At 39.7% G+C, this 144,179-nt stretch overlaps 1 protein-coding gene and 1 non-coding gene across 6 annotated transcripts; both read right to left on the bottom strand.

Moving 5' to 3' along the window:
- Positions 1 to 39,068: 39,068 nt before the first annotated feature.
- LOC126174851 (uncharacterized) lies at positions 39,069 to 113,827 on the bottom strand. Of its 5 annotated transcripts, none has more exons than XM_049921242.1 (13): positions 113,528 to 113,818; positions 107,510 to 107,791; positions 107,220 to 107,345; positions 106,895 to 107,006; positions 98,378 to 98,566; positions 91,891 to 92,070; positions 73,437 to 73,609; positions 63,730 to 63,840; positions 62,330 to 62,391; positions 51,310 to 51,369; positions 47,258 to 47,494; positions 40,314 to 40,553; positions 39,069 to 39,435 (listed from the first exon to the last, which is right to left on the bottom strand). In XM_049921242.1, the coding sequence occupies exons 1-13, from the start codon at positions 113,545 to 113,547 to the stop codon at positions 39,431 to 39,433; spliced, it is 1,797 nt and encodes a 598-aa protein (XP_049777199.1). In that variant the 5' UTR covers positions 113,548 to 113,818; the 3' UTR covers positions 39,069 to 39,430. The 5 variants fall into 5 exon arrangements, 4 of the variants coding, with proteins under 4 accessions (XP_049777199.1, XP_049777196.1, XP_049777195.1 ...); XM_049921239.1 differs by lacking the exon at positions 39,069 to 39,435 and adding an exon at positions 39,480 to 39,786 and having other exon boundaries at positions 40,009 to 40,553; positions 107,510 to 107,785; positions 113,528 to 113,827; XM_049921238.1 differs by lacking the exon at positions 39,069 to 39,435 and adding an exon at positions 39,480 to 39,786 and having other exon boundaries at positions 40,009 to 40,553; positions 113,528 to 113,821.
- Positions 113,828 to 141,996: 28,169 nt separating this feature from the next.
- Trnat-cgu (transfer RNA threonine (anticodon CGU)) lies at positions 141,997 to 142,071 on the bottom strand. Its single transcript has one exon. It is a non-coding gene; the product is annotated as a tRNA-Thr (tRNA).
- Positions 142,072 to 144,179: the final 2,108 nt, after the last annotated feature.

Genomic DNA, 144,179 nt, shown 5'->3' with positions numbered 1-144,179 from the left:
GGCACACCGTGATGAACCTTGAGTATGTTTGACAGATGACTTCCTGAACTCACCACCTGCTTCCTTTTATTGAGGTATGACTTGATTTCAAACACACTGTAAACCGTGCATTATCTGAAACCAATTTTTAATGGTTGCTGAGTTGCTGGCAGTTTATTGAAAATGCATGTTCCTGAATATTGGACCCCTTTTGGACCAAGGTAAGTGATTTTAGGTATTTATGTAGATTGCTGTTCCTATTTCTAGTACTGATATGCTTGTAACAAATTTCATTAAGGAATAAATATACTAGGAAGCAGTGGTTTGAATACAAAGTTCCTTGAACAGGTTCCTACATGATGTTCTTGAATTTATACCACAAACGTTTTTTATTACACGCTTTTAAATGCAAAAAACTTTTGCTATGTTTGATGAGTTACCACAGAATATGCTCCCTTATGAAATAATAGAGTGAAAAAATGTGGTATGCCCTTCCCAACTGAATTTATTATCGAGTTGCAGTCCCAGAAATGTAACACTGCCAACCTTTTCGATCTGCATGTCTTCATATGTTATAAACATGCTGTAGCAGGAGAAATCGAGCAGTTTCCAAATCTCACATAAAACTTGGATGAGCGTACTCACACTTTCCCAAATAGGACTATCTTTTACAGCACAGTAGTAAACGAATCTGTCACATTACGTAGATTTTTTGTTGTATTACAAGGCTGTACACTTTATTCTGTTATATGAGCAGCACAAGAAATTAAGCTTCGAATTTAACCTACAGTACTCAGTTTACATATTACTTCATACTTAAAAACGCACGTTGTTACCATTTTACTTAAACAGTGCTGTGGCGTAGTTCCGCGCACTTTCTGTTGCAGTTGCGAAGATAATATTTCTAATAGCGACCGATAACCTACAAACATATAATATGAAACACTAATGATCGTTCTAACATCAACTAAAATGTACCCAGAGTTAATAAGCTAAGGTTATGACACGATTCATACGACATTCCTGCCATTTCACACTAATCGCAGTTATACTGATAACTAAACTGATGGATTCCAACTATGTCGTTACTTAACTGTAGCTCCTCGGAGTATTCGGTATTCGCTAGCGAAAAATAACTTGGCAGTTATTAGTAACCGATAACAATAACGGTTATCAAAGAATAACTGAACGATTTATTGCAGCAGAATAGCCATTATAGTTTTACATTAGATTACAATCATTTGAGAGTGAATTACAAGGATGTATTGAGTGTCTGCATAATTCTTAGTAGATTACATTCAGTGCAGGTATTATAACAGATTATCATTGGAACCATTTATTGTGTAGTCTCTAATTGATCTGGTCCTCTTGTTGCATGTTACTATATGGTATCTCTCACAAGACTGCCCACATAGTGTACACTTGCAAAGGTTTGATGGTTCGTGGTATGCTGTATTTGCACAAATTTCATGGTGGAATCCGTGTACTGCGAGTCTTGTAAGTACGTGTCTCATCTCAAAATTTGCTGCTGTCCAAGTGCGGTCGATCATGGCCCCGGATCCATAGAATTTCGTTGGTACTTCCTCTCTTTTCTTGAGTAGTGATCTTAGTAGGTTCTCCGATGCTGATGTGTTGGGAAGTAAGAACATTGTCCTTAGATCCTCGATGAGGAAAGATTCTCGGGCGAGAAGGTAGACTAATCTTGATCTTGTGGTTTTTGCTACCCCTAATGCTCTTTTGATATAGGTTGCTTTTACTCTTTCCAATGTTTCTAAGTTCTTTTCATTTAGGTGTATCCATACGATTTCTATCCCATAAGCCAGTATCGGTATTATTTTTGATTTGAAGAGTGCCATAGCTGTGTCTAGATTTAGTGTTCTGATGAAACTTATTTCGTTTATCGCTCTGATGGCCTGCGTCGCTTTCTCTGTTGTGTGTTTAGTGAAGCACTTTGCGGACGGCTGGAGTGTTATCCCTAGATATTTGTAATCTTTTGTGATAGATATTGCCTTTCCTTGTAGTGCTATTCTTGTCGTTTTTGGGATTTGCCCACCTGATCTGAATACCATCATTTCCGTTTTGTCGGTGTTGATTACAAACTTGTGTTTTCTACACCATTTTTCCACGTCTTCTATAGTCTCCTGAAGTTTCTTTAAGTTTTTTGAGCCTATCACGATGTCGTCCGCGTACTCATATGCTTCGACATCTTCGTCATGAGCGATTTCCATAATGTCCTTTGCTGCCAGAATGAACAGGAGCGGGCTTAGTGGGTCTCCTTGGAGTACTCCGTTTGTTTGCCTTATTGGTTCAGACAGGTCGAGGTTGTCCGAGATCCTTATCTCATTCCATTCATTTATGGAGTTTATAATCCTCGTCCAGACGCTGTCTCTTCCCAGAGTTTCGTCGAGCATCCTTTTTACTAATGATCGGTCGAGGAGATCGAAGGCCTTTGTGAAGTCTATGAATACAGCATAATATTTTTGCTTCTTATCGATGGTTTCCCATATGTTTTTTAAGAGTAGCTCCACTGCTGTGATAGTGGATCTTTTTTCCCTGAACCCGAATTGAGATTCTGGGAGGTGGTCTTCCAAAGTGTGTCTTATTCTTCCTGTGATTAGTTTTGTGAATACCTTAAAAGGGTTGTTTTCCAAGGCTATTCCTCTGTATTTGTTTGTGTCCTTTGGGTCGCCCTTCCCTTTGTACATTACCCTTACTATTGATTTTCTCCACTGGCCTGGGATTTTTGCTGTTTCAATGCATTTGTTATAAAGTTTTGTCCAGGTTGGTGCTAGCAGATGGGCTGTGTCTTTAAGGTATTCGTTGTAAAGCATGTCCGGTCCTGCTGCTTTCTTCCTTTTTGTTGATTCAATGATGTTTCGGACCTCATTCGGAGTGAGTGGGGACCAGGCTGCCATCTCTTGCGGTGTGAGCTCTTGACTTGCTACTTGTGCTCCTTCTCTACAATCTTTGTTGAGAATGTCTTTGAAATGTCTCGTCCATTCTTCCATGCTTATATAGTGTGACTGTGCCTGCTTTCGGGGGCGGATTGCAATGAATGGGTCTCTCCTGGCTTCTTCAGCTAGTCTTCTTCCCTCTTCTTCCCTGTGTGCCGTTCTCTTCTCCCTTGTTAGTGTTTTGTAGGATCTTCTTTTCTCAGCATGTGTTTGTAGTAGTGAGTGATTATCTGTGTCCGTTTTTAGTCGGTGTAAGGCTTGGAGTACTTCTTTTCTTTACTGATAACACTCTTGATCGAACCATGGTTTAGCTCTTCTCAGTTTCCTGGGGGTAGTTGCTTGCTTTAAGAGTTTCTCCAGTTCAAGTGCTGCCTCCTCTACTTTTGAGTTGTCGATTAAGGACTCAATTTGTTCTATCTGGTCGTGGTATTCTTCCACTTTCCTTGGATCCAGTCTCCTTGAGAGCAGTCTCTTCTCTTGGTTCTCTCTTGCCTTCCAATCACTTTGTATGACTATGTTCATTGGGATGTGTTTTCTTATAGGTGTGTGGTTTGCATTCCAAAGTGGGCTTATGCCCCCTTTTATGTTTCCTCTTATGAGGGTGATATCAATAGCACTTTTGCTATTATGGCAGAAGTACGTAGGGACGTTTGTGTCGTTTAGCAGGATGAGGCCTTCTTCTTGTAGTGATTCGATTACTAATTTTGTTTTGTGATTCTGTACATCCAACCGACAGTTTAAATCCCCTGCGATAAGTAAAGGGATTTCTTTCAAGCTCCGTCTTATTTGTTGGCCCAGTTCTTCGATTATGTCTATGGCTGATTCGCTTGGCTCGAAGTAGGTTGCTAATATTGTGATGTGTTTTACTTCTGTTAGAATGGAGTGATTTAGTTCTGTTGTCGCTATAATTGGTGTTATCCACGGTTTCAATAGGACTGTTATTCCCCCTTGGGGTCGCCCCCTTTCTCCTTGCTTTGCCAGCATATTTATGCTATAGAATTTAGGGTGTTGCCAATGATCTGTGAGAAAAGTTTCTGTGAATATTGCTACGTCGTAACCTTCGAGAAAGTCTGTTGGAGCTATGCATGCTGCGTTTTTCAGTCCTTCTACATTCCATAACATTATCTTCATGTTTTTTCTCCCTTCATTTTCTCCTGGTTTTGTCGTCTCCGGGTACATCTGGTTTTGACACTCTAGTACTGGTGTGCTTCTCATATTGTCTGCTATGTTGTGGCATTGCTCGTCTTGTGCCAGTGAAAATCCTGAGTTTCCTTCGATGACAGCCTCTTGTAGGTTGGCCGGTTTCGGGCTTCATTATATAGGAAGTCCTGATCCCTGATAGGTTTCTTTTTTCTTTCTCCCCTCCCATATCTTATCTGTTGGGTCTCTGATGACCTTACTTCTTTTCCTGTTGTTTGCGTTATCTGTTCCTCTTTTGGGGGTGGGGTAGTGGGTCCTCTTCTGTTGCTGATGATGTTGCTTCTTTTTCCTCTATCGGGCATGGTGAGGTTTGTGGGTCTGCTTCTGTTGGTGATGGCGTTGTTTCTTTTTCTTTTATGTGGGACAGTGGAGACTTTCCTGCCTCTTCCTTCATTGGTAGTATTATGGGTATGTGTGTCTGCCCTTGTAGTTTGTCAAATTTTTCCAAAATTTCTTTGCACAGAATAGTTTTTCCATGGTTGTTTCTGTGTAAACCATGCCTTGCTCTCTTTGTGAGCTTGTTGCATTTATGAAAGTCACATTTGGGAAGCTGCTACATATCTTCCTAAATATCCTATTTGTTCTGGTAATTTCTTTATTTATGCAGGACTCGACCATCAAGTCGTGTCTTTGAGAAATGCTTAGCACATATACTTCAGAATGAGTAGCTTTCCCTAGGGTTTCCCTCAATACTCTTCTTGCATTGATACTTTCGTTTCTATAAATGTCGTTTCCTCCACCTATAATGACACATTTCGCATCTTTTGTTTCGGATGTTTCCCAGGATTTCAACACTTCACTTAATGGCGCGCCTGGCTTGGTGCTTCCGCTTACTTTTAGTTTGTTTTGCATATTGGCCATTTTTTCTGCCAAGCCTCTTCCGTGGCTGTCTGAGAAGATGTATACGTCACTTTTATTTCTATTATTCCCACTTGTCTCATACATATGAGCATTACTTTTAGTTCCCTGTTTGATCGAGTCTTCACTGGTGTCAGGAGGCTCAACTTTATTCGTTGTTTTCAGATCATGATGATTTTTACACTGTTTCACAAGCCAGGTTATTTTATGCCTAGTACTCTGCTCGATTTCCACTTCTTGTTTTTGTTTACGATCCCAATTTACCCCTTGTTTCACACGCCAGCTTATTATAGGACTAGCAAATGACTCATTTTCCACTTTTTGTTTTTGTTTTAGTTCCTTGATCGATTCTTCTAGGTTCTTTGTGTACTCTTTAGCTTGCAGTAGATCCTGATCTAGAGTTTGTACGACGTTTTCTTCCTGCATGTTTTAATAAACACATTGACCGTAAACAACAACTGATTACTCCACAGTCACAAATCGTGCTTACCTTTTGAAGTACGTCCTGTTCTTGTGTATAGCCAGCATTTCCTTCCTGTGCATTTTCTTGTTTTGATAAACACGTCGGTTGAAAACAACAGTAGCTAATTTCCCCCTTGTCACGTTTCATGTTTACTGCGACGAAGTGTTTGGCACATTTTGTATGAATCCATTTTTGACTCGCTGAACACAGTCTTAATCCATTTAGAAGACTTTCACTGCATAGAATACATTTTATATCGGTGAAAAAGAAATCCTGAAATTTCTTTAGGCCGTCGTTTGTCCCACCTCAAATGATGACACTGTCTTTTTTCGTATATTCTTTCGTCTTCTCGTCTATGTTACAAACCACGTCCGTTAACTATGCGTTTGGTTTTATTACAGAAGAGATGTAGTGTTTTTGATTTTGAGAACTGTTCATAATTTTTGCACAGTGACGACCATGACTGTCAGAAAGAATTTAAATGTTCTGTCTCTTATCACTGTGTATCGTTTTTTGGGGCACTGGTCGATTGCTTTTTTTACAGTTTTCATTTGTATTAACGCTGTTGTTTTTGTCAGGGCACTTCATAACACAGACACTTGAGTCCTTCGCTGTAGTATTTTTGCTTCTGGTCCATTCATGCTGCTTTTCTTTCTCACTATTTACAGTTTTTGTCGGTTTTGTTTTGATTGGTGCACTCGATTTCAGATAACCTAACAGTTCGGTATTTTCTTTTCGAAGTTTCGTTAAATCATTCTTTTAAGTGTTAATCGCTGTTTGCATGCTTATGATCCACTCTTTTAAATGTTCAATATCTGTTACACATTTGTTACATGGAATATTTTCACTTTCAACGGCTGTATTTCCGCGTGGTAGACCATTGCGCACTTCACACTCGTGAGCCATTTTATTTGACTTCATACACGTATCAGTAGTTCACTATTTCTAGACCGAATTTCCGGACACTTGAGTTATAATATAACGCGCAATGCATTTACGACTGCAGTATTCACTGATTTTTACGATTGTCGTACGTTTTCCTTTCAATTTACGTTTATATTTTTAGAGCCAACACACTTGCAGTTTACACTTTCCGCCATACTTGGCTCAGAATAACTGGAACTGTGATAACGGTTACTCCAGAATAACCGTTTGGCCCAACTCTACTAAACAGTGTAGGCTCTCTAAAACAGTGCAGTTAACAGCGCCATCTGTTGGCCAAAGTTCGTACTATGCTATTTGCTATCGAGTCAAACTGCGATTTCTGTGACAAGTAGCAACTAAAAAGCGCAGTTAACAGTGCCATCTGTTGGTCAAAGTTCGTACTATGCTATTTGCTATCGAGTCAAACTGCGATTTCTGTGACAAATCACAACAAGAAGTAGCAAGTAGCAACTAAAAAGCGCAGTTAACATTCTTTTCCTAGTGCCATCTGTTGAACGACGTACGTTCTTCGTTATGAGAGCCTTTCTCCTAAAAATATCAAGTAAAGTGTGCAAATGAAGGGCTTATTTCAATAGTGGTAAAAGTCCATTTTTGTTAATTTTGACATATAGAGTCCTAGAGTTAAATGAGCGCTGAAAAATCTGCAATTGAGATACCAGAAATATTCAAGCATTGGCTTCTTGCTAGAGATGAACCTTCATTTATGTTTTTGTTTGGAGCATTAATTTCAGAAGCATTATAGACAGAAAAGTGGAGGTAATGGACTTGTACCACTATTGAAATAAGCCCTTCATATTATATGACGACATGCACATTCAGCATCAGTTATGGTTGGTCGAACACAGCTGTGACTCTGAATGTATTATATTAATAAGAAGCAACATTGCCTTTTTCTCCTAAAAATATCAAGTAAAGTAACAAATGTGTTTGATTCTGCTTCCAATATGACGGTTTTGGTTAATACTCCACATGCCTACAGGACTTTGCAATGTTAACACAGCAGAACTCAGACATCTGTATAAGTGTAGTGAAATGAAAACAGTATTATTGAGTCATATGAATGCCTCACTTTCGTTCCGACACAGTTCAAGACTCGGGAGAAAAGTTGTAAACCTGGTGTTCTATACGGCAACTTCACACACAAGAACTTTTTGCCAACACTACTACTACCTGCATAAGTAAGCTTTTCCTGTGTTACTTTCAAGTAATGCACTTAAACTATTCCTTATTTAACTGTAAGATCTGTACTTCCCACTTTCATATAAACAGCCTCAAAATTCATATTCTAGACCTCGGCGTATGCTACTGGTCAGTGTCACACCAAGATTGTGGAGAAAGGTAGGGGGGAGGGGCGGCATGTCACTCTCCAACAAGTGTTTACCAATAAATAAGTGGGAGGAAAATTACGGGTATAGGACGGCTTAACATGTGGAAAACGAGATTTTCATTATTCACTCACTGTATTTAACATTATCATTTCTTTAAAATAGCATAACAACTTCAATAAAACATAGTTTAATCACTTATTCTGAACACACATTTCATAATTATGGCACTTTTAAACTGCAAATCCTCTAAGAGCTGTCTTGAATCTGCAGGATTCTCTCTCAAGAGCCTTGATGTGGATAGATACGTACAGCAACCAGCAATCAGAGTCGGAACTGTGTCTGCAAAATCACAAGGATTCTTAAACATTTTTGATGTCACTAATTACAAGCAACGTAATTGACAGAGTAGTATTGCTAATATTTGCTGTAATGAATGCCACTCAATGGGGTATATTTCACATTTGCAAGAACGATCTCGCTTAAGTAATTAAATTCATCGAAACACTTAGAAACTAACCTCTCGTCTGACGAAGACAGCCTAAAGACGCAGCGTCACAGTGGCAATTTCTCCAGATCTGTTGACAATGATATTTTGAATTATCACTTTACTGAGTGACTGATATGTAGTTCGGGTATCTGTGAACATAACAATATATTAGAATTCATTTTCTAAACACGAACAATTACAGTACTGTATGGCTACTTACATATTAATTACACTACTAATATTTTCACAGTCGTTTCTTTAATACAAAATTAAAGCCAACGGAAGAACAAACGTAAAACATGCTTACAGTTTTGTTGAGATGCAATTTTCTGTATGGACAAATGTAACTTTTTCATACGGTGGTAAATCGCAGAAATCGGAGGAGTCACAGAAATCGCAGAAGTAGCAGAAATTGCAGAAGTAGAATAAATCGCAGAAGTAGCAGAAATCGCAGAAATAGCAGTGCTAGAGGGCGGAGGGACACACGACCTGGATTCCTTAACTCCGACAAATCACAGTTAAGAATAACAGATACTGAAAAGTAGCATTCACAGAAATCACGGAAAATATCGGAAAATCGCAGTTTATCCCATCACTATGCCCGACTGTTCATTATTACCATGGAGGTAAGAATAAGGGGAGATGGCGCTACGTATCCCAGCTGTACTACGTTTTGAAGCCATGGTGGCGTGGCTCGCTGCCATGACACTCTGACCAAAACATTGCCAGTGTGCTATAGCGCTGCCATAATTACACCATATACGCATGTAACGTCATCAGATTGGTTGTTTCAAAGTTTTTGTTTAAAATAAAATCTCGTAAAGGCGAAATTCCGCGTTTTTTCTGATTAAAAATAGTTTTTAATGTAATATTACGAATAGCTAGCCTTCAATGTAAACGATACAATTTTGTTAATTCAGTAATAAACGTGTATCACAAACTAAATAATAGAAACTGAAAACTAAGTTAGCTATACCCTCCCTCCAAAGCCCCATAAATACATCTTGTTTGTAATACGTACTGGGACATTTCAGTTACATTACACTACTGGGAAACACTGTTCATTACCACCAATATTTACTGAAATACGGTACATAGAATGGCAAAGCTACACAGTGTCCTGTTTAGGCCTATACTTTACTCCAGTTAATGTAGTGTTAGCTTTTAATTTGGTACATGATGAAGACAAAGTGAGTTACTCAACACTTCGATTGTCGGCGATACGTACATATTATTCTGAAACGTGAACTTGAAAAGTAAGAATTTAATTCTTTGAATTAACATACCTTTTGAAAATGTTTTGGGTGTGTAGGGAAAACTGATGGTACAGCATTGTCTCGGAGCCTTACTGTTGAAAGGGAAGTTCGGTCTATGTCCTCTTCTCGGAAATGCTGAGAACATATAGTGCTCCATTTAGACGCACGCCAATTCTTCCTCCTCACGGCATTCTCCCACAGAGCTTTCCGACTTTCATTTTTAGGAAATCTAAAATCATACAGGAGAAAAACACGCTGTAGTACCAGTACCGATGTAGCACACGTTCATTCACAATGAAGTTGTAAAATCACACTTAACGAGACAACTTACACATGAAATGTTATTCCCTTCGATTTCGCATCACAATCAGAACGATTCGTACATCCGAACACCACACAAGTCACCATAATAGCGCAAAATCCTTCCAAAAGCGAGCGACAAGCCTATGCACACAAGCCTACAGCAGCAATGTTTTGGTCATATTGACATGGCTACCCTTGGCTGCACATAGCTTCACAGCTGTGATTTCACGGCGTCTCCCTCTATTCTTACCTCCATGGTTATTGCACTATCAAATTTCTTTGTCAAAGATTTAATCAAAGATGTGATCAAAAATTTCCGTAAAATGTATTTGACAAAGATCTTTGACGTAGCGCTAGAACGGCTATTACACTGTCATCATATTTTTCGTCAAAGATCAAGATGGCTGACAACAACAACTTATTAATTGCAGCAGTTGCATGTCCCACAGTTGCACAATGTGCACATGCGGAAGAGAAGCGGGGGGAAAAAAGGAAACACACCTGGGTGCAGCCGTGGGTTTTACGACGACATGTTAAAAGTATTCAATAAAAACTTGTTATGTGAGCTTATCGTGGAGGACGTCAAGTCGTACATCAGTTACTTAAGAATGGATGAGAAAACATATCTGTATGTGCTCAGTGAAGTGAATTCTCATAACAGAAAGCACAATATTCACTCAAGAAGTGCTACATCTGCAGAAGACAGGCTCAATGTAACACTCCGATTCCTTGCTACAGGAGAGGATTAGGTTAGGTTAGGCCAGGTCTCCAATCTTCTTAATCTATTTTTGTATTCAGGGTGCCTCACGTCATAAAGCGCCTCATCAACTTCATACATCTATACTAATTTTGTAGTTGTCAGCACACACCAATTGTATTTATCGGCAATGTTTATAAAAACACTACAGACGACAGAACGCTGCACCGATGTTAGCGGTCCATGTGGTAACATGTCACATTCCAGTGAACAGAAGACTAGCGACTTCTTTGATCAAATCTATAGCGAGGCCCTAGATTTGATCAAATATTGGACGACATTTGACAAAGTCCCTATTACAAAGATTTTTGACAAAGAAATTTGATAGTGTAATACCGACCTATATCTATACCTCAGATGGAGCAACCACAAACATCTTCATTGTAACAGCGATTAAATTTCGGGTTTTAATACTAATCATTAATGTTAACTTCTTGCTCAGACAACCACTCTGCATTTGTTGCTGCGTTACCGAAGACAAGATAGTTAATAACATCTTTTGATGTTAGTTATTATTTACTAATACACACATAATTATGGAAATCACTTTAGGTTTTTGTTAACAACATTCAATAATATATAATGATAATGAACAATTGCATTTTGTATGGAGGAAAAGAATAGTTACCCTAAAATTGTTCTCAGCCATTACGTTAACTAAAACGTCTGTGATTTTTATAGTTAATACTACTTTTTCTCGTGCACACAGTCCTCACATATTCTTAATCAGTGACCTTATGGCAAAAGTGTGTCCCATATAAATTAACTATAGTCAATTTTCTTGCAGTTTAACAGAAGTGCCCTGACCCCTTCCATACCATATCACACTGAAATGCTCTTTATATCGCACATAACAGCTGGGTAGACTTACTCAAGACTGTAAACAAGAGAACTAACAATAGCCATGCATGGTTTATATAGTAGAATTTAGAAACAAAATCAGCAGTCCTAAACCCTCTTTCATTTCCCCCCTGCTGAGGTTATTCTTATGAGGGATTATATATCGATAATTTTAATTAAAACTTTTTCAGAGCTATTAATTATTTTCGATATTATCGATCATCTCTCTCCTATATGAGAATGAGCCTGATAATATTGTTTTTAATTAACCAAGTGGTTGATATCCAACATCTCCTTAGAATTCATCGTTGATGCGATATCTTGATGAACATGCATCAATGCCAGTCCGTTTAAACAATCATCCTGCTGTGAAGATAAGTCTTCAGGTTGAGATATATTTTTGCACAATTCTGGTTGTGAGAGGAAATGTACGCAACAACTGACAGAAGACTACTATTCGGCAGTGCTGTCACTCTTTAATAGGCCTCTACTGGAGACTTCCATCGTATTTTCGTTTATTTGCTTCCAAACTTTTAGCTCTCTCTACTAAGCTACAAAACAAGGTATTTCATTTTTGTATGCTTTACCAATTTGCAAAACGTGCTCTGCCAGCTGTAAATCACACACGGTATTCTAGTGACGATCTGGTAACGCAAATCTAGAAAAATTAAAACCCTATATGAAGTTAATTGCGTGGTCGAGCAACACCCACACCTCGCTCTGACTAGAGGCTTGTTGCTCCATGGAATAATTTATCACTTTGCAAAACATACTTTATCAGTAATGTTCTGTTACAGCAATATTTGTAGCTAATTGATTCTTTGTAGCTGAGATGTTGGGAATCAAATTCCATTTAACAAATTATCCAGAAAAAGATATGAACTCTGACAGACGGTAATACCACAATCTAAGAGCGAAAGTGCACTAGTGCGGCCACGGCCATGACCAACGGCTGGCTGTGGCCACAGCTACTGCGATCAGGACTGCGGTTGTCCGGCACGGCTGGCAGTCGACTGGCCGCACATTGGTGGCACGGAGATAGCTACGGCTGTGCGCCTCTGGAATCGTGAGAAAAAACGAAAGAAGAAGCGATATTGAGAACATCCTATGTTGCAATCCCTCTCTAAAAACGGAATGTTTGTTACTTTTTTTTTTTGTGAACTTCGCGAACACATAGATAAATTCTTCAATTTCACTAGAATGTCTACAAAAACTTTTGATGAATTGTTAAAGAAAATTGGAGACACTATAAGGGGTATAAACACAACAATGGGGCTATGCATAGGAAATGAAGAGAAACTGCTAGTTACCTTAAGGTACGTTTTATTAAAAATTATTTTATGAAAATAAACAAGAAAAAATTTAATTTCACCTCACTTAGTAACATTGACTTCATTATTCATGAAACAACTGAGTAAAGGTGACGTAACACTATTGTCAATACTACCATCATAGATGGTTTCTTGTGGAGACTTCGCTATGTTGTCCTGTGAAGAAGAAGAACAAGCAGGTTGCGCAGGGTAGCTTTGCTGATAATATCCTTCTGCTTCACAAGGTAGCGATGTAACTTAAGGATGGCATTGAGAGAAATATACTGATGATTGTGAAGGCTGAAAAAAGTTCTATTGGTTGTGTTCATGGCTGGAAGTGGTTGGATAACTAGGGTTACATTGAACTTCTTCGATAATACTTAAGATACATCGTTTTACTGACAACTTCAAGCGCTGCAGAATTTTCTTACAATCGGGGACCAAAGATAACATAAAAGAGTATGTCCTCGTCTTTCATCATTTGTGCGTCTAGTTGCTGTCTTGCTTCTGCAGATTTTTGCAGCACATTGATTAATTCTCTACCAATTTCATCTTGTGGCTTCCTTTTCTTGCCTAGCACCCTAGCCTGTGTACGGTCCACTTGCTGCTTCACTTCCTTGTGAGGCGTGATTCTCAATGGTTTCAGGCAAAACGCTGCTGTGCATATGGGATGGTGGACTGGTGATATTTAAGAATGACAGCAAATTGAAATACAAATATTGTGTGTTCCTTGCAGCAGCAGAACCACTTTTACCACTTAATCGCCTCTTCTCTCGGTTGTAGGAGTCTTTGATATTGCGCCATTTCTTCTGTAATTACATACCTGTAATAATGAAACATTATTTTAACTACGAATGAATCCATTGTTTGCATGCTGAAACCGCAAGCAGTGATATGTTAACGAGTTTCCACATACCATGAGTTAATTTTTGAAAAAATATTACAATAATTCTGCTTATTGTTCCACGAAATTATGTTCAGGAAAAGGTAGCCTGAAATGTAACCTGTTTCCTAGAAGTGTGAACTGATTTAGTAATTTCTCCCTTTCAGATATCTAGCAACTGGAAATTCGTTTGTTGATCTGCATCATACCTTTCGACTTGGAGTAACAACAATCAGATAAATTGTAAGAAGAGTGTGTTCCAATCTGGATTACCTTGAAAGACGAATGTTTGTCAGAACCTACCAAAAACGATTGGTTGCAAATAGCAAAAGATTTTGAAACTAAGGCCAATTTCCCAAACTGTCTCGGTGCTGTTGATGGAAAGCCTGTGAGACTGGTGAAACCAGCAAACAGTGCATTAACTATAATGAATATTTCTCTATTGTATTAATGGCTGTTATAGATGCAAACTACAAATTTGTCACTGTGGATATTGTACCGTATGGTAAATGTGCTGACTCAACAATATTTCAACAATCAGTGTTCTATAAGCGAATACTGTCTAATAACTTGGACATTCCAGAAGACAAACAAATTTCAGAAATAAACAAAACGCTAGTGCCTTATGTATTCATTGCTGATAACGCATTTTCTCAATCGCACAGAATTCTGTGTCCATACATTGGTCTAGGACTTGGTATGAAGAAAAAAGTATTTAATCATCGTCATTGCCGAGCAAGACGTTTCATAGAGCGAACTTTCGGGATAATGGCAAATAAGTGGAGGATCTTTCACAGGCCTCTGAACGTAGACGTTGATTTCGCTATAGATATTGTAAAGGCATGTTGTATTCTACACAACTTTGTACGAAACAGAGATGGTGTACAATTTTTAGATACATTGTATTGATATCCCCGAATTCATGAGGATACTCCACAATCAATATGCAGGCATAGATCCAATTCACACTACAGAAATGTTTTTGCCGATTACTTTGCACATGAAGGCACTCTGCCATGGCAATTGGACTACATGCACTGAATTACATGTATATGTTGTGTTAATTAAATACAAATAAGTGTAAAAGAATTTGCACAACATGTTTTGTTCCTGCAGTGTTGCACGTTCACTGACCCCGAACATCATGGTCACTTCCTCCCACATTCTCTTCTTCAGGTTTCTATCAGCATCTTCTTCAGATGACAAGTCCCACAAAGAAGGCCTCTCCCTAATTTCTATAACAAATTTCTCCGTGTCGAAATCCATTACAAATGAGAGATTTTTGCATAAACACACAAGAATACTGAAACGTAAAAAACCGCACAGCTGGCGACTTTTGGAGTACTGACGACTTTTGAAGTACAAATCAAAACTATTTTGGGCCAGTATTTTCATTAACAAAACTAAGGTTATAACTATAGAATGGGTACTACACTGACTTTGTTCAAGATTTACTAAGTTAAAATAAGTTCTTAGCAGATCACGTAACATTGTTCAGCATTCAGTAAACCTGAATGTGGGAACTGCCTACAGAGTAAGAAAACCTTGACTATAGAACAATTCATTATTCATTACCCGCTAGCCTGTTATCATCGATAGCATATCGATTCATAATTCAAGTTTTGAACTCCCTTTATTTTTCGAATTGACAAAAACCATATGTAATATTAAGTATAATAAAATACATTTTTCGAAATGTTAACTCGCAGTCAAATTATTACCACATGCAGAGTGGTAACGCAAGAACAATTCGGTCGGGGTATCTCAAACATTATTAAGTTTTAAACAATGTACAACAAGACTGATATTGAGTTACCGAGTGAGTAGATTGTTTCATGACATCTAGTTTGCCTGAGTTTTAATGTATTTTCAGTGATTATAAATTGGTGAAGCTTATGTTGTGGTGGATTACATAATGGATTTACCGCAGAAGAAGAAGCAGTACGCTCAAAAATATCGGGATCATGGGAAGCAGAACCTGAATTCGTTGGAGACTTATCCAAGGCAAGATGTCAAGTATGTGTAACAGAGTTTTATGCTAAATTGTGTGATATTAGAAAGCATTCGAAAACTATTAAGCATAGACCAAAAATTGATTTAAAAAAAACTGCACAGCTGGAACGTCATCGACGGCTGGGTGCACACTGGCAACCTAGCGTATGCACTGCCCCATGTAACTGCACGTAACTTTGGCCGCAGCGAAAACTTGTACGTCCTTTAAAGCATGTTTAAGGTAGAACATGCAAAGATGATTTGAGTCATCACAATACACTCCAGGAAATTGAAATAAGAACACCGTGAATTCATTGTCCCAGGAAGGGGAAACTTTATTGACACATTCCTGGGGTCAGATACATCACATGATCACACTGACAGAACCACAGGCACATAGACACAGGCAATAGAGCATGCACAATGTCGGCACTAGTACAGTGTATATCCACCTTTCGCAGCAATGCAGGCTGCTATTCTCCCATGGAGACGATCGTAGAGATGCTGGATGTAGTCCTGTGGAACGACTTGCCATGCCATTTCCACCTGGCGCCTCAGTTGGACCAGCGTTCGTGCTGGACGTGCAGACCGCGTGAGACGACGCTTCATCCAGTCCCAAACATGCTCAATGGGGGACAGATCCGGAGATCTTGCTGGCCAGGGTAGTTGACTTACACCTTCTAGAGCACGTTGGGTGGCACGGGATACATGCGGACGTGCATTGTCCTGTTGGAACAGCAAGTTCCCTTGCCGGTCTAGGAATGGTAGAACGATGGGTTCGATGACGGTTTGGATGTACCTTGCACTATTCAGTGTCCCCTCGACGATCACCAGTGGTGTACGGCCAGTGTAGGAGATCGCTCCCCACACCATGATGCCGGGTGTTGGCCCTGTGTGCCTCGGTCGTATGCAGTCCTGATTGTGGCGCTCACCTGCACGGCGCCAAACACGCATACGACAATCATTGGCACCAAGGCAGAAGCGACTCTCATCGCTGAAGACGACACGTCTCCATTCGTCCCTCCATTCACGCCTGTCGCGACACCACTGGAGGCGGGCTGCACGATGTTGGGGCGTGAGCGGAAGACGGCCTAACGGTGTACGGGACCATAGCCCAGCTTCATGGAGACGGTTGCGAATGGTCCTCGGCGATACCCCAGGAGCAACAGTGTCCCTAATTTGCTGGGAAGTGGCGGTGCGGTCCCCTACGGCACTGCGTAGGATCCTACGGTCTTGGCGTGCATCCGTGCGTCGCTGCGGTCCGGTCCCAGGTCGACGGGCACGTGCACCTTCCGCCGACCACTGGCGACAACATCGATGTACTGTGGAGACCTCACGCCCCACGTGTTGAGCAATTCGGCGGTACGTCCACCCGGCCTCCCGCATGCCCACTATACGCCCTCGCTCAAAGTCCGTCAACTGCACATACGGTTCACGTCCACGCTGTCGCGGCATGCTACCAGTGTTAAAGACTGCGATGGAGCTCCGTATGCCACGGCAAACTGGCTGACACTGACGGCAGCGGTGCACAAATGCTGCGCAGCTAGCGCCATTCGACGGCCAACACCGCGGTTCCTGGTGTGTCCGCTGTGCCGTGCGTGTGATCATTGCTTGTACAGCCCTCTCGCAGTGTCCGGAGCATGTATGGTGGGTCTGACACACCGGTGTCAATGTGTTCTTTTTTCCAATTCCAGGAGTGTATTTTGTAACCTAATTTGAGTCCTTGCTTTCTTTTGTTACAACTATTCTATTTCTAGTATATTTGACTCCTGTGATTGAAACAACAATTTATGTGTTGCGTCAATTATGATAACATGTTTAATTAAACGCTAGCGTATTTTATATGTATATTGTTGCAAGCGATGCGTCATTTAATTAAGACAAAATAGCAATTACATGCGAGAATTTTTATTAATATTTTATTACCCCGTCCCCTCCCCACTGGCTTATTGCACCATTCACAGCACGAAATTTTCAGTACACCCCTAGTAAAATCAGTTTTAGCGACTTTCTACCGACTTTTGATATTGAATCTAGCGAGTTTAGTTTTTTAGAGTTGGCAACACTGCTTGCGGCTGGCCGCAGTCGGCTAAGTGCGCGTTGCCCGGTGCACTCCTACGTAAAATTGGCCGCATCCGACCAGCCGCAAGTTAGGCCATGGCTGTCCATACTAGTGCGCTATCGCTCTAACATAACAGTCGCGACACTCACTGCTGTAAAAGTCATTACCGTCTGACAGATGGACCGACACTTGCGCTCCAAGCAGCGAATAAGGTGAACATCAGACGCGTCGTAAGCATAATGCTTGTTTTACTTCCATTTCCTACGTAATTTACGAAATTGCCTCCAGGGGTTTGTGTAGTATCAGAAGATATATGTTTCTAAAAATGATTCTAAAATAAGCGCAAGTTTGGACAAAAACCATGAATCGAGTGGCAAGCTACAACACATTCGTGAAGAAACACTTGTGACGATGGATAGAATTGCAGCTTATCTCGTTGATATCAAAAGAATATAAACACACAGATTCACACGTAAGAAGCACAGACATGTACCTCTACATGCAAAAGCGATTGACAGCTCATTTATCGTTTTGTAGGCTACTGTGTTTGTCATTGTCACCTGTTCCCACAAGTACAACCTTCATCTTTATATTATTCTAAGTGGGACAAGCAACTGCCAAATAGTGGGTGAAATATGTTGAAAACATTACAATGAACTAATACATTACATTTCACGCAAAACCAAATATTTGAAAATTTTTCAAACAATCTGTCAGTGAACAAGGTGCTAACAAAATGATGTCATCACACGAAGGAAGCAAGGAAAATTAAGTGACTAACAACAGAAGTAAATGAAATACATACCAAACATTACTGTTTTAAAAAGGCACGAATAACTGCACTTAATGTAACTAACCACTTCATCGTCCAAAAAATTCGGTTCATGTGGCTCTGAGCACTATGGGACTTAACATCTATGGTCATCAGTCCCCTAGAACTTAGAAGTACTTAAACCTAACTAACGATTCCCTGACCCCGCCGGGAATCGAACCCGGGCGTGGGAAGCGAGACTTCATCGTCAAAGCAGGTCTGTGTTGACGATTCACACGAATCTGGCCCTGATACATGGAGAGCTGAACTGGCTGCTTCTGTGTTATAGGACTGTTTTCCAGCTTTAGATGGATTGTCGAATCTTTGTAGCAGTTTCCTCTTCCTCGTCAGTAGAGGTCGTTTATTTGGGATGCCAAACAGTGTGGGTACTGCATTTCACGCGAGTTTATTACTGTCTGCGTTCATGAACTGGTTTTGTTCTAAATGTAGCGAACAAAACCTAATATAATTATACAGGTAAACTGCGTCTTTTTTCATAAGGTCTTTTCGTCTGCTATTAACTAGCCATTTTCTGTTCCTATAACGAAACAATCATTAATACACATGTATTTTGCAAGTGAATCATGACGGTACAATTTAGTAACATGATGGTATATACCTCGCAGGATACTTATGAAACCCGAAAAAAAGAAAGCGGTGGTGTCTTCTTCCTGTTGTTGCTGCAATTTATTGCGCTACAAACGCTCCCGTTTGTAAAAACAAATGTAGAAATCAAAATAACAACCACTATTCGCTTTCACGATCGCGCCGAACTCACCGTTTAAGTTACTGGCCGCTTGGGGCGCGGTAGGCAACAAAATCGAGGCGAAGTGTCGCAACTGTTATGTTAAACTGTGGCAATACTCTTCTATAATACAAAGTGTGTATGAAAATTGGGCCTTTTGGTTTGACAGTTTGCTAGCCTGCAGAACGTGATTTCTGTGCCAGTCTCACCTACATTTCACATGCATCTTTGCTAATGTCACATTGTTTGGGAAGCCTTTTGTGGTTGTGTTGACAAGCTTCGTTGCTGAGAGTATATCAGTTTCGATGGCCTGTAACGATCAAGATAAAGGGAGAGTTATTCCCAAAATGTCAGCGGGGATGACAAAGCTCACAATGAATCCAGAAAAGATTATAGCCAGGAGCAGTGAAAATGTAGGTGTGGTACCTTTTGTCTCGTTTTATCATTTTTGCAAAATTAGAGGGAGACATTGGAAGTCATTTCAGAATGTCAAAAATCGCCTCATGTCTTTTCACCCATCTCCACACACCTTAGTATACTGTTATTTTTGTTCTTCCATGAGCAAAGGAGTTTGAGTTTCTTCTTTCAAGAGATGCATTCTTCCAGCTGACTCGCAAAGAAAGGTTGCCACAGCTGAAATAATTCCCACGTCTTACACTAGGTCCTGTGACGTCAGTACTGATGGCTAAGTGAAGTTTCTGTCTTGCACAATGAGTATAAAAAGCTCAAGATTGAATATTAGATATGCACACTTGAACACCTTATATTTTACCATTCATATTGGCCCCTCCATGTGTTCCCAGTACAGTTAAATGCCTAGGCTCAGGTGTTCCAATTCTTGCAATATATTGTAAGCTATGTTTTCACCAGTAAGATCCACAATCTGGGCAAACTTCAAGAAATTGTCTGATTTCATTTGTGCCCACACCAATACAGGGAATACAAATGGATAGCTGGTCACTAATAGAAACATCTGTAGGCTCTCGGCTGTAATAGAAGAAATTTATATCTTAATTTTGGCTACTGCTTTCTTATTAATCGCACGTAGCTCTAAGTTAATTCATTTTGTGTTGATCTGGTAATATACGAAGACAGCACGTTTTCATATGGTCAGGTTGTATCTCATAGCCAGGATCTAGTCAGAACTTCAATAAGTTCTGAAGTTGCCTTCTCCAGGAGAACTTCCCGATTCTAAGTCACTGTCATCCCTGTGCCCTCTTAATGGATTGTTTTGCATTCCACATAGTATAATGATTTTTGTAATGAGTGTACTTTCCTACACCAGTTCAACTATGCTCTCCTGGGATATCATTTGGTCAAAAATATCCATTGAATTTTCCCTCCATTATCATCAGGAAATTGTGAGAAGCTCCCGCATTAGCTTGGTGATATTTTGTGTTGTCGTGGTGTTTGAGAATGTCAACATTTTTATATAATTTCAATGGTTCTACACTAACATTCCCAGTTTAACATCTTTTATGCCCCCTAATGCTGTCTGAACATAACGCACACCTTTCATTGTCTACTACCAGAAATTTTACTGTGTACAAGTCACACACATCTCTTTAATTGACACAGGCCTAGTTGGAAAGGTTTTTATTACTTCGAGAACCAGTAGAAACTTAAAAGTCTGCAAATAGAAAATAAAAATGTGTAGCATCAGCTAACGCTATTTATAGAAATTAGTGGCAGTAATATTTCTTACATCTATGGAAGGAATCAAGCGAGGTCAAATACTTACCAAAAATATCTCAATTTATGAACCTGAATAAATCCTAAATATGTACAAGTTTTTCAGAAAGTAAAAAATACAACTTTATTTGCAGAGTGAGCAAAACATAAACAATAGCTCAGTTATCTGCTACACAATCACGAAACAATAAAAGATATGTTTCATTGTACTGTTTATCACAGATTATGACTAAGAAAGTAACAGAAGCCATGAAATTAAAGCATAACAAGTCACTCTTACATTCCATTCATTCCAGGCTTTTTGCACGTACAAAAACTGTGATTTCTCTCTCTGTCTGAGGGGTGCATTACTGTGGGTGGAAAGTGGTGGCAAGTGCCCCTTAAATAGAGCAGAGTGTAAGTGCTACTTCTGCAGTACCTGTAAGGGAGGAACTGACTAAATGATGAACTTAAGAAATATTAGGCTTCTTTGCCAATAGCTGGAATGACAAACATTTTGTATCCAGGCATTACATATTGTAGGTAACCAAAGATGCAGGAATGACTTTTCTTCAGCGAAAAAATAAAATTTTCTTACTTAGGCTTACATCTTTCATGATTACTCTGGAAACTTCAACAAAAAGACAAGAGGATATAAAGTGAATGTAAACAGACCATTCAATGCCATAATCAGAAATTGGTTGACAGACACCCTAATTTATGTGGAAGAAAACATTTCCAAAGTTAGCCATTTCTTGACTACTCAAGTCTGAGCATTTCACCTTTTGCAATTATCTTTGACTGAAAAACTAAAATTTATGCATACAAAAGACCACAATGAGGTAAAACTTTAATATGGTCTGTCTGAAAAAACTTATAAGATACTTATACCAACACACACACACACACACACACACACACACACACACACACACACACACACACACAGAAAAAAGTATTAAGTACTAAAAGACCCATAGATTAATGTGCAATGACACTGAAAAAAGTGAAAACAATAACTGGTGTGTTGTTCATGGTAGTGACCTTAATGTAACATATTCAGAAATGCTTTATATTTTCATACAGTTGTGGTTTACACAGTCAAATGAATCTTAATAATCAGACAACAGGATATGTAATTTCTTGTCACTGGTAATTTTAAGGCACATAAAGCTAAAGTAGTCCTTTCATATGCTTCTATCAGTCAGGTTGTCTTCCTGGACAGAATGAAGAATGCTGTAGGAAGTCCCTCCTCGAAAAGGGAGAGTCACTAACATCCCATCCCTATCCTGGCCCCTTCACAGAATTGAGGCATCCGGGTAACATTGACACCATCCATAAAGACAGTTTGTACACCAAAAATGTAGCTTCACAACTGAAGCCAATTTTTTTTCTTTCATAAATGGTGTACTGGAATCACTAAATAAAAATTCAAGCCAGTCAGTATATTCCTTTCTAAGCTTTCAATTGTCTGGGTCGCAAAATACTTCTCAAGCAAGTGTACTACTAAGGCCTCAGAGAGGCTTGCAAAACTGGCTACAAAATCTACAGTCAACGAAGTTTTCAATGGGAGCAGCAAAGCAAGTTGGGGTGGGGAAGAGGTAGTCTGACTGAGCAACTGTACTCCTTTGAGTGTGTGTAATGTCCCCACAGAAAATACCCTCTACCACGCACCAATTAATCATTTTCAATCAAACCATCCACATTCATTCACTTTGGAAAAGTTATCTGATCCGATTTTCTCATAATATATGCGGCGACAGCTTGACGACGCCAAAGTATTTTCTAGTGCTTTTATTCTTTGAAATAACAGACATGCATATATGCATTCTCCATGGTTGTTAGAGTGGTAAATACGACAGCTTCTGGAGTATCTGTTGAGGGATTGACGTGTTTCTGAGAGACACATATTCTGCTTTTCTTCTCTCTAAAGCGAGCCAATTAACATTTGTGCTGTTAGCGGTTTGTTTGAGGAGAAAGAGACTGTAAAAGGAAAATAATTAAGGCGTGGAATCACCGGAGATCTGGATATGTAATGGAGATGGATTTAATACACAATTTCCTCCATAAATAAGGTTTGTGACTTTTTTGTTCTGGAGTGAATGAACGAATGAGTTTTTTCTGAATCATTTGATGATTACGTTGGCCCTGTAATTAGAGGGGAAGTTTCAGCTGTGTCGAAGAGAGCCTGCAATCACTGAGTCTGTGTTAAATCGTCCTAAAAGGCTTCGTACACATTTGGAATTCGCAATCTTTCGTAAAAGGAACAAATTGTCCAAACGATTGATTCTCCCGAGTGACTGCAGTAATAATAAATGTAAAGATCTCTTACAGCAAGCCAGCCGCTGATTACCAAGACGGACTCCACCAAAGATCCTATTTGGCTGATTTCACATAATGAAATATTATATTAAAAACTGTACATAGATAAAGGAGAGAAAGAGAGAGAGAGAGAGCGAATGAAAATTGAGATAATACTAATAATCCTCCATTAGTCTAATTTTTCACCTGTTTTATCACGGATCAGCCATGGGGCCTTACTTTACTGTATAGATTTATGTGTGAAGGTGAAGGTTTCTTAAAGGCAACAGATACACGTCTATACAGACAAGACATTACACAGAGATACCGGCTAGCTGCATTCATCATCTATTCTTAGATAAAGAGATGGCAACTTATTATCCGAACATTTAAAAAATGTTAAATGTGTATGCTTCATTCGCTGTTGTTAAATAACTTACCTTTGTCGTATAAAACATTATTCACTATGTTTGCTAACAATATAAGCATTGCGATAAACAAAAAATGTCCAACTCTCTAGAGGCCGATTCCAACAAATTACTGGTTCAAAGCAAACTGTCATTAAACCTGAGTGAAACTAATTATATCCAGTCTAACTCCAATCACAAAATCCCATAGGAGCTATTGTACATGGCATTCAACAAATACAGAGGGTATACCGCTCCAAAGTCTTAGCCTCCACACAGGTAGCGGGGTTACATGGGAATATCTTGTTGGTTGGTTTAAAAGAAGGGGGGGGGAAGTACCGAACTGCTAGGTCATTGGTCCCTTGTTACCGGTAAAATAATTACACAAGGGAAAGAAGAAAATAAAGGAGACATACAGCACAATAACAGGAGAAAGGAAGAACCAGAAGAACGACAGAAGGACAACCAACACCACTAAGGACAAAACAGGAAAAGAAAACCACAGAGAGAAGCAAGAAACAGGTAGATAGGGTAAAAGCAAGAGAACAGATGGCCATGGCTGGCCGACCATGAGAATAAAAAAGAAAAAGCCAGCCACTCTGCAACAAATTAAAACATCCACCCTAAAAGCATTAGAGTGGAGAACACATAGGTACAAAGGACTTGCGCTAAAACTTATGTAGAATGATAAAACCTACTGTCATGTATAAAACGTAAAACTAAATTAGCCGATGAGGCGTTGTCAGCTAAAATTAAAGGCAACAAGTCCGGTAACTGACGAGTCCATCGCAGGGCAGCCAGAGGAGGACAGCTCACCAAGATATAGGCCACTGTCAGCCGGGCACCGCACCGACACTGAGGTGGGTCACCACAGCACAGGAGATAGCCGTGTGTCACCCAAGCGTGGCCAATGCAGAGCAGCAGAGAACCACAGAGTCCCTGTGAAAGACTCACATGGAGGACTGCCACATATTCGTAGCCTCCTTAATGGCACGCAGTTTGTTGTGCGTGCTGAGGTTATGCCATTTTGTCTCCCAAGGCCACAAAACCTTGCAGAATAGTACTGAATGCAGATCAGTTGCAGAGAAGCCAATCTCCATAAGCGGTTTCCACATAGCCTGTTTGGCCAGCCTGTCTGCAAGTTCACTGCCTGGGATTCCGACATGACCTGGGGTCCAGACAAACACCACTGAACGACTGGACCATTCCAGGGCATATATGGACTCCTGGTTGGTCACTACCGAAGGATGACAAGGGTAGCACTAGTTGATAGCTTGTATGTTGCTCAAGGAGTCAGTACACAGAAGAAACGACTCCCCAGGACACGAACAGATGTGCTCAAGAGCATGAGAGATAGCCACCAGCTCGGCAGTGAAAACACTGCAACCATCAGGCAAGCAATGCTGTTCAATATGTACTACATACATGAAGCTGACGTGAGCATCAGCCATCGAGCCGTCGGTGTAAACCACTTTGTGGCCTCAGTACATGACAAGAATAGAGAGGAAGTGGCAGCGGAGAGCTGCGGGATTAACTGAGTCCTTAGGGCCACATGAAAGGTCCAGGTGAAGCTGCAGCCTTGGTGTACAGCATGGCTGTGTACGTGAATGGACCTCTAGTATAAGTGGAAAGAAGGGATCGGCCGCTGATGCAGGAGATGAACCGCCGTGGGTGGGAAAAGGGGGTGGTAATTCGGATGTGCAAGAGAACTACGAGCGTGTGCAACGTAAGTGGCCAGCAGTTGTGCACGCCTAACCTGCAATGGAGGGACTCCGTCCTCCACAAGGACGTCTGTCAGTGGACTCGTCCTAAAAGCTCCTGTCAGTAGGTGAACACCACAGTGGTGCACTGGGTCGAGTAAACGCAATGCTGAGGGTGCCGCCGAACCATAAACCAGACTTCCATAGTCAAGGCGGGATTGAACAACTCTGTAGAGCTGCACTAGCTTAGAGCGATATGCACGCCAGTTGGTGTTGCTCAGGCAGTGGAGGGCATTGAGGTGCTGCCAGCACTTCCACTTAAGCTGACGAAGGTGAGGAACCCAAGTCAATCGGGTGTCGAAAACCAGTCCTAAGAATCGATATGTCTCCACTACAATGAGTGGATTGTCATTAACGTAAAGTTATGGTTCTGGATGAACAGTACGACACCGACAACACACGACATTGCGGCCAAAAATTGGAAGCCGTGGGCTAGATCCCATGACTGCGCCTATGGATGGCTCCCTGTAGGCGCCGCTTAGCAACACCAGTACTGGTGGAGCAGTACAAAATGCAGAAGTCGTCTGCATACAGAGACTGTGAGACAGATGGCCCTACAGCTGCTGCTAGACCGTTAATGGCCACTAAAAATAGACACACATTGAATACAGAGCCCTGCGGGACCTCATTCTCCTGGATATGGGGGAAACTAAGGGAGGCACCTACTTGGACACGGAAAGTACGAAACGACAGGAAATTTTGGATAAAAATCGCGAGTGGGCCTTGGAGACCCGAATATCTTTTCCTCCAGACCATAAAAAGGGTGTATTAGGCTACTTTTGTCGTTAAGACATGTGCCCACTAGCAAGCAAAGTTGCTTGCAAAAGCTAATTCTGCCAGTTCTCTGACATGGAAACACTCCCACCAACCAAGTTTTTGTCAACTTGCTGAAGTGGCGTATAAAAACAGTTCCTTCCATCTTGTTGCATGTACATGGCAGTTGCTGGAAGTTTTTCTCGAACTTACAGAGGTTTTGTGTGTTCAATACGAGTACAAAAATAGCAGTGTCGAGGAGAATGGCACAAAGGTAGATAGGCCAAAACATATGTACCACTGGAGATCTTGAATGTATGAGTATATTACTGACCACCACAGCCAAGGAAGTGGGAAATCAATTCAACGATTTCTTTGGTTTTCCAGAAGGGATGTAGAATGTCAGCACAATTTTAAATTTTAACAGATTTTTTTAATGTTAGCATAAACATAAATGCAGTAAATTTATATGAAAAGTAACAAATACTATTTGCAAAAATCGGAGAGTAAATAAAAGACCATCTCTTGGTGGTATAGCATGCCACACTTTTGTATCCTCTTTAGAAACACAATTGTACAAAGGCAAGAGATGTTTGAAAGTAGCATATGACGATCAGGAAGTTTCAACCTAAACAAGGTACTTAGATTTTATTCTATTGAATATTGATTCTCGATGACTTAATTATGTATGGCACTGTCTCCATTTCATCATCCAAACATTTTACAAAAAATGTATTCACAGTTACAGATATGGCAACTATCAGCTGTATAATAGAATGACAACAATGAAAATTTGTGCCACATTAGGACTCGAACTCGGATTTCCCTTTTTCCTGAGCGATCGTCTTATAATTTGGCTACCTGTGTACAACTTACGGCCAGACCCAAACTTCCGTGTTGTCATCCACGTGTCTACAACCAGTACTGGAAATTCATTACGTATAATCCCGCGCAGGGTAGACACTACTTGAAAAAGTGCTTGCCTGGTGTCAGTGGATCAATTACATGGACACTGCAATATTGTATTTATCAACACCAGGCAAGCAGCATCCAAATAAAGTGTCTCCCCTGTACGGGAAAATACATAATGGATGTACGTGTAGAGGTTGCAGACACTTGGTGGACAACAAATGGAAAATTCGTGTCTGGCCGAGAATCGTGCTCGAGCAGCCAAACAGTAAGGCGACAGCTCAGGATAAGCAGGAAATCGGGGTTCGAGTCCCAGTCCAGCACAAATTTTCATTGTCATCGTTCCATTATACTGCTGATTGTTGTCCATATTCATATTTGACGTATTTCATAAAGGCTATAGGTGTCGCAGTGCTGGTTTCTTCACACATGCATGCTTGTCGAAGGAAAACTGCATCGTAATTTGGAATGACACAGGTGCTGCAATATTGTATTGTATACATTTTCTTCTTAATTTTGATTTTCTAAACGATTTTTTTCAATAATAGTAATAATAATAAACATTACACTGTAAACTTCCACTTGCATATCTTATGATGGTAAGTACTTGCAACAAGTTCCCCAAATTAATTTGCCGGAGAACTTGCAGATGTACACTTGCGCATGTTTTTGCTCTAATGTAAACACCTCAGTAACTGCTTACAGAAGTTATTTGCTAGTGGATACATTACATGCCTATAGGACGCTCATACTGGAGACACAAATAAGAAAATCGGTTTTCTTTGGATACTTCCACTATTACGTAGAATGAAGTTATCTGCCAGTGAACTTCATGCACATCAAAGAAAATTTTCTGCCTGCAGAAAAACGCCGCCCAAACTATTTTAAGAATTTTCCCGAGAACCTCTTGTCAACATTACTAAGAAACTTGGGATACTTATCACCACTTCTCAATATATTTATTCCAATATTATTTCATAACTGAAAATCTTGTGTACTATGATACCAATGAAATGCACCATGATTGCAATACTAGGAAGGAGGGCAGACCTCCATTGTGGTTTCAAAAATCTAACCCAGGTACAGAAATGTGCACAGTATTGTAATATTAAAATACTTGGACCCATTTTCAAAACTTCTTCTTTATTCAAGTATAAATCCAAAATGGGATATTCTTTATACTAACGAAAAGAGGAAGTTTCAAAGTTTTTGGCAGGCAGGCAGTGATGGTTTCAGAAGCGGCCAGTAGAGTTCGTGCAGCAATAGGGCATCATTCCGTTTCACTGTCAGTTGTGAGAGATGGGGACTGCGTTCTTGAGTTCGTGAAAAGTGAGTCACAAATTACAGTACGGTGGACATTTCACACCAAATTCGATATTCAACCACCAACTTGCAAAAGCGTTAGCCATGTTGCTTAAACTGCCAATTTAAACAGGCTGGGAGTGTGTGCAAAGGAAAAAGCACATGCCGACTGTGTGTTTCAAGAGGATGTCCGGCGGATACAAGAACGTTTTGTGCACTGTCCCAGTAAATCTACCAATACAGCCAGTTGAGAACTTGGAATACCTCGACCAACTGTATAGAGAGTTCTGAGATGGCGTTTGCTGTACAAGCCCTACCAACCACAACTTGTGCAGGCTCTCAACCCCAATGACAAAGAGAAGCGTCTCACATTTCTACAGCGTGTAATTTTTAGTGATGAAGTGACGTCCCACCTTAGTGGAAAAGTCAAAGTCAACAGACACAATGTTCGCATATGGGGTTTGGAAAATCCAAATTCACCATTGCAACACGAAATAGGCTCACCGAAGATCATGTTCTGTGCTGTATCCTGTACAAAGGTCTACAGACAGCTTTTCTTTGTGGGAAAAACTGCAGCGGGAATCAGATACCTGGACATGTTGGAACAATGGCTGTTATGGAAGATTCACAGGATTTCATTTTCCAACAGGATCCGCCCAATTGGCGCCATGATGCACAAGGCTTTTTGAATGACTCCCTCCCTCAGCACTGGATCGGTCACATGGGACTTGAGTACCTGGCTCTGCACTTCTGGCCACCGAGATCTCCTGATCTCGCACCCTGGGGCTATTTCTTATAGTTATGGGGTTATGTGAAGGAAGCTGTGTACATCCCACTTCTACCAAAAACTCTGAGCGATCTATAGAACTGGATCACTGCTCCCATGCAGCCAACGGTGACCACATTGAACATTTATCATTTCTAATTATTAAATAATTCTTGAAAACTAATTAATTACAAGTTATTAAATTTATTAAATTGATATCAAATATTATGAAAAAAACTTTGAAACTTTCTCTTTTCTTTGGTATAAAGCTTGTTCATTTTGGATTTGGATAAATATGAAGGTCTAAAAATGAGTCCATCATTTAGTGTAAACCAGCATTTTGATTGTATGTTTGTCACACAATGGTAAACTTGGGATGAAATAGGACAGATTGCTACTCACTACGTACAAGCAGCATTGAGTGACACATGGGCACGTCTGAAAGCAGACTAAGCTACTGGACAAATTCCCTTTCAGAGGTAGGAACGAACACACACACACACACACACTATTTCTTTTTGTGCTAAGGCCCTTAGCCTTTGAAGTGTTCAATATCACACAGGCATTTTGAATTCCTTGTGTTGCAACCATGTTCTTTAATAATATGATAAGAAGCTCAGAACCTTAATCAAAACTGTAACACTAGGAATGCTTCATTTTCAGTGCAGGTGGTCCTAAATGTCTCATTAATGACAAATTGTTGAACAAAAATTTGTCGAAAACATCAACTATTTTGTCCAGTTCAGTCTTCCTAGTCAACTGCAGCTGCTAGCTTCCTGTTACTCAACTGGAACAAGAGTAAAATTGTTCACTAATTTAAGCACCTAATTCGTTATCATACTGTGGACACTATACTTCGATCAAAATCACGAAGTGATTGTCAGCTGAGCATGGGAGAGAGCAATTGCTGGTTCACGCTGGTCTGCATATGGCTGCAGCAAAAACTGCATGGCGTTTCTGTTTTGCGATTATTCACATACTGCCCATTGACATGTTTCATTGGGTTTGAATGAGTGTATAGTCTTATCACTTTACTGGGCACTATCACAACTAGTTTAGGACATTATCATTTGAGACAGACAAGCCACATACAGAAACAATGCAAACAACAAAAACAAAATCATGATTTTTACATGACCAGCTGCAAGTGTCTGTCGTCCGCAACTGTGATACCAGAGCGATACGTTAACAGTGAACAGAGTGAGAGGCTTGCGAAGTTCATTCTCTGGTTGTTTGTGTAGTATCTGTCAATTAGTTCGTTATCATTCACTTATATGTTGTAAAGGGGACCACACCGTGGTTCAGGGTGAAAAAAATCAATTTTCGGTTTTCATAAATTTCAATAGATTAAGATTTAATTAAGTACTTTGAAAAGGATTTTGCTGCAAAAAAATATTTTTTGAGCAATTAAAGAGAATTTTCCTACCACGTGTGTATGTGCCATGCCCTCTTTTCTGCATATACGAGGTGCATTCAAGTTCTAAGTCCTCCGATTTTTCTTCTCCAGACTGGAAAGAGATAGAAACATGCGCATTGTTTTAAAATGAGGCCGCATTCATTGTCAATATGTCCCAGAGATGGCAGCACCGTATGGCAGATGGAATTTTACCGCCAGCGGCGAGAATGAGAACTGTTTTAAATACTTAAAATGGCGACGTTTTCCTTACTTGAACAGCGTGCAATCATTCGTTTTCTGAATTTGCGTGGTGTGAAACCAATTGAAATTCATCGACAGTTGAAGGAGACATGTGGTAATGGACTTATGGATGTGTCGAAAGTGCGTTCGTGGGTGCGACAGTTTAATGAAGGTAGAACATCTTGTGACAACAAACCGAAACAACCTCGGGCTCGCACAAGCCGGTCTGACGACATGATCGAGAAAGTGGACAGAATTGTTTTGGGGGATTGCCGAATGACTGTTGAACAGATCGCCTCCAGAGTTGGCATTTCTGTGGGTTCTGTGCACACAATCCTGCATGACGACCTGAAAATGCGAAAAGTGTCATCCAGGTGGGTGCCACGAATGCTGACGGACGACCACATGGCTGCCCGTGTGGCATGTTGCCAAGCAATATTGATGCGCAACGACAGCATGAATGGGACTTTCTTTTCGTCGGTTTTGACAATGGATGAGACGTGGATGCCATTTTTCAATCCAGAAACAAAGCACCAGTCAGCTCAATGGAAGCACACAGATTCACCGCCACCAAAAAAATTTCGGGTAACCGCCAGTGCTGAAAAAATGATGGTGTCCATGTTCTGGGACAGCGAGGGCGTAATCCTTACCCATTGCATTCCAAAGGGCACTACGGTAACAGGTGCATCCTACGAAAATGTTTTGAAGAACAAATTCCTTCCTGCACTGCAACAAAAACGTCCGGGAAGGGCTGCGCGTGTGCTGTTTCACCAAGACAACGCACCCGCACATCGAGCTAACGTTACGCAACAGTTTCTTCGTGATAACAACTTTGAAGTGATGCCTCATGCTCCCTACTCACCTGACCTGGCTCCTAGTGACTTTTGGCTTTTTCCAACAATGAAAGACACTCTCCATGGCCGCACATTCACCAGCCGTGCTGCTATTGCCTCAGCGATTTTCCAGTGGTCAAAACAGACTCCTAAAGAAGCCTTCACCGCTGTGATGGAATCATGGCGTCAGCGTTGTGAAAAATGTGTACGTCTGCAGGGCCATTACGTCGAGAAGTAACGCCAGTTTCATCGATTTCGGGTGAGTAGTTAATTGGAAAAAAAATCGGAGGCCTTAGAACTTGAATGCACCTCGTATTTTAGATCTTTATATCCCCTATATTGCATGTTACGGATTTTTTTTTTTTACTCCAAAGTGTGTTGGCTATCCTTGGAATGCAACAGTCGGTATTCTTTTGTTTCTGCTGTTTGTAAATAACAAGCTTTCAAACACGCGATTAGTTTTGTTCAAGTGTGATTGCGAGTAGTTGTTATACTTACATTTGCAGTGCTTGTTTATGTGTGTTTATTGAAGATGGTGAAACATAAAGGCATTTTCAATAAACGACAATTTAGAGGAAACAAGTTTAGAAAGCTTTCTGTACAAGAGGTTATGTTGCCTGGCAACGATGTTTCTAATTGTAATTCTTCAACAAGTGCATCATCAAAGCAGCTCTCTACATTTCAAGAGAGTTACAACGAATTTTCTGTAAGTGACAAGGGGTGCAGTAACATTATCATAAACTTGAGAATATTATCAGATGTAATTTCTAAATTTGTACAATGTAGACAGTGTGGTGAGTCACAGAGTGCGAAAATTTGTGAGAGTGCCATTGGGAGGAAAGGCCTAGCAATTGCTTTGGATTTAATTTCCACTAAATGCTCAGCTGTGATTTCATTTATGAGTTCTTCAAAACAAGATGCAAATGGCCCTAATGAAATCAATACTAGATTAGTTTATGCCTTACGATCCATTGGCAAGGGCATGACTGTAGGGAGAACATTTTGTTCAGTGATGAACTTACATCAACCACCAAATAAATTTGAAAAATTGACTGCAATACTAGAGAAAGCTGTATGTTAGGTCAGTGAGGAAAGCATGAAACTGGCCGTTAAGGAAGCAGTGGAAGAAAATGATGGATGTTCAGATATTGCAGTTGCACTTGATGGAAGATGGCACAAAAGAGGACATACTTCTCTGAATGGAGTAGTAATTGCCACGAGTGTAGACACCGGTAAAGTGTTACATGTGGAGATAATGTCTAAATATTGCAAATGTTGTAAAGTCAACATACAGAACACAACTTTGTGGCTAATTTTAGAGGAACAAGTGGTGGTATAGAACTTCATGGACTACAACAAATATTCCACCGCCCCGTAGAAACAAGAGGTGCACGGTACACCAAATATTTGGGCAATGGTGACAGTAAGGCATACAACAATATGGTGAACTCTAAGCCATATGGAGATGCCATTATTAACAAAATAGAATGTGTAGGCCATGTTCAAAAACATTTGGGAACAAGGCTGAGAAAACTAACTCCTGATATGAGAGGGGAAAAAAAATTAGAAGATGGAAAATTGTTGACCAGACAGGGTCAGTTAACTACACTCCTGGAAATGGAAAAAAGAACACATTGACACAGGTGTGTCAGACCCACCATACATGCTCCGGACACTGCGAGAGGGCTGTACAAGCAATGATCACACGCACGGCACAGCGGACACACCAGGAACCGCGGTGTTGGCCGTTGAATGGCGCTAGCTGCGCAGCATTTGTGCACTGCCGCCGTCAGTGTCAGCCAGTTTGCCGTAGCATACGGAGCTCCATCGCAGTCTTTAACACTGGTAGCATGCCGCGACAGCGTGGACGTGAACCGTATGTGCAGTTGATGGACTTTGAGCGAAGGCGTATAGTGGGCATGCGGGAGGCCGGGTGGACGTACCGCCGAATTGCTCAACACGTGGGGCGTGAGGTCTTCACAGTACATCGATGTTGTCGCCAGTGGTCGGCGGAAGGTGCACGTGCCCGTCGACCTGGGACCGGACCGCAGCGACGCACGGATGCATGCCAAGACCGTAGGATCCTACGCAGTGCCGTAGGGGACCGCACTGCCACTTCCCAGCAAATTAGGGACACTGTTGCTCCTGGGGTATCGGCGAGGACCATTCGCAACCGTCTCCATGAAGCTGGGCTACGGTCCCACACACCGTTAGGCCGTCTTCCGCTCACGCCCCAACATCGTGCAGCCCGCCTCCAGTGGTGTCGCGACAGGCGTGAATGGAGGGACGAATGGAGACGTGTCGTCTTCAGCGATGAGAGTCGCTTCTGCCTTGGTGCCAATGATGGTCATATGCGTGTTTGGCGCCATGCAGGTGAGCGCCACAATCAGGACTGCATACGACCGAGGCACACAGGGCCAACACCTGGCATCATGGTGTGGGGAGCGATCTCCTACATTGGCCGTACACCACTGGTGATCGTCGAGGGGACACTGAATAGTGCACAGTACATCCAAACCATCATCGAACCCATCGTTCTACCATTCCTAGACCGGCAAGGGAACTTGCTGTTCCAACAGGACAATGCACGTCCGCATGTATCCCGTGCCACCCAATGTGCTCTAGAAGGTGTAAGTCAACTACCCTGGCCAGCAAGATCTACGGATCTGTCCCCCATTGAGTATGTTTGGGACTGGATGAAGCGTCGTCTCACGCGGTTTGCACGTCCAGCACGAACGCTGGTCCAACTGAGGCGCCAGGTGGAAATGGCATGGCAAGCCGTTCCACAGGACTACATCCAGCATCTCTACGATCGTCTCCATGGGAGAATAGCAGCCTGCATTGCTGCAAAAGGTGGATATACACTGTACTAGTGCCGACATTGTGCATGCTCTGTTGCCTGTGTCTATGTGCCTGTGGTTCTGTCAGTGTGATCATGTGATGTATCTGACCCCAGGAATGTGTCAATAAAGTTTTCCCTTCCTGGGACAATGAATTCACGGTGTTCTTATTTCAATTTCCAGGAGTGTAGTTTTTACACAGCCCTCATGTGAATACATTTGCATAATTTTTTTTTTTTACTAAAGTGAAATTTAGTGCCACGTTAGCCTTTATTATACTTACACGCAACAGAAAACCCTGAGGAAGCAAAAGATAGAGTTATTAAGGACGTTTTTGCGACTCGTACAACACCTCCACAGATGACAAAATTACATCTACTTGGAAGACATTTGACTTATCAGGCTATGCAAGGTAAGTGCAAAGGAGCAGTGACCACCAGTGCAGCCAACGTCGAGCAACAGACACTGAGAAAGTGATATTTTGCTGTCAATTATAATACTATGTTCTTTATTTGTGTTTTATAGAAAGAAATGATATATATACACCACATACATGATGTCTGACCTTCACTAAAGTAGAAAAAAGTTCATGGTTGAACTCTTTGAGAGGAAATTTGATATATTATAACACACATTATGAGAGAGAAAATCTCTGAGAGATATATTTTCCATTTGTATAGACGGTATCCACAAGAAGTGGAGATATCGAGAAAGTACTGAGCAGATATGTGATTTAGTCATGCAAGAATTTGTTAAGGTATAATACACTTAGTCATATGAACAGTCAGAACACAAACAGAGAATCTGTCATGATGTTACACTAGACATACTTGACGAAAGGACACTTACATTTACCCATGATTTGGTAAATTGTAAGCACCTCCTTTCACACCCCCTTTGAAGGTGATGCAAACGTTATAATGTATTATGTTCTCTTTTTATGTATTAGCTGTAGGATTTGGTAGTTTATGGGTAGTGAATAGTTTCTTCAAGTCTGTCTTTCTTTCTTTCTCCATTATCCTAACACCTCCTGCAGCTGGGTACTGTTTGTTTATGGAATGTAAGAATATATTGTGTGACAGTAATCTTCAGGTATGAAGAAGGATATAGATGGCATTACAAGCCTGGTCAACCACTAGCCAAGATATGGAATCAAAAGAAAGAAAGAAATAATAAATGAAGGAAAGCTCGTGCTTTAAATATTAAGTCTGATATCCCTTGGCACACTCACACCTGAATTAAAAAAAAAAAAAAAAAAAAAAAATACCCCAATAAAAGAAAGCCAATGGGACGTACAAATTTTTAGTGTAAATATTTCACATGCATATTCTTGTAAATTTATATGTATTTGTATATGAGTTAAAACTTCGCATATTGTCAACATATTTTGAAATGTGACCACGAAATGTAAGCTTTCATAACTATGTAAACATGCTGGGACACAGTCAGCTTTGTTAAAATGTAAATATGACAAAAAGTGTTACAAACTGCGTACGTTATAAACGACGAAATTTGTGAAACTTCTGGTGCATAAACCAAATAACTGTTTGTAAACTGATATAAACTGCAATTTACTTCGACGATAATGAGGATTTTCACACTGCAAATGAATTTTTGTTGGCAAGTGTAAACGTGATGAAACACCTACCTTTGCGAACATCGACGCAGTTGTTCCTGGCCAGCCTTCAGATGCTTTGGAGACAAAAAAACTCAGCACCTGTGGTAGGCGATGTGGAGGCTAAAAACTACATCGACCATATATGCCCCGTGAACAATAGTCATTAAAACGCACAAGGACCTGGATTGTTGTGTCGTAACAGAAGACATGGACATTGCTTCAGATCACGCACATGCTCAGTCTTATGGTGTCTCCGGACTTAACACTCCATTTATGCTGGAATAACAACTTGTAATGAACACTATGTGAAAGTGAATACTGTGCAAGACTGTCATAACACAGCGATTTTGAAACTGCCACACGCGAAATTCAGTGATGCTATTGCACATGCGCAAAGACTATGTGCTGCCAGAGATGCATTGGAAAAACAACGCTGGAAGCGCACAACATGAACTGCGCTGGCGAGCAGCTTGCTCAAACAAACTATGTAAATATATGTATATTAATTTTGTAAAAGGGATCAAAACTGTAACAAAGTATATAGGTTTAGAAAGTAAGTATTGACAAAGGTTATCCCCTATGAATGCACGTGGCCTTTCCTATGAAAATATGCATATATTGACATTTAGGTATATCTATTATATTGTTTGCTAGCCTGCCAAGCTAAATGTTTAAGCGTGACAGTCGAGGGAGCGATGTAGCGGGACTTTGAATTTTGCCGCACTACACTCGTCCCCTCAGATATAAATTATACCGTCGCAGCAGTATGAGCGCTCGACGGCACAGAAAATACTAAAATTGTAACTTTTTTTTTCCTATCCGTCTATTGTCTCTCGAGAGCGGAAGCTTAATGCAGATTTGATCTGATGAAGGCGAAAAAACTTATTAATGTGTAGACATATTGAGGAAGTTATGACATTTGGAGGAGGGAACCAACGTAAAATAAATTGCATTTGATATCAAGACGGTTTTGTATATATTAGAAATTCCTGGACGATGAAACTAATTGCAAGATTTCGGAGCAGACTTTTCACGCAGAAATGAAGTAGGAGATTTCTGAAGATCTGCACACCGCACGAAAGAAGACATATTAACCTGGTAAATGATGAACTCTTTACCTACGCCATTTCCCCCTGTTAGTTACATTTGTTATTCTCTGTCTTTTTTCAAATAATTTTTGTAGTGGAAATTGGTTTGACTTTTGTTCAGAAATGCCACAAGGACCACCCCAGCAATAGCCTTTCCGAATCACGAAGTCCGATAACTTTTCTGATAATATGGAGTCAGATTTGCATTTCATTATTTCCCTTTTTTCACGGTCATTAACGATTATAAGACCCCTTTTTATTCACTCTTCTTCCTACATTTTCAACCTTTTCCTGTCTTCTCTATTTTTCTTTTTTAATAACCACTACATCGGGAACTGAAGGAACAGAAATTGTCTTCCAAGCACCACTAATACATTTATTTGATTGAGAAACTATATATGTACATATAACAATACTCAGAAGGTGGTATAACAGCAATTTTATTTTGTCCTTTGTGTTTTAGTTTCATTAGTTTATCCTTTGTGTTTTAGTTTGAAAGTGCCATACAACAGAGTTTACTTACAGAGCTGAAACAATTTTTATTGAATAACTACGTTCTTATTGACACACAGGATAGTTTTTTCCCCGTGTTTGGATGATTGGCCTCCTGTGAGTGAACACTTTTAAGAAAAATATCAAGGTTGATACAATCTTTGCAACTGATCACAAAAACAAAGCTAAAAATAAATAAGATAAAGAATCTACTGATGTAAAATGAGTGAATGTTGTGAGAACTGGTAACTGTCCGACATTAGCTGATAATATTACTATTATCTGATTCAAAGCAGGTGTAGTCTTCAGCATACTTAGGATTTTACAATTACACTCTGAACAATTGAAGGACCCCACTCATAACATGGGAGGAGACTTAGAAGGCACACACTTGTGTGTGATGTGCACCCACAAACAGTTTTTAATAATGCTTTACTTCAGTAAGTATTGACACAATCTTGTGCTTGCCAAATGATGATACAGATCCTCTACATATAAATTTCACAAAGCTAATAGATTACACTTTGATTAATGCTAGTGGAAATAACTGAAGTTGCATATGCCCTCGATGGTTTTTGAAAAAATTAAGGATATTTACTAATTTCCATACATTTCTTTAAATTACTCTGTGAGATCATTCAGCAGCTACACTCAAGCTGCCCCCCCCCCCCCCCCCCCATCTGACTTCCAGAAATCACGACTTCTAAGATGTTGACGTTCACTATAAAGTCTTATTTCACTTGGGAGATTGCTACAATTTGCTGATTCAATCTTCTGATCATTCATTCCAATTCCTTAAATATATTTACTAGAATCAGCCAGCATTTTAGGGACGAAAGATTAGAACTTATCGTCTCACCGAAAGAGGTAATTAGAGACAGAGTTCTGATTACAGGAGGATGCGGAAGGAAATCAGTCATACATACTCTTTTCAAAGGGATTATCCTGGGATTTCCCTGGAGTAATTTAGGGAAACCTCAGAAAACCTAAATCCGGATTTGAAGTCAACATTTTAGTGGATATGCAATCTGTAATGATTTAACAACCGCCATTGTTACATTTGCCTCTCCCCTCTGCCTAAGCACAGCAACACAAAGAATATTTTTGCAATTTATTTTTCATGGATGACACTGTGATCTAAGAAAAATCTATCTGGTTGAAAATAAAAAATCTTAAAAAGTACCCTTTGGCACTGTTCTCAGAGTTTGTTGCCTAGCACTAAACAAGGAACACTTATACAGGAAAGCCAAATTCCCCTGTGTAGTTGCACCACCACATATTTTAGCTACTTCACAAAGATCTTCTACTACTACTATTATTCTTTCTTTGCTCAATTATTATTGTTATTATTATTGAATCATCAATCTTCTGGCTAGTTTGAAGCAGCTCACCACAAATTCCTCTACTGTGCCAACCTTTCCACCTCGAAAGTAGCACTTTTACCCTGCACCCTCAATTATTTGCTGGATGTATTCCAATCTGTCTTCCTCAGTAGCTTTTACCAATTATTACAGACCAGTTATAGGTTGGAATGAACACATTTTATTGATTTACATATAAAATACAGACAGCTCTGTACATTTATACAATACATTTAGAATATAAATTATTATACTTCAAAATGACTGAAATAAAAACTTCAATAAAAAAGCGCTACGAAAGATGTAAATGCAAGATCTCTGTACACAATACCATCTAATTATTAAAAATCAGTCCAACAAAGAAAGATCACAGAGCCACATTCAGCATCACTAACACCACATCAATACTGTAAAGATAAGTGCACTAAATCCCACCCTCCCAGCTCTTCATCCATTCCTCATCACGACTGGCAACGCAAAGCTGAACGATGGAGGCAGAATACTGTTAGGCGTTGTTACATCACGCTAAAACAGAATTGCATATTGCAGAAATGGGTGAATACACGAACTAAATCTGCAGGTTTAAGTCTTTATTTCCAAATTAAATACTGTACACAGTCTGTAACAAAGCAACACAACAGCATGTGAGCTACCTCCAACAGCTTCAAATCAGGAAAGGTTAGGACTTTTATTTGCATATTAGAAGTGAAACTCCATGTCAGATCAAGAATTTCATGTTGATAATACTGAAGCATCCAAAAACAAATTAATTTGGACAGGTACAAAAATGACGTTGTATGGAGTGTGTTGTCATTATCTCGCTTCATCTCTCCCCCGTTGCCGAACTCCAGTAGTTATCCCCGATCACATAATCATCTAAAACAAATAAGCAATAGCACCAGGAAAAATATCTAGAATTAACATTAATTTTAGTGCATCAAAACCAAGCCAAATTATGTGAACATATGGAAAAGTCTGAATCCCCATTTATAAAGTAATCAACATTTCAAATTATCATTAATTAGGAACAAATTAAGTCAACTGTATGATGTTTCTCAAATGCACTATCTGAGAACCTGGTGACAAGAAGACACAAACCTTGCATGCTGCAGCCTAATGGTGACTGTACCCATAGCCATTGGCCAACGGTGACATCATCTGTTGTGTTGTGTTAGAGGTAACAGAAGAAAGTGATGGAGCAGACTGATTGGTATCAGTCTGTGGCAATTTCTGAGAATCAGTTGTGGTCTGGGATGTTGGTGAAGAGGGAGGTTGTTGCAATGCAGCTGGAGGAGGCAGCCCACCATTGCTCCCCAGGTGAACCTGCTGAGGCTGCTCCTGATTCTGCTGTGGGTGTTGCTCTTGTCGCCATGCACGATCAGGTGAAGACTCCCGCAACTTGCCTGATCGGTCATCCCGCCTGTCACGAGGGCTGCGACTTCTGGAACGGGTCCTGTCCCTCCTCCTGTCTCTGCTGCGGCTTCTGCTTCGTCTGTCTCTGTCTCTGTCCCTGTCCCTATCTCTGTCTCTGTCCCTGTCTCTGCTCCGACTACGCGTGCGGGACCGGCTGCGGCTTCGTGATCTCGTCCGACTACGGCCGCCACCTAGGCCGCGGCCACCTCTACCACGCCATCTGTTCCGACCTGATAAAGAAAATAAAATATTCATTTTTATTACATAAAACTTTTAGACACGTCACTCAAAGTTCTTTCAGTGCTGCTAGAGCAAAGGTAATATACGGAGATGCAAGATTTAAATAAATTTGTTGTAGGGATTAGTACTGAAATATAAAATTTACAATTCCACATAAGCAACATAATTTTTTTTTAAAGAAGCCTTTTGACAAATTCAGTAATCAATGGAGAGAATGAGCTGTTTATATTACAATTTAAGATCAATTCAACTGTCAATGTGCTAAGCCTTTTTGAGATACTGAACCACAACACAAGGCATCTTACTGAGTTTTCATTCACCAGATATTCCCAATTCACAGGTAAATGACTGCACATTAAATATAATGACTAATAGGCAAGTTTTGATGGATTATTGATAACAGAACAATGAGAATCTAATCAATTTGACAACATAAAACTTGTCCATGACCAATGGTACTGATTAAAGTTACCAATTTTCTCTCACCAACAGCACAGCTCAGTGTTTATGCTGAATTGACACCCCCACCCCCCTCCCCCAACAGCAAGCCAGTCTTACACCAAAGTTTTATTTGGAACAATGTCATCATCACAGATTTATAGGGCACACAAAACCACAAACAGAAGTTAAGCAGTCGCACACTTATAGAAATACCTGGTTGCAATTTTTTTTTTGTTCCAATAAAACAGTTGTTACTACCTTTGGAAATTAATATTATGTATGCCTGATCAGATTTCACCACACCCTCTCATTGTTAAGTGTATTGTTGCATCTTTCCTTAGCTGTTTCAAAGGAATCACACTTGTGACAAGAAAGAAAAGCACTACACTGTTATGTAACCCTACACGAAATAATATTCAGCTCAGTAACATGAGGGCATCACTGTCATAATCCATGCTGTGGACCTTATTTTAAGAGTTTGGAGGTTACCTATGAGGGCATCACTGTCATAATCCATGCTGTGGACCTTATTTTAAGAGTTTAGAGGTTACCTATCATAGGCACATAACATGATCTTCCTGTAATGTAGTGTTAGCTGCAAGAACAACTATTACTGTACATGGGTTGGTAAAAATCTTATGATTTTACACATGGCATTCAGACAGCAACCTTACAAGAATATGACAGTTAATACAACCAACCAGTTGCAACAAAATTTGCTTTAAACTAGTTTCAACATAAACTATGTCTGACATCAGCACATTTGAAACAACTGTTTTGATTTCCTCTGCATGTCAAAAACAGGTTGAAGAAGTATCTTGTTGCTACCAGTTGGCCGTATTAACTAGTCCTATTCTTGTACGATTACTGTCTCAAAGCCTCACTTGAAACAGTTTGGATTTTATATTGAAGACAGCCAGTCAGCATTGTTTAAAGTAAAATCATGTTGCAACTGGTTTGCTGTAACATGGAACTCTTACTACTGTACATATTACAGGGCACCAGAATGACTTAGCTCACCCACGTTACATTTGGTAACTTCATGTACTTTTTCTTCCCTGTAACTGTTATACCTAGAACTTTGAAACGTTGACAGCTGTTTTCAGCATGTTTTGTTAGCTCACTGAACCATAATCAACTATCAGTAAGTGAGAGACTCTCCAGTATATTGTTCACAGAATATACAACTATTTCTTGGCATTTCAATTAATATTGGATTGGATAAAAACCCCAAAAGAAGGGAAGGAAGGGTATGGGCAGAAAGGAGGATGGTCTTACCACCAGCACTTTTATATTCTACACCTTCATACATATTGAAAATCCATCTTAGCGTGTTTGGTGACAGGCACATTGTGTACCACTGTCATTCTGCCCCCGCCTTGTTCAATTCGACAGTGGTGTATGGGAAAAATTGCACAATTCCAACTGCTCTAATTTTACCTTTAAGGCCCTTCTGTGGATTATATGTAGGAGGAAGCAATACACTGATACTATCCACCTGGAACATACACTCTTGGAATTTTAGTAGTAAACCACACCATAATGCACAACACCAACTTTTGTAGCATCTGTCAATGGAGTTGGATGAGCAGTTCAGTAATAGGTGCTCACTAAACAAACTCTTCAGGAAACAACTGTTTTCTTTGCATCTTCTCTATTTCCTCTATCGATTGTCCCAGTCTCAACAGTACTTCAAGTATTAGTTGAATATAGGGTTTTTCCCCCCAACGAGTCTTGCATCAACCTTTACTACAATTAATTTTATGGGGGCTGTTCCTGACCAATTCTAGATGTTTAATGGGTGTCACTAGCTCCAGTGACTGTTTAGCAACTGCTCAATCAAACAATAGGTCTTTCTGCCTACTTATGCAAAGTGAATTGATCTGTTTATGCTGAGAGTAAATAGCTAATTCCTGCAGCAAGAAATGATAATCTTGCATTTCACTACAAATTTCTAGCAATGACTTCTCTATACACAACAGCATTATCTGTAGTCAGCCTAATAGGGCACTAGGCACTAACACCTAAAATTACAAAATAAAACTGTCACGCAGTGTACCACATTTGCATTAAACACTATGACATGGCACACTTCTGTACCACAATCAAGTCCACTGTATCTGAACAGTCTCTATAATTACAATTTGCTTGTGACTTTATGAATGCTGTTGTTAGAGTGCTGGAACTGTCAACTACTGTGTGAACATACACACTAGCAACACAAAATTTAAGGTTAGATATGTAAATGTATTAAGACATAATTTATTAACTCACTTAAATGTCTTATTACCATAAGCACACATAGTAAAACCGCAAATTGATGAACTGGTTTTATGGAAATTCCGCTTTTAATGAATATTTCCGTTGGTCCCGGTGATACAATAACAAAGTTTTTTCTTCATGCTTTCACCAAACCTCACTTTAAGCAAAAGTCTGCTTTTGAAGGATAGACATGGAAGATCTTGCAAATTGAAAGGCAGTTTTATCATACCCCCTAACACGTTCGAGCAGCTTTTTGATTTCTTTCCATTGAACAGTTGTGTGTGTGCATGTGTATGTGGACACAGTAAATAGTAATAGGACAGAGTGTAGTCCAACTATACTTCCTTTGTAGCTTTATCAGCACATGCATCAAATGGAAATCAATTCCATGAGACTTAGGTCATGTGCTGTGACACCACAGTCACCAAGTTTATGAAGCTCGGAAGTGTACCTGTTTGTTGATTGAAGTATCGAAGTTCTCAGTTTAACTTTTGTGGAGTTATGGCCTGCAAAAGTTTGAAGCTTACAGTTCAGTAAAACCTGATAATAATCCGAGACGTTGATGTCAGTCTTAGCTTAAATTTTTCCTACATGGCGAACAAATACAGCTCTGTCTAGATGTGCGGCTAATGATTCCTATGGATCCAAAATAGAGGAATGTTCATGTGTCTACATTCAACAACGAGGAAAACTAATTGTAGTTTCAAGGACTGAGAAGCAGAAGCATTCCTGTAAGGGGAAACATAATGCACAAAAAAGTTAATGAAACCACTATGAAGATCGACATTGACGCTTTAAGCGCATTGAACAGCTGCTGGAATAGTTAAAAAAATTATAATCTGTAGTTTAAAAATGTAGGTTAGACAGCTAGGCTCTGATCTTAGAAAAGTGTAACTTAATGGAAGAACATTACATTGCCACAATTTATATAGAGCTATCAGCCCACATACATTTCAATGCTGTTGAAACCCTTCTCTTTTATAATTTAATTCCTGCAAAAATCATGTTTCATCATGGGGGGGGGGGGGGGGGGGGGGGGAGGCGCCAAAGAGGTAAAAAAGTAAAGAAATGATTATGATACTAATGTATGTAAAGGGGGATGGAAATGAAAAGCTGTCTCCGCTATCAATTCCCATGTGTTTCTCAAGCATAAAAATGCTATTTTGTACTCAAGAGCACAATAGCAAACCCAGAAAATGTCAGAGTTCTTTGCAACTTTTTCAAGCAGTTAGATGCCAAGAGTGGTGCAGCAGGAAAAAATTGGTCTAATTATTGAACCATGCCCCATACATTCTAATGAAGCATATTTCTGAGGAATGTACAACTGCAAAAGTAATCTGCAGCCTCTGGACCAGGAAATAATACACACTGTTGAAAGCCAGGTACAGAGCAACATTTGTGTAAAAGTCAATTTCATTCCATGCGAGGAAGGAAGTGATGAGACTCAGCATTGTACAGGCTATGCCTCTGTTTTTGCCCGGGATTTTGTAAAACAGACTGTTATACAAATACTGGCTCTGGTAAATTTGTTGCTATTGAAGGAGACGTTCCAGAAGGAGAATGGAGTACCATAACAGACGAAGAGGAGGGCATTGTGACAAGTTTCACTGCTGTTGTGCAACCAATTGATACTGTTAACAGTTTATTTTCCTGTTTTAATATAGACAGATCAATTTTAAATTATATCAGGCAGCTTGAGCGACTTCTTCTTTCAGTAGAATATGCTGTAAGAACAAAACTTCTTGATCTTTTTGTTCAGTGAAGAGTGTAATAAACGTATATTCACTGCATTTATATTTGTAGCAGCACAGGATATTGGTGATTTTGTAATTAAGTAGCACTTTTATCACACGTATGAACTACAATTCTGGCTTTCTCTTTCCACGTATTCTGGCAAAACTCACGTACTCTGGCAAAACTCCAATTAATGAAAAAAATATTTGCGTACCTAGAGATTAATTAAAAATGGGTTTTACTGCATTACAATAAGTAGTATATCACCTATATCCTCAGGTCATCATATGAAGTCTCATTAACATTTAAAGCCTGCCCATTCTTGTTACCATCTAACACCCCCTTACAGTCTACACTCAACAGAAACTGACCATGCAGATTAGCATGAGCTACTGAAATTAACTCAGTAACTTTATATGGCTGATGGGCTGCAACATTGGGAAGTGATGGTAAAAAGCAAACTAACTGTCTTAACATAAGAACTCCATTTTCAAATGACCTTAATTCAGTTATTAAGCTTTTCAACTCTAGATATTTAAAACGGAAACATGTAATAAGAATCACATGTATAATTAATTTCTTTATTCTCTGGTTCTTACGAAGTTTTACTGATGCAAGGAATTTGTACGTTAACTAAACATGTTGAGGACAGTATTTTAACTGTACTGAACCACAGGTATCTAGAGTGGTTACAATGCAGAGAGAGCACAACAGGATTATCTTGGAAAGCTACAAAAGAACACATTCTGTAATGATTTTTGATTGCAAACACTAACAAATTTGTGTACAACGAAAGCTACAGCAGTGAGGTACAATTTTAATATGGTTTAGCTGAAAAAAAAAAAAAAAATTACCGATGCCTAGGTATTAAGGAATAAAAGTAGTGTGTAATAAGCCTGTAAGCCAAAATAAAAAGAAAAACAATAATTTTTGTGTTGCTGAACCTTAACGTAGTTCATGTAGAAACAATGCTGTTGTTTCTCATACAGTTGCGCTTTACACATTCACATGTTATCTGTTGAATCAATCTTATCAAGGTATGTGGTTTCTTCACACTGCTAAGTTTAAGGTTCACAAAGCCAGATTACTTTCAAATTCATATTGACTACCACTAAAATTTACACTTTCTTTGAAGGACAGATCTAAATATTCTACACTTGGGTGTTTTTGCCTTTAAAATATGTGGGCATGATGTGGGGAGTTGTTCTTTGCTTGTAACTTGTTTTATGAATTATGGGCGTAGAACATTACATTGCAATCTTCTTTGCAAACCCTTGACACTGCTCTTCAGTCACCTATAATGACTGTCACCAGAAGATTATAGCATGTTATATAGATGCACCTAAAGTTAAAAATCATCATTTAAAAAATACTAAATTACACACAGAACAGTTGAGGACTGTTGAATCTCAACCACCACCACCAAACTAAATCCGTATTAAATTAATGCTGAAAACTGACTCTGTGCACTCTGAAGTCTTAATGTGTGTCAATATAAATTTGAAGTAATAATCCATAGCAGAAATGTAAAATGAATAGTGTACATCATAAGCTAGTAACTAGTTACAAAAAAGAAAGAATAGCTGGCATCTCTTTCTTGGTATGTACATGCATACCCATTCCAAATAAATTTGTTTTGAGTATTTGTTGCATGGAGCATATACGATAGGGAACAGCAAGAAACTTCCTGGCAGAAAAAATTGTGTGCCAGACCAGAACTCTTAACCAGCGATTCTTTGTTTTCATTGACACCTTCTCCACAAACAGAGCTATCGGATCAAGACTCACAACTAACCCTTATCACATATTTACTTCCACCAGTAGCTCATCAGTGAGGCTATATTTGCTTAGTGAGGCTATATTTGCTCATTGTGGATATCTTGTGTATAGTCGGGTATGACAAATGATTGATGACTGTCAAAAATTTTTTTCTTTTCTGATGATTGGAGCCATAAGTTTTTGCATGATAGGAATTACAAGAAGTAAAACAGATGAAATAGATGGTTATCCAGTCTTGTATAAATTGTGAAATCAAGAAGTATAACTGCTATTCATTAAGCTCTGGCTAAAATTTTCTATTCACACTATTTTCAGTTAATGCATCCAACATTAATACATAGAAGGTGCCACTTGCCCAACTGTTTCCAAGAACAGTACACTTGCCGAATGTCAATCACTATTCACTGCTATTTTAATGCTCACCGTTCAGGCAATGTTTCCGTATTATTAAGTACTACATAAATAAAAATTTGATCACCTCTTCCTCCCATTCCTTTTGCCATTTCAGCCATTTCATACAACTTAGGATTGATGACCTGATTGGCTTCTCTTAATACTGCAACCAAATCTGCTGCTTGTCTTGCATTGCTTGGTGTGAAAAAGGTATATGCTGTGCCTGTTCTTTGAGATCGTCCTGTCCTCCCAATACGATGAACATAATCTTCCGAACTTGAGGGGTAGTCAAAGTTAATGACAAACTTTACATCCTCCACATCTGAAAAAGCAGCGAAACTATGTGAGTAAGCACAAAACAGACAAGCAATGTTACAACATTAATAACTAATTAAAAACACTTTCAAATCGAACAGCAGTACAGTAATAAAAGTATTAATTTTAATGTATCTACACGTTTATTTCCAATTTACAGGATCTTCTGAGATTAAATGAAATAATATTTAATCACTGATCACTATTAGTATAACATTAAAATGATTACTGATACCACATTAAACAATTAGCAAGTCATGACATTAGCCTGCAATAAAAAACCACAATGATTAAGGAAACGCCTGAGCAGGTGTAGTTTAGTTATTACCTGTGTGTGAACCACTAACAGGCCTAGTAGTGCAGTCAGGTGCACACTCCGCACAAGTTGCTTACTGCTGCCCTACAACTGGGCCATCTTAAGCAACTCGGTTGGGAGCATGCACCTGCGACGGCGAACGGGGGGGCGTGCAACCCCCTTCTGTTACTCGGCTTTCTCTCAGGGGCCTACCGAGTGGCCCGCAGGCCTACCGAGTGGCCCGCAGAGAAGCCAGAGAGGCACAGCCTGAACGACAATGCAAACCACCTTTGCATTATCTTGCTTGTGCCTCTGCAAGAAAAAAGAAAATAATCGAACTTGTTAATAACAGAAGTCTCCCACAGATCGTCACTTTCCTTTCACTGACTGAAGAGAACTCAAGACAGCAGGCCACTGCTATCCCAGTAATTTATCAAATGGCATTTTTAAAAATATTTACTAATACTATTTTGGAGGGCCGTGTAGCTCCAATGTTGTTACTGGCTGGCACCAACAGCTACAAAATTGCTTCTGCACGAGTTGCGTCCACAAACTGGCTGCAGCAAAGTATAGGTTCCCACAGACTGCATGTACTTGCCACTTACTGTAAGTAAAACTGATATCTCAATCAGTTTTCAGATTTCTGGAAACCAATCATATTAATAGAAATAAAAAGAATATTCATGGCCCCATAACCTATATATCATACATTTTCAATGAACCCAGTGGCATAAATTAGATATACTAACCACAAGGTAACACTTACCCCCACAACAAAATTAAAATTTGTGCAATATTTGACTTTGACATAGTAAACTGTTTCTTTACACACTCTGTATCCCACACTAACATGTAGCAAACAAAAACAGAAGGCTTCTTTTTTAAACACTTTACCATTCCCTTGCCTGAACCACTTCGCTTTTTACAGCATTTAATTTTGTAACCCTTAACTAAAGAATTCATGTATGTTCCTTAAATACTGTAACCCACAATATTTACCGCTGGAAATGTCATAAGTAAAAAGAGTAGTTTAAAAAACACCTAAGACATTTTCCATGCTAGTAGTGACCTGTACTCATCCGTCAATCCCCTTAAACTACTATCCTAATGTTGCCCTACTATTTGAAATTGAACATACTGATATTGCAGAAACCGAGGAAGAGAGTGAGGGGGAGTTAGGGAGGAGGAGGAGGAGGAGTTAGGGAGGAGGAGGAGGAGGAGTTAGGGAGGAGGAGGAGGAGGAGTTAGGGAGGAGGAGGAGGAGGAGTTAGGGAGGAGGAGGAGGAGGAGTTAGGGAGGAGGAGGAGGAGGAGTTAGGGAGGAGGAGGAGGAGGAGTTAGGGAGGAGGAGGAGGAGGAGGAGGAGTTAGGGAGGGGGAGGAGGAGGAGGAGGAGGAGGAGTTAGGGAGGAGGAGGAGGAGGAGTTAGGGAGGAGGAGGAGGAGGAGGAGGAGTTAGGGAGGAGGAGGAGGAGTTAGGGAGGAGGAGGAGGAGGAGGAGGAGGAGTTAGGGAGGAGGAGGAGGAGGAGGAGGAGGAGTTAGGGAGGAGGAGGAGGAGGAGGAGGAGGAGTTAGGGAGGAGGAGGAGGAGGAGGAGGAGTTAGGGAGGAGGAGGAGGAGGAGGAGGAGTTAGGGAGGAGGAGGAGGAGGAGGAGTTAGGGAGGAGGAGGAGGAGGAGGAGTTAGGGAGGAGGAGGAGGAGGAGGAGTTAGGGAGGAGGAGGAGGAGGAGTTAGGGAGGAGGAGGAGGAGGAGGAGGAGGAGTTAGGGAGGAGGAGGAGGAGGAGGAGTTAGGGAGGAGGAGGAGGAGGAGTTAGGGAGGAGGAGGAGGAGGAGGAGGAGTTAGGGAGGAGGAGGAGGAGGAGGAGGAGGAGTTAGGGAGGAGGAGGAGGAGGAGTTAGGGAGGAGGAGGAGGAGGAGTTAGGGAGGAGGAGGAGGAGGAGTTAGGGAGGAGGAGGAGGAGGAGGAGGAGTTAGGGAGGAGGAGGAGGAGGAGGAGGAGGAGTTAGGGAGGAGGAGGAGTTAGGGAGGAGGAGGAGGAGGAGGAGGAGGAGTTAGGGAGGAGGAGGAGTTAGGGAGGAGGAGGAGGAGGAGGAGGAGGAGGAGGAGGAGGAGGAGTTAGGGAGGAGGAGGAGTTAGGGAGGAGGAGGAGTTAGGGAGGAGGAGGAGTTAGGGAGGAGGAGGAGTTAGGGAGGAGGAGGAGGAGTTAGGGAGGAGGAGGAGGAGTTAGGGAGGAGGAGGAGGAGTTAGGGAGGAGGAGGAGGAGTTAGGGAGGAGGAGGAGGAGTTAGGGAGGAGGAGGAGGAGTTAGGGAGGAGGAGGAGGAGTTAGGGAGGAGGAGGAGGAGTTAGGGAGGAGGAGGAGGAGTTAGGGAGGAGGAGGAGGAGTTAGGGAGGAGGAGGAGGAGTTAGGGAGGAGGAGGAGGAGTTAGGGAGGAGGAGGAGGAGTTAGGGAGGAGGAGGAGGAGTTAGGGAGGAGGAGGAGGAGTTAGGGAGGAGGAGGAGGAGTTAGGGAGGAGGAGGAGGAGTTAGGGAGGAGGAGGAGGAGTTAGGGAGGAGGAGGAGGAGTTAGGGAGGAGGAGGAGGAGTTAGGGAGGAGGAGGAGGAGTTAGGGAGGAGGAGGAGGAGTTAGGGAGGAGGAGGAGGAGTTAGGGAGGAGGAGGAGGAGTTAGGGAGGAGGAGGAGGAGTTAGGGAGGAGGAGGAGGAGTTAGGGAGGAGGAGGAGTTAGGGAGGAGGAGGAGTTAGGGAGGAGGAGGAGTTAGGGAGGAGGAGGAGTTAGGGAGGAGGAGGAGTTAGGGAGGAGGAGGAGTTAGGGAGGAGGAGGAGTTAGGGAGGAGGAGGAGTTAGGGAGGAGGAGGAGTTAGGGAGGAGGAGGAGTTAGGGAGGAGGAGGAGTTAGGGAGGAGGAGGAGTTAGGGAGGAGGAGGAGTTAGGGAGGAGGAGGAGTTAGGGAGGAGGAGGAGTTAGGGAGGAGGAGGAGTTAGGGAGGAGGAGGAGTTAGGGAGGAGGAGGAGTTAGGGAGGAGGAGGAGTTAGGGAGGAGGAGGAGTTAGGGAGGAGGAGGAGTTAGGGAGGAGGAGGAGTTAGGGAGGAGGAGGAGTTAGGGAGGAGGAGGAGTTAGGGAGGAGGAGGAGTTAGGGAGGAGGAGGAGTTAGGGAGGAGGAGTTAGGGAGGAGGAGTTAGGGAGGAGGATGAGGGAGGAGGATGAGGGAGGAGGATGAGGGAGGAGGATAAGGGAGGAGGGAGGGAGGGAGGAGGAGGGGAGAGCACACACTGTACTCACTTATTTGTACATTCTCACTGAATAATGAAATATTACTTTAATTCATATTTAACTGGGACTAAAGTAATAGTTGTTGAAAAATATCCCACTTCTTGTGTACTGACTTCACAACCCAATAAAAACTCACTGCAGTGTGGAACATTTGAAACTGTAGAAGCCTTCCAACCTCACAAAAAGTCTAATAAATGAAAATTGTTTACTGTCTCTTTCAACATATATTTATAAGATTTGTGTACATGACATACATACATACCTAAGCCTCGAGCAGCAACATCAGTAGCAACAAGAATCGGTGATTTTCCTGTGCGAAATTCTAGAAGAAAATAAAACAAGTATCACTTTACACCATTCAACTTTTTGTCCACTTACATTGCATGCATGCCAAACCATTATATACTTTATGATTTCCATAACAACTCAATTGGTGCAATGCTTGCATTATAATTAGCATAACAATCCAGTGATTTTTAAATATGTGTGTGTGTGTGTGTAGTAATAAACATTATAAAATTATAATTAGAACAGTTGGCACATCATCAAATATGATGTGCAAACTGAAGTGCTGATATTCAAACAGCAATCAACAGATTTACGGATGCACTTATCAATTATATCTGCCCACTCTCAAGTATAAATATTGGCAATTCAGTCCTAAACAATGGACCATACACCCATACACACTTAAGCATAACCAATTCACTAATAACTTATTATGGCAGGGTTCTATTACATCCATTATTGGAAAGATCTCTGTTGGGCTCTACGAGGATGGAATCCAAACATTAGTCTGAACACCGAAGGCATAAAGTTCCCACACGTTGCTATACCTCCTATTTAATTCATGACATGTTAGAGACACAAAGCCACGCCAAGAAAGGAGGCCAAATCTTTATGTACAATATTCAAACAGCAATCGGCAGATTTATGGATGCACTTAACTATAACTGCCCATTCGTAAGTATGAATATTGGCAATTCAGTCCTAAACAATGGACCATACACACTTAAGCATAACCAATTCACTAATAACTTATTATGGCAGGGTTCTATTACATCCATTATTGGAAAGATCTCTGTTGGGCTCTACGAGGATGGAATCCAAACATTAGTCTGAACACCGAAGGCATAAAGTTCCCACACGTTGCTATACCTCCTATTTAATTCATGACATGTTAGAGACACAAAGCCATGCCAAGAAAGGAGGCCAAATCTTTATGTACAATATTCAAACAGCAATCGGCAGATTTATGGATGCACTTAACTATAACTGCCCATTCGTAAGTATGAATATTGGCAATTCAGTCCTAAACAATGGACCATACACACTTAAGCATAACCAATTCACTAATAACTTATTATGGCAGGGTTCTATTACATCCATTATTGGAAAGATCTCTGTTGGGCTCTACGAGGATGGAATCCAAACATTAGTCTGAACACCGAAGGCATAAAGTTCCCACACGTTGCTATACCTCCTATTTAATTCATGACATGTTAGAGACACAAAGCCATGCCAAGAAAGGAGGCCAAATCTTTATGTACAATATTAAAACAGCAATCGGCAGATTTATGGATGCACTTAACTATAACTGCCCATTCGTAAGTATGAATATTGGCAATTCAGTCCTAAACAATGGACCATACACACTTAAGCATAACCAATTCACTAATAACTTATTATGGCAGGGTTCTATTACATCCATTATTGGAAAGATCTCTGTTGGGCTCTACGAGGATGGAATCCAAACATTAGTCTGAACACCGAAGGCATAAAGTTCCCACACGTTGCTATACCTCCTATTTAATTCATGACATGTTAGAGACACAAAGCCATGCCAAGAAAGGAGGCCAAATCTTTATGTACAATATTAAAACAGCAATCGGCAGATTTATGGATGCACTTAACTATAACTGCCCATTCGTAAGTATGAATATTGGCAATTCAGTCCTAAACAATGGACCATACACACTTAAGCATAACCAATTCACTAATAACTTATTATGGCAGGGTTCTATTACATCCATTATTGGAAAGATCTCTGTTGGGCTCTACGAGGATGGAATCCAAACATTAGTCTGAACACCGAAGGCATAAAGTTCCCACACGTTGCTATACCTCCTATTTAATTCATGACATGTTAGAGACACAAAGCCATGCCAAGAAAGGAGGCCAAATCTTTATGTACAATATTCAAACAGCAATCGGCAGATTTATGGATGCACTTAACTATAACTGCCCATTCGTAAGTATGAATATTGGCAATTCAGTCCTAAACAATGGACCATACACACTTAAGCATAACCAATTCACTAATAACTTATTATGGCAGGGTTCTATTACATCCATTATTGGAAAGATCTCTGTTGGGCTCTACGAGGATGGAATCCAAACATTAGTCTGAACACCGAAGGCATAAAGTTCCCACACGTTGCTATACCTCCTATTTAATTCATGACATGTTAGAGACACAAAGCCATGCCAAGAAAGGAGGCCAAATCTTTATGTACAATATTCAAACAGCAATCGGCAGATTTATGGATGCACTTAACTATAACTGCCCATTCGTAAGTATGAATATTGGCAATTCAGTCCTAAACAATGGACCATACACCCATACACACTTAAGCATAACCAATTCACTAATAACTTATTATGGCAGGGTTCTATTACATCCATTATTGGAAAGATCTCTGTTGGGCTCTACGAGGATGGAATCCAAACATTAGTCTGAACACCGAAGGCATAAAGTTCCCACACGTTGCTATACCTCCTATTTAATTCATGGCATGTTAGAGACACAAAGCCATGCCAAGAAAGGAGGCCAAATCTTTATGTATCGTCACATTCCTGTTGCTACACAACAACATACAAAAAATGACAGTCTCTTTCAGGTGTGTTAAGTACACGCATCTCAAACAGTCAGCTCCATTGATGTTCATTTTTGTAAATAATATCTGCAAAATAACAATATACTTAATGCAATGGTGAACCTGAAATACAGCTACAAAAAAAATCTATTTGGGAAACAGAGCAGATACTATGCACAACAAGAAATTACTAGAATGCCTTGTATTAAAAAGTAACCGATATTTCTTCTTTCATTTGTTATTGTTAGCTATGTATATGGCACTGGATCTCAGTCTCTTCAATATTCATATCACAGTAGTTCTCTGCAACCATATGACAACTGGATGACAGGATTGCATAATGTTGAAGTACAAAGGCCATGAACCATTCTAGACTGTCAACGACAATCATCATGCAGTCAAACCCGCAAGTAATTTGTTGATAAGTCTACTAAAAACACACAAATGTAACACTACCTGCATGACACCACACCATAAATATTACACCGAAAGTTTTACAATAGCAAGGAAAAATCTCAGTGAGTGAAAAAAATTGTAAATTCACACTCCTTTGGATGGGAATTCTACAAAGAGTATTTTTGTACTGTGATCCATATGTGTTAAAACTCCTTTCCCCATAATCTAGCAGTAATGGTCAAACAACAATCACAATACACAGAAATCCAGTTTTTAACTGGAGACTTAATTTAAACTAAAGCAGTTTGAGTTATCAGAATACACACAGTACAATACTGATTTTAACTGTGATATGTTGTCCTGGAAATAGTAACATGATAGCTACTGTCGGGCACTACGAGGATGGAATTCAAACATCTTGTTTGAACACCGAAGGCATAAGTTCCCACTCATTACTATACCTCCTGTTTAATTCATGACATGTTAAGGACACAAGGCCATGCCAAGAAAGGAGGAGAAATCTTTTGTACAATCTCATTTCCTATATTTGTGCAAGTGCAGAAAACTTCTTACAAAATTTGATAGGCATCAGAAAGTACATAACTTGACACTTACATTTCATCATTAATCTTTATAAATTTAACAATATGCCTAAACCAACTAAGCTTGGAACTACAGCTACAAAAATTTAACTAATTGGAACACAACATGCACTAATAAACTACTAAAGTCATGGACATCCTGAAAAACTAAAGCAACTGCCCAATGTTTTGACCACTTCTCTGCAAAGTCTCTGATACACGATTTCTCATTTTGTATACTTGAAAAAAAGAGACAGCATTGGTCGTATATTTTTTACTATCGCAAAATCGATTTTCTGTCACTGAGTGACCATCTTCAGTGCTATATTGTATAACTTAAATTAGGATGCACTGTTGTCACTAAGCTTACGGCAATCACATAGACTCATTTTGTGTTTGTCACTAATGAAGGCAGCCCCCCTTCCCTCCCCCCAGTAGCATTCACACTACAGAAGCTCTTGGCAAACTCATGTCTTATGTATGACAGGATGAGAAGACCACACAGGATGAAAGATTACTTCACTGATCATTGTGTGTGTAAAGTTCTTTCCACTGTCAGCAATTGTGTTGAGGCACACATAGGACACCAGCCAAAGAAGCCTATGTAAACACACATGCAACTATCAGCAGGAAACTTAATTGTAAGTTGCACATAAAGTTTTTAAACACTCAGTAAGTAAGGGGAGGGGGCTCTATGTGCTGGACATGAATTTCAGTAAAGTATTTGCAGAATTTCCAAAAAAAACTTCTCACCAAAAAGTCAATCTAACACCATTAAGCACATAAGCACTGGTCAAAACTGCTATTCCCACAATACAACAGTATTGGGGCAACACGTTCAAGAAAAACAAAGAAATCCAATTTTATGACATGACTAGAGGCATTTAGTTTACACTAATCAGTTGTCATGTGGAGTAGTACTCGAGTATGCAATACAGTAAAATGTGGCTTGCTTATTCCTTACTTAGGATTTGTTCTCCTGGAGACGGTAACACATGGGAGGTAATATAGAGCTCTACAAGGATGGAATCCAAATGTCTATCCCCTGCCTAATTCATGACATAAGAGGACAAGCCCATGCCAAACAATGAGGTAGTATTATAAATGTATAATTAATCCTTGATTTGCGCACACACACACACACACACACACACACACACACACACACACACACACACAGTAATACCCTAACACACTGCCAAATTATTTCAATATATCAACTGGGAGGGAGGATTTGTAAAACAAACAAGAATTCATTCCCCACAGACAGTGCAGTTACCACAGGTTTCTCCCACTAAGTGTTTGTACTACATACCATTTTCCCTATCAACCAAACATAGGTTGCACTGAATTTTGCAAATGTTTGTCCATGATCCTAAATGTAGAATTCGCAGGCATGACAATAATATGTTACCATCAAGTTCTGATTCTCACTACAGAAATCAGAAACCCCTCACTGGAGAGAATTCAGCTTGCACGAGATCCAGTAGAAGTTCACTTTGACAACACAACCAAAGCAAAACAAATGGAAACTAACATAGAAACAATTACAGATACTGTATGCAACATAAAACATATAGCTGAGTTTGAAATTATTCTCTATAGTAATGTAACTAACCAGTTTACAACATCGAGGAGCTAAAATGTTGGGTGAGGAACTGTAAATCCCCCTCTCACTCACAGTGAAACTACTCACTAGATCCAAACCGTCACTTATTAATAGCAAAAATTTTTTTCTAATGAAGTGAATTAAGGACACATTAAAAAATAAATCTGGGTGAACTAAGGAATAACTTCCAACAAGGTTAAAATTAAATTTTGTCAGTTGGTGAAATAGGATAAGGACATTATGTCTCTACTATAATTGTTACTATTGATGCCAAATTTCTTTGTAAATATGTCATGGGATGCTGAGGAGTATGCAACATAATCTCAGGAGGTTCTGTTGGGCTCTACGAGGATGGAATCCAAACATATTAGTCTGAACACCGAAGGCATAAATTTCCCACATATTGATATACCTCCTGTTTCATTCATGACTTGTTATGACACAAAGCCATGCCAAGAAAGGAGGCCAAATCTTAATATGTATATTCACATCACATGTATTTTTTGTTGCCAGACACAATCACTTAAAAATAGTAAGTCTTTCTGCTGTAATCAGTACAGGCATCTCAAATGCTCAGCTCCTTTTATTCTTACAATTTATCAACATTTGCAAAATAGCGATGTACTTAATGCAATGGAAAATCAGACTTGCAGAAAAAAATAAAGATTTGAAAAACTGGGAAACAAAGCAGCCTACAATGCACAACTAAAAATAACCAGGACATCCTAATGAAAAAGCAAAACATTTCTTCCTTTGTTTGTTATTGCTAGCTGTGCATTTGGCACTGCATCTCAGACTCTCCAATATTCAATCACAGCCATTCTTGGCACAATAACTTTATTACAGGATCCCACAGAAGACAGAAGTACTTAATAGGTCAAAGAGAGTGGACTGCTCTGGATTGTCAGCAAAAATCATCATGCAGTCAAACCCACGACTAATTTGTCGAATACAGATCCAGACGGAAACATTCCACGTGGCAAAATATGGGCAGTAGTGTGTTTTTCGTTGTGCCTATCAACATACCATCGCTTTCTTGTTTGGTAAGTTAGGATGCTGTAACTTACCAAACTAAAGCGTTGGTATGTTGATAGAGACGAGAACACACACACACACACACACACACACACACACACACACACACACACACACACACACACACAGGCAGACATATGCAAATGCAAGGAGGTTGGGCAGAGATGTCCATCGAGGCGGAACTACAGAGGAAAAGATGAGGTATGAGCGGCGGCAACTTGAAATTAGCGGAGGTTGCGGCCTGGTGGGTAATGGGAAGAGAGAATATACTGCAGGGCAAGTTCCCATCTCCGGAGTTCTGATAGGTTGGTGTCAGTGGGAAGTATCCAGATAACTCGGACGGTGTAACACTGTGCCAAGATGTGCTGGCCATGCACCAAGGCATGTTTAGCCACAGGGTGATCCTCATTACCAACAAACACTGTCTGCCTGTGTCTGTTCACGCGAATGGACAGTTTGTTGCTGGTCATTCCCACATAGAAGGCTTCACAGTGTAGGCATGTCAGTTGGTAAATCATGTGAGTGCCTTCACACGTGGCTCTGCCTCCGACTGTGTACACCTTCCGGGTTACAGGACTGGAGTAGGTGGTGGTGGTGGTGGTGGTGGTGGTGGTGGTGGTGGTGGGAGGGTGCATGCGACACGTCTTACACTGGGGGCGGTTACAAGGGTAGGAACCAGAGGGTAGGGAAGGTGGTATGGGGATTTCATAGGGATGAACCAAGAGGTTACGAAGGTTAGGTGGACGGCGGAAAGACACTCTTGGTGGAGTGGGGAGGATTTCATGAAGGATAGATCTCATTTCAGGGCAGGATTTGAGGAAGTCGTATCCCTGCTGGAGAGCCACATTCAGAGTCTGATCCAGTCCTGGAAAGTATCCTGTCACAAGTGGGGCACTTTTGCGGTTGTTCTATGGGAGGTTCTGGGTTTGAGAGGACGAGGAAGTGGCTCTAGCTATTTGCTTCTGTACCATGTCAGCATGGTAGTTGCAGGATGCGAAAGCTGTTTTCAGGTTATTGGTGTAATGGTTCAGGGATTCAGGACTGGAGCAGATTTGTTAGCCACTAAGACCTAAGCTGTAGGGAAGTGACCATTTGATATGGAATGGGTGGCAGCTGTCATAATGGAGGTACTGTTGCTTGTTGGTGGATTTGATGTGAACAGATGTGTGAAGCTGGCCATTGGACAGATGGAGGTTAACGTCAAGGAAAGCGGCATGGAATTTGGAGTAGGACCAGGTGAATCTGATGGAACCAAAGGAGGTTGGAGAGGAAATTCTGGAGTTGCTCTTCACTGTGAATCCAGATCATGAAGATGTCATCAATAAATCTGTACCAGAATTTGGGTTGGCATGCTTGGGTAACCAAGAAGACTTCCTCTAAGCGACCCATAAATAGGTTGGCGTACGAGGGGGCCATCCTGGTACCCATGGCTGTTCCTTTAATTGCTGGTATGTCTGGCAAATTTGAGTGTGTGTTTGTGTGTTTTTTATTGTGTTTATCTACCAGCACTTTCCCGTTTGGTAAGTCACAGCATCTTTGTTTTTTATATATATTTTTCCCACATGGAATTTTTTATAAAATGGAAACTGAAGGATGCAACTGCTGATTTTGTATTGGCTCCAAACATCACCTGGTATCTATATCGAGGGTCCACATGTAAGTGTCTGTTAAAGTTGCATTCCCCATAATTGAGCACTATAGGTAGAATGGAAAAATCCTGTTTTATAAGTGAAGGCTTCTAGTTCACACTAAAGCCAGCTGTCATTTTGAGTACCATCAGAACACACAATAAAGTGAGATAACTCTTTTCTTTTTTACTTTGTGCACTTTTCCTGGAGACAGTCACATAGACATACTGTCATATCTTAAGAGGATATAGTCATGTTTTAACACCGAAGGCATAAGTTCCCCTTATTACTTTACCTTCTGTTTAATTCATTACTTGTTAAGGACACAAAGCTAAATGAAGAAAGGAGGAAATATTAAGTATGTGTAAAAGGCCTTAACATGTTAGCCATCATATCTTCACCTCACTCCAACACTGAAGCAAGCCAATGCAAGCGGCAGCAACAAGCTGGAAAGGGCAGTGCGGGAGTACATTAAAACACAACATGAATGCATTTACCGCAGGTACCGATTGGTTCTCCTGCAACTTGTTAATAGCTCAGAGTCGTAATAACTTTATCCAACACCATCTATGTTGAAGCTTCGACTAGGTAGGATAGTAATTTTTTTGCAAATTTTTTCCACGAGTTCATAACTGTAGTTTGTACACATGACAGAACAAGTCGGCATCCAGTTTTGTTTTGTGTTTCAGAAATCAGTGGCAGAAACTTCCCACTGACCAGTAACCAACAAACAAAATCACTGGAAACCTGCTTTAATAACCTAACCAAACCAAACAAAGTAAAACAAGTTAGAAGCATTGTAACTACTTTTAAAAATGGAGATGTCTGGATGAAACAATACGTAATAGAAGGGAAAGTCAACCACTCCACCTATAGTGGACTGATGGGTGGGGCATAGAAACACACAACATAGAACAGTATTCACATTAGCTTTTGAGCTCTTGTACTTTTACTACTAAAGTACACACATTCACAGACAGACCCAGACAAACACTAATTACTGAAAGCAGTTGCCCAGGCTGATGGAGGTGGGGTGGGGGTTGGGAAAGTTTGTTAGTTGATTTGGGGGAGGGGACCAAACAGTAAGGTCATTGATCCCATCAGACTAGGGAAGAACTGGGAAGTCGGCCCGGCCAGGCCCTTCCAAAGGGGAACCACCCTGACATTTGTCTGAAGCAATTTAGGGAAATCATGGAAAACCTAAATCTCAATGGCTGGACATGGGTTTGAACCATCCTCCTCCTGAAAGCGAGTCCAGTGTGCTAACCATTGCGTCACCTCACTCAGTTAGGGAAGAACACACATGGCAATGAGGCAGGTCTCTCACAACAGATGATTCAGTGACTGCAAAACAAGACAAAATTAATTCTGTGGGTAGAGCATTTAAAAGAGAGAAAGAGAGAGAGAGAGAGAGAGAGAGAGAGAGAGAGAGAGAGGAAGAGGAGAGGGAGGGAGGGAGGGAGGGAGATGTGTAGACAGAGGAGAGTAGGCAAAAATAAGTTGAGGTAATGGGAAACTGCTTAGTGGAGGTTTGGGGCAAGGGGATTGCAACTGCGCAGGGTCTGCTGGGGAGAGAATTCCCACCGGCATAGTTGAGAAAAACTTGATATGGGAGTGAGTATCCAAATGGCCCACATACTGAAGCAGCTGTTGAAGTCATTAGCGTAGTAGTGTGCAGCATGTCTGGAAAGCAGATGGTCAGGTTTGGAGTTTGCCTCACTTTTGCAGTTGCAATCCAAGTGAGTAGACAGTGGATTACTTGTCATGTCCATATTGAATGGTGCACAGTAATTGTAGCACAGCTGTTATATAAAACTACCACTTTCGCACTTGGCCCTGGGTAGACAATGCTAGTATCCGGACTGCAGTAGGGGGTAGTGGATGGGTGCATGGACTTGCCCTTCGCAGACTCATAGGGTGCTAGGTTGAGAGAGGAATGCTCAAGGTTATTCTGTAGGTTGAGGGGAGTGGGTGGCGAAACACTAATTTTGGTTATGTGGTACTTTTACTAGAAAACGAGTGAGAGCTCAAACTGTACATAAAAACACACAGCTTAAATTATTAATATTAAAGAACTGATTGCCAGATCATGATAAGGCTCTTATGTGGCAGTTTTTTCCCAAAAAATGTTAATCACAAAGTGAATTATGTTCAACCTTTTTCTATTAATTAGGATGAAAAGTGACCAAATAAGTATTTGTTGTTCGGCTATGTAGCAGATATGACAGAAAACTCACAGGAGGCATTCAGCATCTCAGCCTCGGAAAACTATAAAAAAATATTTCCATGGTGAGAAGAAGATAAGCTCATTAGGACCAATGGAAATTGTCTTTAGCTAGATGCAAAGTGTAATGGAATTATTCTCTATTTTTGGATTTAAGCTCTTGTTAATTTTTAAACCATGAACTGATGCTGAAAATCTAACCTTACTTAAACACTTCATGAGCAACTACTAAAGTCTGAAATCATAGTTGCCTTGGAAATGCCAACTGGTATGCTTGTAAGTTAGCAACAGTATCTCTAAGGGTCCCGTCGGGCACTTCGAGGATGGAATCAAACTCTAATCTGAACACTGAAGGTTTAGTTCCCATATATATCTATACCTCCTGTACAATTCAATGCATGTTAAGGACAGTTATGTCAAGGAAGGAGGCAACACTATCAATGTATAGTCAGGTCTTAGATCCACCTGTCACAAGACACAATGAATTTATTAATAATCTAATGGTAAAATGTTCCAGACATTTATCCACGTACGATCATGACATTTAAAACCAAGCAACAAATTGGAAGCAATTTTATATCTGTAACCAATTTCAGCAAAATACTGCCCCAATCAGCGCACAAAACATTGCCAATGCTACTGGAAACTGATCAATTAGCAGTTGACAGTAAAAAATTTTGCACACCAACGCATTACAACCTTGGTATTACAAGAATTTAAGTGAGACATTGGTCTTAATACCAAAAGCAACACCAATGGCAGGAAATTCTCACTGCTTTCTTTAGTTGCTGTTATTGCTGTCTTTATTTGCTGTTAAATTCAAGTTGTGTTAAGGAGAGACGGAGACCCATTGCGGAGGTCAAGTGCAGGCTAAAAACATATAATGCTCATGTATTACAAAATAACAATGTTAACACGTTTTCTAAAACCAACCTTGAAGAACCCAGTCTCTCTCTGGTTGAGATTTGTCTCCATGGATGCAAGATGCTGGCCACCTGTAATAAGTCCACTGTAATAGTAAATTTCAACCACAAAATTTACATTAATGCAACATCCATTACCATAAATTTCTAAAGATGAACTTTTTAAAATCTTTGAGGCAACAAAATATGCTGATCCAATCTATATATCATACATTCTTGCTGTGAAGCAACAAAAGTTAACACTGTAACAAACACCATGTGAAAAATCGCACCGAACAGATTATAAAAACAATGTAATACATGTGAAAGTGGGTGTCCAATGCACACTGCAACATCATGTGGTTTCAATCAACAAACATCACTATAGTATGAAGGGTATCCATATATATATTTTTTATTATGCAGCCCAAAATTACAGCCACCTGGTGACAGGTCAGTGGAAGATTTTCACAACAATCAAAGGGTACTTTTTGTGTGGATCTGAATATTTTTCAAGCCCAGAAAATGTTAGTGGACCTTCAAAAATTTCAAATTTGAGCTAATGCATCAATTCTTGTGTTTGCTAGAGAGAGTGTGTCTAAGCACCATCACACACAAAATAATACTATCAGAGAACAAAAGAAAACCCCTAAAAGTGCTAATTTCTGTAAGTTTGTGGTTCCCAGAAGTAAGTTCTCTAACAATGTGCTTCAAACCTGATTTGCCTTTATTATTTTATTTTTGTGAAGTCTGCCAAACCTTCACGAAAATAGAAATAAAAACTGTTTATGAATTTTTCATCAATTTTTCTGAATTATATCATTGCTGAAAACAGCCAGGTTTCAAGAGGGAAGAAGATGATTTCAATGGCAGTGCCTTTTTTTAGAGGGCTAATGAAGGTAAGGAGAAGCAGTGTTACCTTTCCTCTATTCCAACTCAAAGCTAAGCTACAGAACAAGCCTGAGAAACAAATGTTACTCACACACTACTTCCAGCACTAATAAAAAACTGAATTTACTTTTCAGATTGAATAAGGCACTTGTATCCATGGCTTCTTTACAACTATTGTACAGTAGAAACTGATAGTCTTCATAAAGCATGACAAACCATGTCTGGATAAAACAATGACAGAAATTAGGCTACCCCTTAGAATATCTGAAGAAAATGTGAAGGAATTTCTTTGTAGAAGGAAAAACTCTCGACAGCTCCCTGAAGTTCCAGTCTGTATCAACAAATTTAAGGCTTACAAAATTAATACAATTTAAATTCCATTATCTAAAATTGGTAACTCCTCCCTTTCTCATTCCAAAAATGATTTGAGAGATTGCACTTACACTTAATGAACTAGTAAAGAAGTATCTGGAATCTGTTCAAAATTAACGAAAGTGAGCATTTCAAAATTTTGTGCAAGTCACTTCTGTCACTACTTACCCATCACGTCGCATTTTTCTCGTAATTTCATCGACACGCCTCTTTGTTTCTATGAACACTATGCTTTTATTCTCTTTCTCAGCCATTATTTCTTTTAATAGCGTGCTTAACCTGCAAAATATTAACTGGATTACTATCAATAAAATGATTGTCCAACTCCTTATGTTACCACTTATTTATCCTGCAAGATACTCTAACCTTTTCGATAACTTAATACAACATTAAAGGACTAGCAAAAAACATTGTAACAGATGTTTCGTAATTATTATAATTTCACCTCACCAGAGAAAAATCACAGAACTTATGAAATTCATTAACACTCGCAAAAATGCCGTAGAGCCTAAAAACTGAGAAAAAATATTTACATGCAAACAATGATGAGATTATAATGAAAGCTACCTTTCAATCATCATAATTGCAGAGCTGCATTAAGCTGACACTGCCAATGCTCTATACTGGTGATTGACAGGCTTCTGCAAAAGGAGTAATGCTACAATGGGCATCAATGAAATATTTTCCAAATCATTGAAGAAGACCCCTTTAGCAGTATACAAATGAATTACACTGCCTTTTATATGGAAAGTACATAGACAGTCCTATCATTTTACAACTGCTGCAATGTAAGGGATTCTCCGTAGCTATCAAGAAATACCATTTCCGTTCAATAAACTTTAACGTGGATAAATAGCATCTTTATGTAAGAAGAAAAAGAAGAAGATGATGATAACTAGAATTATGTTATAACAATAATCCACCTTGTAAATTTATAGCTGAGTCAATAACAACACAGGTGTGGAACCAGTTGACTGTAAGAACTCTGAGTAGCCATTCTTTTAACAAATACTCTCAAGAATTTGGGATCACTGAGAAAACTAAATAATTTGTCCTCTATGTCAAAGAACACTCACACCAATGAGTTGTTACGGGTTTTGAAAGATTTACGGTCTTAAGTTTGGGAGTCATACTTCAAAAACCAGTGAATCAGTGTAAATAACTCAGTAAAGGTCTTACACAGCATACAGCTAAAGGTCATAACGCGGCTCTCCATGTTTGTCTGCCCCATGCAAATCTCTTCCCTACAGAACTACAGCAGCCTACATCCATTTGAACCTGCTCACTACTGACAAGCCTTGGCATCCCTCTATCACATTTACTACTACTCAGTGCTTCAGGATGTGTCCATCTAAGTTTAGTCAAGTTCTGCCATAAAGATGTATTCTCCTCTATTAGATTCAATGCCTCTTCATTAGTTGCCTACTCATCTAATCGTCACAACTTTTCAAAAAGCTTTTATTCTCTACTTCTCTGAACCACTTCTAGTGTGTGTCTAGTTCTGCCCAAGACTACAGTCCACACAAATAATTTCACAGACGACTTTTAAGTCTTTAACATTTGTGTTACACATGCGAAAAACTAGGATATTGCTACTTATCCTGCACAGCTAATACAACTATTACATCAGTAAGATAGCTAACAATGTTCTCAATTTTATCTGTGTGCCTACCAATGACCCTGCAGCACTAACCTCTGACAAGTTTACTTCTTTCATTACGTATTCAATTACCATTTCTATCTAGACATGTAATTTAACAACGGTGCAGTCCCCAACACTCAGTCTTTACTTTTCATTCCGTCCAGTATGTCTCCCCTGACCCGGGGTTCTGGGTGACTTTTCTGAACTGTACCCCTTTTCCTAAACCTCTCCAATACTTTTCCTTCACCCCTTCAACTCTTCTGCCATAAGGAGGAGTCATAGGCTCCCGGAAGTTTGTAAAATTTAAACGTACGTGTGTGTGTGTGTGTGTGTGTGTGTGTGTGTGTGTGTGTGTGTGTGTGTGTGTGTGTGTTTTCCTTGCCACTTGGTGAGTAGATTTTTTTATCTATCCATTTACATTATATAGATATGTAATTTAAATTGTACACGGTACCCCACCAGAGATAATTACCTTAATTATTTAGGCACCTTTGTAAAATACCACAGTCTGATTAGGCAGTATGATCATATGGTGGAAATATTTATGGAGAAAGGAGTCAGGGAGGAATATCAAAATTACAACACCAATGCAAGAACCCTCCAGACACAGAGAGAAGCAAAGAAAGTGACTGCAATGCTGGTTCCCATTACACAAAGGTAAGTTTCTTCGAATTAATGTAGGTCTAGATTTTCAGTTAACTGTGTTCCTAGAAAATTCAAATACAGTGGTACCTTGCTGAACGTGCACCTCCCATAATGTGCAGTTCACATAATGAGCAAAACAAATTATAAAAAAATGACTTGTTTAATGAATGATGTTTCACACAACGAATGATGATTTAGTGTCACAACACCAGCCCTTTGCATGCAGCGGGAAAACATTCAACAACATCAACACCTTCCACTGTCGGCAGCAGCATATTAACTTTGTCTTTCAGTTTTGGTTGAGTGCTCTTTCTGCTACCATCTTAGTGCAGTTTTGAGCACACACTTATCTAAACTTGTGATCACACAGTGTTTTTTTGTGTGCAAATTTTAATAACCTTCGTAGAGATGTCCCCGAAAATACAGCCACAAGAGACAACCCTAAAAGAAAGAATATTACCTTCGAAATGAAATGTAGAATCATTGATAAACACGAACATTATCTGAGTGTTGCTGATTTAGCACGAACATACAATTGGTCTACATCAAATATTTGCACTATCCTCAAGAACAAGGACAAGGACAAGATTAAGTAAAAGATGCTTCCTTCCAAGGAAGTGACAAGAGTAAACAACAGTTTCGTATTCTGGATGATGTCGAAAGGTTGCTCACTATATCAATAAATGAAAAGCAACTGCAAGGCGACACTTTCAACAAGAACAACGTTTATGAGAATGCGACAATAATTTTTGCCAACCTCATAACAACGAAAGGGTCATTAGCGGCCGAAGAAGTCGTCGATTGTTCAAGAAGTTTAAGAGAAATACCAGCATCCATAGCGTTGTGAGGTGCAGCAAACTGCCAGCTCCAACACAAAGGCAGCAGAGAACTTTATCAGCAACTTCAAAGTGCTCTTAGATTCTGCGTATAATCTGCCGCAAAAGGTTTTTAATTGTGACAAGACGGGTCTATGCTGAAAAAAGATGCCAAAATGCACCTTTATAACAGCGGAGGAGACCGCACTGCCCCATCACAGACCAATGAAAGACCACCTCACACTACTATTCTGTGCCAATGTAAGGGGTGTTTTGAAAATTAAACCGCTGTTTGCATTCGGAAACCCCACAAGCCTTCAAGAAGTGTGAAGTCCAGAAGAGCAGGTAAAATGTGATTGGGGGGGGGGGGGGGGTCTAACAACAAGGCTTGGGTGACACATGATCTTTTTTGTGTGGATCAATGAAGTGTTTGGCTCTTCAGTGAAAAAATACTTGCTTGAATAAATCTGCCACTCCAGGTCTTGCTTTTTATGGACGACACTCCTGCCCATTCTCCAGGCCTACAAGACAAACTCCTTGAAGAGTTTTAATTTATCAAGATCCAATTTCTGCCTCCCAACACCACTCCATTAATCCAGCCTATGTACCACCAGATTATTTCTAATTTTAAGAAACTCTACACTAAACCACCCATTGAGCATTGCTTTGAATTGACTGAAGCTACCAATCTCATTCTCAGTTTTGGAAATATCAATTCAACATCGTTGCCTATGACAAAATGATAGAAAAGGCATGGGAAGGGGTTACAAAGAGTACTCTCCCTTCTTCCTGGAAGAGGTTTTGGCCGCAGTGCTTTGTCGAATGTGACTCTGAGGTGTTTGTTTTAGTCAGTACCTGTGGAGCCTGTAGTCAATGAGATTGTGTCTTTGGCCAAAAGCACAAGATTAGAACTGGATAAAAACAATATTGAGGAGTTTGTGGAAGATCACAGTCAAGAAATGACCACCAAAGAACTTAATTTTCTGCATTACCATATTTTACATAAATTTGTACAGGATAACCTGTTCTGCTTAAAGAGGAGTGTTTCACACTGTGAGTGAGATTCTAAAGTGAATAATGCTGCCTACACAAGGTTCCACTATAGTATCTTTATTTCAAAACACCAATGTTAATGACAATGTCACTGTTGCTTAACTTTAAAATGGTCATATGTTAACGTAGGGTAATACGAGTCCTCAAAGAACTGTAGTCCCTATCTCACTGCTGTAGCACAAAGACAGTGGCCACAGAAATAATAAAACAAGCCAACTGCATGAGTAGCAAGAAAGGGACATACAGTGCATAAAATTTCTGACTATCAATTCCAGGTAAACCACAAAAAACTTCTGTGACTGGCATACCTTTCTCTTTTATGCAATACCAAAATATTTAATTTTGGGCTGCCTACAGGAAATCAACCTCATCAACGAGTCAAAATAATGAAGCATCTCTTCACTGTACCTGGACAGTGGAGCAAGTTGAAGTCACCCATGAGGGCGATTTATATTTAACAAGAATGAATTAACAACTAGGATCCTTTTTGAGTGATGGATGTGGAATGGTAATATGTTTCATTCTCCAGCAATCTATTTTAGCAATACAGAATGTTCCCTCCTCCAACACTGCTATCAAAATAAATGTCAGGTGTTGCTCGGAACCTGATGCCTGACAGACGAAACAGACTCATCCAAAACGGGTCTATGTTATCATCCTTATTCATTGTAACTGATACGGTAACAGAATATCATTGAAACATTTTTGTTGCTGTTCAACTTTATTTCTTTAGCAGTAAGAGTCACCGAGCACTCATTACAAAATCAGCAACGTAAAGTTTCCTACCCCCATGAACCATGGACGTTGCCGTCGGTGGGGAGGCTTGCGTGCCTCAGCGATACAGATGGCCGTACCGTAGGTGCAACCACAATGGAGGGGTATCTGTTGAGAGGCCAGACAAACGTGTGGTTCCTGAAGAGAGGTAGCAGCCTTTTCAGTAGTTGCAGGGCAACAGTCCGGATGATTGACTGATCTGGCCTTGCAACACTAACCAAAACGGCCTTGCTGTGCTGGTACTGCGAACAGCTGAAAGCAAGGGGAAACTACAGCCGTAATTTTTCCTGATGGCATGCAGCTTTACTGTATGGTTAAATGATGATGGTGTCCTCTTGGGTAAAATATTCCGGAGGTGAAATAGTCCCCCATTCGGATCTCCAGGCGGGGACTACGTCGTTATCAGGAGAAAGAAAACTGGCGTTCTACAGATTGGAGCGTGGAATGTCAGATCCCTTAATCGGGCAGCTAGGTTAGAAAATTTAAAAAGGGGAATGGATAGGTTGAAGTTAGATATAGTGGGAATTAGTGAAGTTCGGTGGAAGGAGCAACAAGACTTTTGGTCAGGTGAATACAGGGTTATAAACACAAAATCAAATAGGGGTAATGAAGAAGTAGGTTTAATAATGAATAAAAAAATAGGAGTGCGGTAAGCTACTACCAACAGCATAGTGAATGCAAGATAGACACGAAACCCATGCCTACTACAGCAGTACAAGTTTATATGCCAACTAGCTCTGCAGATGATGAAGAAATTGATGAAATGTATGATGAGATAAAAGAAATTATTCAGGTAGTGAAGGGAGATGAAAATTTAATAGTCATGGGTGACTGGAATTCGACAGTAGGAAACGGAAGAGAAGGAAACATAGTAGGTGAATATGGAATGGGGGTAAGAAATGAAAGAGGAAGCCGCCTGGTAGAATTTTGCACAGAGCATAACTTCATCATAGCTAACACTTGCTTCAAGAATCATAAAAGAAGGCTGTATACATGGAAGAATCCTGGAGATACTAAAAGGTATCAGATAGATTATATAATGGTAAGACTGAGATTTAGGAACCAGGTTTTAAATTGTAAGACATTTCCAGGGGCAGATGTGGACTCTGACCACAATCTATTGGTTATGAACTGTAGATTAAAACTGAAGAAACTGCAAAAAGGTGGGAATTTAAGGAGATGGGACCTGGATAAACTGACTAAACCTGAGGTTGTACAGAGTTTCGGGGAGAGCATAAGGGAACAATTGACAGGAATGGGGGAAAGAAATACAGTAGAAAAAGAATGGGTAGCTCTGAGGGATGAAGTAGTGAAGGCAGCAGAGGATCAAGTAGGTAAAAAGACAAGGGCTAGTAGAAATCCTTGGGTAACAGAAGAAATATTGAATTTAATTGATGCAAGGAGAAAATATAAAAATGCAGTAAATGCAGCAGGCAAAAAGGAATACAAACGTTTCAAAAATGAGATCGACAGGAAGTGCAAAATGGTTAAGCAGGCATGGCTAGAGGACAAATGTAAGGATGTAGAGGCTTATCTCACGAGGGGTAAGACAAATACTGCCTACAGGAAAATTAAAGAGACCTTTGGAGAAAAGAGAACCACTTGCATGAGCTCAGATGGAAACCCAGTTCTAAGCAAAGAAGGGAAAGCAGAAAGGTGGAAGGAGTATATAGAGGGTCTACACAAGGGCGAGGTACTTTAGGGCAATATTATGGAAATGGAAGAGGATGTAGATGAAGATGAAATGGGAGATATGATTGAAGAGTTTGACAGAGCACTGAAAGTCCTAAGTCGAAACAAGGCCCCGGGAATAGACAATATTCCATTAGAACTACTGACGGACTTGGGAGAGCCAGTCCTGACAAAACTCTACCACCTGGTGAGCAAGATGTAACAGACAGACGAAATACCCTAAGACTTCAAGAAGAATATAATAATTCCAATCCCAAAGAAAGCAGGTGTTGACACATGTGAAAACTACCGAACTATCAGTTTACTAAGTCACAGCTGCAAAATACTAACGCAAATTCTTTACAGACGAATGGAAAAACTGGTAGAAGCCAACCTCGGCGTAGATAAGTTTGGGTTCCGCAGAAATGTTGGAACACGTGAGGCAATACTGACCCTACGACTTATCTTAGAAAATAGATTAAGGAAAGGCAAACCTACACTTCTAGCATTTGTGGACTTAGAGAAAACTTTTGACAATGTTGACTGGAATACTCTCTTTCAAATTCTAAAGGTGGCAGGGGTAAAATACAGGGAGCGATAGGCTATTTACAATTTGTACAGAAACCAGATGGCAGAGTCGAGGGGCATGAAAGGGAAGCAGCAGTTAGGAAGGGAGTGAGACAGGGTTGTAGCCTGTCCCCGATGTTATTCAATCTGTATATTGAGCAAACAGTAAAGGAAACAAAAGAAAAATTTGGATAGGTATTAAAGTCCACGGAGAAGAAATAAAAACTTTGAGGTTCGCCAATGACATTGTAATTCTGTCAGAGACGGCAAAGGGCTTGGAAGAGCAGTTGAATGGAATGGATGGTGTCTTGAAGGGAAGATATAAGATGAATATCAACAAAAGCAAAACGAGGATAATGGAATGTAGTTGAATTAAGTCGGGTGATGTTGAGGGTATTAGATTAGGAAATGAGACACTTAAAGTAGTAAAGGAGTTTTGCTATTTGGGCAGCAAAATAACTGATGATGGTCGAAGTAGAGAGGATATAAAATGTAGACTGGCAATGGCAAGGAAAGCGTTTCTGAAGAAGAGGAGTTTGTTAACATCGAGTGTAGATTTAAGTGTCAGGAAGTCATTTCTGAAAGTATTTGTATGGAGTGTAGCCATGTATGGAAGTGAAACATGGACGGTAAATACACTCCTGGAAATGGAAAAAAGAACACTTTGACACCGGTGTGTCAGACCCACCATACTTGCTCCGGACACTGAGAGAGGGCTGTACAAGCAATGATCACACGCACGGCACAGCGGACACACCAGGAACCGCGGTGTTGGCCGTCGAATGGCGCTAGCTGCGCAGCATTTGTGCACCGCCGCCGTCAGTGTCAGCCAGTTTGCCGTGGCATACGGAGCTCCATCGCAGTCTTTAACACTGGTAGCATGCCGCGACAGCGTGGACGTGAACCGTATGTGCAGTTGACGGACTTTGAGCGAGGGCGTATAGTGGGCATGCGGGAGGCCGGGTGGACGTACCGCCGAATTGCTCAACACGTGGGGCGTCAGGTCTCCACAGTACATCGATGTTGTCGCCTGTGGTCGGCAAAAGGTGCACGTGCCCGTCGACCTGGGACCGGACCGCAGCGACGCACGGATGCACGCCAAGACCGTAGGATCCTACGCAGTGCCGTAGGGGACCGCACCGCCACTTCCCAGCAAATTAGGGACACTGTTGCTCCTGGGGTATCGGCGAGGACCATTCGCAACCGTCTCCATGAAGCTGGGCTACGGTCCCGCACACCGTTAGGCCGTCTTCCGCTCACGCCCCAACATCGTGCAGCCCGCCTCCAGTGGTGTCGCGACAGGCGTGAATGGAGGGACGAATGGAGACGTGTCGTCTTCAGCGATGAGAGTCGCTTCTGCCTTGGTGCACATGATGGTCGTATGCGTGTTTGGCGCCGTGCAGGTGAGCGCCACAATGAGGACACTGAATAGTGCACGGTACATCCAAACCGTCATCGAACCCATTGTTCTACCATTCCTAGACCGGCAAGGGAACTTGCTGTTCCAACAGGACAATGCACGTCCGCATGTATCCCGTGCCACCCAACGTGCTCTAGAAGGTGTAAGTCAACTACCCTGGCCAGCAAGATCTCCGGATCTGTGCCCCATTGAGCATGTTTGGGACTGGATGAAGCGTCGTCTCACGCGGTCTGCACGTCCAGCACGAACGCTGGTCCAACTGAGGCGCCAGGTGGAAATGGCATGGCAAGCCATTCCACAGGACTACATCCAGCATCTCTACGATCGTCTCCATGGGAGAATAGCAGCCTGCATTGCTGCGAAAGGTGGATATACACTGTACTAGTGCCGACATTGTGCTGATCATGTGATGTATCTGACCCCAGGAATGTGTCAATAAAGTTTCCCCTTCCTGGGACAATGAATTCACGGGGTTCTTATTTCAATTTCCAGGAGTGTAGTTTGGACAAGAAGAGAATAGAAGCTTTCGAAATGTGGTGCTACAGAAGAATGCTGAAGATTAGATGGGTAGATCACATAACTAATGAGGAAGTATTGAATAGGATTGGGGAGAAGAGAAGTTTGTGGCACAACTTGACCAGAAGAAGGGATCGGTTGGTAGGACATGTTCTGAGGCATCAAGCGATCACCAATTTAGTATTGGAGGGCAGTGCTGAGGGTAAAAATCGTAGGGGGAGACCAAGAGATGAATACACTAAGCAGATTCAGAAGGATGTAGGTTGCAGTAGGTACTGGGAGATAAAGAATCTTGCACAGGATAGAGTAGCATGGAGAGCTGCATCAAACCAGTCTCAGGACTGAAGACGACCACAACAACAACGTTACATTTTGACACCAGCCACCAATACTAAGGCTTTGACACCAGCCATCATTACAAGAGCTGACACTCCCATCCTCCCTTTGTAACGGTTTCTTAATTTCCATTGTTTACAGTAAGCGTATCTATCTATCTATCTATCTATCTATCTATCTATCTATCTCCATCCCTTCTTAGCACTACAGGGGACAATAATGATAATAGCATACAGGAAAAATGAAAAGTTTCGTGAAAACACTGCTATGCAGATGAAAGGATGCTCCTAAAAGGGATTATGAATTTCATAAATTTTAAACTGTACTCTGTTGCATTTTAAGTTTAAGACACCTCCATTTCTGAAGATTAGGTACTAGATATCCTTTATTCGGAACATTTAACTTAGTCCAGAAACAAAAATTTATATATACGTACTTCTGCTCCTTTTCATACTCTTGGCAGACATCGATTATCTGAAGAATGTTATGATTTGCTGATAACTGGAGTGAGCCAACATTAATCTGTGTGTAGTCTTTGAGAAATTCTTCTGCTAGATTTCTGACATCTTTTGGCCATGTTGCAGACCACATCAATGTCTGTCTATCAGGCTGCAATTATAAACATTAATTAATGCAACAAATTAAACTTTAAATACATTTATCAATTTTTTATAATAACGTTGTCATACCTGCTTTCCACTTAACTAAATTGACAAATTTCAAATGAATGTTCATTCAAGCATCACATGGGTATTTATCACAATTGGATTATTCAGTGTGGCAATTTTCATCATAATATTGAACAGATTTCCAAATTTTTCAGTTTGAGATTCCAAATTTCTGAACCAATTTTTTGTGATATGTAAGAGCAAGTTTTACTTTCCTACCCTCAATGGTCACTTATGGCATTTTTGTGTTGGCAATCTACTTCTTATTAGTAACAGGAAATTTAGGCATAAACAATAAACAAACAACATAACAGTGGTTTTTACAAAAATCAGAAAAATTGGCATTTTCAGCATAACCCAGGTAAAAATCTTCTAAATATGAAGACAGCAGTTTACTAATACTGGTAACTGATAGTTATCTGATGTTGAAATTGGAACTTGTTTTGGTTCTGAAGACTGAGCCACATTCAATGACCACGCACTTCCTATTTAAAAACTGATGCCTACATGTGCCGTCAGCCAGTAAAAGCTCCACCACCGAAGTCAAATTTCCTGACCCTTTTGTACAACACATCATACAAAAAATTTCACATTTTGGGTGATGTTTAGTGCTATGCACTAATTAAAGTGCATATCTCTGCACTACAAAAAGTATAAATACAAAAACCACCACATACAACACTTCAGCTTTTTCAAAAATTTAAGACAACATTTTGGTACAGTTTCATCACTAGGACTACATTACAGATGAGGTAGTCACTACATATTTCACAAAATCATAAAAATAAATATGTGTTCTTAAAGCAGAAGTGCCATATTTGGCTTTTTTTTAATTTGCATTTGTATCTTATGAAAATATGCATTTTAGCTTAAACGCAGAAATAAAGGTATCTCCAAACTGTGGTGTTCTTTCTATGATTTGTTGCGCAAAGTTTTGAGAAGTACAAGGGTGGCTTCGTAAGTCTGTTAACTTTCAGCTAAAGAATGGAACATTTTTGTTGTGATATCATAGTTGATAAGCTCGATTATTCCAATTATCGTATAAAGAATTTCAACAATGTACAGCACCAGTTCATTGTTGACAGCCAACTGAGCTGAAGACCATTTATTTCTTGATTAATGAATTTAAACAGTCAGACAAGCGGGAGGGAGGGTGGGGGGGGGGGGGGGGGGGCATGCTCCAGCCGTCCAATAGAAGTCCCAAAAAATTTGACTATTGAAAAACCCATGATGTCGTAATGCAAGACTGCAGAATAGAAATTCATGACATTGCTGAGATTGTCAGCATCTCAACTGCACAAGTGCGTAATATCCTACCTGTATAATTGCCTGTGAAGGAACTGTGTGCCACCCCTTTTCACCGGGCTTAGTTCCGGGTGACTTCTTCCTCTCCCCTAACTTTAAACTTTGGTTGCTGGGAAGAAATTGTCATCAAATTAAGTGATAGCTGCAGTAAACAAGCATTTTGCAGTGTTAGAAAGAAAGTATTTTTTTCAATGGGATGAAAAACCTGGAGGGTCACTGGATCAAGTATATATCCCTGAAAGGAGGCTGTCTTAGAATAAAGGCCACACACTGCGGTTTTTGTGTGTGTGTGTGTGTGTGTGTGTGTGTGTGTGTGGGGGGGGGGGGGTATTTTTGACAAAGGCCTTCCTTGTTGGCCAAAAGCTAACTTTCTGCCAGTCCCTTTGTTGTGCCTTTCTGCAGCTCAGCATCTCTGCTATATGCAAGGTATATACGTGGACAAGGGAAAAAAATTCCTGGGTTTCCCGGTTAAAAGCACACTTTCTCCCGGGTGAAAATACACTTTTTCCGTGTTAAGTGACAGTATACTCTTCCTCGGCACTGTAAAACTCATCAATTCTTTGAATGTTTACGTTTTTATATACCGACGTTTTGAAAGACCCTTGATGTGCAGCAACACGTACACCGCATATTTCCATATTACGAAGTTATAAATTTGAATTCCACCAAACACCTCATGTCACTTTCCGAAGCATTGCAATCGAGATTGCGAGGCGCTTTTGTAAGCCAGTCATAGCACATTGTCACGTGATCTCGGCAGCTGATGACAGCACGGACACTTGGTGTAGTAAGCCAATAGCAAGATCACTCTTAAGTAGCGCGAACACACAAATGAGAAAAGTTAATGGTTTAAATTAATATGCATAGCATTCACATATAATATTGGTCTCTAAGATTAACAAGCTGGAAGAGAAGCTAAGCTTCTACATATGATGTTGATCTTTTTTGCGCGTGTTAAGGTGCGTTTACACTGCCATTTGTATCGGCACATGTATGAGATACATGTATATGCGACTTTGCGACATGTATCGCGACTTGTATGAGATGACAAGTATCAACCTCATACATGTATGAGCGTGCGTTTACACTGGTTGATATGTATCACTGTGCGATAGCTTTCGACGACGATTTGGAAGATTTCACATTTTTATGTGCTGGTACACTTGCTCTTTTGGAAGATGATAGGAAGAAAAGGTGGAGGAAGCGTAGATGGTAGCAGAGAGAGTTTCTCGCGAATTAACGCTAAAGGATGGCGTATATTTTAGAAATTATGTTAGGATGAGTATGGAGGATTTCCGCGGTTTGTTATCACTTGTGGCTCCTCTTGTGTCCAAAACCAACACAAACTTTTGGGCAGCGATTCCACCAGAGGATCAGTTGGCAGTAACACTCCGTTTTTTGGCTTGAAACGAAGATTTCATTGCAAAACATTTGCATTGTCGCGCGATTGCTAATGCCAACTCACACACGATTGTCGGCATCCGTTGTCAACATTATCACGCGAGGCCGCCGGAATAATAGCAAAAAATTGATATACGTGCCAGATGCATGAAAAAATTATAAAATGTATTACATACTCTGATATATATAAAACTTTTACCTTCACTTCTTGGAATACAACTTGCACAATGGCCTCGCAAACACGAAGAATAATGTTGCATATGGCACTTTTTGATGTTCTATGCAGATACATTAACGTCGAAACGATAGTCGGCACCTCCAAAACTCAAACAGCTGCCAAAGAGCCTGGTACTACGCACGCGCTAATCGTCAAAATAAGCGGCAGGCGACAAGACGACAGGAAATGATAGTACTGCGCATGCGCGAGTTCAAATGTCGCTCATACATGTCGCGTATATGGCCAAAAAGCGATATACAAAATGTATACGCGACATGTATGAGCTCGAGGGTCCGCATACAAGTTCCGTGAATTTTTGTATGAGGTGATGTATCGCGACATGTCAAATTGACATGTCGCTCATACATGTCGCGATACATGTATCCCAGTGTAAACGTACCTTTACACTTTAAGATACATCCCATAAATGTGCCAGTAAAATTTTTAACAACAACCAGTAAAATTTTTAACAACAACTTAAATGTTTGATGTTCTGGGCTCAAAATTCTTCTAAATGGTCGTCCTGAAAGAGCTGATTTTTAAATGAGATTCAAACTTTTGTGATTTAAGTAATTCATCGTACATTCTTGCACATAGTTCGTCTTGCATAATAGGAAATTGGGTTTGAATGTAACACTTTTCAAACCACCATTCGCAGTATTTTCCTGCAACCTGCTAGAAATAGGTTCGCTTCAGCAGTTGGGAAAGAGCTCCAAATAATAGGCGTCACCACGCTTACGCAGCTACGATGGCGCAGGAAGCCCATATGTTCGTACGTGTGAAACATTAAAAGATCTTAAATTATGTCATAAAAGAAACAAGACATCACAGGATACTTCAAGAGTATCGGAATTTCGTGAACCATGCTAAAATGCATAATTCGGCTTAAAATGCACATTCATATGTCCAGAATCGTATGTAAATTTTCTTGGAGTACCAGTACTCTTATGTTTGGTTCTTTATTATGGCATAATGCCATACGTGCACTTGAAATGCAGCAAACAGTTGAAACTAGCCAATAGTGTGAAATTAAACACTTTGTTTCAAATAAAACAGAAAATATTAATGAAAGCCAAATCTCTTTAGCAAACCGACGAAAATAACTTCACTGTTCTGCAAGGCAATTAATGCTTGACTATCAGGAAGGTGGAAATAAAATCTAAAACTAATAACTTATTTTAGCCTTCCGTAATTATGCAAACGTATTTTAATTCATTCCATAACTCCCGGCTGCAAAAATCCGTTTGTTAACATTATGAGAGCAATAAATTAAGAGGAAACAACAGAATCACTGAACGTAAACGTAGGTCACGTGGAGACAATCCATCTCCCCACTACAACTCTGACTGTTCTGGGGATCAGTGCCAGATTTACTACATTTCTGAACCGGGGGCAATATTAAGTAGTGGCGCCCAGCCATACTTCTGTAACCAGAAGTGAAAGAATGTACTACTCGTATGCGACTCAACTGCGATTGCCAAGAGCCCTCCCGCCACTGCTCAAACGAATCTAATTTAAACAGCTGTCACGTCACGGTCATCGGAGGCAATTTGTTGTTAGGAAGCATTGCATACTCTTCCTAAAGCCTTTGGCCGGCCGAAGTGGCCAACTTGTTCTAGGCGATACAGTCTGGAACCACGCGACAGCTACGGTCGCAGGTTCGAATCCTGGCATGGATGTGTGTGATTTCCTTAGTTTAGTTAGGCTTAAGTAGTTCTAAGTTCTAGGGGACCGATGACCCCAGATGTTAAGTCCCATAGTTCTGAGAGCCCAGCCTAAAGCCTTTGACACACTTTGCTGTTGGCAGACGCTTGTATGAGCACTGTGTTTTGTTGTTCTATATGGCGCATTTCCTTTGCAACTTAAGTTGCATTTTAGGTTTTTTTTTCTCTTGTTCATGTTTCGTTGCTGCAGTATTATTCTGCAACAGCAGGGTACAGTAATATCCTTTGTTGCAGTATTGGTTCTTACCAGTCAAAATCACAAAAATTTAGCTAAACAATGAAAAATTCCTGGAATTCTAAAGATTCGCGGGTTTTTCCCGGTTTTCTCCCAGATGAAAAAAAATTTCAATGTTTTTCCTGGATCTCCCGGTTGTCCCGGGTCGTATACACCCTGTATATGGTGAGTAGCAACTATCATTTTCATGATATTGTTGTATTCCCTCCTGAAATTTCCGTTGTTTGCGAATTAAGGTGACTTGTTTACAAAACAAACATTTTTTCCTTGCTTATCAAATAATGTTCGTAACACTGGCAGATAAAATTTTTATATCTATTCCAAGAAAACAGTCTGAAGATGCATTCTTTATAATGGGAAAGGAATGTTTAATGATTAAACTAGCAGACTGTTGAAAAAACCTCAAGTACTTCAGACAGAAGTGGAGGAAACAATGAAATGCATTGGACTGCACCTTCGAACTAGGCTGCCAACTCTTAGCAAAACATACAAGTGTCTGTTCACAGCAGTAAGTTACTATTTCAACAATATGATGAACTCTATTAAAGATGACATGGCAAAGATTCTGTTATGTATACCTGGAATGTCAGGTATCTGCAGAGAAGATATTGTGAAGGGATACAAACATCTGCAGAGTACAGGGGGCAGTTTTCGCAATATCCAGGGTGACCCACTCACCTTGACCACCTCAAATAAACCACTAACCAGAAGCAAAATAAGAAATGCATCAAGCAAATTATGTTTAGTACCAGGGGGGGATACTTACCAACATAATGGTCTTGTTTGTAACTGTTTGTTATGAAGAAATGAAGGGCAGTGAGTCTTTATATGATATTAAAATGTAACAAAACTGACTCTCTTGTTAGCACACAGTGCAAGTACCCAGGGAGGCATAAACAGAAACTGGTATTTCACTTAACAGTCTACAGCATATGATAGGTTTTTAATTGTAGACTGCCTCTCCTGTACACAATTTATCATTTAAAAGCACTACAGAATTGTAGTACATGTATCAGTATTCTAAATATGACACTACTGCAATTAATGTTCTGCTACCTGACATTCTCCACAGCATTTCTATCTTATCTTTGTTGGCGTATACAGCACTTGCACAAAGCTTCAACTGAAGACAGCTTACTGAGTTAACAGGGCACATTTTCCTTGTGTTTCTATTTGTTTAGTCTCAACGCTAGACAATGAGAGAAAAAATGGTTCAAATGGCTCTGAGCACTATGGGACTTAACATCTGAGGTCATCAGTCCCCTAGAACTTAGAACTACTTAATCCTAACTATAACTAACCTAGGGACATCACACACATCCATGCCCGAGGCAGGATTCGAACCTGCAACCATAGCGGTCCTGCGGTTCTTAAGCGTGTAGAACCGCTCAGCCACACCGGCCAGCGACAGTGAGAGTGGAACCACCAAAGGGTTCTGCGATCAAGCAACATGCCTCACAATTCTCAACCTTTCCTTATTTGACTCCACAGCAGTACATCCAAAGCAGAATCTATGTAATATTTAATACGACGACAGTAAATTTCCTTGTATAATTAACAGTTAAAGTCTCTTAGTCTCTCAGAATTCCCTGACAGTAAAATCAATTTCCTTGAGAATTTCTATTTTCCAGGTGTCACCATCCTGATTAATTACTTAACACAAGCCTGCCCCCTCCCCCCCCAAAAAAGCTCTCGAGTAGCAGTTCAAAGCTGCCCGTCCTACCATCAATATCAGTAACACAAACTGAGAACACTAAGGGTGATTCGTAACTGTTCTTCAATCTACATGCTTTTAAGATACTGAACCAAGGGAAAAACTTATTTAAATGTCATTCATTATGTTGAGAACAGAGATCTCAGAAGCTAGACAAAACAGACACTGGATGATCAAAGTTCTCTCAGATTTACTTTACCTCCCATCAGCATAAACAGCCTGCTACTGGAAACAACAGGGTTCTGCCAAGATAAGGAGGTTCAACCATATGTTGACTAATTGAACGTATCAACTAAAATAAAACTATGCCATCAAAAAACACAATGTCACAAAGAAGGCATGTACGTCCACCTCATTACAATACAGGTGTATGAAAAACACTGTTTGTGAACAGAAATAACTCCAAGGAAATCATCTTCAGTTATCAGCTAAGTAATGTTTTAGTAAATTTCGTACTAGTAATCTCCAGACTCATTGCAGATTCCTGTAAGACATAATCTACGAGACTGTTCATAATACTCTTCTCCCAAAGGTATATCATGTGGACAAATCACAAGCTTCGGTAAGAGACTGTACAAGTCAGCAGCAGAATACTGGTTGTGTGTAGTCCATACTGCTGGTGCTGCTGTCTGGCCCTTTCATATGCTTTAGCCTTTGACAGAGACCCATATCCCTGTAACTTTGCATGTCATGTGAAAATTGTGTAGGTGGAGACAGTAGCAGAGAACAACAGTAACAAATGACTGTCATGCCAAGGAATTCTATGCACTGGAGCATGATTGCCCACTAATGTTTTCACATTTCACAGATCTCAAGGTGGTCATGCAACAGGCATCAGACGTGCCCATTTGGCATTGGCCATTGATTTGTTCTTTTCACTTTTTGGGACTTTTCATGGAAGTGATAGTGTGAGAACTTTCTTGCAAATAGATTAGATAAGATTAACTATTCATTCCATAGACCCACAAAAAAGGGGATTCTCTGGATGTGGAACATGTCAAACACTTTACAAAAATGAAATTAGAAAAACTTAATTTTTTATCATTCTCAGTTAATAAACAGTAAAATAATGTACATGAATTAATATTAAACTTCTAATATTTACAGGTTTAATACTTACATCTGCTTTCATTAATCCATCATTCACACAGTAGCTAGTTACTTGGGTATTACACCCAAGTATTGTCAAAAATTAAAGTACAATAAATTTTCATTAAAATTGTCTACTGAACTTGTTGAGAAATTCATGGATGGAATAGAAGGAGTTTGCCACCAAAAATTCTTTTAAATTATGCTTAAATTGTGCCTTGTCTGAAACCAAACTCTTAATGGTTGCTGGTAACTTATTGAAAATATGTGTTGCTGAATACTGGACTCCTTGCTGGGCAAGAGTAAGCGATTTTAAATCTTTATGTATATTGTTCTTATTCCTAGTACTGTGTACTAAGCAGTTAGTTGGAGAAAGAGATGAATTATTTACAACTAACTTCATTAAGGAATAAATATATTGAGAAGCTGTGGTTAGTATGCCCAATTCTTTGAATAGGTTTCAACATGATGTTCTTGGATTTACACTACACATTACTCTTATTATACGCTTCTGTACTCTTAAAAATTTTTTTCTCAGTTTGTGCAGTTACCCCAAAATATGATACGATATGAAATAATGGGAGTGAAAATAAGCAAAATATGCCAGTTTTTTATATCTCCTATGTCTGACATCATTCGCATTGAAAACAGACTTGTTTAGGCGCTTTAGCAATTCGTTAGTTATGTCGCTCCCAACTGAATTTATTATCAAGTTGTAATCCCATAAAATTTTACACTCTCAACTTCTTTTTCCATGTCGTCATATTTTATACACACACTAGAAGGAAATCTCCAAAACTGCATATAGTGGGTCTTTCCAAAGTTAATGACAGTGAATTGGCTATAAACCACTTATTAATGTCAGTAAAAATTTGATTACCTGCCCTTTCTAAATTTATATTTGATTTACTATTCATTGCAATGTTTGTATCATCTGCGAATAAGACAAACTTAGCATCTGGTCCTGTAACAGATGACAGGTCATTAATATACACAAGAAAAGGTAGTGGACCTAATATGGAACCTTGGGGAACACCACTTTTAATTTCTTACCAGTCAGATGATGTCTGATTGCCTACTGCTGAAGTGTTATGTAATGACACACTGTTTTCCATTAGGAAGATATGACTGAAACCACTTTGCAGCACTACCAGTGATGCCATAACATTTTAATTTACTTGAAGGAATGCTGTGACTCACACATTGAAAAGCCTTCAACAGGTCACAGAATATGCCAGTTGCCTGTAATTTGTTGTCTAATGAATTAAGGACATATTCACTCCAAGTGTAAATAGCCTTCTCAATATCAGCACCCTTAATAAATCCAAACCGTGACTTTGACGGTATGTTATTTTGACTAAGGTGCTTAAGTAGACACTTTAACATAACCTTTTCAAAGATTTTTGAAAAAGGAGGCAAAAGTGAGATCGGTAGGTAATTTGACAGCATTTCTTTGTCCTCTTTCTTGTGGACAGGTACAACTTCAGCATATTTAAGCCAGTCCAGGAATGTTCCTGTTGTAAGTGATTGATTACACAAATAACTTACCATATTAAGCATATATTGAGTTACAGTTTTTTGAAACTTTAGAAGCCGTTCCTGAAAATTGATATTTTCTGTTGCATTTTTCCCTAAATCTCAGAAAAAACAACTTCGAGTACATTATTCAACTTTTCAGAACATACAGTTTAATGTCCTGTAAACGTTTCATATCCAAAGCTAGAGTGGTTTCTGAAATACAGGAAAGCCAAGTCCCTAATGTACCTATATACACATTCAAATTTAATGGTAACACACACGTTCCACATGTCACTAGCAAAACCAGACTTAAAATCTGCATTTTAAGATTGAACTTGTTAAAATGCTTATTTTGTTTTTACTGTTTCATCCACAGGAATTTTACCTGTTGGCGTTACTGGGTTTACCTTACAAAGAATATCATTTATAGATACCACAGAACAACTGGTTTTATAGGATATGCAAAAGACAGTGATGGGCCAGCAGGGTGAAGGAAAGTAAGATCTCCAAGATAATCTTTTGTTAAAATGGAAGTTAACCACCATTTCTTGTCATAGACAACAGTGAAATATCCACCAATGTCTTTACAGTCTTTCTGGAGATTTTGATACTGTTTCAACAGTATATTCTGCTGCACCTGAAAAAGTCTTTACCAATAATTTTGATGTAGTTGACGCTATCAGTATAAAAGCATGTACCTTCTGTGTTCCATTCATGGAAGCAGACAAACTAAAGCACATTTCCATAAATCGCTCAGTTTCAATGTACTCTTGTGTTGAAAACTCGACACGTACAGATGTAGTGTTTTTAACTGCCCAATAAAAAATTTGTTGTGGAGTACAAATTTGGTTGTTACACAGCCTCCACAGCCACGCTTTTCTTGTTAATCTCTTGACAGTGCCACCGACACCATCACAATGCATTACAAAAAAAGCAGCAGCATTCTATTTCAATGCCAAAATTATCTTTGTGGAAGCACAAGTTTACAGAATTCTTTTTATTCTTGTACTGGGCCGAACTGCTATCCGGAAAGTGGCATATATCCTGTGAGTCAGTCTGAAATTTCGTTTTTAAAAACTGATTACTATTATTTTTTCAGTAGACTGCTATGGTATTATACTCTACAGAGTTAGAAATAACTCATGCTCTGTTTTGTTCTCTTCTTTGTAATATACTACAAAGGGGCGCAACTGTTGCATTTGACCAACAACCCTGGGCCTTATCCTGTATCACATAAGTGAAATTCTCAGAGAAGGCACTTATACCAACATCTTCATCCTTATTCAAATTTTTCTTGCTTTAGAAAAGAGCTTTGCTAGAAAATCATGGAACATTTGCGTAGTCAGTTTTTCAGAAAATAATTCAGTTAACTACGATGAGGTCTTCTGCATTACTTCTAAGTTGCGTCTGTCTACTGAAACCCATTGCCAAAAAGCGATATTCTCAACCATATTACAATCAAATGCACTTTGTACTGTTCTTTTTATTGGGTCACTTCCTGGGCAAGAACAATGGTTTTCATAATACACTGGTTAAGATTCTGAGCTTAATGTTTTCTGTCATAAGTTTGATGTTTTGATATGTAGTGCAAACACATACCGAGTGTGCTCCACTATGACCAGCTAAAATGCACAGTTTTGGGCACAATTCTGAATTTAGAAATCCCGTTCTTCTTTTAAATTGTGCAAAATATGTCTGTTGGATGTTACTGTTCTTTCTCTACCTTTCCCCTTGACAGTTACAGTCTTTCTTCCCCAGCATTACTCTGTTTATTTTGTCATATTCATAGCAGTAGTAGATTAAACAACTATAATAATAATAATAATAATAATAATAATAATAATTTGCTATTGTAAGACACTGTTTGCACAACTTATTGGGACAAATTTTTTCACAGTTTTTGATCAGGACTTTCTAACACAGTGGAACCTCACTTAGCAAGCACCTCCCACAACATGCAATTTGCATAATGAGTAAAACAAATTGTAAAAAATGATTCCCTTAACGAGTGACGTTTCACATAACACGTGATGAAAATTTAGTGTGATGTCAGCTGTTTGCACGCAGCAGGGGAAACATTCAACAATAAGAACACCTTTTATTGTCAGTAGCAGGATATGGACTACGTTTTTAACACGGGTTTAGTGCTCTTTCTGCTACCATCTTGGTGCAGCTTGTCATCTCACATTTTTCGAAACTTGTATTCACACAGTGTTTTTTGTGCGCAAATTTTAATAACCTTCGTAGAAATGTCCCTGAAGATACAGCCGCAAGAAGACAACCTTGAGAGAAAGAAAATTACCTTAGAAATGAAATGTAAAATTATTGATGAACACAAACACGGTGTGAGCATTGCTGATTTAGCATGCACATGCAGTCTGTCCACATCAATTATTTGCACTATTCTGAAGATTAAGGACAAGATTAAGGAGAAAGATGCTTTCTTCAAAAGAAGTGACAAGATTATCTAAACAATGGTTTCATATTCTGGATGATGTTGAAAGGTTGTTCCTTATATGGATAAATGAAACGCAATTGCACGGTGACACTATTACTGAGACCATCTTTTGTAAGAAGGTGAGAATGATTTTTGCTGACCACCTTGTGAAAACTGCAGGATCATTAACATCTAAATAAGTGTTTAAGGGACGTTGTGGGTGGTTCAAGAAGTTTACGAGAAAAACTGGCATCCACAGCATTGTGAGGCATGGCGAAGCAGCCAGCTCCAACACAAAGGCAGCAGAGAACTTCATCAGCAGTTTCAAGGTGCTCATAGATTCTGAGGTTCATCAGCCGCAAGTCCACAAGAGCAGGTTAAATCTGATGTGGAGGTCCAACAAAAAGGCTTGGGTGACACATGATGTTTTTGTGATTAGATCAATGAAGTGTTTGGTCCTTCGGCTAAAAAAATATTTGCTTGAGGTGAATCTGCCACTCCATGTCTTGCTCGTTAAGGCCAACACTCCTGCCCATTCTACAGGCCTACAAGACCACCTCCTTCGATAATTTCAACTCGTCAAGATCCAATTTCTGCCTCCCAACACCATTCCATTAATCCAGTCTATGGACCACCAGATTATTTCTAACTTTAAGAAACCAAGAGAACTTTCACTTCTGCTTGGAAGAAGCTTTGGTCAGAGTGCATCGTCAATTGTGACTAAGGCATTCGGGTCAGTGGCTGTGGAGCCTGTAGTCAACGAGGTTGTCTTTGGCCAAGTGCATGGAACTAGAAGTCATTAACAATTATCTATGAGCTTGTGGAAGACCAGTCAATAAATGTCCACCAAAGAGCTTATACAGAGTTGCAGCATGTTTCACAGCAGGAAACTGGGGTGGGGGGAGGGGGAGGGGGGAGGAAGTAACAGCAAAGCAGCCATCTTCTGGTACAATAAGAGAAATGCTGGAAGCATGGGAATAGACTGCATCGTACACTGAAAATCACCACCCGAATACAGCAGTGACTACGCGCACGCTACAAATTTGACGATAATGCTGTTTCGTGTTTTCTCCAAGTGTTGAAGTGTCAGCAGGAACATATGACACAGAAAGCTTCCCAGTAAAAAAGAATTAGTTATATATTGTGAATAATAAAGTACATATTTTCTTCAAAAAACATGGCATAGCATGAATAACCTACAACTTTTAGTACTTTTTATGCATGGAACGCATTATCATATTTTATGTTAATTCAGATGGAATAAATTGTTTCGCTCAACGAGTTTACTGCATTAAGAGTTAAGATTAAGCTTGCTATGCGAGTTTCCGCTTTATACCTCTTTCCTTCAGAAGCCTTTTTGCCTGGCATACCATGTAGATGGGAGCACTAAATTCACGCATCTTCCTAATACTCCAAGATTGAGGTGTACACGTTAGTAGTATTTTCTTTTTCCTACTACTTTAACCAAAACTAGCTTTGCGTTACCTACTTCCAACTGTTCCAATGACGCATTTTCTGTGGAATCCTCTGCATTACCAAATAACTGTTTTTCAAGTGCCAACTCAAATGGTTTTTGATTTTTTGGTGGAATACTTTTTAGTCTGAAATTTTGTAGTATGTACAGGGGACTCTCGTACTCCCTGAAGAGACATATTTTGTGCCTCCAGAACAGAAAAAGTTGGAGGAACATAGCTCGACTGCAACTGACTCCTTCACCCACCAGCCAAAAGCTACACTGGCCAGTAATGTACCAGCAGAAATGCTAATCTTTCCCTTTGTGTCAAATTGGGGAGCTCATGTATGGCGAAGCATTTTGACTGACAAATTCGCACTCATCTAGTGTCTACATGCTTAACATACCTACCTACACGTATTGTGACTTGCAAATATGACTGCAAGTCATTTTAGGTATAGACAATGTCAAACTATTGCTACAATCTCCATACACTGGCCCACATTAAGCTGTTGAAAAAGGAGCACATGCACTGGATGTACTATTAAATAGTAAAGCTACAGAAGGTCTCAATTGACAGAGTGAAACCTGTGTTTCCACAACTGACACCTACACTTGGGCCGTAACAACCAACCGTAGTCTCAGGTACAAATCTCCAAAGCAGACTTTACCCAAATGAAGAACACGCTCTGGACATTAAGTGTACTCTTCCCCCAAGGGTTTTGAACGACACTGTTGTTCCCCCCTATGTAGCTGATGTAGCCACAAAGAGTGTCTACTACTGTTTGTCCACATTTCATAGCCGTCTAGAGTTTGTGCACCAGCCGCTAGAGGCACTCTTGTTTGGCATCAATGGTAGATTCATTCTCTTCATTTTTTTTTTTTTTGCATTTTTCTAAAAAAGTTATAATGTGAGAATTTCCTTGTGAATACAGATATCAACTAGCACTATTCTAGCACACTAGTCCCAAGTTCTTGCTATCTTCATTTGTGTTCTGTATTTGTTAAATGTTTAGTGTTAATGGTACACAAGTATTTATATTTCATGTGCTATTTCAGTTGATTTGCTTTAACACACAAATTTAATTTGTTCAGATCATTACTGCCCCAAAAGAACACTCCAGAAAGCAGTGGACATAATGGTAAACAATTGTGTTAACATCAGGGACGACAACTTCTCATTTCTGTATCACACAGGATCCTGCATTAACAAAAATTTGGCAAGAATGCCTTCAACAACAGTGTTTGCAGGGGTAATGTGGACATGTTGCACCAGATTGGCAACAGCTAGATGGCCACGTTTAACTCCAATGTCAATCATGCCCTCCCAGAGGTACTCCATGATCCAAATGATGATGCTGCTGCTGGAGAATAGATGCATAGTTGAATTGATTTCAAAAGTTGTGAAATGTTGCTTCACGATGTCAATTATTCTGAACATAACCCAAGAAGCTTTCATCAGTGAAATTTGCTGAAGAGGCTTGCCCTTTCACAGTGATAACAATGCTCTTTGGTTTGATGGACAATGCAAATGAGTCTTTAATGGCACGAAGAAATTATCAGGAAAAGTACAAGCACTAAGAACGCCTTGATACACAAACTGGCAAATCCATATAATAGTTTTGACTTTTTTATTATGGATGAGGGTAAATACATTTATTAATTACAAAATATGGCATTTTCTACAATGCAGGGTTTCAAAGCCAATACTTGCATTATTGCTGATAAAATATCAGCAATTAAACAAATATCGGCTCTGAAACCAGCTTTCTAAAAAAGTGCATACTTTGTAACAACTGTCATACAAATAACCAATGTCTAAAAGATACTGAAACTATTTCAGTACAAAAACAACCAATGTCTGAAGGTCTTAAGAAAACTGCTCAAGAACTTTTAAATAGCACAAATAATAGCATTTATGACCAAATTTATTAGTGGGAAATATGAAATTGCAGACTGAAGTATTAATAGAATTTGAACATCTCTAAATTTCAATGCTTGATTTCCACAAATACAGGGAATATACACAAACAAGAAAAAAAATTCCCCAGATTTCTTGGTTAAAAACACGCATTTCCCAGTTGAAAATACACTTCTTCCCTTGGAGCTGTAAATACTACCAAGCCTTTGAATGGTAAAGGTTTTATACACTGTCTTAGAGCTTCCCAGCAATTTAAAACAAACCCCACCAAAAAATAATGCATTTTTGAAAGGTATTTTGACAAGCGGCAACATGTACACTGCATATTTTCTTATCAAGGAAGTACATAAGAATTCCACCAAATACAGCAGAGCATCTGCTGAAGTCTGGATTGTGCTGTGCGATTATAGATCACATCACATGATCTCACCAACCAACGACAGCAGATATTCAGAACATAGGAAACATGATGTGATCAGCCAATTGCAACATCACTATTAAACAGCGCAAACACACAAACAGGAAAAGTTGATGGCTTAAATTAATATACATTAAGTAATGGCATAAGTGGCTGGTCCTCAAAGTATTAAGTCTTGAATGAGAGTCATATGCTTCATGATCTAAGAAATAATCGCCCATTCTCACAAGTCACATAATTCATCTTGCATAAAAATAAATTGACTTTGAAATTAACAATTCTCAAACCACTTCACAATACTTTCCCACAACCTATTTGAAGGCAGCAAAGAGTCTTCTTCCTAGACACACTGTCAAGTAATACAAATGACTTGAAAGTTTATATCAATAATGTATATATAGGTGTGTGTTGGCGGAAAAAAAGGAAACTTGTTATCTGTTACAGAAGGTCTCCTGTAAGAAGATATTTACCAAATGTGTTGTATTTAAACACGCAATAAAAGCCTTAAAAGATCCAAGTTGCCAAGACCTGATTTTTAGTAAAAATTACATTACTCAACAAATAAGAATATTTAACAAGTCAGGGGGTCACAGACTACTCAGAGCTAAAAATCACAATGAGAACTTAAAACCAAACAACACGTGAACATGTTCAGCACTGTGACATGTTGTTCAGAGGGGAAATATGGAGTTATGGTACTTAGGGCAATTATTTTATTATATCCTATCCAGATAAGGAATGCAAAATAAGAAAGTAGTCCTTGGCATAATATTCATTTCAAAGCTAGGCTCTAAAACACAAAGTACCCGAATATTTAGCTATGTGGTGACTTTAACAAAGATTTTCTTTTATTTAAACAGTAGTTTGTGTACACCACACCTAAAAACAGTAAGTTTCTACAGTTTGTTCTACTCCATGAATAAATACAAAGCACGTGAGGAGTTGCAATGATAAAACATTATGTGTTGTCAGTCGATAATTTAGCAAAGAATGGCATTCAAGATGTAAACAACACAATTAAGAAATAAAGTCAGTCCTATAGGAGATACCTGACAAGTGCTAGAACATTCCTTGTTATTGAAAAAACATTGTTTTTCGTGGAAGGCAGACTTGTAAAATTGTGCTAAAGCTGCCAATATACTGGAAACAAAATATTTTATTCAGTATTACTGACAAAATTTTCCTGCCTAGTTATCCTCGAGTAAACATTTACATATGCTGATAAATGTATAGCATTAAAAGATCTTACATTATGTTGTGAAAGAATCAGGACATCAGAGAGAACTCCAAGAACATCAGAATTTCGTAAACTGTACTAAAATGATCAATGTGTCTTAAAGTGCACAGTTGTATTTCCAGATTCAAACTGACAGGCTAATACTGAGTATTAATATTTTTCAGTGAGGTTTTCAAGCTTGCCAATTTTCTTGGCGTACCAGTGTTGTATTATCTTATCTTTGGTTCTTTGTTATGGCATAATGCCACACATGCCGTTAAGATTAAAACAAGCACTTCACAAACAACTGAAATTAGCTAGTAGTGAGGAATGAAACATTGTTTTAAATATATTCACTGCCTCTGTGGGAATGATTAATGAAAGCCAAATTTCTTCAGCAAACTGATGAAAATAACTTCACTGTTCTCCAAGTCAATTAATGCTCAATTGCTAATAACTTGGAAATAAAATCAGAAAATAAACTAATAACATATTTTAGTCTTCTATAATTATGACAATGTATTTTAATTCACTTGATAGCACCCAGTCCCTGATATCTATTTTGTTTTATTTGACGCGAGAGCTATAAACAAAGACAAAATAGCAACATCACGAAATGTGAACATGCCTCATGCGCAGACTACCCGTCACTTGACTGCTCTGCTCTGCACATGCACAACGTGCAATGTGGCAGCTTGGGCATGTCAGAAAAATTTTCCTGTTAGCATCTGGCTGCTTGCTGCTACTGCTAATCTAGCTAACAGCCACACTTCAAGCAGCCAGAAGCAGAAGACTGCCTGTATGAGACTTCAGCTCTGCACATGCAGATGAGCACACTGGCAACTGCTCGAGCAAACCTACAATTGTATATAGATGTGACATCATGCTCATCAAAAACAGTTTGCTGTTTGTCTTTGCCCTAAGGCCTTTGACACATTTAGCTGTCTAGAAACACTTGTATGTGCGCTGTGTTTTGTTGTTGTAACTAGCCCATTTTCTTGAAACTAAAGTTTTATTTTGGTATTATTGTTTCTTTTATGGTTTATTGCTGCAGTATTATCCTGCAATAGCAAGTTAAAATAAATTTCTTTGTTAAAGTATCAGTTTTTATGAACACAAATTACAAAAATTTAACTGAAAAATAAAACAATGAAAAATTCCCATGAATCTAAAACATATCCGGTTTTCCCCCCAGATTTCCCAGAGCATTCACAAACTGGAATAAGTTTTTTTTTGTTTTTGTTTTGACACTAACTGTTCTTGCATTAGACCACAGATGCAGTATACAATACATTCTCTGGCTCTGATACTGTTTTCACATACTAATTTCCAATAAATGCTTGGGAAGTTATTTTCATAACTTCACTGTTAACTTTTTATTTGTGAAGAAAGGGGACTTCCAAAGCATCTAACAATCTCAATGACAGTGTCCATACCTACTGATGTTCCACAATATATGAAGTGTTATTTCACCAAAATGTGTGAAGGAGACAAACTTAATTCTCAACTTTTTCATTATGTCGTAAGCTACAGCTATCTGTGGCAATGCTACAAATGTAACTATGTATTCTTACCCGTATCTGTTCAACAATTTTGCGAATCTGTGGTTCAAATCCCATGTCAAGCATTCTATCAGCTTCATCCAAAACTAGATATGTGCACCTCTTTAGGTTTGTTTTCCCACTTTCAAGGAAGTCGATTAAGCGTCCAGGTGTTGCAATGACAATTTCTACACCTCGCTCCAAATCTCTTGCCTGAAACAACACAATCCAAACACAAAATAAGAATCTGAAAAGAAAATTGTTAAATGTGATGGAAAATTTCGCCTCTACCTCTATTAAGAATGGCCCAACAATTCATCATATAAAATACACACCAAAAGGGAAAAATGGGAAATCCGAGATGGAATAACAAAAATTATGGAAAGAAGAGATTGCTACACGCCATATTTATGAGACGCAGAGTTGCAGATGGGCACAACTAAAGGATGCTATACATTTAAGCTTTGGGCCAAAAGGCCTTCTTTTAAAGTAGAAAAAACACACATTTGCATAAGGACAATTAACACACACACACACACACACACACACACACACACACACATCCTTATCTGGCATCTGAGGCCGAACTTCACAGCAGCTGTGCCTGATGGGAGAGGCAGTCTGTGGGTGGTGGGGGTAAGGAGGAAGCTGGGGTGGTTAAAGGCAGGTATAGCAGAGTAGGGATGGGGAAGATTTAGTGCAGCTTATGGGGTGACTTAACAACTCTCTTATATGGTGAGTAACAATACATCCATTTTGTAATTGTAGTTATGCATCAAAAATTTAGACAAGGTGCCTATACCCGCTACCTCCCCCACACTGATCAGCACCAATAGCTGTCCCTCCATACATGAATTTGCCTGTAGTGGCAAGCAATGGTGACATGACTTGTCTACTTGAGCTAATTTCACGTATCACTACCATCATACTACAAACAACATTCCTATCAAATGCTATTCCCAAATTACCACTTCTTTCTTTTCTGAAACTTGCCTCCAATACAACATCCATGGAAGGAGTAATTTTCAGAAAAAACTAAATTAACAACTTCATTGAAGGCACATGATACTCAATAGGTCACAACAGCAATCATGGGAAGAGAGAAAAAGTGAGAGAGATAGTGGAGAATGAGAGAATGATGGAAGCAGACTGCCACGAGGGGTAATGAATATTATTATTATTATTATTATTATTATTATTATTATTATTATTATTATTATTTATGTTTAAATCACTTTCCAGCTCAGTCATTGCCCCCCTTATATTGTTTCCATAAAGACACTAAGAACTTGGAAACATTAAAATAAACTCACTCCAAGGATGCGCAGCGCGCACACACCTAAGATCTGAGTACAATTGGTTGTGTTTTACAATGTAATGAATGAAACAGTCTTAATTACCCATGTTTATTTGCGTCCCATTTCGGTTGAATTACATCACTTTCAGATACAAAATGCTCACCACTGAACTGATTTGTGTCTACAACTAGTTTTTTTCTGAAGATGGCCCAATTCAGGCGAATTCAGTAATTATAAATAAATACAAAACTGATGTAGACTTCTGTCCATAAAAGTTGGAGTTTTCGTTAACTCACATTACAATGAGGTGACCATTATAAAATAATGAGTCATTATTATAAAATAATGATTATAAAATAGTAACTACCACCTACTGTGAAAGACAAACTTACTTTAAACAACAATTTTGGCAAGAATTAAAATCTTTTCAATGCATCTCTTTTGTTACCTAAAATACTGAGCAGGTCATCATAACAGGAGCACGGCAGATGAATAACAGTACAAATTACGTAAACCACGCTTAGAATCAAGCTTTGATATGCAATGTTGGGAGAAGGCAAACAACATGTTACAGTAATTTAAGAAAATATATTTCATTTGCTACATGTGCTGAGGATATATGGCTGTTCTTGTTGATGTTGAAGTCTTCAAAAGATGTCAACATTTCAGTAGTAAATCTGAAAGCTTGGGAACCTTCCCAACAAACTGCAACTTGAACCTGCTATCTTGCTTTTGGCTGGTCATAATACAGACTGATGCTGTTTGATAGGTTGTGACACACCTCAACATCACAATAAAATGATTGGAAGTGAAAGTGTTACTATACCCATGCCACTGAAACCTTGCACTCGAAACATGTTTTTCAAGTTGGTAGTGTAACAGTTTGACAAGTGAAGAACAAGTACATGGCGCTATGTGTGGGGTGCAAATCAATGCCAGCACAATAATCGTTTCTGGCCATGTCGTCTCAGCTCCTGCATTGCAAGCTTTGTTTTGTGTGAACACAAAATTCATCATTGTTGGTTTCTACCGTTTGCTTGCTTAATACCGAGATTTAGAAAATTCTGATAAATGGAAAATGCCAGCAGAAAATAGTTCTGTCTGCCTAGTGACAATCTTTTGCATCAAAGGTGTGCTGTTAGACAGGGACCCGAGTCACTTGCAAACTCGGAATTTTACAAGCTAGAGAAAGAATGTGCAAATATTCACAGTCAGTCATCAGTTCCTGCCAATAAAGCAGTAGAATGTACATAAAATACTCTTGGAATCAGTTCAACAACATGGAATTACCGCAAGAACAATAGTAAGTAAGGGAGTGTTACTTCAAAAGCTGAAAGACACAGATGTGAGCTGTAATGAATTCTAATGTGTCTATCAGCTAATATATTTATAGCAACTTCTGAAAAGAAGAAAAAGCAGCCTCCTCCTGTCACCAACAGTTTCTTTCCAAATTGATGCAGTTGCCAGCAGGAAAGAGCGACCTACTGTAGCAAAGTTGCTACTATTGTAATACGTAAGTCCAACTTTTCAAGGGTGGAAAAAAAGTTACTAAAAGGTATGAGTTTCCATTACAAAGAGCTATACAGACGCTAAGTCCAGTTAGAAAAGGCACATATATCGATGACTTTAAACATATTTTTTACACAAGATTTGATAATATGGCTACACAAAATGTGGGTTAATGCTAGGGGAGCTGTCAGTTAATGCTGGATGGGTGACACTCCAAGCAGCAGTTATCACCCAACAGGAAGAGCAGCTTGATTGACCCTGCAACAACAGGATGCTTGGCTCCCCGGTTGGGCCACCTGAACAGGCAGTACTTGCCTGTCTTGGCTGCGTACTGACAGACTGATTATTGTGCCCAAGCATGGTCATGTTAACGAATCACTGTCACATTCAATTTCACTGACAACTTCAAAATAATGGCAGTTTCAAAGCTTTCTCAGCTGAGAAACAGTTTGCTCATTTTCAAAATAAAATCTTACTAAGAAATAATACATCTACAGCCAAGAAAGCAGGTACTACAGATTACGTATATCGACAACAAATGTACCACTGCTTGCACTGCACTGCACACCACAGGCCCAAAATCCTTAGCATGTGCCACACTGCTAAGTTAATGCCTGTAATTTCTAGTGGCAGTATGTTGCTGTACAAAAATGTTCAGAAAGCCCACTAGATAGCACCAAGAATGCTGCTTCCACAATAACATAGCTTACTAAAACTGCAAACACACAGAATTGGCTGCATTGTGACAGCAGTCCATTTGAGGGAATGTGTCTTTCCCAGCAGACTGTTTCAGCAGTCCATTGTCTGCAGGGCCCAATTACACTACCATAGGTGAAGCATTAATTGTGTACTTTTAACTTTTTAATAAAAAAATTATTGATTACAATTAAGACAAGGATTAAACATGATTTGCTGAGTGGTTGATGAACCTTTTAAAACAGTTTCACATCCCTATAACAATTGTAATGGACGATGTTCCAAATAATTTAGTGATACTGAACAAAGCATCATAGTAGACGAAATAGCCAAGGTGCAGCATCATATTGCAATAAGGCTGCCAGCATGTCACTGCCATTTCAACCTCAGTGAGTAAGTGCAAAGTGATGTGAAGACATAAATAAGAAACAATAACATGTCCTAGAGGTGGACAGGCAGTTACGTGAAGCTCTTGGGACTGTAGATGCAGCTTCCTGAAGGCAGCACAGACAAAGGTATCATCAGCAAGCATGAACAGCTAATGATTTGTATTGGTAATGAAGGCACCATTGGATCCAATTCCAACAACAATGATAGGGAGCCAGATGGAATTTTATCACTGTTGCCATAAATTGGTGAATGAAAAGCTGTGAATATATGTTATTTACGACATTGCTGTGATTGTAAAATCCAGAGAAAAAAGTTAGAAAAAAGTTACAACCTGTGTTTTTTTTTAATAAACTGTGTTATCATATTGTTTTCAAGATGGTCATCATCAAATACTTACTTGTTGCACAGGGTGACACACGGATGACTGACAGTTTTGAACAGCGCAGTACTGAGGGCGCAGTGGTGGGAGGTGGTTGTGGTGGGAATAGTTCTTATCCACAGAAGACGCCATTTCATTTACTCAGTCATTATGGAGCAGTGGGACTTGCAACGTCGAGTGTTCGTCTATGACAGTTTCGTGAAAACTGGTGAGTCTATTATTGCTACGCAGCGATTGTTTCGTGCGCGGTTTAATGTCTGTCGACATGGAGCTGTTCCGAGCTGTAACACAATCCTCACATGGGTGGAAAACTTCAGGTCAACTGAAAACATACTGGATAAGAAGCATCCTGGCCCGAGATGCAAAGTAACGACACCAGAAAATGTTGAAAGGGTAAGGAAAGCGGCAGTCAGAAGCCCAAGACGGTCAGCTAGACATCATGCTAGTGGGTTACAAATCAATCGTGAATCGGTCAGACGAATTTCGCATAAAGAATTAAAATTCCATCCCTACAAAATGCTCATTGTCCAACAACTTAAGGAAACTGATTTTGCTGTACGAGAAGACTTCGCTTAGAGAATGCAAGTGATTTTGGGATCAAATGAAAATGAAACTTTATTGACGAGTAATGAAGCTCATTCTCATTTAAACGGGACCGTGAATAAGCAAAACCTACATTACTGGGCTCCAGAGCATCCACACCTTATCCACCAGTGTCCTCTACATCAGAAAAAGTAAGTCTGGTGTGCTCTTGGCTCTGCTGGCGTTACTGGAACTTTAAAAAAAGAGAACGGGGCCACAGTTACTGTTAATTCGGTTTGTTACATTCATATGCTTGAAACATTCATGAAACCAGAACTAAGAAGGCGACGAATCCCTTTGAAACGCGTTTGGTTCCAGCAGGATGGTGCAACATCTCCCACCGCCAACGCTTCAATGACAATTCTTAGACGCATGTTTCCTGGCCGGATTATCTCACATTTTGGCAATGTTCCTTGGCCTCCCAGGTCTCCAGACTTGTCAGTATGTGACTTTTTTCTGTAGGGGTACCTTAAGAACTGTGTCTATAACCACAAACCACGAAATTTGGACGAGTTGAAGAATGCAATCATTCATTCAAGAAATTGCTGCCATCCCTGCAGAGATTTTAGTCCGTGTGATAGAGGATTTTGGGAAGAGACTTGAGTCCTGCATTCGAAATGATGGACATCACCTTGACGACATTTTTCACAAATAACTTTGTTGACTAAAACGGCAAATAATGAGCTTTGATTTTATGTAAATAAAAATGCATTAATTTTAAAGTTGGCTGAGTATTATTTCATTAAAAACTGTCCGTCTCCCGTGTGTCAACCTGTATTTCTGTGCTCTGTTCTCAAATATGTATGCTTTGTTATGATTGTATCTACATTGTTATGCGGCTGTTCATTTGCTGTCATTAAGGTTGCAACTCAAATACTAATTCTTAAATTCACTGGTGCTGTCTAAAGGCTTATGTTTACAAAATGGAATGGAAATCTGTGTCTTCCACTATGTGTGTAGACGCTGTTGTTGCAAAATCACTACTGCAATATAGTAAACCTAACTTTATGTAACGTTAACTATGAAGTGCAACATTTCACTGGTGTCAATATACTGTCAAACGTCCACACAGTAAATGAGATATATTCTGTCACAGTGAAATACAGAATGAATCTTTATTATTCAAGAATGAAAATAACAGTATTTCATTTATGCTACACAACTTGCAACTGATCTACAGCTGTTTTCTGGAAAATCGAGTACTAATGGAATTAAATTTTGGAAACAGCATCAATTTGTTTTCGTTAACAAATGTCAAGAAATTTTGCATTTTGGTACTTTTTAACAAGAAAAAATTAGAAAAGCCAGAGAGTATTAACAGAAGTGTTCAAGCTGAAAAGTTAACTGGAGTAGCAAATTAGAATGGAGGAAACGGCAAACACTTCTTAAGTACTACTGCACACTAACAGTACTGTCCAACTCTTTGTTACAACGCAATTTCTAAGAGAAGGAGAATAGTCTGGTTCACAATATTTTGCACTCCCAAAGCAAAATTCATATATGCAACATATGTGATAGCCTGCCCACTTGACAATGTTGATACTTAAACCCTTTACAGAGGATTATGGTGTGAAGAAAAGAAAAGAATATTTGTTCGAGATTATTCCATTCTTTCTTATAAAGATACAGCTGAAAATAAAACAAATTTAGTTTGTAATGTAGTTACCTGTGGAGCTTTTGGTGCACCACCAAAAACACAAGTGTTGCGAATCTGTGAAGAAGCTCCAAAATCATTTGCTACTTGCTGAATTTGCTGTGCCAATTCCCTAGTTGGAGCCAGTATCAGAACAATTGGTCCATCCCCACGCTGAAGACGAGGCTGATTATTTATGTGCACAATAGCTGGCAAAACATACTGAAATTGTAAAAAAAAAAAAGTTATAGTATATGAAAAGAAAATATGGCAAGGCATTTCACTGAGCTAAACACCCGTACATGTAAACAGATAAGCACTGGTATTAGGCTATCCCAAAAGGATAAAAAGTCAACAAAATTTGCCAGAATGGAAGCATGAATCAACATTTTTCCAGCAAATACACATTGTGATACTATCCACTCTCCCACTGACTAAGAGAAAATGCAACTGTAGCCTGTAACTTGGTAGCATCTATAGGATGAATTCACTCCAACAAAATCTGAGAGGTATTCAGAGATGCTTGTGGAATGCTTTGGTATAAAGGAGCTACTTTTTCCAAGGTCTTATTGCAGAGTAATTGCATTTTGTTTCTTACCACCATTTAACTCTGAGCTGCACTGAAAAGATCTGCACTACAGTTAAACTGGACAGCATGCACTGTGTGTGTCTTGTTTGGAAATTAACTTGTTTAAGTTTCAGTAACAAGCCTGCTGTTGACAAAAGTTATGCTGATCTCACTGTTTACTATCAACTTTCCATTCATTACTGCTCAATTTTGTTTCGAGCTTCTTTTTCCAGCATGTCAGCTGCATCTTGAACAGTTTCACACAGCCATATAGACAGGTTTACTGATGAGTTGGGTGAAATGCACATTGTTTATGGGGTTCATTGACTGGAATGGAAGAGCAAAACAGTGCTTTGTTGAGCTGCTCCCATTGCAACAACGACGACGTCAGAGTACTTATCCACGTGAGTTATTACTCTACTCTTGTGTGTTTTACATTTCTGATGATTACCAAACTTTGTTGGAATTCACGTTCACTTTGTCCAAGGATACCTAATGTTTAGTGACATTAGTACAGCCCCTAAGTGTGAACCCTCTGCATCAGGAGACATAGGGGCAGAAAATTTGAGAGAAAACTTTGAGCAGGTTAACAAGTTTCTCAAGTTGCAGTCACTAGTGAACAATCAGTTTTCTGCTCCTTAGCTTCAAAATCTGATTACAGAGGACGGCATTCGGAACATAGGTACCTTAACAGCCTGGATTAATTCCTAACTACAGACCACTTATTTAAAAACAGTTATATCTACATCTACATGACTACTCTGCAATTCACATTTAAGTGCTTGGCAGAGGGTTCATCGAACCACAATCATACTATCTCTCTACCATTCCACTCCCGAACAGCGCGCGGGAAAAACGAACACCTAAACCTTTCTGTTCGAGCTCTGATTTCTCTTATTTTATTTTGATGATCATTCCTACCTATGTAGGTTGGGCTCAACAAAATATTTTCGCATTTGGAAGAGAAAGTTGGTGACAAATTTTGTAAATAGATCTTGCCGTGACGAAAAACGTCTTTGCTTTAATGAATTCCATCCCAACTCGCGTGTCATATCTGCCACACTTCCTTCCCCTATTACGTGATAATACAAAACGAGCTGCCCTTTTTTACACCCTTTCGATGTCCTCCGTCAATCCCACCTGGTAAGGATCCCACAACGCGCAGCAATATTCTAACAGAAGACGAACGAGTGTAGTGTAAGCTGTCTCTTTAGTGGACTTGTTGCATCTTCTAAGTGTCCTGCCAATGAAACGCAACCTTTGGCTCGCCTTCCCCACAATATTATCTATGTGCTCTTTCCAACTGAAGTTGTTCGTAATTTTAACACCCAGGTACTTAGTTGAATTGACAGCCTTGAGAATTGTACTACTTATAGAGTAATTGAATTCCAACGGATTTCTTTTGGAACTCATGTCTATCACCTCACACTTTTCGTTATTTAGCATCAACTGACACCTGCCACACCATACAGCAACCTTTTCTAAATCGCTTTGCAACTGATACTGGTCTTCAGATGACCTTACTAGACGGTAAATTACAGCATCATCTGCGAACAACCTAAGAGAACTGCTCAGATTGTCACCCAGGTCATTTATATAGATCAGGTCCCAGGACGCTTCCCTGGGGAACACCTGATATCACTTCAGTTTTACTGCAACTCTCAATGCTAAAACTTTTATTCGTAACTTTATTTTCAAGTTCCACAAAAAAATGGAACATTGTGTCAATATTTCACATTACTGCAACAGTTAACAGAATAAAATTAATGTTCGTGTACTGGAAATCTTTTATTTATTTGCGTATAATCCTTACAAATTCGGAAGGAAGAGTACAGATGAAGTACTCCTCTGAGGCTGCTTAATTATATTAAGCTCACTCTGAATCAGTGATTCAGCACTTTCCTCACTAGCCAATAGAACTGGCTACAAGTTAATGCAGCACTTCACAGTAATAGAATTTAATGTTGATTTGTGGGTAACGGCACTAAGCAGCAAAGTCTAAGTGTCCCTGCACGAGTGATACACAAGGCAAGCATTGTGAAAATTTTATTTAAAAAATGATGATAAATCAGAAACCCAAGTTGCATTTACTCACAAGAACTGAAAAGACAACCTTGATAGTGTAAGCATCAATAATCATCATACAGAACACTACTACTTGTGCTGTGGTTAAAGACACAAGCACGGAGTGGAACGAGTCCAGATGAACATTGCAACCCCAGCTTTCACCCTGACACCAGTAAGGTAATCTTTTCTGTAAGTTACAGCCTCCAAGTGTATTTAAAATGAGTCTCTCAGAAAAGGAGGCAATAGGTATGTTCTATACTAAGAGTTAACTCCTCCGGACGAGACCTGAAGCAGTGTGGGTTCGATTTACTTCTACCCATACGCCGAGGTGGTGAGGTGCTTGTAGAGTGAGGATGATTGGAGGGGCTGTCTCTGTCCACTCAAAAGGTATCGAAATCCATGATGCCTTTCCTTGTCAGTCAGACATACCAGAATAACATCTGATGGTGCCAGACAGATTTTGGCCCTCATGTAATGACCCTTACCCTTCGAGAATGATGGGGAAAGGCACTCTACTTTCAAGGTGTCTACTTGATGCTCACTGTGAAAATTTTGCCGTCTCTTCTGTTGTAGCTGCCTGGATGTCTTTGCTCACTTCAGTTTGGCCTGTACAGGTGCCAAGTACAGGTGCTAGTGGTGAATAATGGTGCACTGGACATCATCTGTGTCGAAGGGTCCACCTTATGAATAGGTTTCTGCAGCGCACCTAGCGGCATTCATCAACTGGATGCTGAGCCCCTGAGGGCAGTACAATCTGTGGCTCTTCACCAGGCAGTTTTAAATGAGGAATCCATGAGAAAGTGTCAGTCATAATTTTACTTCAGTAACTTTCAATTCCCGTTGGTAGCCAAAATTTAGAAAGTGGAAGAACCATACAGCAGTTTCCAAAATGACGAGTATGACCGTGCGCTTGTCGGTTAGCATAGCATGAGGTATCAGTGATCAAAAGACCATTACATGAATACTTAATGTGGCTGTAAATAGGAATGTTAAGTTATGAGGATATTTCTCCTTAGCAAGTGCAACAAGAAACTTTTCAGATGGCCTGAACAGTCTACAGGACTGAAAATTTTAAGCATAAACAAGACAAAGTTCAAGAGTACTGTTAAATATGTCTTAGAGACACTTGTGTGTCAAGAAAAACTGAGAGATGGGAAACACGTGACGCATCTTGACAACAGTGTTAAGAAACGGCCGCAAAAGCAAACATATCTTCATTGCAAATTTAAATATAAACAAAGTCTCACAAACGAAAACTGAATGAATCCATAAATTGGGGGAAGGAGGGCCACGCATGAAGCATTCAACGAACTCCAAAGTAAAAATATCTACTGACAGAAGATCTTAAGTTCTGATCTCTGACAGTCATATGTCTAGAAACAATGTGACATTAATAGCATTAAAACACAGGAGATAAAGCAAAAACACAAAATGACTTTTCGAAATCTGTTTCATGTACACATATCACACTGTGGTTCTTGCTCTAAATCGTCTCAATGTTATCACATACATTAATGATTAATGGGTACTTTGTGGGGTTGTGACATGTTATCGGTGACTGGAGGAGGATTGTGGTTCTATCAAACAAAGATTGTGGTTCAACCTCCTTATCTATGAATAGGTTGGCTTCACCTTAACTCGGAAAAAGCACATCAAGAACTTTGAACTAGGGCACCGTACCTCATACTGGTAATGTGTGTTACCATATGCTTTATCACATCTTTAAAGCATCTGGATTGACAGTCGATGGGCACACTACAAGCTAACACACTGCTCAATGAGCTTCAAGTCATGGTGAAGGTGCCTGGTCAGAATATCACATTCATCTACCTCTGACATATGCTCTCCTTGAGCACATATACCCCAAAAATTTAAGACTCTCGACGACCTGTGATACAGCTTCCCCAGAGATTAAAATTGTCTCCATGAATATTGGGTGAATTTCACCATACAGAACAATGTGCAGTTATATAAAATAAGCTTTAAAGAGTAATTCAGCAGCAAGACCATTACTCTTCTCTCCGGACACTTACTGTGGGGTTGGTATTCTGTCTTCTATCTAACGGATAGAATTACAACACCTGCATCATAAAGATGTAAAAAATATTCCACCATGTTTGAAAAGCAGCAGCAAGTGGTCCCATCAAAACAGCTGAGAGTAGAATCCAATCACTAGATCAACAGCAGATAAAAAAATTGGGGTAATTTCATGGGAAGGCAAGTTAATGCAGCACTCAACCTGACCCACCCAGTTTTGCTTCAGATACGGTGCATCCAATGACCTGATTTGCAGAGGCTTATAATAATCGTGAAGAAAGCTACAGGTCTGCAAAGTTTGAAAACTGTGTAAAATTTACATGTGTCTATATTGGCATGTATTTCTGGACCAGTAACTCTGCTGCTAATCAAGAGACAGCAGTGAAACTTATACAATTGAAAAGCTAACGATTAGGGCTTTACACTACACGCAACAAAGCGAGTTTCTAAATCCTCATCTTAGACCTTTAATGTCTCAAAACATCACTTCCTCAATTTTTTTTTTTTTTTAAAAAAGAAAGTCATATACATGGTTTTTCCCAGAACAGTAGCCGATAGTAGTCATTATTCTGACCAATTGGTGAACATTTCTTGCTGTGAACAGCCAGCCACAGAGACTCTTTTCAACCAATCATAAGTAGCTTGTTTACTCAATCTGCAGTATACATGTAATGTGAAGTAGTTTCGTAAAAAATGGATTTGAAGTCATAACTTTATTGTTGCAATCCATTTAAATGTGGTCATGTGAGCTTAATGAAGAATGTGATGAATGTTCAGGAATGGATAGTAAACAGGTGCCCGAATGTATTGCCAGGTGGAAAAATTTGCAGCAAACCTAGAAAGCAAAATCAGAAAACCCATCGCCCCTGTAGTGCTGCCACAGCTGACCTACGAACTTCCACAAAATGTGTAAATGAAGAAGAAACAATATAAGATGTGGCACTGGAATCTTTAAGTACTAGCCTTCAGTATTTAGGTGAATCTGCTGCGAAAAAAAGAGAGGCTTCAGTATGAGAAAAAGTACCCAAAGCCAAAAATTGTAAAAGACTGCCTCAGTATTGGAGCATACTTATGTGGCACAACTGGTAGAAGAAGAGTGTACAAAATAGAAAAGGAGAAATCATAATGCAGCTGGAAGATGTGTCACAATTCAGACTATATGTGACAAAATACAAATTCTGACAGTAATTTGAAAGAGCTGGATTATAAGGAAAACTATGAAAAAATTTTCCACTTCAGACTGCATGCTACAAAGAGCAAAACTGTTAGTAGCAGACCATGGTATATTAATGTCACAAAATCTAAAGCTTGATAAAACGTGTGAAAAAGCCATTCATTCAACGTGTACATGATTTTATCATGAGCCATGTGATGCCAGGGAGAAAAGAACATCTGTAAAAGAAAATGCAATCAAAGTACAGAAGCAGAAAGTGTTGCACAACCTTAAGGAATTGCATGCATCTATCAAAGAGACACCCAGCGTAAACAGGATAATCAAAATTTTGTAAGTTGTTACCAAAGCACTTTGTCCTTACCAATGCCACTTGGGACCCATGTCTCATAGAATAATTTTCAGTTAATGGTTGAAGGGTGTAAACTGAAAGAACTAATGAAGTCTGGAAAACAAATATTACTATCAAACAAGCACTGCATAGCATTTGGTACACGCAATCCTGCACTTGCAGCATATGTCTTAAGGGGAGGTGTCCATGTCCCTACTGTCCAAATTTGACAGGACTGTGGGACTGTGTCTGGTACAAATTGCACTGCTGAAGTTACACAGAAGTTTAGTTTTTGCCCAAACTCTTTGCCTTTACAAATATCTGCTTGTGTCTGTGTATGTGCAGATGGATGTGTGTGTGTGTGTGTGTGTGTGTGTGTGTGTGTGTGTGTGTGTGTGTGTGTGCGCGCGCGCACACTTGCAAGTGTGTATACCTATCCTTTTTTCCCCCTAAGGTAAGTCTTTCCGCTCCCGGGATTGGAATGACTCCTTACCCTCTCCCTTAAAACCCACATCCTTTCGTCTTCCCCTCTCCTTCCCTCTTTCCTGACGAAGCAACCATTTGTTGCGAAAGCTTGAATTTTGTGTGTATGTTTGTGGTTTGTTTGTGTGTCTATCGACCTGCCAGCGCTTTTGTTAGGTAAGTCTCATCATCTTTGTTTTTAGATATATTTTTCCCACATGGAATGTTTCCATCTATTATATTCAATTAAATAAAGAACATTTTCTGCTTCTTTATTGGGCTGACAAGAGTCAGAGACTGCCGTGGTGAATGAAATGCTGTTAAGAGACATACATGGACTTCTTGCCTGTATGTATGACAGTCATTGGTGGTATCCAAATGTCTTACAAATATATGAAGAAACAGATTACGTACACACCAGCTTCTTGCAACCAAATAGGCCATCTCCAGCATCTGCCTTTCCTAGCTAACTGACACCTGTGTTATCAGACAATGTGACATTTAAAAAGATTGGGTCCATTGACACCAAATGGAAAGACACACACTCTCCCTGCATCAGATCTGGTTAACATTAACAATTTAAATGGAGACTTGTGAGATGAGATGTAACCACTTTTTACTGAAGCTATACTGTAAATCATTCATAATACCATTATAACAATATAAACCATATTTTTATACAACATTGTCTTGTACTTTACAATAATGTGCGTTTCATATTTACATACTTCCTTCAGTATTTTGAAAGCGTACTGATGGTGACAAATTTTTATACCACATATTTTTCAAAAAAACTGAATGTAGGGGTGGGGGTTGACATATTCAAGGTCAATTATGGTGAACATGAAAATTCTTAGAAACCCAGTATGTTGCATATCAGTGTGAAGATCTATCCATTAGCTTTTTAATTATGAGAATTTCATTGCTGTATCAGGATTAGAACCAGAATTCCAGTAACATGAGTTGACACAGACACATTTCAATTTCGTATCATTACCAACTTATATGGCCCGTAACTTTGTCAATTGCCATATCTCTGCAAATCAGTGGTTTACCATCTCCTATCTGGATCATTGGATGCTCCAAATTTGAAAGAAATCTGAGAGGGTTCAGGTTGAAAATGTTACTTATCTGCGTTGAATTGACTTTGAATTGCCCGATGATGAAGTACCCCTGGTACACTGTCGTCTGTAGACACCAGAAGACTGTTGTTCAATGTACATAAGCAAATTCTAGTTAGATGGAACTGTCTGGTCCACTACCATTTGTGTAAATTAACTACAACGAATACTGGAGCATAGTTATAGGTATAACCAATAAAACAAACCAAGTATAGCACTGAAATTACAGAAAACTTTCCACTTCGTTGGATGCACCTGTTTAACGTGCACCGAATAAACCAAGTTATGTTGAATATGTAGAATGATAGCCCATGATACACAGTTAAACCTCACATTCACCAGAGAAATACAATTTTTGAAAAAGAAATATGCAAGGGTAGCAGTGGGAGAGGGTGTGTAACTCAATACAAACAACAACAATGATCAATATTTACATAAAAATCTTCCACCATTATTTTTCTGCAACCTTAGAACATAACTAGATCTGATTAACCACAGAAACTTTTAAGTTTTAACATATGTGTAAGAACCTTACAAACTGAATAAAGAATTTTAAAGCAATGCACAACAAATGGCAACTTTATAGTAACAGCAACTATAACTAAATGTCCTTGCGTATCAAGTAATGATCTGGTCCAACTGTTATTAATAAAGTGTAATTAATGTCATTTTTACATAACATTCACACATTCAAGGCTCAGTATAGCGTATATCACATACATGTAACATTCATTTGCTTTTATTTCATCACTGCCTCTTAAATAAAGTCAAATGATTTGCAGAGATACTTTACCGAAAGAGTTTTTCCTGAACCAGTCTGCGCAATGCCCACCATATCTCTTCCACTCAACGCAATGGGCCAACCCTGAGCTTGGATAGCTGTAGGTTCTGAGAACCCTTGCTTTCTGCACATACAATCAAATCAAAGTTTCATTAAGCATTTGTTATCTATTTTTGTAACCTGTATTCTCATGGTTAAAGAAAACAATTCCAATCAAAATAAGCATTGGCTTACATCCCTGCAGTCACTATTAGCCATTCTCTTACAGTAATCTACAGCAAATATGAAGAACATTATACTTAATCTCCAAAAACACAGTTTAGGAAAACATACATACTTTATTTCTTTAAGTACATATTCTGGGAAGCCAGCTTCATCAAATGTTCTGATAGGATTTGGAACATTGCGACCTTTAAGCGTTATTTCTTTTGAACTTCTATATTCTTCAACTTCCTGTGGTGACCTGTAAGGATGAAAATATATGCTTTTCCACAATTCTGACTAGTAGTAACACATCGTAAAAAATGTAGCAATTTGGTATAAGCATCTTGGTTGTTATATAAGAAGTCAAATGTACTCCATCTAAACTCTGACCATTTAATGCACTGGTAACAATATTCCACTCACCTGTTTGCTACATCTGGATGAGGAACATAGAAGTCTTTGCGAAAAGGTTGAAGTCTGCTTAGGTCCCAATGTGGTTTCCGGAGATTAGCTCCAGCTTGACTTCTTTTCCCTCGTCCACCACCACCTCTTCGGTCATCACGATAACGATCTCTACTGCGACTACGGCTCCTTCGCCGACTTCTATCGCGATCTCTGTCCCTGTCTCGGTCTCGGCCCCTGTCACGAGACCTGTCTCTGTCCCTGTCCCTATCTCGATCCCTGTCCCGGTCCCTGTCTCTGTCTCTACATAAGAAAAAAAATCAAGTCAACTAACAGATTTATAGTTTTAGCATGTAAAGAGAAATTACATCATGAAAACATTACAATGCTTACCTACCAAAGAATGCAATAAAACAACACAAGTAAATTTTAGTCTGACCAAGTGTACAAAATATGTGTCTAAAGACTATATATAATGTATCCAACACTTTCATTTAAAAAGTCCATGTTTTCCTTAAAGTTACCATAACTGTACAGTTTTCTTGAGAGAGTTCTACAATGAAACATTTTACTGCATCATTACACGTATATATTTCAAAATACAATATAACCCTGTGCAACAGAAATTTTCTTTACAAACTTTTCATTTGTTGATTATGTTTTATTTTACAATGTGTGTCCCTAACAGGTTTTCTTCTGACAGGGCAGAGAACATAATCAGAACAATCCCTAATTCTTTCCTCTTACTCCAGATATGTGTCTCATTCATAATGATGAAAACCACAAAGGTGTCTGCAAAACTTCTCACATGATAAATGAGAATTCTAGCACTAGGAATCTAACAGTTGTGGATGAAGAAGTGTACAATGCCACTAGCTAGTGTATTGAATGAAATAGGTGGCAATTAGATCGACTTGCCCAAAACACAATCTGCAAGCAACCAACCAACTTTTGCAGTTTCCAATCGTCCACAGCAGAAGCACTCAGCATCTATGAGTTGCACCACTTGCTGCGTAAACAAAATTGCACACAAATGGGTTTCACATGACTGTAGATGGCATGACCACTGCACACTTGAGTTTCATCATTTTACAAATGCTGTAGTCATGTCTAAAATGAAAGTTTTAACAGTTGCAAGAGTTGCAGTGGAGTTAATTCTTTGTTGGGTGAAACTGTGTCATAGGAATAGAAATAAGAAACTTGTTTGGGTTCATGTCTAGATAAAGACATCAGCTTGGGTATTCAGTGACCTTACTGAAACTAATTGCTGTGAAAGATCACAGAAGTTATTCTAATCATCTTAGAATGACACTAGAACAGCTCATGCTACGCCAAAAAGGTTAATAATGCAATAAGATAGAAAGGTATGGTAATGCGTGAAGCACTGTCACCAGAAATTAATTAAAAATTGCGTTTTGTGCAAAAGTCTTAAGAATCCTACGCCTGACATTTCCATTAACACCATGCTTAATTAAACCTTTGTCATGGCATGGTCCACTAAGTTTCAAAGAGAAGCAGCTCATCAGATTGTGGGAAATGCATCTGGAATTGCAGTTTCCAAATTTCACTCTTATGAAAAGTCGGCTCCATTACACCAACAAATGGTTGATAAAATTGTCAGTGCTACAGGTGCAATTCTTAACTGGCAGAGGAAAACAGCTATCTCAACAATATGCACAATGACAGTTAACAGACGAGAAACATGTCAATAATGGAGTTTACCAGCCAGAAACATTGAGAAGCATATATGCTTGGGGGCAGGTGGGTGTTCAGGTTGGTGGCTAAAAGACAAAACTGAAGTCCAGTAGTAATAATTATTCAAAACAGCCTGCATTTAGTACAGAATGGTTTCCAAACTACTATTCTGAATACACATGTACAGTGGCAACATTTCAGGGTTTGAACATATGTACTACAATTTGTGAATGGGAAGCACTCCTTAACATTTTAAATAAACAAATATTGATTAAAAACTGACCAACTCTAACTATAGGATTTTAGCCTTTTGGACATGGGCTGTTCCACAGTCATGTTTTGTTTACTTGTATGTACGAAAACCTCAAATGCAGCAAAATGTCACTGCTTGTTTATATAGTGAACATCATTCAAATCCCACAAACACCTACACATAGCGTAGATATCCATAAAATGAACAATTTCCTCCATTCCCCCATTTAATATTGCTGTTCATTTACACAACACTGCCACACCTAATCTCAATACTTGTGCAACTTGGGTCACGAAAGTTGGAAGAAACCAAAGTTGTTTAATTTTACTAATGAGTTGTGCAAAAGTGTGCCACAAACGCGTACTGGCCGGTACCACAAACGCATGCAACACAGTGTCATCAGGTAAACTAGGCTTTACTTTGGGAACAAGTATGTATGAGAAACAGACTTAATGAACATGCATATTTAAATAGCTCACAATATGAAAGTGAAACATTGACAACACCTGTCCATTGACAGAAAATTAGCCTACTATTACAAACCTAGCTAAGCGAGAGTCTGGAGTGAGGCCAATCCAAGTCAGCAGTGTTTCTCTACTGCTCATAGGCAGCTAATGCTTCAGTTTCAGGAACAAGTCATGCAGTGGGCCCACCTGCCTTTTTTTTTTATAGCTTGTTTGATAAATATGCACAATAAACATCAAAATACTCAGGCTTGGCCATTATTTAAAATACATTTTATGAATTAATCTTTTCGCTTTTATTTCTATAGTGAGAAAGTGCATTTACCTATGGCACAAACAAACATTAGGCTACACTACATGTCAAACTGTTACCACCCTTATCTGGCATTCAAATTTGTTTGCTTCACCAGCTCGCACTCAGTTACCACCTTTCAACCAAATCCCTAGAACTCCAGCAATGTTACCAATCAGTCTCCCACTACAACAATGGTTTTTGGGGGAGGGAGGAGTTAACAACACACTAGCCTCAGTTTCATGAGATCGATGGAATAATAGATTCACATAATCACTGCTCCCATTGTTTGCATACAAACAGCTGCTAAAACATCCCCTTTTTTCCCCATCACACCTCATGTTGGGAGCTGACAACATTGTTATACAATACACTTAAGTCACAGTATTCGCCCAACTGTAGCAGACAAGTTTGGTCATGAAAAAAGGATTCCTGCTCAAATGTCTTTGTTAACATGGCAGCACACACTGGGAATTTCTCGAACAAAGAAATGTAAGTCCATAAAAGTGTTGACCGCAATTATGCAAAGAGCTCTTACTCTCCTCCCCTCCAATAATAAAGCAAACACACAACCTAAACAAGGCAGCCTGATGAACCCGAATCCTGCTTATTAGTGAGATCTATAAGGAGCGTTCAAAAAGAAATATGCCAGAGGCATTATTACAGAAACCAGTACCTCTATGTTAGAAGTATTGACCCTGGCTGTTGAGACATTTGTCCCACTGTGACAAGGCAGTGAATGGCTGTCTCATAATATTCCCAGGGCTGCGATGTTAACCAGTTCCGCACGTACGGGTGGACGTTGTCTGAGGTGAATCGTTTGCCCCTCAGAACCTTTTTAAGGGGACCAAAAATGATTCACTTCTGATCCACTTCCTGCAGCATGGGACAACAGTGAATGCCCAGCATTACTTGCAAACCTTGACCACACTTCACCAAGCATAAAATCAAAATGACCAGGCAATCTCACCTGTGGGGTCATTATGCTCCACGAGAATGCAAAGCCTCATATGGCCAACACAGTCGCGGCACTCCTGCAGAAATTCAAATGGGAGGTTCTCGGCCAACCTCCATACAGTCCGGACCTCTCCCCCTGTCATTAGGCCAATTTTGGTCCCCTTAAAAGGGCTCTGAGGGGCAAACCATTCACCTCGAACGCCGTTCAGCTTTACTTGCAGAGTTGATTAACACTGCACCCCCAGGAATTTTATGAGACAGCCATTCATCATCTTCTGTCAAAGTGAGGCAAGTGTCTCAACAGCCAGTGTCAATACTTCTAACATACAGGTACTGGTTTCTGTAATTATGCCTCTGGCTCATTTCCTTTTGAACGCCCCTTATATTTAGTGTCCCAACCTTGCATCTTTTATGGGAGTATGACACAATGATATGACAGACATCTATAGTGTGTGCCATCTGGTGGCTGAACATGTGAAACTATGAGAAATAGCAGAAATTATCAGCATGAAGAAGTATACAAGAGTTCTAAACTGCCGAGAATCTTCGCATCCATTTGCGACTGCAATAATGACTACATATGCAGAATGGGGTACTCAGTGTGTGCTTTCTACTTGCTATTGTTTATGGTTTGTTGACATCCGTAGCCATCAGCTAACTTCACGTTTTCATATGGGAACTTCCGCATATTTTCATTTAATGAGTAACTTTCATAAATGCAGTAAGTAAATACAATATTTTATGCAAGCAGTCTGCAAAAAGAATTCTTTGTATCAGCTGCATATTCTAAAAAAGGAAATGGACCAAACAAACAAATATCCCAATAAAAGCACACAGTGAGGAAATATGCATGTAGGATCATAACTTACTGAGATATGATAGTAATCCTTTCTTTCTGACTAAATATGAATATAATTTTACAAGTCTGATACAGCATTTGTATATGAAACTTATAAGGCCCTTACATTTGATTTGATTCCTTCTATTGCCTTATTCCAGCATATCCGGAAGAAGAAAGGAAATTCCTTGGGATGTCTACAAGAATGTTAACAATTCACAGGGGGGAGGGGCTTGCCTGTAATTTCAACTAGACACTGGAAAATTACGAATTTGAGATCGGACCAGCCCGTTACAATTTCTGCAGAAAAACTGACGGGCGACGTGAATCGGTCTGCAGTTCCAGAAAAGTTCGCTTGGGGCGCTACTACAGAGGTGCATCGTGAAACACTCCCTACAGTTATACAGAACATATTCATATTCACACACGGGACTAATAGCCTTTTCGTATATACGCATTGTCGTTAAAGTTCTGAACGTGAAAAGCGAATTAAATGGAGCACAGACGCGAAAGTGGGCTCTGCAACAGACCGGTCTTTTATTTTACATTCACATTCGTTGGCTTTCCATCCTCAACAAAATAGCCACCTTCTTGCCTAACCAAGCTACAACGAAGATTTCACCACATTCGAACTGTGGAGCAATACAAGGCATAGTGTATAATTGTAGCAAGGCAAATATAACTGAACTGAATGCAATTCCTGTATGGTGGATGACTGCCTTCAAACTACTACGCTTTGAAGGTAATTTTTCCCCTGTTTTTTATAGCACAATTCTTCAGAAACATTAAACAGGTTAATGTCCAATGAAGTATTGTGCAAAAATTAAGCTTCACATTATACAAATTTGATCATTATACGTGTTTAACACTGTAAAATAATGTAACGGTAACTCTCGCCGCAGAATCCAAAACATGTAGACGTAGCACCGCTCTCCCCCCCCCACCCCCCCCCCCCCACACACACACACACACACACACACACACACACACACACACACACACGATATATTAGAACACTTATCAGTACACATTTTGAGGAGGAGATTAGTGTTTAACGTCACGTCGACAACGAGGTCATTAGGGACGGAGCGCAAGCTCGGGTGAGGGAAGGATGGGGAAGGAAATCGGCCGTGCCCTTTCAAAGGAACCATCCCGGCATTTGCCTGACGCGATTTTAGGGAAATCACGGAAAACCTAAATCAGGATGGCCGGAGACGGGATTGAACCGTCGTCCTTCCGAATAATACACATTTTGAAGTTAAGTACCAAAATACGCAGCAATCTCCACACATTTTCACAGCTCTTAGCAATTAAAGAATACATAACTTCAATTGGCTAACAATCTTCGAAAACTGTTCATCGTTGCATATAAAGTACCCCATATATTTTTATAATTATTAAGCTAATGATTCTATTGCCAATTTCTACTTCAACATCGACAATATTTTCAAAATTTACTCAGTCCACAACGCACATCAATGTAGCCCAATATGGTCCTTCATTAACAGTCAAATTTTGTAAGAACTTGCTCCTTACTCACCTTCTATCCGACCTTCCCATTTCGCACTCTTTTTTTAAAACACGGTCAAGTTCAAAATAAAGTCAAACTAGTAACAAACACAAATTAAACGCTTTTCACGAGTCAACCTCCACCAGATCAACCACTCCACGTAAGAACATGGCGTCAAGAGGAAGCAACTGCTGCACGCGGAAGAATACAGTTATTATTGTCTCTCGAATACGCTCCAGATGTAACAATTTTTCGCTTTATTAATACTATTGAACGAAATGCGATAGCCATAAACTAAACGAATGTGATACCTGTAACACTGTATAATGATGCACTGTTTATGTACAATAACATTGTTCACCGACAGCAAAAACACAAAACTACTTTCTGCCGCTCAGGTCACAAACCAACGAAACTATGCAAAAAAAATTAAGTACTTCCGTTACGCCTTCGACCGGTTGTGCATATGGGTATCTTCCGTTTGCATCAAATTAACCAATTTTCCGAAACAAAACAAAATGACGCAAGCCATAGTCTTTAAATATTTTTCAATATTTTCTTAATTTAGAACAGATTTTTCACAATTGAAACTCACAGTTCATCGTAATGTTTTAACCCCACTAAAAAAAGCAGAACTAGGAACTTTCATAACAGAAAAGGTAACTTGTGTAAACTCTTCTGTAGTTTTCGATTCACAGAACTAATAACAACAATTTCTCATTCAAATTTGACGATGATTTCACTCTGGATCTAACAGGACGGAAAGCAAAAACTGTTGTAAAAAAAAAAAGCCCCTAGTCGGGGTCTTTGTTTTTATTTCGATATTTGCTTAAGTTACAACATATTTTTCACTTTCGAACCTCACAGTCCTTCGAAACGTTTTAAGGTTTCGAAAAAAGGTAGTACTAGAAAAAATTTTTGTACTCTGCAAAAGGGCAAAACGTCTGAAGGCGGCTCTGCGCAGAGAGGAGGAGCAATAGGGAAGCTTGGAGGGGATAAGGTTGGTGTTGTGGCACAGCAGCGGCGAACTAAGTCCTCGTTGCCAAACCGAACGGACAAGTCAGGTTCATTCGCCTACGGTATCTCGCAATATATGTTCATAACTGTGATGTGAATAACACATAACAAAATTACCAGCTGATATTGATCAGTTGTCTATATGACAGAAATCATCCTTCATGCTGCATTTACTGCTCCACAATTACAGACGACGTCATGTCGGAACACGAGAACAGCTGACACAACTATTATCTAACAGATAATAAAATTAACTTCAAACATAAATTGAAGTCACTATATTTGCTTGGCTCTTTCTGCTCGATATATTTTTTTAAAAATGTGATTTTTTTAATGTGTGTTAAGTGCAAATCATTGTGTGTAAGGAAGGGTTACAGGTATCAAAGTAAAATTTAAAGTAAAAGACTATCGTGTATATGGTAGGTATTTTTTTAATATTTTTTGCTGACAGGGAGCATTATGAATGTAAACTAACTCGCTTCACAGCACAGTGAGAGACTGCATTAGTGATTCGTGTAACGAGCGGTCAACTAACCTCCTTCAAATAACTCGAGGAAATGCTGCCCGATAAGTTTGTTGAAAACATTGAGATCCACTTTGTATGTTATTTTGAAGTTGGCGCTTCCCACATACCCCTACGGTAGAGCAGAGCTCCTGAAATATATGGATACTTGTAATGCAGTCGTCAGCCTAACCTGATATAGACCGCTAGTGTCTCCAATGTTTCTTCTGGATTTGCTTACTGAGCTAAGGGTGATGCTGTGGTTGATTGCCCAGTTTCTCCACTGGTTTGCTCCATAGTCATCAGTGCGGCTTTCTCATTTTCCTCAAGAGCTGTAGCAGTGTCTGATGTAAGTAGATACACTAACTTAATATGTTCTAGTGACACCGTTTGTGGCTTGTCATTATTTGGATCTGCACTGTATGATCATCATGTTTTAAAATTATTAATACACCAGAGTACAGCAGTTGTAATGGCAGACACACTGCGTCCATTATGGGAGCATATTTTCCGTGTATTTCTCTGTGTATGAATATCTTAAATTCCCATGGTTGGATGCTGGTAAAGTGCTTAGACTGGATACTGGGTTTTCACTTGCTGTAGCGAGTTTAGTAATTCTGTCTCCCTCAGTACATATTGCACTGAAATAGCTCTGACAAGAGATGCAACGTCACACCACAGACTATCTATGCAGCTGAGACTCCTGTGCTCATCTTATATATTTAGTGTGCAGGCCCAGTAAATGCCAGTGGCAGTTCAGAAGTCCAACTGTCCTTGTGACACATTAGTGCAGCTTTCGTCATCCTATGCCAGCACTCTACCATCCCACTATTTGCTGCCTGGTAGCTGGTTGTATGGTAGTACTAGAACCCACAGAACTTGAGCAGCTGCACGAACAGTCTCAATTCGAATTGTCATCCCTGACCAATAGTGATATGTTATGCAGAGCAAAACCGTAACATCCATGACATTAAAAAAAATTCTTGCCATTCTCTCTGCTCAGCTGGCACTGGTTGCAACTGCCTCAGCCCACTGAGTGTTTGTCAGCTCAGAAAACATGCAGTGACAGCCTTCTGATGATGGCAGTTGACTCACAATATCTATATGTACGTGGAAGAAACAGTCTATCGCCTCTAAAAACTCTCCCACCAACTTGTGTACATGTCTGCTGACATGGTATGCATGTTCCCGCCCATTGGCGATGTTCTTTCGTTATGCTTGGAATCCTGTTATAGAGAAACTTCGTAGTCGACGTAGTTATCTGCATAAAGATGGAAATCCACCTGACACCGATACGCCAGGCTTTCGCAGTGGAGGGCGCGAGGCGCAGCGCACGGAGCCGTTATGAACGCGCACGCTGAGCAGCGCATGCGCAATGTCACCTCAGAAGGCTTTAAATAGCGGAGCTCAGCGCGTACTCGCCAGTACTACTACAGTGGCATTCACCTGAAGATGGCAAGAAGACTCTCCGCCGAAATATCGTGGCAGGAAGTTACTGATATCCGGCAGTTCTCCCGTGTTTTTATGGAACAATTCCACTCTTAATCTGGGGTCGACCACATCTGCGATCACAAATATTCACTTGTACTTCTTGCTGAATCTCAGATCAACTTCCACTTAGTAATCTCTGTATGTTCTTTTTGGCAAACTGTTGGCTGCCATAAGATGAATAGATGTGGCTCTCATTGCATTCCTGTCTTGTCCAACTGGTAAAGTGCTTAAGCATGACCTCCAATGGAATAGATACCAAAGGTTTGCTTCTTTGTTTATTATCTGCAACCTTCATGACAACGTTAGCAAGCTTGATTGGTTCTATGTGTCTATCGACCCCATTGAATTTTGCTCGCATGATTGTTGACGCTTTCAGGACTCATGTAGCTTTTTCTTTTTCAATTTGGTGCTCTTGCAGAGTTTCACACCTGCTGCTCTTTGCTGAGACCATTTGGGTATGTACATGTGGACATGCACCTTGTGGGCCACTCACCAAAACGTCTGTGACACCAGCACACTGTATTTTGTTGCTCCTTTTGAGCCATTTGTCCACCTGCTTGCTTATTTTGAAACAGTTTCTTCGCGTGTTCTTTGATGTCTGGTTGGGGTTCTTTTGACGCTTCCTTTTGCAGTGCATCTACACTGGTGTCCAAAATTAAAGCAACAAACGGAAATTTTGCAAGCTTGCGTTTATTTTCCCACAAAACAATATAAACAGGTAAACAGGTGATAATAAAGTACAAACAATGCAAGGAATACGAATGTAATCAACTGAAACATGCATAATGGTAGGCAAAAATAATCCTTGTTTTTTTCCAACTTAATAGATTTGCACATACATTCTGACAACTGGTTAATGTGCAAAGTATGGGATGTCACCACCTCTGGCACCAATATACTCCTAAAAATAATGGGACATACTGTGAATGGTGTCATCAATCTCATTTTGAGGCAATAACAACCATTCTGCCTGCAGAGCTGATCACAAGACTTGGGGAGTGGTTGGTGGATGTTGATGAGATACAACCCACCTCTCTAGTGCATCCCAGACATTTTCTATGGGGTTAAAATCAGGAGAGAGAGCAGGCTACATAATGCGTGCAATATCTTCTATTTCCAAAACAACATCAACTAATTTTGATCTACGAAGTTGATCATTATTGTTCATCAACATGAAGTCTGGACCCACAGCACCACGCAACAGGTAGGCATAAGATCCCAAGATCTCCTCACTGTACTTGACAGCAGTTCAATTTTGCTAATTCACATGTACAATTTCATGAAGAGGTGTTCGTGTGGTCAACATAATCCCTGCCCTCACCATGAGGGATCCAACTCGATATCGCTCTCCACAATGTTTTGGTCTCGAAAGCGTGTTCCACGTGCCCTCCAGATGCGAATCCGTCGAGAATCACCCTCACGACCAAATCGGGACTTATCTGCGAAAAGAACGTTGACCCACCATTCGACTGTCCAGGTGGCATTTGGCGGTTCCATTTTAGACGTTCCCTTCTGTGAAGACACGCCAGAGGCAAACAGATAGCAAGTCTCCAACAATAAAGGCGAGTCTGCTGAAGCCATCTGTACACCGTTTACCTCTATACAACACGTCCAGGGGATGCTGTGAGGTCGGATGCCAATTGCAGTGCAGCACAAAGCGGTACCATCGTACCATTACAGCCAAATAACGGTCCACTCTTTGTGACGTCGCATATAGTCGGCCTTGTCCTGGTCTCTGGGACACAGTTTTGGTCTCTATAAATTGTCGCCCCATCCGAGAAACAACAGAACGATTCACATTAAGCCACTGGGCCACAGCATTTTGCGACTCTCCTGCTTCGATTCTTACTATGGCCCTACACAGCAGAGAGCCTCCGTCGTCTTTTCTGTGCCATACTGCACCGTCTGTGACTATGTACACAGCGATTGTGGATGTGAGACTACCATGCAAACGCTAACCCGTGCATAGCTGCCCTGACGTCATTGCTGGCGTGGTTGTCGATTGACCGGAAAGTCATCTTCCGTGCAGAACATGACCTTAACGACATCTGTTGACAGTTGGTATGATTCATCGTGAATTAGGCACAGAACGGGGAAATAGCGGTTTATTGTTTTAATTTTGGACACCAGTGTATTTGGCTTTTCATGCAGTGAAGCTCCTTACTACTGTCTGTTTGCTGGTCCTTCAGAATAGCAACTGCTTCTTGTAAGTCGACTTCGTTGGCTGCCTTCATCACTGTCGAAGTACTTGCTTAGTCTATTGTCACATACACCTTATCTGCTACAACGATAATAGAACTGATGTCGATTCTCCCACACATCAGTACACGTGCCTTCACCGCCACTGGAAGCTGCATAAACCAAGCATGCCCTTACATAGCATCAGGCATTTCCTCCTCTCCAGCAATGCCTCTTAAGTGGTGTTCTACCACCAATACAGTAGATATGTAACACCTGCTGTATGTTTTATTCCAATGACTTGCACAGTTGGCTGGCTAGTATCTCTCTCAGGTGTAGATATTGTCTTCAATATAACATCGAGGGCTACTGCGGCTGCCCTAGAATCTAAACTCTTCATTGTTACCACAAACTCACGACCTTTTTACAGTCGTTGGTAATGCTGTTCTGCGCAAACACTAATTTCAGCACCACAAACCACAATTCAGCTTTTCCAGTTAATTCGAAATTTGTACCTTCATTTGTGAATTAAGATTTATTTCATCCCTATTAGCGAAAAATGTTGGCTGAATTTATGTTGTGCTTCAGCATTCGTGGAGATAATTCCATATTCTTCTGCATTTCAGTTTTAGCTTGGAGTCTGTCAAATTGTTTTTGCAAGTCTCCTTGCTGCTATAACAGCTGCATCTCTATCGGAATTCGTCTTACGTCTTGATGCGAAGGCATCGTACGTCTTTGCACAGTTTCTGGTGTCTCGCATTCAACAATATTGTCGGGGTCACCAACTTGTAGGTATTCTTCATTTCACCCTATTGTATTGAAGCAATGACTTAGCACTTCTGAATTCAACATATTTTATTAAGCACTGTAAATTAACACAATGATAATGTCGCAAATTAACACAGAACTGTCAAAATCAGGGTAACGCTCGTTTCACACCACTTCCTACGAACTAGACGTCATTTTGACATCATGGGCACTATCGACCATTGTATGATCGGCTATTGACTCTGTGACATTGATTAGATTAGATTAGATTCAGTTTTCGTTCCACAGACCCAAAAGATGAGATGATTCTCGTAGGTGTGGAACATGTCAGAAAGTATAGCATAAAAACATAAAACATTTGAATATAATACTTACTACGCAGATCATTTGTCCAGAGATAGTCGAAATAGGTTAATACAACACAGTAAACTGGAACAGCTAATATTTACAGAATTAACATGCTGTCAGAATGAAACACGGTTATGCACTATTAATAAATTCATCATACACAAAACGCCTCTTCTTGACTGTTGTGACCAAGTATTGTCAAAACTGAAACCTAACAGATATTTTTACTTAAGCTAGCTTAACAGTCTCTGTTAAGATATTCATCTATGGAGTAGAAGGAGTTGCCTATCAAAAAGTCTTTCAAACTCTGTTTAAGCCTGCTTTATCTGGAACCAAGTTTTTAATGATTGCTGGCAATTTATTGCAAATATGTGTTTCTGAATATTGGACCCTTTTTTGGACCAAGGCAAGTGATTTTAGGTCTTTATGTAGATTGTTCTTATTCCTAGTTTTGATACTATGTATTGGGCTATTGGTTGGAAATAGAGATATATTACTTGCAACAAAATTCATTAAGGAATAAATATACTGAGAAGTAGTGGTTAGAATACAAAGTTCCTTGAACAGGTTTCTACAAGATGTTCTTAAATTTACACCACAAATGATTCTTATTACACGCTTTTCCACTCTAAAAACTTTTGCTCAGTTTGATGAGTTGCCCCAGAATCTGATCCCATATGACATAACAGAATGAAAGTAAGCAAAGTATGCAAGTTTTTTTATATTTATATCTCCTACATCTGACATCATTCTCACAGCAAATAAAGACTTGTTTAGGCGCTTAAGCAATTCTGTGGTATGCCCTCCCCAACTGAATTTATTATTGAGTTGTAATCCCAGAAATTTAACACTGTCAACCTCTTCGATCTGCACATCTTCATGTATGTTATATTCATGCTGGAAGGAAATCTCTTACAGGTTCTGAACTGTGTATAGAGGGTCTTCTCAAACTTTAATGACAGTGAATTAGCTTTAAACCAATTATTAATATCAGTGAAAATTTGATAAGCAGCTATTTCTAAATCTGTACTTGACTTGCTACTTATTGCAATGTTTGTATCATCTGCAGGCAAAACAAACGAAGCAGCTGGCAATGTAACAGATGAGAGATGATTAATGTACACAAGAAAAAGCAATGGACCCGAGATGGAACCTTGAGGAACACCACATGTAATTAATTCTCAGTCAGATGAAGACTGACTGCTTACTGCACAGTTATTTCGCAATGACGCCCTTTGTTTCCTGTTAGATAGATAAGACTCAAACCATTTCACAGCATTGCCGGAAACACCATAATATTCTAATTTACTTAAGAGAATAGTGTGGTTCACACAATCAAAGGCTTTTGACACGTCACAGAAAATTCCCGTTGCCCCTAATTTATTATCAAATGAATTAAGTACATTCACATTGTAAATGTAAAGATCTTTTTCTATATCAGAACCCTTAAGAAATCCAAATTGTGACTTCCACAATATATTGATTTCAGTCAGATGGTTAAGGACACACGTGAACACAACTTTTTCAAATATTTTTAGGAATGCCAAAAAAAGTGAATATGGTCGATAGTTTGATGGTATCTCTTTATCCCCCTTCTTTTAAAGAGGCTTACCTTCAGCATATTTTAGCCAGTCTGCAAATGTTCCACTGATAAGAGATTGATTACACAAATAACTTAAGATAGAACTAAACTTGCATGAGCACTTTTGATTAACTTTTCTGGTATGTAATCATACCCACCGGAATACTTAGATTTTAAGGATTTTATGGCGGATGCTACTTCTTTGGGAGACATGAGTGTCATTTCCATTTTACTGGAGTTATTTTTAAAGACTGGTCTCAGATACTCCATTGCACTGTTCACTGAACCTGATAACCCCAAGCTGTCAGTAACAGAAATGAAGCACTTGTTTTAGAGGTTTGCAACACTATATGTACTTGTTTCCAAAGTATCATCTATTTTTAGAGCTATCTGTTCCTCTTCCTTTTTGGCCCCACCTGTCTCTGTCTTCACAATATCCCATACAGTTTTTATTTTGTTACCTGATGTAATTATCTTCTTCTCATAATAAAGCTGCTTCGATTTCTGGATTACTTGCTTCAATATTTTGCAGTATTCTTTGTAATACATTACAATTCTAACATCAGAGCTGTTCCTAGATAGTTCATGCAGACCCTTTTTATCCTACATGATATCTTTATTCCTTGTGTAATCCACCGTTTATTTTTTTACTTTTGTGTGATTTGAGTTAAATAGGAAGACAAGGAAGAATATGAATGTTATTGCTCCTCGATTCACTTGCAGCAATTTAAGCTGTCATCTGAGGTTCCTTCCTAACCACAGACGCGGAAATCGCTAAATATTTATTTCGTCCTTCATTCTCAAATCAGACGGAACGTTTATTGCAGAACATACTTGTATTACATTCCTAAGAGAGTCCCAGAACGTGTTAACAACGCTACAGTAACTTGAAAAAAAATGGTATGTGACAGGATGCGAATCCACAACCATTGAAGCTTTCGTTTTTCTTTGCGTAATATAGCAGAAAACGCGAAAAGATTGTACAGTTGTATTTTCTGTTAACGTTTTGCCACAGCAACTCTATAGAATTTCGTTTAGTTGTTCTTTGCTCTCTCCATTCAACTCAGATTCCTGTAAAGTAGCGTAAAGTTTAGTTTGTTGTTTCGGAAACTTTGCACTGTTGTATTTGTTTACACACAGTTGCGTATAGGCCAAATTTGTGGAACCATATTTTCGTGTTTAGCTGTAATTTAACTACTTATTCTTAATAAACTATTACGTTTATCATGAGTGAAAAGTGCTTGAATTGCTATAGACCTGTTAGGCCGGGGCTTTGGTGTGACGGGTGCTGTAGTTTTTTCATGTGGGTGACTGTAGTGGCGTGGGAATAGGGTAAGTAAATGAGACTCATCAGTGATTTTGTAGGATATTTAGTAGAGATAGGAAGCTACTAGAAAAGGAAGGGAAAATTGCCGCCCTTCAGGCTGAGTTAGACAAGGCCAGGGGAGATCTTGACAGGTTAAGGAGGGAGAAGGGTAAAGAGAGGTGGGAAGCGCTAACAGGAAACAGGAGGGATAGGTCTAGAACTCCGTCTGACAGCTTCGTGGTGAATGTGGAAAATAGATTTGACCTGTTGCTTCAGTTAGAAGCTGGTGAGCCTCAAGCAGTTGCAGGTGTAGACAGGGCACAACAAACTTTCAGCATCAAATTGAAAAGTAAGACTGTAGGGAAATCAGTAAAGAGAAGGAAAGTGTTGTTGTTAGGTGTAGACCAACTTCTGCACGATGAACTAGGATCAGAATACCAGGACACAATTTTTTAAAATCTAGTAGTGGTCTGGAGCAGGTGACAGAGGATTTAGGATAACTTTGCTAAGATTACACTAAGGAAGACACAGTGGTTATAGCGGGTGGGGCAGCTAATAGTATTGACAGAGATCCTGGGTACAGTATAGAGTGTGACCTGGCAAAGCTTGCATCAGCTTACTAATGTTGAGTTTGTATCTGTTCTTGAGCGCCATGACTGACCTCATTTGAACTCTTCTGTCAAGAGAGTTAATTTGGAGTGTAACAGCTGCTTATGTTGGGTGCACGGTCACACATTGGATGGTTCCTGTTGATTCTCTCAATAGATGGGATTATACTAGACATGGTCTTCACCTCAAAAGGAAAGGGAAGGGTAAACAGGCTGGGAAAATAGCAGGAAACTTAAAGGGGGAGGCACTGCCTTGAATGATAAAATATCAGTGATTATAAGGTTCAGAAAAAACCCTTTTTTAGGGCACGGAGGATAGAAAGAAATCAAATTTTAAGAGAGGTTAGTACTGAGACAAACCATCAGTTTGAGAAAGAAACCAAAAAAGAATTCTCGCTTATTACATCAGCTTAAACAGCTATTGGTTAAAAATTTTCAACAGTCAGCACATATTTCAACTCTACCCAATTTTAACTCAGTCAATGCGAAATGTCAGCTATCTTTATTGCATCAAAATATTCCAGAACTGAGAAATAAAATTAATGAATCAATTATCTGCATAGATGAATAAGAATCCCCCAACCCGGCTGACATAATCTGCCTCTCTGAACATCATGTAACCATTTGTATAGAACTTTTAATTGTTACGGGGTTTAGGTTAGCATCTCACTTTTGTAGAGCAGAAATGGAGAAAGGAGGAGCTGCCACATTCATCAGGAACTGTCATAAATTTAAGAATAATGACATTCATAATTTTTGCCTGAACAGCATATGGAAGCATGTGCAACAGAAATAGAATTTCACAAAAAATCCTTCATAACATTAAGTGTATATTGAGCACCTGCAGGTAACTTTAATCTGTTTGTAAACCACCTTGAAGCTGTACTGGCCCATTTAACGACCAAAAACAAAGAAATAGTGGTTGCAGGTGATTTCAATGTAGATTTCTTTAAAGACTCTCCCAACAAGAACTTATTTGAGTTAGTAACACTATCATTCAACTTAATTCCCACAGTAAAGTTCCCCACTAGGGTAGCCAATTGCTCACAAACAGCCATTGATAATATCATTATAGAAAAGTCCAATGAACAAAATTATATTACAAGACCTATAGTCAATGGCCTCTCAGACCATGGCATGCAGTTCCTTCAGTTAAATGTTAATACTGAACAGGACATAAGATCTGTTAAACCTGAGCTCAAGAGGATAATCAATAAGCCAAAAATTGATTATTTTAGGTCATTCCTCAGAGAAACTCACTAGACTGATGTTTACAGTCCTCATGGCATTAATGAAAAATTGAACACTTTTCCTAATAAAGTGCCTACATTATTTGAACACTGTTTTCCCCTAAAACTAACCAACGTTAGAGCAAAGTCTACTAAGAAGCTATGGATTACTCAAGGAACAAGGGTATCTTGTAAAACAAAAAGCAAACTGTATATGTCAATCCGAAACATTTCCAATGTTGATGCAATAGCACATTACCATAAATACAGCAAAATATTGAAGACTGTAATACGGACATGAAAGCAAATATATTACAAGGAAAAGATAGTCATATCAGATAACAAAAAAAAGACAATATGGGTTATAGTGAAGGAGGAGACCAGTAGAACCAGACATGAAGAGGGACAAATAGCATTAAGAGTAAATGGTACATTGGTGACAATGTATATAGTGTTGCAGAACTTTTTAAGAAAAAATTTATAACTGTTACTGAAAAGATGGGTCTTTCTGATTCTGTAGATGCTGCTATGGAATACCTCAGACCAGACATTTCAAGTAACTTCCATAATATGAATTTGACCCTACCCCAGTAGAAATAATGTCTATCATAAAATCTTTAAAATGAAAAACATCTAATGTGTATGATGAAATATCAACAAAGTTAATTAAAGAATGTGATTCTGAGTTAAGCAACATGTTAAGCTATTTGTATAACCAGTCGTTTATCAGTGGAATATTTCCTGAAAGGTTGAAATATGCTAAAGCCACTGTTTAAGAAGGGAGGTAAAGAAATAGCATCAAATTTCCATCCAATTTCACTTTTGCCACCATTCTCAAAAATTTTAGAAAGAGTAATGTACAATCGGCTCTATAACCATCTTATCTCAAATAACATATTGTCAAAGTCGCATTTAGATTTCTAAAGGGTTCTGCCCGCCCCCCCTCCCCCATGAACCATGGTTCTTGCTGTCGGTGGGGAGGCTTGCATGCCGCAGCGATACAGATGGGCGTATTGCAGGTGCAACCACAGCGGAGGGGTATCTGTTGAAAGAACAGACAAATGTGTGGTTCCTGAAGAGGGGCAGCAGCCTTTTCAGTAGTTGCAGGGGCAACAGTCTGGATGATTGACTGACCAGGCCTTGTAACACTAACCAAAATGGCCTTGCTGTGCTGGTACTGCGAATGGCTGAAAGCAAGGGGAAACTACAGCCATAATTTTTCCCCAGGGCATGCAGCTTTATTGTATAGTTAAATGATGATGGCGTCATCTTGGGTAAAATATTCCGGAGGTAAAATAGTCCCCCATTTGGATCTCCAGGCGGGGCCTACTCAAGAGGATGTCATTATCAGGAAAAAGAAAACTGGCGTTCGACGGATCGGAGCGTGGAGTGTCAGATCCCTTAATCGGGCAGGTAGGTTAGAAAATTTAAAAATGGAAATTGATAGGTTAAAGTTAGTTTGGTGGCAGGAGGAACAAGACTTTTTGTCAGGTGAATACAGGCTTATAAATACAAAATCAAATAGGACTCACGCTGTAGTAGGTTTAATAATGAATAAAAAAAATAGGAGTGCGGGTAAGCTACTACAAACAGCATAGTGAATGCATTATTGTGGCCAAGATAGATACGAAGCCCACGCCTACTACATTAGTACGAGTTGATATGCCAACTAGCTTTGCAGATGATGAAGAAATTGATGAAATGTAAGATGAGATAAAAGAGATTATTCAGGTAGTGAAGGGAGACGAAAATTTAATAGTCATCCGTGACTGGAATTCGAGAGTAGGAAAAGGGAGATAAGGGAACATAGTAGGTGAATATGGATTGGGGGTAAGAAATGAAAGAGGAAGCCGTCTGGTAGAGTTTTGCACAGAGCATAACTTAATCATAGCTAAAATTTGGTTTAAGAACCATAAAAGGAGGTTGTATGCATGGAAGAATCCTGGAGATACTAGAAGGTATCAGATAGATTATATAATGGTAAGACAGAGATTTAGGGATCAGGTTTTAAATTGTTAGACAATTTCCGGGAGCAGATGTGGACTCTGACCACAATTTATTGGTCATGAACTGTAGATTAAAACTGAAGAAACTGCAAAAAGGTGGTAAATTGAGGAGATGGGACCTGGATAAACTGAAAGAGCCAGAGATTGTAGAGAGTTTCAGGGAGAGCATTAGGGAACAATTGACAGTAATGGCGGAAAGAAATACAGTAGAAGAAGAATGGGTAGCTCTGAGGGATGAAGTAGTGAAGACAGCACAGGATCAAGTAGGTATAAAGCTGAGGGCTAGTAGAAATCCTTGGGTAAGAGAAGAGATACTGAATTTAATTGATGAAAGGAAAAAATATAAAAATGCAGTAAATGAAGCAGGCAAAATGGAATACAAACGTCTCAAAAATGAAATCAACAGGAAGGGCAAAATGACTAAGCAGGAATGACTAGAGGACAAAGGTAAGGATGTAGAGGCTTATTTCACTAGGGGTAAGATAGATACTGCCTACAGGAAAATTAAAGAGACCTTTCGAGAAAGGATAACCACTTGCATGTATATCAAGAGCTCAGATGAAAACCCAGTTCTAAGCAAAGAAGGGAAAGCTGAAAGGTGGAAGGAGTATATAGAGGGTCTATACAAGGGCGAGGTACTGGAGGGCAATATTATGGAAATGGAAGAGGATGTAGATGAATATGAAATGGGAGATACGATACTGCGTGAAGAGTTTGACTCAGTACTGAAATACTTCTGTGGAAACCAGGCCCCGGGAGTAGGCAACATTCCATTAGAACTACTGATGGTCTTGGGAGAGCCAATCCTGACAAAATTCTACCATCTGGCGAGCAAAATGTATGAAACAGGCGAAATACCCTCAGACTTCAAGAAGAATACAATAATTCCAATCCCAAAGAAAGCAGGTGTTGACAGATGTGAAAATTACCGAACTATCAGTTTAATAAGTCACAGCTGCAAAATACTAACGCGAATTCTGTACAGATGAATGGAAAAACTGGTAGAAGCCGACCTCGGGGAAGATCAGTTTGGATTCCGTAGAAATGTTGGAATACGTGAGGCAATACTGACCTTCCGACTTATGTTAGAAGAAAGATTAAGGAAAGGCAAACCTACGTTTCTAGCATTTGTAAACTTAGAGAAAGCTTTTGACAATGTTGACTGGAATACTCTCTTTCAAATTCTAAAGGTGGCAGAAGTAAAACACAGGGAGCGAAAGGCTATTTACAATTTGTACAGAAACTAGACGGCAGTTATAAGAGTCGAGGGACATGAAAGGGAAGCAGTGGTTGGGAAGGGGGTGAGACAGGGTTGTAGCCTCTCCCCAATGTTATTCAATCTGTATATTCAACAAGCAGTAAAGGAAACAAAAGAAAAATTCGGAGTAGGTATTAAAGTCCATGGAGAAGAAATAAAAACTTTGAGGTTTGCTGATGACATTGTTATTCTGTCAGCGACAGCAAAGGACTTGGAAGAGCAGTTGAACGGAATGGACAGTGTCTTGAAAGGAGGATATAAGATGAACATCAACAAAAGCAAAACGAGGATAATGGAATGTAGTCGAATTAAGTTGGGTGATGCTGAGGGAATTAGATTAGGAAATGAGACACTTAAAGTAGTAAAGGAGTTTTGCTATTTGGGGACCAAAATACTGATGATGGTCGAAGTAGAGAGGATATAAAATGTAGACTGGCAATGGCAAGGAAAGCGTTTCTGAAGAAGAGAAATTTGTTAACATCGAGTACAGATTTAAGTGTCAGGAAGTCGTTTCTGAAAGTATTTATACGGAGTGTAGCTCTGTATGGAAGTGAAACATGGACGATGAATAGTTTGGACAAGAAGAGAATAGAAGCTTTCGAAATGTGGTACTACAGAAGAATAGGTTAGATGGGTAGATCACATAACTAATGAGGAGGTATTGAATAGAATTGGGGAGAAGAGGAGTTTGTGGCACAACTTGACAAGAAGAAGGGACCGTTAGTAGGACATTTCTCAGGCATCAAGGGACCACAAATTCATCATTGGAGGGCAGCGTGGAGGGTAAAAATCGTAGAGAGAGACCAAGAGACGAATACACTAAGCAGATTCAGAAGGATGTAGGTTACAGTAAGTACTGGGAGATGAAGAAGCTTGCACAGGATAGAGTATCATGGAGAGCTGCATCAAACCAGTCTTAGGACTGAAGACCACAACAACAAAGGGTTCTGATATTGAGAAAGCTATCTACACTTACAGTGAAACTGTGCTTAATTCATTAGACAAAAATTGCAGGCAACTGGTATATTTTTTGATCTGTCAAAGGCATTTGACTGTGTAAATCATAATATCATTTAAGTTAATTAGATTATTATAGTGTAACAGGAAATGCTGCAAAATGGTTCAAATCTTATATCTCTGGCAGAAGACAAAGGGGTTATTAGGAAAGAGACATGTATCAAGCTATCAGGCATCATCCAACTGGGAACTAATTACATGTGGGGTCCCACAAGGTTCCATTTTGGGACCTTACTTTTTCTTGTGTATATCAATGACCTTTCATCAGTAACATTACCAGATGCCAAGTTCGTTTTGCTTTCCAATGATAAAAAATTGCAATAAATAGCAAATCAAGTGTAGTCTTACAAATATCGGCTAATAAAATACTTGTGGACATTAATCACTGGTTCCCAACCAATTCCTTGTCACTCAATTTTGAAAAAACACACTACATGCAGTTAAAAACTTGTAAGGGGTTCCCACGAGTATATGCCTAACATACAATGACAAGCAGATAGAAGAAGAGGACAGTGTTAAATTATTGGGATTACAGCTTGATACTAAATTCAACTGGGAGGAGCACACCACAGAACTGCTGAAGCGTCTTAACGAATTTCTATTTGCAATGCGTGTTGTGTCAGACGTAGAGGAAATAAAAATGAAAAAGCTGACATACTATGCTTCCTTTCATTCCAAAATGTCATATGAGATTTTTTTTGGGGTATTTCATGAAGCAAAGCTGAAGTTTTCCAGGCACAAAAACGTGCAGTAAGAGTTATATGTGGTGTGAACTCAAGAACATCCTGCAGAAGCCTGTTTAGGGAACTAGGGATACTAACTACCGCTTCCCAATATATTTATTCCTTAATAAAATTTGTCATTAAAAATATATCACTTTTTCTAACCAACAGCTCAATTTGTGGAATCAGTACTAGAAATAAGAATATTCTTCACAAGGATTTAAAGTCACTTAGTCTTGTACGAAAAGGTGTGCATTATTCATGAACACACATTTTCAATAACTTGCCAGCAGCCATAAATAGCTTAACAACCACTGAAATTCAGTTTAAGAGAAGCCAAAGGATTTATTGGTTGCCAACTCCTTCTACTCCATTGATGAATGCTCAATAGAACCAACTGATTTGTATATATATACAGGGTGGTCCATTGATAGTGACCAGGCCAAATATCTTATGAAATAAGCATCAAACGAAAGAACTACGTACAAAGAACGTAACTCGTCTAGCTTGAAGGGGGAAACCAGATGGCGCTGTGGTTGGCCCGCTATATGGTATTCCCATAGGTCAAACGGATATCAACTGCGTTTTTTTGAAAATAGGAACCTCCATTTTTTATTACATATTCGTGTAATACATAGAGAAATATGAATGTTTTAGTTGGACGACTTTTTTCGCTTTGTGATAAATGGCACTGTAATAGTCACAATCGTATACGTACGTGGTATCACGTAACATTCCGCCAGTGCCGACGGTATTTGCTTCGTGATACTTTACCCATGTAAAAATGGACTGTTTATCAATTGCGGAAAAGGTCGATATCGTGTTGATGTATGGCTATTGTGATCAAAATGCCTAATGGGCATGTGCTATGTATGCTGCTCGGTATCCTGGACGACATCATCCAAGTGTCCAGACAATTCGCCGGTTAGTTACGTTATTTAAGAAAACAGGAAGTGTTCAGGCACATGTGAAACGTCAACCACGACCTGCAACAAATAACGATGCCCAATTAAGTGTTTTAGCTGCTGTCGCAGCTAATCCGCACATCAGTAGCAGACAAATTGCGCGAGAATTGGGAATCTCAAAAACGTCGGTGTTGAAAATGCTACATCAACATCGACTGCACCCGTACCACATTTCCATGCAACAGGAATTGCATGGCGACGACTTTGAACGTCGTGTACATTTCTACCACTGGGCGCAAGAGAAATTACGGGATGATGACAGATTTTTTTGCACGCATTCTATTTAGCGACGTAGCGCCATTCACCAACAGCAGTAACATAAACCAGCATAATATGCTTTATTGGGCAACGGAAAATCCACGATGGCTGCGACATGTGGAACATCAGCGACTTTGGCAGGTTAATGTATGGTGCGGCATAATGGGAGGAAGGATAATGGGCCCCATTTTATCGATGGCAATCTAAATGGTGCAATGTATGCTGATTTCCTATGTAATGTTCTACTGATGTTACTACAAGATGTTTCCCTGCACGACAGAATGGCGATGTACTTCCAACATGATGGATGTCTGGCACATAGCTCACGTGTGGTTGAAGCAGTATTGAATAGCATATTTCATGACAAGTGGATTGGCCTTGAAGCACCATACCATGGCCTGCATGTTCACCAGATCTGACGTCTCCGGATTTCTTGCTGCGGGAAAAGTTGAAGGATATTTGCTATCATGATCTACCGACAACGCCTGACAACATGCGTCAGTGCATTGTCAATGCATGTGCGAACATTACGGAAGGCGAACTACCCGCTGTTGAGAGGAATGTCTTTACACGTATTGCCAAATGAATTGAGGTTGACGGACATCATTTTGAGCATTTATTGCTTTAATGTGGTATTTACAGGTAATCACGCTGTAACAGCATGCATTCTCAGAAATGGTAAGTTCACAAAGGTACATGTATCACATTGGAACAACCGAAATAAAATGTTCAAATGTACCTATGTTCTGTATTTTAATTTAAAAAACCTAACTGTTGCCAACCGTTCATCTAAAATTGTGAGCCATATGTTTGTGACTATTACAGCATCATCTATCACAAAGCGAAAAAAGTGGTCCAACAAAAATATTCATATTTCTTTACGTATTACACGAATATGTAATAAAAATGGGGGTTCCTATTTTTTAAAATGCAGTTGATATCAGTTTGACCTATGTCAGCGCCATCTAGTGGGCCAACCATAGCGCCATCTGGCTTCCCCCTTCAAGCTAGACAAGTTTCGTTCTTTGTAGTTTTTTGGCCCAGTCATGAACAATGGACCAATGGACCACCCTGTATGTATATATATATATATATATATATATATATATATATATATATATATATATATATATATTACATGCTTACTACCTTATAAATAAAAAAACTTTTTTATTTCAAAGTCAGTGCATTAGTGTTTGTAAAAGATTCTTTCATATAGTGTTCATTAAAAAAATGACGATCATTCCACTTGGCACCTGTGGAAGGTACATTAGTTTATTTGTTTCAGTTGTAAATATTTGTCATGTATTATTGTTTTTCTGACATGTTCCATATCCTGCAGGACCTCCTCACTATGGATCAATTCGAATGAAAGTAAATCTAATCTAATCTAAAAACCATATCGATATTGCATATCATCCACCAATTAGCCAGTGCTCATGTAGGATGTTGCCAACTGGACAACTCGCAATTCAGGAGAAATTGGTAAATGCTGTAAGAGGGCATCACTGAAGATTCATAGAGTTCTTTGCCCTTTCCTTCTGTCATAGTGAAGAAAAAGGATGATACATGGCGTTTCTATATCGAATACAGACGACTAAACAAAATCAAAGAAAAAGATGTCTATCCATTGCCACAACTGATGTTACCATTAACTGCTTGAAAGGAAAAAGTATTTCTTATGTGTGAAAATGCAGACAAGCTACAAGCAAACTCAAGATTGTGAGGTTGATGGTGGGAAATATTCTCTACTTAACACATCATAGAAGCTATGAGTTCAAAGTTATGCCATTTGGACTACATAAAGCTGCAGCCATCTTTGAGCCTATGATGGAAAACGTGCTTCAACACCTTAAATAGATGACGTGTGTTTGCAACCTTGATGATGTTTTCAATCTTTGGAACATGTCTGAAGAACATCTGAGACACCTGGTGGCCATGTTGAAGTGTGTTCAGACTGCAGGCCTCCTCCTGAATCCATAGAAACGCTTCGTCATCGCCCAAGAAATTGAAATATCTGGCAACTAGTTAATGGCGATGGAATCCGTCCTGGTCCAGAGTAAATAAGAGCTTTCACCGATTTTCTGACTCTGCAACACATTTGTGATGTGAGAAGTCTTCTCGATATGTGCTTGTACTACTGATGATTAATAAAGGACTTCACCATCAAGGCACCTCCCTTGCAAGAAATATTACAGGAAGACACCAAAGGTTCTTAGAAAGAGATGCAAGAAATGTCTTTCCTTGTAGTTAAGGAAACACGAACTTCTTCCTCAGGCCTAGCATTGTGTAAAAGAATGTCATGACAGAACTTCACACCAACATTAGCTGTCATGGTATTGCTGCATTTCCAGTACTAATTCCTGAAGGAGGCGAAAAACTACTTCTCTACAACCAAGAAATATTGCCTTGCAGTTGCTTGGCCCATCAATAAGTTTTGACCTTATTTGTTTGGCAAACCATTCACTGTTGTGATGGACCACCATTCTTTATGTTGGCTGATTAGCTTGAAGGATCCATTGCGTCCGCTGGTGAGATAGTCACCGAGACTTCAGAGTATTATGTCACAGTGCTGCACAAGAAAAAACGCAGATATACTAACATTCTTTCAAGGAATCGTTTGGTGGAGCATAGCAGCATAGATGAAATCTCAGTCATCGCTGTATTAAATGACATTCCTGTTGAGCAGAGGGAAGATCCAGGAGTGCTGAAAACCATAGACACCTTGCTGAAGAAGGAACCGATCAAAGGAAAATATCAATTAATAAATATAAAATTGTATAACAGGAACTAGGATCCAGTGGTGCAGAAATGTTGTTCGGCATCCCAGCTTGTCACAGCCTGCTATCCTGCAGTATTTTACGACACTCCAGCATTTGGTCTCGTATCGTTATGAGCCTATGCAGATTCAGATGCAGGTATCACTGGCGAGGTCTCTACCGATCCGTTAGACACCGTGTAAAGAATTCCAGCAATTGAAGCGAATACAGCAATTACATCCAGGGTTCAATTCCACCTGCAACAGCACCATTGCACCTGACTGAAATGGACCTCTCGGGAAAGTTCGTGAAACTGACAAACAGGAATCGATGAATAATAGTTTGCACTGACTACCTCTCTCACCACGTATACGATCTGATGATAAACGACGGTGGAGAAGTTTTCCAGTCGAGACTAGTATCAAAGGTACTTTCGTGTTGTGACATCACCAACATGATGATTGCTGACTACCACCTACAGACGAATGACCTCACAGAACGCTTTAATAAAATGTTTGCTGATGTTCTCTCAATATATGGTGATGCAGAACACAGACTGCGGGACAGAATACTGCCTGTCATAACATTCGCATACAGCACTGCGAAGCAAGACGCTAAGGGCTTCACACAATTCTTTCTGCTCCACAGCAGTAAGGCTGAAACAACAATTGATTCACTGTTACCATTTCAGCTGGACGATACTCAAGATGACTATGTGAAACACCTCATCACATGGGCAGAAAAAGCAAAACAGCTGGTTCGCATATGGTTCCTGGACGTCCAAGAAAAGGAGCGAGAGGGACATAATACCAAGTAGTAGCCAGTAAGATATATCCTGGAAGCCTTGGTATGGATTTTTAAGCCTGTGAGGAAAGTGGGACTATCAGAAAAGCTACTATAACGTTACTCTGAGCTGTAATGCAACCGTATTTGCTTGTCGGGCACGACATACAAAGTCGAGGATTATGCTCCTTCACCAAGAAGACTAAAGTGCAGAGACGTCATGTATGTCCTCCATATGAAGCCCTACTACAGTCCTGAGGTGCAGACTGACAATGCGGGCTTATTCAAGAAACCGAAGGCCTGCATGATGATCACAATCGCTTTGATGGAAGGGCTGTCTTTGACACTCATCACAGGGAAGAGAATGTGACAGCACGACCCAACACAAGGTTCCGCCCATGCTGCCATGCAGAGGACTACTGACAAGATCTATAGATGAAGGATCAATGAGAACTTCTGAAGCAGGGGGTCACTGTTTCTCCAGGAAAGGGAGCACTGCTGCAATTTTTGGTCCATGCAATGTTGAATAGCAGTTAGCATCATCGTTCATCTGACCACCGATAAATGTTCGTTATTTAGTATTTATCATATGTAGAAAGTTTTCGAAATTTCTTATATTGTAATGTTTCCATAATCTGGAATTTCGATGTTTGTACACTCCTGGAAATGGAAAAAAGAACACATTGACACCGGTGTGTCAGACCCACCATACTTGCTCCGGACACTGCGAGAGGGCTGTACAAGCAATGATCACACGCACGGCACAGCGGACACACCAGGAACCGCGGTGTTGGCCGTCGAATGGCGCTAGCTGCGCAGCATTTGTGCACCGCCGCCGTCAGTGTCAGCCAATTTGCCGTGGCATACGGAGCTCCATCGCAGTCTTTAACACTGGTAGCATGCCGCGACAGCGTGGACGTGAACCGTATGTGCAGTTGACGGACTTTGAGCGAGGGCGTATAGTGGGCATGCGGGAGGCCGGGTGGACGTACCGCCGAATTGCTCAACACGTGGGGCGTGAGGTCTCCACAGTACATCGATGTTGTCGCCAGTGGTCGGCGGAAGGTGCACGTGCCCGTCGACCTGGACCGGACTGCAGCGACGCACGGATGCACGCCAAGACCGTAGGATCCTACGCAGTGCCGTAGGGGACCTCACCGCCACTTCCCAGCAAATTAGGGACACTGTTGCTCCTGGGGTATCGGCGAGGACCATTCGCAACCGTCTCCATGAAGCTGGGCTACGGTCCCGCACACCGTTAGGCCGTCTTCCGCTCACGCCCCAACATCGTGCAGCCCGCATCCAGTGGTGTCGCGACAGGCGTGAATGGAGGGACGAATGGAGACGTGTCGTCTTCAGCGATGAGAGTCGCTTCTGCCTTGGTGCACATGATGGTCGTATGCGTGTTTGGCGCCGTGCAGGTGAGCGCCACAATGAGGACACTGAATAGTGCACGGTACATCCAAACCGTCATCGAACCCATTGTTCTACCATTCCTAGACCGGCAAGGGAACTTGCTGTTCCAACAGGACAATACACGTCCGCATGTATCCCGTGCCACCCAACGTGCTCTAGAAGGTGTAAGTCAACTACCCTGGCCAGCAAGATCACCGGATCTGTCCCCCATTGAGCATGTTTGGGACTGGTCTGCACGTCCAGCACGAACGCTGGTCCAACTGAGGCGCCAGGTGGAAATGGCATGGCAAGCCGTTCCACAGGACTATATCCAGCATCTCTACGATCGTCTCCATGGGAGAATAGCAGCCTGCATTGCTGCGAAAGGTGGATATACACTGTACTAGTGCCAACATTGTGCATGCTCTGTTGCCTGTGTCTATGTGCCTGTGGTTCTGTCAGTGTGATCATGTGATGTATCTGACCCCAGGAATGTGTCAATAAAGTTTCCCCTTCCTGGGACAATGAATTCACGGTGTTCTTATTTCAATTTCCAGGAGTGTATAAGCAGCAGCCTTCTGCATCCTTGAGGCTGTTCTGTTCTGTTCTGTCTGTATGTTCATGTCCATAATAACTAATAAATATTCTTTTAGTGCTATTTGTGGTACTGCAGTGACTCTCTGGTTTTGGATTTGGACTTGATTGTGGTTATGAGGTGACTATGCCCATAGCAATCTGAATTTTTCTTTAGAACTCGCAGTCTGGCGTAGTTTTGCAGATCCAGTTGTGACATCACTGACATTCATTGCTCTGTGCAGATCCAGAGGTGTCATCTCATACTCATGTCAACACATGTGTCTAGCCCCTGACAAGCAACTATGGCTCCATGCTCATGAAATGAGCCAAGCTTTGATTCAGAATGCAAATTTAAGTGTTATTTATATAGTACACAACATGAAGGCAACCTGATCTTTGCAGCCGACCATTGCACTGTAATATCATTGGAAGAATATACAGAGCATTTAAAAAACGTGTCACATCTCCTACAGAAGAAAAAATTTCCAATAATGATATGTTAGGAAACCAATACCTGTTGAGATGTGGACTAATCTGAAACTTCTTGGACTGAGACTCAAAATCAGGACCTCTGCCTTTCACAGGCAAGTGCTCTACTGACTGAAATTTCCAATCACGCTCATGACCTGTCCTCACAGTTTTACTTCCGCCAATACCTCATCTCCTACCTTTCAAATTTCACAGAAACTCTCCTGTGAAACTTCCAGGACTAACACTCTTGGAAGAAAGGATACTGTGGAGACATCGCTTGACCACACCCTGAGAGACTTTTCCAGAACGAATTTTCACTCTGCATAGTGTGGGTAACTCAGTGCCAATTCACTGTGCTGTAACAGAGGAACAGTAATGTCTCGTGCCTAAACTTTACAAGGGTTCTCGAATTTCTTATGACCAGGTAGCTTGGAAGAGTTCTGGCACAGTATGCAGTGTTGCCACGTTTCCCCCTCACCTCACCCTATGATGTCATGCACTGTTGGCGGATTTCTGACAAAGGCCAACTGCCTATGTCTAAAAGGCAGGAAATTCAGATTTTGGTTGGAAATTCCAAAATCGGTGAGAAATTCAAGAATAGCTGAATTGTTGTAGTCGGTTCCCCCCTCCCCCTCCCCCCAGGGCTATAACATCACTTTGGATGTAGAGCTATTGTTTCCTCTGCAGTTCCAAGCCTGTATGTTAGACAGAGGATACCAGTTTGAGCCTGAATATGTTTTTCAACCTACAGGTGGTAGCCAGACTGCTGACCTATTTACGACAATACGGAATACCAGTTAACATGTGTCGTCCAAGATATTATTCACTCAGATCACTGGTTCGAAGTATAGAATTCAAGAGGTCCCCTGGGTTTACCCCTGACATTATATACGTACTGCTCTCCTATCTCCAGTTCCCCTAAGTTTGGATCTATGCACTTGTGCATATTTTAACACCACATTGGTGGAGGGGGGGGGCAGTTGTTCATGTCTGCGCGCACCACACTGCAGCACCCCTTTAGCGACAGGCATGTACAGCTAACAGAAATTGGGACCCTCAATTACCTAGCCGTCCAACAAATGCAGCCATGATCCTTTGTGAGTTCAGAATGCCTATCCTATTCTCCTGTTTAGCTCTGGAGAAGCCAAGTCAAGGCATGGCACAATAAAGATTTATCACAAACATATCACTCTTTCTTACTATTTGTTATAAATAAATGTTCGTTAATGACATCAATGTTAAAGAGGACTTCAGATCATTATTAAGAAAAAGCTATAGTCCAATTTCGTGTAACTCCAGTATAGTGTAGTGAGAGGGGACAGATATTTGAGAAGAGGAAGGAAATAAGTTTGCTTCCGACCATGTTCTAAAATTTTTTTTCACGTTTGCATTTGTAAAAGATTCTATGATTTAAAATGAATGTAATAAAAGCGTGTTCCGCAATATTCGATGTGATTTACATACAAAAGCAGTCACTCAAGTACTACTTTGTTACATTTTGTGACATCTGTCCCATTAAAAATACTGTAGATTACACTGTTGGAAGGGACACTAGCAGCAGTGACATTTGTGTTCATCCTCGTCCTACATACTGGCTGTTTATTTCTAAATTCGCCGCTGTTTGTGTGTATATGTACATAATATACACCAAACCACTGGGATTAGACTTGTCCATTATAAATGGTGTTTATAAATAAATATCGGGGTTTTAACGCTTTATAATATTTATTACATTTAACTTACAGTTATAAATGATACGTCAAATGAAAGAGCAACTCAAACAGTTGTATTTGGCACCAATGAACATGCGCAGCGCGCAATATTTCCGGCTAAATCCTCTAGACAGCGGTAGTAGCGAAGATGGTGGCTGATGAACAGAAAGAGTATTTTGTTTTGCAGTTTGCAGTTTGCAGACCGAATCTGTAGTTACTGTGCAACGTGCATTCTGGCTGAATTTCGGTGGTGATACTCCAAGTGATAATAAAATTCGTAGATGGTATCACCAATTTGAAGATACTGGCTGCCTTTGTAAAGGGAAGAACACAGGACGACCAAGAGTTAGTGAAGAGACTGTTGAGAGAGTGAGAGAGTCGTTCACTTGTAGCCCAAAGAAATCGGTCTGGAAGGCTAGTCGTGAATTACAAGTTCCCGTGTCGACTGTTTGGAAAGTTTTAAGAAAACGCGGACAACTACGTCCTTACCGTTTACAGCTATTACAGGCTCTAAAGCCGGCACACCATGGATTACATGCCAACTTCGCAAACGAAATGTTTCATGACGATGAAGAGTTTATGGATAATGTTGTCTTCAGTGATGAATCGACCTTTCACCTTAGTGGAATCTGGGGCTCAGAAAATCCTCACGGGATGGTACAAATGTAACGAGATTCCCCTAAAGCAACAGTTTTTTGTGCGGTATCCCGGCGGAAATTTTACAGGCTTTTCTTTTTTGGTGAACCTACTGTAACTGGCACTTCTTACCTTGATACAATAGAGCAATGGCTCTTCCCTCAGTTGGAAGAAGATGAGCCAGAGAACTTCATTTTCCAGAAAGATGGTGCGCCACCTCACTCGCATAGCAAAGTACGCAATTGGTTGAACTTCACTGTACCCAAGCGCTGGATAGGCCGCAAGGGGCCCAATGACAGGGCTTGCTTTGCATGGTCTCCACGTTCACCCAACCTAACGCCATGCGATTTTTTCCTTTGGGGCTTCATCAAGGATCTTGTGTACATGGCTCTGCTACCAGCAGACCTCCCTGAATTAAGAAACCGGATTGAAGCAACTGTTGCTGCAATCACTGAAGACACACTCATCAATGTTTGGGAAGAACACTTGATGTGTGCTGTGTGACAAATGGTGCTCACATTGAACGTTTATAAGGTTCTTGGTAAAATTGTTTGAGTTGCTCTTTCATTAGACATATCATTTATAAATGTAAGTTTAATATAATAAATATTATAAAGTGTTAAAACCCCAATATTCATTTACAAACACCCTGTATTATATAGGTTTTCGTTATTTACATTGCAGTTTTAGTTAATTAAATAATAGCATATTCTATGATATTCGATGTTCTTCACATATAATATCACCTTCCAACATAATCTAGAACTCGGGCTAACCTACAGATCAGTGTCACCACAAACAAGATTTTCAGGGGATGGGGGAGGGGTAAATACTTCATTCTAACCACTTTCCATTCCAACACAAAGATACAATTTTTGCAGATTAATTAAAATGTCAGCCACTGGAAACAGGTTAGGTCCTTCAGATTTTAAAAATGTGTTTTTTTGTCACAGTCTCATCAGTGAGTATTCATACTGTCTGTCATGTCAAGTCAACTTAAGTCATATGATCTCAACTTCTATGGCTGCTCTCAACCGGTTTTTCGCCGGAATTACAGTCTTTGCAAGATGATTCTCAACAAATTTTACGCACGAAGTGCACATACAGAACACAATAGGTCATATATGTGGATGCTGGAATCCACACTGGTACCAAAATGACATTTATTGGAGGATAATTCTTTGTAGCTTGCGGCAGGACCAGCTTGTATATTAAAGAAGGAAAACAGAAGTGTGAAACAAAGAAAAATGTCACATGATCAGAAGTGAATTCCAGGAAGAGGAATCTGCATTTTACCATTTTTTTACGAAGTCGAGCACCAATTTTTTCATTTCTTACATCAAATTGCATCCAGAATTACTAGCAGGAATGCAGTTTTGCCAGCTGCTACCACACCACCTGAAAAATTGATTTCTTTAAAACTAATAGTCTTTTTTTTTTTAATCATCAGTCTTCTGATCGGTCTGATGCAGCCCACCACGAATTACTATACTTTGCCAATATTTTCGTCTCGGAGTGGCACTTGCCACCTACATCCTCAATTATTTGCTTTATGTTTTCCAATCTCTATCTTCCTCTGTATTTTATACCCTCTACAGCTCCCTCTAGTATCACACAACCAAACCAAATTTTAAGAGAGGTTAGGACTGAGACAAACCTTCAGTTTGAGAAAGAAACCAAAAAAGAATTCTAGCTTATTACATCAGCATAAACAGCTATTGGTTAAAAATTTTCAACGGTCAGCAAATATTTCAACTCTACCCAGTTTTAAATCAGTCATTGTGAAATGTCAGATATCTTAATTGCATCAAAATATTCGAGAACCGGGAAATAAAATTAATGAATTAATTATCTGCATAGATGAATTAGAGTCCTCCAACCCAGCTGACATAATCTGCCTCTCTGAACATCATGTAACCATTCGTATTGGACTTTTAAGTGTTACAGGGTTTAGGTTAGCATCTCACTTTTGTAGAGAAGAAATGGAGAAAGGAGGAGTTGCCACATTCATCAGGAACTGTCATAAATTTAATAACATTGACATTCATAAATTTTGCCTAGAACAGCATATGGAAGCATGTGCAACAGAAGTAGAATTTCACAAAAAATCCTTTATAATATTAAGTGTATATTGAGCACCTGCAGGTAACTTTGATCTGTTCGTAAACCACCTTGAAACTGTACTGACCCATTTCACGACCAAAAACAAAGAAATAGTGGTTGCTGGTGATTTCAATGTAGATTTCTTTAAAGATTCTCCCAATAAGAACTTATTTGAGTTAGTTACACTATCATTCATCTTAATTCCCACTGTAATGTTCCCCACTAGTGTAGCCAATTGCTCACAAACAGCCATTGATAATATCTTTATAGAAAAGCCCAATGAACAAAATTATATTACAAAACCAATAGTCAATGGTCTCTCAAACCACGACATGCAGTTCCTTCTGTTAAATGTTAATACTGAACAGTACATAAAATCTGTTAAACCTGTGCTCAAGAGGGTAATCAATAAGCCAAAAATTGATTATTTTAGGACACTCCTCAGAGACATTCACTGGACTGCTGTTTACAGTCCTCATGAGATGAATGAAAAATTGAACACTTTTGCTAATAAAGTAGTTACCTTATTTGAACACTGTTTTCCCCCAAAACTAACCAAGGTTAGAGTAAAGTCTACAAAGAAGTTATCGATTACTCAAGGAAGAAGGGTATCTTGTAGAACAAAAAGAAGACTGTATATGTCAATCTGAAACAGTTCTGATGTTGATGCTATAGCACATTACAAGAAATACAGCAAAATATTGAAGACTGTAATATGGACATCAAAGCAAATATATTACAAGGAAAAGATAGTCATATCAGATAAAAAAATAAAGGCAATATGAAACTTCCTGGCAACTTAAAACTGTGTGCCGAGCCGAGACTCGAACTCGGGACCTTTGCCTTACGCGGGCAAGTGCTCTACCAACTGAGCTACCCAAGCACGACTCACGCCCCATCCTCACAGCTTTAATTCCGCCAGTACCTCGTCTCCTACCTGCCAAACTTAACAGAAGCTCTCCTGCACACCTTGCAGAACTAGCACTCCTGGAAGAAAGGATATTGCGGAGATATGGCTTAGCCACAGTATGGGTTAGAGTGAAGGAGGAGACCGGTAGAACCAGACATGATGAGGGACAAATAGCATTAAGAGTAAATGGTACACTAGTGACAGACGTATACAGTCCAGAATGAGATTTTCACTCTGCGGCGGAGTGTACGCTGATATGAAACTTCGTGGCAGATTAAAACTGTGTGCCCGACCAAACTTGAACTCGGGACCTTTGCCTTTCGCGGGCAAGTGCTCTACCATCTGAGCTACTGAAGCACGTCTCACGCCCGGTCCTCACAGCTTTACTGGCAGAAGTGCTTTGGTAGCTCAGATGGTAGAGCACTTGCCCGCAAAAGGCAAAGGTCCCGAGTTCGAGTCTCGGTCGAGCACACTGATTTAATCTGCCAGGAAGTTTCAGACGTATATAGTGTTGCAGAACTTTTTAAAAACATTTTATAACTGTTACTGTAAAGATGGGTTTGTCAGGTTCTGTAGATGCTGCTATGGAATACCTCAGACCAGACATTTCAAGTAACTTCCTTAATATGAATTTGACCCTACCCCAGCAGAAATAATGTCCATCATAAAACCTTTAAAATCAAGAACATATAATGGGTATGATGAAATATCAACAAAGTTAGTTAAAGAATGTGATTCTGAGTTAAGTAACATATTAAGCTATCTGTGTAACCAGTCGTTTATCAGTGGAATATTTCCTGAATGGTTGAAATATGCTAAATTTAAGCTAAGGAAATAGCATAAAATTTCTGTCCAATTTCACTTTTGCCAGAATTCTCAAAAATTTTAGAGAAAGTAATGTACAGTCGGCTTTATAACCGCCTTATCTCAAATAACATACTGTCAAAGTCGTTTTTCAGATATCCAAAGGGTTCTGATATTGAGAAGGCTATCTACACCTACAGTGAAAAGTGCTTAATTCATTAGACAAAAATTGCAGGTAACAGGTATATTTTGTGATCTGTCAAGGACATTTGACTGTGTAAATCATATATCATTTAAGTAAATTAGATTATTATAGTGTAACAGGAAATGTGGCAAAATGGTTCAAATCTTATATCTCTGGCAGAAAACAAAGGGGTTATTAGGAAAGAGACATGTATTAGGCTATCAGGCATCATCCAACTGGGAACTAATTACATGTGGGGTCCCACAAGGTTCCATTTTGGGGCCTTACTTTTTCTTGTGTATATCAATGACCTTTCATCAGTAACGTTACCAGATGCCAAGTTCGTTTTGCTTTCCAATGATAAAAAATTGCAATAAATAGCAAATCAAGTGTAGTCTTACAAATATCGGCTAATAAAATACTTGTGGAAGTTAATCACTGGTTCCCAACCAATTCCTTGTCACTAAATTTTGAAAAACCACACTACATGCAGTTAAGGACTTGTAAGGGGCTTCCCACGAGTATATGCCTAACATACAATGACAAGCAGATAGAAGAAGAGGGCAGTGTTAAATTATTGGGATTACAGCTTGATACTAAATTCAACTGGGAGGAGCACACCACAGAACTGCTGAAGTGTCTTAACGAATTTCTATTTGCAATGCGTATTGTGTCAGACATAGGGGAAATGAAAATGAAAAAGCTGACATACTATGCTTACTTTCATTCCATAATGTCATAATAGATTTTTTTTGGGGTAATTCATCAAGCAAAGCTGAAGTTTTCCAGGCACAAAAACGTGCAGTAAGAGTTATATGTGGTGTGAACTCAAGAACATCCCCCTTCCCACTATATTTATTCCTTAATAAAATTTGTCATTAAAAATATATCACTTTTTCAAACCAACACCTCAATTCATGGAATCAGTACTAGAAATAAGAATAATCTTCACAAGGATTTAAAGTCACTTAGTCTTGTAAAAAAAGGGTGTGCATTATTCAGGAACACACATTTTCAATAACTTGCCAGCAGCCATAAAAAGCTTAAGAGCCAATGAAATTCAGTTTAAGAGGAGCCTAAAGGATTTATTGGTG

Source organism: Schistocerca cancellata, chromosome 3, assembly GCF_023864275.1.
Source record: "Schistocerca cancellata isolate TAMUIC-IGC-003103 chromosome 3, iqSchCanc2.1, whole genome shotgun sequence".
NCBI classification, from domain to species: Eukaryota; Metazoa; Arthropoda; class Insecta; order Orthoptera; family Acrididae; genus Schistocerca; species Schistocerca cancellata.
The sequence above is the reverse complement of the archived record's forward strand: the minus strand, read 5'-3'. Positions and strand labels throughout refer to the sequence as shown.

Coding starts and splice junctions, on each gene's coding strand:
- LOC126174851 (XM_049921238.1), bottom strand. CDS start 113,547: ATGGGAAGGTCGGATAGAAG. Junction 73,610..91,890: donor AAATTGTTGAACAGATACGG/GTAAGAATACAT, acceptor TTATAATTGCAG/CCTGATAGACAGACATTGAT. Junction 51,370..62,329: donor GAGAGACTGGGTTCTTCAAG/GTTGGTTTTAGA, acceptor ATTTTCTTCTAG/AATTTCGCACAGGAAAATCA.